Raw genomic sequence first — 141,219 nt, forward strand, 5'->3', positions numbered from 1 at the left:
TGGGAATGGATTGAGCAGTCTCAGCAGGGTGCGGCACTCACATCTGATGCTTTAGGGCTGGCAGAGGGGAAGAAAGATGACTGGAAAGTCTTGGCAACCAAGAGCAAGTTGAGAGCTCAGAGCAGAACACTGGAACCCATGTCCATGATGATGTGGTTGTTTTGCAGACTCTTTGGTCAGAGCTGGACACACCCTCCTGACCCAGGAACCAGAGAGGCTGAAGGGGGTTCAGGGAAGGAGGCATAGCTGCGAGCCATGCCAATGAGTGGAGCCACATTTAGGTGGCATCGGCATCATGAGCTACACAATGGCTGTTATTCCCTTTCCTCTCATCCTAACTGGAAACTTCCAGGCAAGGGAATTCTGGGAAATGTAGCTTGGGCAGCTGTGTTGACACTCTGCCAAGCTGTGACAGTCTGAATACTGAAATTAAACGTGCACCATGTACGTGTGGATTGACCTTCCAAGTAGCCTTAATAGACATAATCGCCTTTGGGGTAGGTTTTGAAGTGGGTAAAAATAGCCTCCAAAGCAGTGATTTTCAACCAGCATTTTGCGGTACCCTGGTGTACCTTGAGAGGATCTTAGGTGTGGCATGAAAATTTTTAAAGACCAAATTGATTAAATTATTTTCAAAAGAAGTTCAAAACATGGTAAGTATATATATATATTTTTTTACTCTTTTTTTGATCAACATAATTTAAGTGCCCCACGTAAGTTTAACTATAGGCTCCAGTGTACTATGAGATTCAAAAGGTTGAAAACACTGCCTGAGAGCATCTGGCTCTCCTGCTAGTTACGGTACCTTTCATTCCCCAGTATATTTGAGTTATTTCCCTTAAATCACATCTTCCCTCTTTCCAGGAGCAACAAAGACTGTGTGCACCTGAAATTTCTGGACCACAAAAGCATCTCCGAGGTGCTTTTGTGTCTCTACTAAAATTTTGACTGGTCTTGACTATAAATTTAAAGAAAACAAAATCAGATGGCAAGGTTTTGTTGAAGTCTGGCTCCAGATATTTAATTTATTTGGAGTTCTTAGTCTGTTTTGTGTAGCTATAACAGAATATCTGGGTCTGGGTAACTTAAAGTGAGCAGAATTAATTGGCTTATGGATCTGGAGGCTGGAAAGTCCAAGATCAAGGTGCCAGCATCTGGTGAGGGCCTTCTTGCTGCGTCATCAGTGGCAGAAGGGGAAAGAGGGCAAGAGCCACACAAAATGGGGCTGACTTGCCCTTTTATAAGGAACCCTACTACTGTGATAATGGCGTCCATCCATTCAGGAGCCCTCATGGCTTAATCACTTGTCAAAGGACCCACCTCTTAGTAATCTTACAATGGCAATTAAATTTTAACCTGAGTTGGGGATGGATAAACATTTGAACAATAGCAGGAAATCAAAATGTATTTTTAAAATTTCTCTTTTTGGCTTTATTTGTTTCATCTGACTCTATAAATGTTGCGATTGAAGAAGTATCAATGGCTAAAAATTGTCACCCCAGAGTGAGCACCTTAGCTTAGTTTTCTGGCTCTGGGTAAAGAACAGAACTGCTTTCTTTGGATTCCCATGCACACAAAATGGGTATAATTCGGAAGTATCAGATTAATGTTGTAAGCAACAACTCTTACTAGTCGTATTGCTAAAAAATTCTTTCTTTTTGGATTTTTAGAAATAAAGGCATACATTTATTCTGAAAAATCTGAGAAAATTACTTTAGGAGAGCATGAATATATTGTGATTAAAATCTCTTCCTGATGCTCCCATGTTGGATTCCAGTAGTTAAAATCCCTGCGGGAGCTGGGCGTTGTGGCAGGCGCCTGTAGTCCCAGCTGCTCGGGAGGCTGAGGCAAGAGAATCACATAAGCCCAAGAGCTGGAGGTTGTTGTGAGCCGTGTGATGCCACGGCACTCTACCGAGGGCAGTAAAGTGAGACTCACAAAAAAAAAAAAAAAAATCCCTGTGGGAGTAGATAGAGAACCCAGCTGGGTTGTGACTGCAAAAGGCTGTATTTAGAGGGATTCTTGGGTTGACCTTATGGTAATTGAAGAGAGTTCTGAGACTAATTAGTCATGTCTGCTAAGTGAGCAGGATAGGAAGTCATGATGTGCTTGCTATGTATTTTTAGATTAACATTAAACTTAGCACTAACAATGTGACAGATTTATATGGTTAAACGCCGTATGTATTTATTACTCAGATTGAACCATCTGTAATGGCTGTTTTTATAGGCAAAAAAGGTTGAATAGTAGCAATTTTATATGATTCAATTTAACAGTAATCCATTTTAGTCCTCACAACAATTCTAAAAGGAAGAAATTCTTATCCTGTTTTTTAGTCGAGGCACAGAGAGGTTCAGTAACTTTACCACGGTCAAACAACTTGTCAGTGGTACCCTGCAATGCCGACCGAAGCGGTCTGGCAGCCCCTGCTCTTAGCTTCCTGTCCTGGAAACTGTTCTTGAAATATTTATAAAAGTGGTGGCAGCTCACGCCTGTCATCATAGCACTCTGGGAGGCCAAGGCAGGTGGGTTACCTGAGCTCAGGAGTTCGAGACCAGCCTGAGCAAGAGCCAGACCTTGTCTTTACTAAAATAAAAATAGAAAAACTACCTGAGCATTGTGGTAGGCACCCATAGTCCCAGCTACTTGGGAAACTGAGGTAAGGGGATTGCTTGAACCCAAGAGTTTGAGGTTGTGGTGAGCTAGGATGCCATGGCACTCTACCCAGGGTACAGAGTGAGATTCTGCCTCAAAAAACCCAAAACAAAACAAAACAAAAAGAAGACAGATGGCTTTTGTTTTAAATCTAATCCTTCCAGACTATTTATTATAAGTATACCACAAGACCAGAAATAAAGGATTTTGTTCATTATTATTGTAATTTTATGAATATATTTTGCATCTGTACTATACCTCTAGGTATCTCTGCACAGTCTTCTTTCAGCATTACAAATTCTTGAAATTCTTCAAGTCTTTGAGGCTTTCTGGTTATAATCAAACTCGGTTTATTTTCACCTAAATATTGAAGCAGCCAAAGGAATGATGTCTAAGCCTCAGTTTCTTCACTTGTGCCATGGGAATAATGATGGAATCTCATGGAATTGTTCAGAGGAATAAAAAATATACTGTATATAAAATATTTAACTCAGTGGCCTGGCATATCGTGGCCCCACATATAGTGGCCCTAAGTAAATGCTGCTTTCAAAGTTAATACTGAAATAGTGAATATAAATATTTTATAGAACTTTTAAAGACTTTTCTTCATACCTTTAAGAAAAGCGGGTTTGGTGACCGGCCAGCAACTCCTGCCTCATCATATGGGAAGGACCGGGGTGGGTGGGGAGATACAAGCCCTGGGTGGTGAAGAAGAGAGGGTCTGTAGGTTTGTTCTTAAGTTGAATTTGTATGTGAGTTAGAACAGGTACATTCACTCATTATCTGAAATAGCCTCTGCTTGCAAGCGAAAGTTGTGTAAGCATGCAGATCGGATGTTTGTAACTCAAGGTCTGCGTGTAATGAATTTTGTTTACACATGTCGGATTTGAAGGACCCCTGGAACACCCAGGGAAGATTGACCAATAAGCAGTTGGATGTGCAAGTCTGGAGCTCAAATAGGTAGACAGAAGGTAAAACCATGGGTGTAGAGGTGCATGTAAACTCAGACACTGAGCGTGGAGTGCAGGCATTTGAGGAAGATCAGTCTTACATGAATTACAGGGTGCTCTGGAGTGCTAGAAAGGGATATTGGTTAGTTAGAAAGTGACTACCTAGGTATGCAGTGAGAAGAACCTAACTAAGGTGGTAGTAATTCCAACAGAAAGAAAGGAGAACTGCAGTTCAGAACCGAGAGGACTTAGTGATGGAGCGACAAGGTAAGGAGAGGTAGTGGCTAAGATTTTTGTGCCTAAGAGTTTTGGAGAAGGGAGGGCCATTAATGGAAATAGAAGGTGTCAACTGTCATAGGGCAGGGGTTAGGAGAAATTATGAAAATTATATGGGATATTGTCATTTGAATTTTGATAATGTAACAGGACATTCAAGTGAAAATAACCGGTAGGAAGTTGGAGAAGGGGGAGCTGAACTCAAAGCAAAGGCTGAGGCTGAGAATACAGCCAGACTTGTGAAGGCTGGAGTTGAAGCTTTGAAAGCAAAACGTGTCGACCTTTATTTATTATATTATTATTTGTTTAAAAATCAAAATAGGCCATCTTTTCTCTGAATGACAAACTGTCAACAACTAAAGTACTGCCAATTCTCATTATTAGTGGTAGGTATGGTCCATAAATTTACCGAAAACACTGAATTAGCAATACTAACCCTCTGCTCCGAGGGGAAGGGCTGGGCTCAGTCCCCACAAGCCTCTAGTCCACAACATTTTCATCAACCAATCAACACACAGCCTTTTTAAAATGTGTGTTTCTGTTTAAATAAACTTGATTTGACACACGTTGTTGATTTGTTAACACAGGTCCCAGGCCAGCAGCACTATAACTCAGGCTTGTATGAACCTTCCCTCACACACGTGTTTTCTGAGGCACATCACTCACTGCCTTCTCAAGCTTGGCAACGCTGCACAGCACTTCAGCGTGATGCTTGAGGGCCCTTTTAAATAGTGAAATCACCAACAAAGACCACAAAAATGTGAAAAACATGGTGTGAAAAGGATCCTTGTTTACGGAATGAAAGCTGAAACAAGAAGGCAGTTTTCCCTGTTAGATCTCAGCTGGGAATGTGTCAGCCAGATGATTTAAATTTTCACCACTCTGTACATACCTGAGACTGGCCCTGCAAGGGCCATGAGTACTGAATTTGGAGTGACAAATAAATTTTATAAAGTAGGCTAATTCGTAAGCCAGAGCTGTGAATAATAAGGACTGACTGCGCTTGTGTGAGAATACAAGAATGTAGTGAGTAACAACTAGCATTGTTTACTACCTGCTTCCAGCTCCAAAAATTTAGGTTAGGAGACCTTTTGCAGATTTACCTGTAGTAAGTCTTTCTTTTTCTTTTCTTTTTTTTTTTTTGCAATTTTTGGCTGGGGCTGGGTTTGAACCCGCCACCTCTGGCATATGGGGGCCAGCGCCCTACTCCTTTGAGCCACAGGCACGGCCCACTTTTTTTTTTTTTTTTAAGACAAGTTCTCACTGTGTTATCTGGGCTGGAGTGCAGTGACATCATCATATCTCCCTGCAGCCTCATACTCCTGGGCTCAGCAGATCCTTCTGCCTTAGTCTCTGAGCTGGGATTAGTATGCGTCACCACACCCAGCTGTTTCTTTCTTTCTTTCTTTTTTGATAGAGATGGGGTGTCCTTATGTTGCTCAGGCTGGTCTTGAACTCCTGGCCTCAAGCAATCCTTCTGCCTTGGCCTCCCAAAGTGCTGGGATTACAGTCATAAGCTACTTTACCCAGCCTCCTAGTGCACATATTTTAAAGGAATAGTGGAAGACAAAAAGAAATTTTCTCATTAGAGCTTATGAGTTTTTCCTGTTCAATGGACATCTTTTACTGTTTTACATACACATCACTAGACTTCACGAGCTCTTCTGAAACTTCCTTTATTTACTTACTGATATGTATGAAGGGTCCATTGAGTTTAAAGGCTGCCTAGAATTCTGTAGTGTGGATGTACGACACTCTCTTTAGGCATCCATATACTTTTTATTTTTTATCATTAAAGGTAATATTGTGAAAACGCCGTCCATCTGTAGGAAATACACCAGTGGGTTCTTTGGAACCGAGCCGCTGGGGTGGGAAGAGCTGCCATTGCGCAGAGAAGATGGAGCACGTGCTGTTTCTGTGTACCTGTCATTCATTTTCCCTCTTTCTGATCGTCCTTGTAGTAAGAAAATATCTCTAATTTTTGTCTTCTACTGTTCTTTTCAAACAAATACAGGGCGTGGCCGTTGCTTTCCCTGGTCCAGAAGAGAATGCTGCTTCCCGTCTTCTAGCAGAGAGAGGTTGTCACAACACCCAAGCCAATGGGAGGCTCCCTCGGGAATTTGAGTCCAGAATGGACAGAGATTGGAAATGGTTTGTCCAGGAAGAAGTGCTTTAGAGAAGCTGGCCAAATGTTCCTGTCCCAGAGCTTTCCTGAGTCCTAGTTTTCCTGCGACCTTGTCGTTCAGCCTTTTCTTTAATCCATCGAGCTACTCTAATTCTTTTGACACTGGTTTGTTTGTTTGTTTATGTTATTTAGCCAGAGCGTGTCTCTATTGATTGTCAGCGATAAATACCTCTAATTGCCCTCCCATCTGAGGTGGCAACGGATCCTTCTACCAACAATTAGAAGCATCTGGACTTCATTTTATTTCAATTTGTTTTGTACACCACATTTCTGTGGTGTTAGGAGCAGAGTTTCCTTCTATTAAATTTTCCTAATACAATACCACTTTGGTTCCCTGATAGAAGTTGTTTACTTCTAAATGGGTGAAATGTTGTTTGCTGTAGTGTGTTGCCCAACACCTAGCCCATTTACTGTTGTCAGAATACAACTGGTTTGTATTAACTTGCCAGAGTTACAACTGATGAAATGATCCAGTATCAAATTAGTTTCATTTATCAGTGGAGTGATTCACAAGGATGTGAGCCGCAAACTTGGACACTAAGTATTTCAAAACTGAACATTCTTAACAGATTACCTTAGCAACTGTAAATAATGACATAATCATCAAATAGCACCAAAAATAATGATCAGGCATGGTACAAAAAGTTCCTTTAATTAATGTCATATTTAGCAATTACTTTATTCTTAGGAAAATTAGCTGTAGACGTAAAACAATTTGTGATTTGAGTTGAAGGTATACAAAAAGAATTCAGATTCTTTAACTGGGCAAATAGCATCACTAAAATCATGCCCTTATGTGCATATAGGCTTGCCCTGTGTGAAATAAAATGTCTAGGTGATATGTGGGAAATGTGAACAGTAAGTAATGATGAGCTAGAGTTGAATACTCAGTCACCAGAAATTGTGCCTACTGGGGAGGGTGTGAAGAAATGAGATCACACCCGCAGCCAATGTCTTGAAACATTTCCTCCAAAATGAATAAGGGAAAAAGTTTGCACAGTTGACTTTTATCTTCTCTTTTCACTTCACCTACTTTTGATGAGATTTTAACAAAGAATGGAAAATGTCCCAGTGAAGAAAGGTTTGTAATGCTGGAACAAAGACTTTGTGAGGTTTTGCATAAGAGCAAAAGTGTTACTCAAAATATTTGACAGCAGATAGTAATGTAAATAAATATATAAAGCTAAATTAAATCAATAACCATGTGTTTTTGTAGGATCTCAGAAAGGAAGATTACTTAAGCAAATGAAGTTGTGTTGTGTTGTTACTAGGATACATGGAAAAAAATGCCTTTCCTGTGCCAAGACACTCAACTGACAGCAGGAGACATTCCAAGTGCCTGGAATAGATAACAGCCTCTTGCCAAGGCCTCCAGTGTGATTTCCAATAGAACCGATAACAGTGGACACCCCATGCTCTTCAGAGCTCACAATAAGAAGAGGGTTGCAGTAGGTTCTTTGTAGACACTATCAGTTTGTGAGCTTGTGTTTTGAGTTTCTGTCTTTCTTTTTTTATAGACAGACTCTCACTTTGTCACCCTAGGTAGAGTGCCATGGCATCATAACTCACAGCAACCTCAGACTCTCGGGCTCAAGTGATCCTCTTGCCTCAAACTCCTGAGTAGCTGGGACTACAGGCACCCACCACAACGCCTGGCTATTTTTAGCGATGAGGTCTGGCACTGTCTCAGGCTGGTCTTGAACCAATCCACCCGCCTTGGCCTCCCAGAGTGCTCAGATTACAGGTGTGAACCACCGTGCCTGGCCCATGTTTTGAGTTTCTGAAGCATTATTTTTTTAACATGAAGAGATGTTGAATTTTATAAAATACTTTCTCTGAGTCAAATGAGAAGACCGTATGGTTTTTCTTCTTTGATCTATTAAAGTGGTAAATTATATTTATTCTATTATTAAACCTCTCCGGAATTCCTGAGATAGAACAAATCCAGATACATTTTCCTTTTGTGATATTTGGCTGGATTCAGTTTGTTAATGTTGTATGGGATTTTTTGTATCAATATTTGTAATTTTCCTTCATCATATCATCTTTGACTAATTTTGGCATGAAAGCTGTATTAACCTCATAGAATGCTACTGGGGGAATGCTTCATTTTTCTATTTTCTAGAAGATTGGAAGAATTTTTTGTTGAAAGCTTTTTAGAATTTTCCCGTAAAGCTGCCTGGGCCTGCTATTTTCTTTGCAGGAATATTTTTAAACTACTGATTGCATTTCTTTAATAATTTTAGGACTATGTAGGCATTTCCTTTCTTTTTGAGTCAGTTTTAGTGAGTTAGGATTGTCCAGGAATTCATTTATTTCATTTATATTTTCAAATTGATCAGTGTAACCTCTGATGAGCAAATGAAGTGACTATGGTACAGCATAACGATTCCCTTTCCTTTTTATTTCTACTGTTGGTGTAATTGTGTCTCCTTTTAAATCCTACTAGTCTTCATTCGTGTTTTCTATCGCTTTTTCTCAATAAATCTCACTAAATATTTGGCTATCGTATTAATCTTTTCTAAGAACTGTTGTTTTGCATCGACCCTCCATTGTACCTTTGTGTTCCGTTCATTAATGTCTATTGATATCTTTATTATCTCCTTTTTAAAACGAGTTTACTCTCTTCTTCTCCTAACTTCTTAATGGGAAATCAGATTATTTTCAATCTTATATTTTTAAATACAAGCATTTAAGGCTATATATTAATAGTAAGCCTACATATTTTCCACTTTTGCAACATCCTACAAGTTATAATATGTACAAAAGGTACTGAACAGATATGTTCAGTCTAACCACTAAAAATTTCTGTTAGGATTTTGTCTGTGTTTAATTCTAAAAACATATTTAAAATTTTGATTTCTGAGTTTATTGCTCTATTATAAGAGAACATAATCTATATAATTTTTTTTGAAATTTGGTATGGCGTCTTCATGACACAATTCACATATTATCATTAGATCAAGCTTCATGATTGCGTGGTTCAAATTTCCTACAACTTGACTAGTTTTCTGGTTTATCTATCCCTAATTTAAGAAAAGAATGTTGAAATCCTCCCCTTTATTCGGAAATTATACACTTTATATTTTTTAGTTGTTATTCTTAAAATTTCCCCACACTTAACAACAATAAAAAAAACTCCAGTTAACGTCCCAAGAGCTTTTAATGAATTAAATCCACATTTGCCTGAAGAAGCCAATGAAGTTACTGACTGGTTTGAAATAGGATAAGAAGACACTTACGTAATAGTGTTGCTGTTCAGCACCGGTATTGTTTTTGCCAAATTTGTAATCTGTGTATGAGTGTGTGTGGAATGAATGTCTGTGCACCCAAAACAACATTGAAGCATGGTGCAGAAGGGAAGAAAATTTAATAGGAAGTGCTTATGTATTGAATCTGTGTATATTGAATCTAAGAGACTTACATACAGAGCATTGCCACATAGAAAGTGAATGTGAATGTATTCTACAAGGAGAGCCATGCTCGAATGGAAAAATAAAAAGCAGCTATTCATTGCAATACGAGACTTCACAATATGTTTAGTGATCGTGAAAGTTGCCCACCTCCATGCCATTGCCTATACTCTATCCCTGTAGTACATTTTTTCATATGTCAAATTCTCTTTTAGTATTTTTTTGTTTGTTTTAGAGTTTTCTTTTGTTTTTTTGTTTTGTTTTTTTCCCCACTATTTTAAATTGTCAGCCATTTTTATCATTTGCTCTTATGTCTTTCATACTCATGTCATTTCTAATACTGCAGGTATAAACCAGGTAAAGATTTTTAGAGAGTCCTAATTAACTTTTGCATCTTTTTGCAAATTTGATTCCACAAATGAGCACATCACAACATTGACTTTGTGCATGTACCTATAATATGGAAGCTTCACCAAACGAGATGTCCTTTTGTTTATCTATATTTGTTTAAGATGAAATTGCTTGGGCTCTAGGCTCTTTGTATATGCAGAGGTGACCCTTCTTCTTACATCCCAAACATTTATTCTGAGGTCAGTTATTTCTTTCTGAAGAAAATTTAAAAGTTCCTTTAGTAAAATTCTATAGGTGGTAAGTACGCTTAAATTTTATTTATCTGATTTTTGAAAGATAATTTTGCTTGACTCACAATTCTAGGTTCACAGTTATTTTCTCTCAGAGTCTGAAGATATCCTGCCATCTTCACTCTTATTGAGAAGTCTGCTGTTCAACTTTAGCCCTTTTGTAGGTGTTCTCTCATTGCTTTCTAGCTGCTTCTGATCATCTGTTTACATTCTGTATTCTTTTTTTGTTGTTGTTGTTGTTTTTGGCCAGGGCTGGGTTTGAACCCACCACCTCCGGCATATGGGCCCAGCGCCCTACCCCTTTGAGCCACAGGTGCCGTGCAATACTATGTACTTGGGTTTTGTTGTATTTATCTGGTTTGGTATTTGCTGTGTGTGCTTCCTAGACCAGTAGATTTATGTCTGTCATCAGTTCTCGGCCATTATTTCTCTTATTTGCCTCTTCTCTTTCTGTGGATTCTTTTCCTCTAAGACTTTTATTGGACATATGCTAGGCCTTAAATTCTATTTTTCATAACATTTTACTTCATTATATTTTCCATCACCTTGTATCTCTGTGCTACACTGGAAATTTCTTCTGATTAGTCTTCCAGTTCCTCAATTATCTCTTTTGCCATGTCTAACCTACTATTTAGTCATCTACTGAGCTTTTATTATCCATGGCAATATATATTTTTAATTTATAAGGTATATTTGCCTACTGTTAAAACCACTCTTTATTTGTATTGTATTTTTATTTCTCTAAACATATCATTTTATATTTTGAATTGAGTAATTATAGCATCTGAAGAACTTGGGATCCCTATCTTGTTTCTGCTGACTTTTCTCATGGTGTTTGATTCTTCAAGGATTCATGAGCACATATTTTATAGATCTTAAACTATAGAAATCCTGAGGGCCTAATCTGAGGATGGTTTCCTAGAAATCCTGAGGGCCTAATCTGAGGATGGTTTCCTTCACAGAGGTTTTGTGTTTGCTTCTCCTAGGGATAGAAAACGTTTCTGACCTAAGATGCTCAGGAGTCCAGACTGATGCTGGGATTGGAACACTCACTTTCCATGTCTGCCTGTGGTGAGCCCAAAGATTCCTTAAGGGCCCATCATATTTATACTATGTTCTATTAATTTTGTCTCTACATTATCTTGTCTAAGAATTTTTTTCTCCCTGAAGCCCTCATTCAAGCGCTTCTGACATTTCCTTTGGATTATTTTAATGGCCTCCTAATTTTCTGTCTTGATTCTTTCCTTTTACCAATCACTTCTATGATATAAATCCTTTATGTTTGTGTAGCTTGTCACTTTTTTGAAAATGCTCCTACTAGCTTATATGTCGCTGCTCCTTTGTGAAGAACAGTTGATATACTTTTCCCTTCAGCGGCTTCCTCTTGTTTTCAGAGCAAATCCAAACTCCCCAGTCCTGCCTTTCAGCTTTTCTGTTATTAGCTCTCTCCTATCTTTAAAACATTATCACCCTTTTATACATCCTACAATCTAGCCAATCCCACCTCTGAAACCTCTCCTTTTCCTTCCTTGCATTGGTCTCCCTGGTGAGACTATCCTGTTATCTTTGTTTTCCCTGAAATTATTTTTTCTTCAATGTCTGGTTCAAACTCTGACTCTTCCAAGACATTGTTCCTTGGCTTCTTCTGTGCATGAAGCAGTGTGTGTGTGCATAATCATGTATGCATATTTATATGCGTATGTGTGTATATTTTCATGCACACACACATATCTTTCTGTTAGGAATTCATTGCTTTGTCTCATAGTTCCTTTTTTGTTTCTTTCCTACTCAGAGTAGGAAGCTACTTTTGGAGGTCAGGTTCTGTTTCATCATTGTAATCAATCCTTTATTCTGTTCACACCAATCCCATTTCTATTACTTTTTCAATTTAAAGATGAAATTCATTTACCCAATCCTAAGTATTGTGAAGAGAGCACAGGACACTTTGGTGGTCACTGCTGCATTATTCTGTCTCATCATTCCCTAAAGGATTTCTAATTCTGAAAAGCTAAAAAGGTTTCTCTACCCATTTGTATTTCATATGGAAAAGGGGAAAACCCAGACAAACCAGAGACACCATCTGCGATGAATGATGGGAGCCCAGTGTTTGTGGTAGGTCCACATTTGGAAAAGCGTCATGATATGGCAGGGATAGTGCAGAGAGTGGGGCCTCGGCCCCTCTGATTGGGGACTATGCTTCCTGTGGCAATTCTCCTCCCTGGTTTGAGAAGTCCTGGTGAGTCTCTTCTTGGAGAATCTGTCACAGTCATCTGACTTGTAAGCTCAGCAGTTTCAAGTTTTCTTGTGATTATGTGATACTTTGCATATTTTCTGTCTCACCAAGGGTTACAATAAGATATCTTACTTTAAAACACATTCCAGTGACATTTTCATGTTAGGCTCTGCAAACCAAGCTAACAACTGCAAACAAGAATGTCCAGATTAATCAACCTTGCTTAGGCGTTTGCTAACGATTGCAGAATGCAAAGTGACCATGTTTTAGATTTCAACCTTTATTTGATATGAAGTTTGTTAGGCCACACAGAGAAGTCACACTTTCAAAGGAGTAATACATGATTGAGCTTTGTGCTTTGCTGATACCAAAATATCACGTATCTGGAAAATCATTTCAGACACTTTATCACAGTGCCTGACACATAGTGGGTATTCCATGAATGTTTATTGAAAACTTCCATAAATTTATTTGCATACGATTTTTAAGGACTCGTGTGTTCTCTATATTCTTAATAGTTCTCTTAGATACTTGGGATGTTGCAATAAAGCCAGGAACAAGAACATCATTATGAACCATGGGATGTGGAACACAAGTGATAAAGGAATTTGGAGGGAAAAATTCTTTAAGGGCCTAGACAGGGAGAGCTTCCAGGAGGAGGTAGCATAAGATTTAAATAAATAGTGCAAAGACATTTCTTGGGGTAAATGGATTAGGTAAAGGGGAGATGAGTGGGGCCCTTCCAGGCTGAGGGGAGTGTGTTAGAGGACGTGGAGGAGAGAAACCCACATTGTTTCCCTCCTTACTGCCCCACAACCCACAGCGTGGGTTTCCATCTGCAAGAGGCCGCATAGGGGGCCTTGTTAAATGCAATGAGGTTGCACGTGGAGTCTGTCTTGGATGAGCTGCTGCGCAGAATTTATGAGCTGCAATATGCGTCATGCTTTATGAGTATATAAGAAGGATACTTGCCGTAAAAGCAAATTAGAAGGTTATGATCGAGTTTTAAAATGTCCTTAGGGACACAGGATAATGGGACACACTGGCAAAAGATGTGATGGAACAAGGGCATAAATAAGAGGGCAAAGGCTAGGAGAGGCAGAGAGTCGCGCCTGTGACCCTCTGGGGTGGGCCTCAGGGGCCGGTGCAGGTTGTGCCTTCCCCAGCAGGCAGCAAGGGCCCACACGCGAGCATACAGCACAGTCCAAGGGGACAGTCCTGGCCAGTAAGCTGGAGAGTTGCAGGAAAGCACGTTCCCCAGAGGGTCAACTGTGGAAGTAGGACCCCACTTAATCCAATTTAACCTGTGCTTGCCAGAGCGTCTGGCCTGAGGACACCTGCCCACTAGTTCACTGCATTGCTGCTTATACACGGAGGCTGTTTCCCACAGCCAGGGCTGGCTGGGAGAAGCATGGTCGGTACGGTCACAGGAAGGGGTCCACGCCTACAGCCTTCCTGCCCAGGCCGAGTCTACTAAGCTTGTCCCACTGAATGAAGGGCATCCTCCATCCCTGCATGTGGTCATCCGCAAACTCCCGAAGGGCTCCCGCATACTGGCCATGTGTCCTGTCCCATGCCAGGTGCTGGGGATACAAGGTAAACAGACCACATGTTACCCCAGTTCTCATGGCGCTTACAGTTGGGCTAGGATGGACGACGGGTGTCACAGAGGTAGGTATGGAGAAGTGGCCGTGAGAAGAACCACAAAAGAAAGTTATACTAATAACATATGGTGCTCCGAGGGTGTGGAAAGAGGGGGCTTTACCTGATCAGAGAGGTCCAGGGGGACTTTGGTACAAGCTGGGCTTTGAATGAAAGGCAGGAAGGCAGACAAGGACAGGGACAGGGTCAGCTGGTACAAAAGGGTGTGAAAAGGCAGCAAGGTGACCCTGAGACTGGAAAGGCAGGTGGCCAGCACAGCCTGGTGGATGAGATCCTCCACGGAGACAGGGGAGGAAACTGGGAAAGGGCTCAGGAGATGGAGGAACAGCAGCGGGAGGAGCGGAAGAGAAACCAGAACCGGATCTGGTGTTGGAAGGCAGGAAAGATGCTTCCAGAATGAAGAGGAGGACCGTGGGCTGCATGCTGCTGAGGGGTCCAGAGCCAAGATTGGAGCAAGAATGGAGGGATAGGCCCCTCCTAGAGTGAGGCACCGTGGAGAGGCTCCGGCTCGCTTTCTCCTTTCAAGAGCATTATGTGAGTAAGGCAAGGGTGGCCTACGAACTGTGCCAGAGAAGCACATTGATTTGGGCGGCACACGATGGCAGTGTACTCCTCCTGGGTGCCCATGTTGGTGTAGATTCTAAAGGATGTAAGGAAAACAGACTTTGCTTCTCAAATGTTGCCTGAGAGATGGTTATAATGCTGATGCAGAGAATGGCCCTTTTTCTAAAGTCAGAAACATCTAAGTGTAAGTAAAAGATGCCCTTGTCCTAAAGGCCTCCCTGCCAACGTGTTGTTACTGCGGATTCCTGGTTGGAGAGTTACCCTTCTGACTCACCTGCAGTGCAGAGAGCACTGTTTGCAAATGGAGTGGGAGGGTGTGCTCCTGGATGGGCTGTTCACTAAGTGCATAAACTCAGACCGTGCACAGAACCTCAGTTTCTGCCTCAGTCAAATGAGTAGAATAATGTGTCTCCTTCTCTGCTGGTTCAGGAGGATGAGTGAGATTTGCTTTGTGAATTGCAAAGCGCCACACTTTTACGGAGGAGTCGTGAGCTTTATTAGTCATTAACTCACAGCTCAGTTAGGAAGTGATCAGAGCCTCAAAGGAGGGTTTGGTGGGTGTGTGGGGGTAGAGTACAAGAGGATATGGTGCACCTGGCTAGGTGGCACGAGAGGGGGATGCCACCCAGGAGGAAAGAAACTTGGCCACCACGGGCAGAGTCAACTTTATCACCTTCTCCAGGGCTGGTCACACTGGCAGCGTATGGCTACTAGCCAAGGCTGGGTGTTCTTTGAAGGAAAAGATCCGGCTGGGCACTAGGATCTTAGGGGCCTTTGTGTGGCTTGTCAGCTGGTCCAGATGTCATTTCATAAGTGACCACATGTCTGTGCCCCCTTCTTGGGCCAGGTATTGTTGGGGCTCATTTCAGGACTGCTGAACAAATCACAAGTCCTCCCGTCTTGAGAGCGAGAGCCTGTGTGTCCTCGTGCCAGCCAAGGAATGTGTGGCTTGCCTGGCGGGCCCTGCACACAGCAGTGTGGAACCCGCAGTTGTAGTCTGCTCTTGACAAGGGGCTGGGAGACAGGAAAATGCAGCCGAGGAAGGCAGCCAGGTTCATGTTTTCCTAGCATAATGCCTGGGCCAACTTTTAAAACTGCCAACTGCAACTCGAAGACTGTGCGTTTTCAGCTCTTGTTCCACCTAGATTTACTGATGCCTCCTTCCCAAACTGTGCTCTTTTTAATTCCAGAGGATTAGAGTGGATGTTCTGCTATGTTTGGGAAGTACATGTAATAGGAAGAAATGGGCAACGTTTATAACAATTCCTTTAAGGTTCATGGACTGACTATCACAGTGCCTGCCGCACTGGGTGGTCGGGGGTAGGTTGGTTTATTTATTACATTTGATTGTGAGCTCTCTGAGACAAAGGCCATCTGTGTCTTAGTCACATTAGTAACCCTAGGGCCTAGCCCATTACCTGGAACAAGGACAGGTGTTGAGCAAAGGTTATATGAAGGAATAGATGAATGATTTCTCTTGATATGCCCCAAGTCATGTTCCCATTGGCAAGTGGTAGTTGGCAGAATGGAAATATCTGCTTCCACTTGTGGTATGAAGGGCTTATTTACCTGAACCATTGGATAGAAACAAGTTTGTGGGCTTTTTAATCACTCCAACAGAAACATTCTCTGTTAGAACCTTCAGCAACCCATATGCTAGGCTGAGTATGTGACATCTTAATCCTTTTTGTCTCACTAGTTCCCAGCAGATTTCTACTCAAGGATAGAATTGCCATGGCACTGCCTTACAGTGGAAACAGGCAGAACTTCTGTGCAGAGAAAGCACATTTCAGGCAGCGACAGATTCACAGCAGGGTTTTTTCTTTTTTCTTTTTTTTGCAGTTTTTGGCTGGTGCTGGGTTTGAACCTGCCACCTCTGGCACCGCCCCACAGCAGGTTTTTTAAGGAGTACCATTTCTTTCCTGTATCTTTTAAACCCCAAGAAGATGCATAATTTAACCTTGAAATCTTAAACAACTGTTTGGTAAGAAGGGTTGGTCTCCATTTGGATGATAAGAAAATGTCTCTCATAAATCTATACTGGACATGGGCAGGAAAAGCAGACTTTGATCTGTATTCTCTGCCTCAACCTTGATGCTTTTATTGAAAATCTGAGAGAGAGGGGACTTTCCAAGTTGTCTTAGTGCAGTGGAGACAGATGTGCAGTCGGGAGTCAAAGCCTCAGGTCTCACCAGTTAGAGGACCCAGGACATGCCATGCAACCTCTTGGAACCTTGATTTTCTCTCTGTAAAATCAGAATAGTGCCTCTAAAGTTGCTGTGAAAATCAGAACAAAAGGGATACTGCTCAAGGAAAGCTTAGCAAAGCATTATTTTATTGGATGGCCACTTAAAGGCCATTTCTATAAACCTTCTACTAGATCAAGGTGAAATTGAGATCTACTTACCTACTTCTATTTTTGCCCCTTTCCCTCCGTTTATGGAATTCTTCAGATGTGTTCTATCTAAATTATTGTTCTCACAACCACTCCAAGCATTACTGGCACACTCTCTATTTCATTCTTCCTCTATATAGTCTTTCTTTTTAAATTTTAGATTAATATACAGGTACATATGATTAGGTCACATTGTTTGCATTTGTTAGGTAAAGTCCAAGTTGTAGCTGAGGCCTTCACCCAGGAGGTGTGCCATATACCCCTACATTGTACCCATTAGGTGAGAACTTACCAGCCCCTCTGTCCTCCCTTCTCCCACTCTCCACCACTTGAATTTAATTCTATTATTTTTTCTTATGTGTGTGGGCATGTAGTTGTTCATCTACTAGTTTCATATTAGTATTGAGTACAGTGGATATTTGCCGTTTCATTCTTGTGATCTTGACTTAGGAGAATATTCTCCAAATCCATCCAGGTAAAAAGTAAAGATGTAAAGTCTCCATCTTTCTTTGTGGCTGAATAGTTTTCTATGGTATACATATACTATAGTTTATCAGTTTGTGAGTTTGATGGCCACTTGGGTTGTTTCCATAGCCATTGTGAATGGAGCTGTGATAGACCGAGAGTCTTTTAAAAGTTGTGTGCACATCACTATTGTGTGATGGGTGTATAATGCTCCGCTGCTGTCACAATATACAGATATATTCAAATGTGCTGTTACAAAGGAATTAAAGAGCCCTCTGAGCCAAATGGAATACTGAGCAATATTCGATATCAGGTGAGTAGTAGGAGGCATGCCCTTTCAAAACTCTACTTGAGTTTGTATTGGATGGTCATTCGAACTTGGTCATATGCAACATGAGAACAGCTTTTTAATCTAGCCTACCACATGACATAGGAATGCCATGACAATGGGCACGGACAGTGTTGAACTCTTCCAACATACAGTTATTAAAAAAAAAAAATGAGAACCAGAAATAGTGTATATGTAAAGCAAGAAGTAAACCATAGAACTAAGTTGCAGGCAGGCTAGTAAATAATCACATTTTAATAGCTGATGTGTGTATAACCCCAGAAATACCTCTGCTCTGTTTTGTTTTTATGGAAAAAAAAAAAGTAGCAACAACTGGGAGATTAAGAAATGATGTGAAAAAATAGTAAAATCTATCAGTACAATAATAATAGCAGTGTGAACTCAAAATTGAGTAGAAGTAAGAAAACTTCAGTGTGCTTCCATTTTTGCGATGACTGTATTCAGGGCAGATGACTATGATTCACAGTTTAGTTTTTCTGAGGTCTTTTAAACATAAAAGTAATGATTCTTTGAAAGTCTCCCTTACAACATTTTTTTATTAAACGCACATTCTCAAATTTGTAATCAAATCAGAATCAAGACTCATAAATGTTGGTAATTTCATTTAACATCTAACATCCCACAACGGATGGCTCTGATCTAGTTATCTTTAAAATTGGAAGTAATTTTGCTTTGTGCTAAGAAAGTTGCTCTATGAAGTAACATTCTGGGCAGGCTGTTAAATGTGCCCAAAGGAGGGAAGGAAAATACCCTTTGATGAGTTTCCACTGTGTGCCTCTACAGATTGTGTCATGCGATAATTTCATTAAAACTAAATCGAACAGTGAAATTCTGAAATTACAGGAGAGTTAATGACTGGGGCAAGAATAGTGTGGCTTTGTATATTGCCAGTCTTCTTTCTCTGTACATCCACTCAGTCAGAAAATAATCCCACATGTACCTTCAAGGTATACCCAGGATCTCATCAGATCTCATGTCCCATTGTAGGCCAAAGCCCTATCTTGTCTCCCCGGGATGCTGAGAGCCTGCTTAGCAGGCTCTCTTCTATCAGAATTCACAGTGTTGCCCTACCCCTCCCTCAGAGACATAGTGTAAGGCTACCCGCAGCCTGCAAGGTCCTGAGCTCAGCCTTCCCTCTCCTTATTAACTTACCTCCTGCTATCCACCTGCTTTTAGTCACTACTGATCCCCAGGGTCTAGAGCAGGGACAGGTATGCAAAATCACATAAGGATTTGCTGAATGAACAGATGAATGGCAATGAACTGGACCCGAGTATTGAGTGCTGGGTACACTGAAGGCCTCTTTTGGTGGTTAATGAGAACCAAAAATAAATCCGGGTTGTCGTCCTCTTACAGACCGGGGGAATGTACTAGCCAAGACTCAGTGGTTATTTGGGATAGAAATGCAACTCCAATTCAGCAAAAGGGTATTTAGTGTCCTGCAGACAGCAATGTGTACCTATCTTCAGGAAGTGCAGGGGTGAAGCTGCAGCCTAGGGCTTCCACACCCACACCCCTCTCTTTCCCTGCTGGGCAGCTCTCCAAGTGTGGCTTCATTTGTTCTCACTGGTGTTCCTCCAGGCTTGAGCCAGAGCCATAAGTCCATCTTGGACACTCTATTGGTGTCCTGTGGCTTTAACAATAGCAACTTACTCTCTCACTGTCCTAGAGACCAGAGATCTGAAATTAGTTCCTCTGGACTGAAGTCCATGGCAAGCTTTAGGGGAGCATCCTTCCTTGCCTCTTCCATCCCTGGGCTTATGGCGGAACCTTCCCATGTCTGGCTCCATCCTCACATTGTGTGTGTGAAAACTCCCTCTCCTTATCACTATACACAAGATGGCATTTAGGGCCCAGCCAGGTAATCTGAGATAATCTCTCTGTCTCAAAATGCTTAGTTTAATCACATTCCTCCCCAACCCCCATATAAAGTGACATTCATAGAGTCCAAGAATTAGGACAGGAATATCTTTTGGGAGGCCATGTTTCAGCCTGCCACAGGTACCATCCTTCCATATCTACGGATGAGAAAAGGCTTTTCCACTAGCTCCAGTTAGAAAAATCTTGACTTTGGGTAACCCTGCCTGGCAGCTGGAGATTCCTGATTCAATGCGGGAGCAGGGCTTTGGGAAGGGGGTGGGGCTGCTGTCACCAGATTGGAGTGGGCAAGGGGACTTTTCCCGCAAGAAGACAGGGTGGAGGCTTCTGGGTAGACAAAAGCCATAGCTCCATTAGACGGCGTGTGAGGAAACAGCACAGCCGTAGGGAGCAGTGTAACAAAGTGAGTACTTTAACAGTAAATGTTTGCAAACTGTGGCACCTTGAGAGCTCACGGAGTTGCACCACGAACGAAGAAGGAACTCTCTTGGGGGCCAGCAGAACGTTTTTACAAAAAGGAAGGCGAGAAGTTTATGCTGTTTCTGGATACTCAAATTGGGCAAGAGGCGCAAGCCAGGGCTCAAGGGGTAAGTTGTGTTGTTTTGGCTGTTTCGTTTCAGAAAGGAGATACTGTATTTCTAACTTCATTTGTCATTTCCCCCCTTTTTCTGCAGATTGGCACAAACCGGTCAGGTTTAGTGCTGTCATGATGGAGAGCTGACTCACTGGTTTGGGAGTTCTGTCGGTGGGATGGCGGGATGAAGTCTGAGCAAACTGGCCCGCGCGGGCCGCAGCGCCAAGCGCTTGTCGCCTGCAGGGGCGCCCGAGTCCGCGTGGCGGCGCGAGGCTTCCCGGCCCGGAGCTGACCCAGCGCGGGCTGGAGTGAGGAATGGGGAGACCCTGAGGCAGCTTTAAAATTACAGAAATGGGAGAAACAAGGTCAGTTATTTTTCCTGGCCCGGACTATAAAGCGAACTTAAAAACTGTTTTCTTTTCAACCACTGTCATGCGCTCCGCAGAAATGACAGCCAGGAGCAACAGTGTCTCAGGATCTTAAAAACAACCCTTGCCTGGGCGCGCTAGGTGCGTGGGAAAGACGGGGCTAGCTGCAGGAACGACCGCAACGCGCACAGGGAGGCGAACGGTGCTGGCCCGGCGACTCCGAGACGTATTTATTTAAGGGGACAAAGTGCATTCCTGGGCTTGGCAGCGATTGGACGAGATGGGCTATTTCCCTAGCCAGAAAATGAGAGGTTAGGCAAGGGGACAAACTTCCCTGGCCCCTTGGCCCAGCACTGCGACCACTGTATTCTTGGAACCTCCAAGTCGTGATCCGGGCGTCTCGGAACCCCCCAGCCCCGCGCCCCGCGCCCCGCCCCGGGTCCCGGCCCCCGCGGGCCCCGCCGACCCCTCCCCCGCCGCCGGCAGGGGGCGCCCGAGTGCGGCTAAAAGGCGCGGCGGGAGGTCCGCGGCCTCAGTGCGGAGCGCGGCGGTCGGTGCGCGGCCCGAGCGATCGCCGCGGGGACGGGGCGCGGCGGGCACTGCGCAGAGCGCGCAGACCAGACCGACGGCGGCCGGGACCCGACGGCGGCGCCTCCACGTTCCCCGACTTCGGCCAGAGCCCCTGGCCAGCCGCCCGCGCCCAGCCCCTGCGTACCCGGGCTCCCGATGGGTCCCGAGGCCGGGGCGCCCCCGCGCCCGCTGCCCTGGGCGGCGCTGCTGCTCTTGGCCGCGCTGCTCCCCGTCGCCTCCTCGGCGGGGGCCCCAGGTACGCCAGCGCCCGGCCCGGCCGCCCGGCTCTGTCGAGGCGCCCTCCTCGCCGCGCTTCTCTGTCCGCCCCGCTCTGTCGCTCCGGGGACCGCCGCCCCGCTCTGTGTGGCTGCGTGTCGTGTCACTAACCCGTGCGTCCTCGTCACTAGCGGGTCGGGGCGCACCGCTCCTGGGAGAGCGGAGCGGGCTGCAGTGAGCCCTGGGGACCGCAGGCTCTGGCTTTAACTTCGCGGTTGAACGCCCGGGGGTCTGGTCAAGCAGTCTGACTGCCAGGGAGATTCAGGCAAAGGAAAAGAAAGCGACTTTCAGAGTTGCGGGTGGGAGTCGGGGGGAAGAAAATGCCTTTCTGTGACCAGAATTGCCCTGGGGGGCGTAGGTGGCGATCCTTCGTTGCTCACGTTCACCTGCCCCTAGGCAGGATGGCTTTTGGAAGGGGACACTGGAGAGCAGAGGGAGGCAGCGAAGGGCCCAAGGAAAGGCTGCAAGCTGCCCCGTCGGTGCCTCTGCGCGCAGGGGAGCCTCGCTCACAGGGGAGATCGCCCTGGGGAGCTGGAAGTTGGGAGAAGACTTTTGTCTTAAAAGGAGGGAAAGGAAAGTGAGAAGTCTGTTCCAGAGAAACTCACCCTTCCTTGATGGATGGCTCAGCTGGGGCCGGGTTGGACGCTTGCTTTGGGATCAATGCTTTTCAGAAAAACGCCAGGACGCCTTGGCAGAGTTCTTGCACGGTTCCCACGGAGACACAAGTTTGCGTGGGATTTTCATCCCTAAGCCTGTGGTGGCCCTTGTTCCCCCCTCCAGTGGAGGCATTTTCACACTGGAAACCGTGTGACTTTATTTATGTCCTAGGTTTGTAGAACTGCAAGAAGTAAACCTTGTTGATATTGTCCACTGCCAACTGTGTTGGAAAAATTCAGCTGCTATTCCAAGGAGGGTTACTTGCTTTGCGTGCTGGTTAGCGTCTATGTTGCTCTTACTGCAAGTGTGAAGGGAGAAAAGTTAAGGGTCACATTGCTGACTTTTTAGTGGCTATATGGTGCCTAATACTTGGTTCACGTTGTGCCAAGTATCCCGATGTCCTTGCCATTATTTGATAAAAGGCCATGGCAGCTGTAGAGTCTTTCCCCTCCTGTCAGGGATCAGGACAGCATTCACTGAATATTTTGAACATTACTTGATGGAATAGAAGTGTTTCAGGCTTCCAGCTCCCCCACCTACAAGTCCTCACTTTTGTTTTCCTAACTTAAAAATTTCTGAGTGTTGAAAGAGGTTTTGTTTCAGAAAACAGTTTGCAAGTAGAGCCAACGCTGAACTGGCTTTGTGTGATTGCAGCCTTATTCTCAGACTCCTCTGCCACCTGCAGATGGGCTCCTGGTGAGTGTGTCCGAAGGCAGGGCTGTTTGGGAGGCTCCCGGATCCTGCTGAATCCTGCGCTGTTCCTTCTTTTGCCTTCTGCTCTGTAGATCACAGAGCTGTGGAATGTTGGAGCTGGAATGCTTCCTGGCACTTCTCTTTGCTGTGTTGACGTGGGATCTGCAGTAAAATGATGACCAGACTAGAAATGGACAGGGGAGGACAAGCGCAGTTGGAATGAATATCTACCACATGTAAATTAAATCATAGAGGATGCAGAACAGACGTAGCAACCTGCAGAGAGCTTCCAATGCTGTGGGAAAAATCACGGGGCACATAATTTATTTCATGAGTTCCTTTTGATGGTGATGTTATGGGCGGACTGCTCGCTCACTCTTTGGTGGATTAATGCAGGGACCAAGCAAGCTACTGTGTCAAGCGGTCCTTGCCTCCCACTTCTGTAGGGCCAGACTGGCTCTAAGGAAATTGCCCAGGGCAACATAATAGAGGCAGATGCTGAAGCTCCAGAGGGACTTCCCTAAAAGCAGAAGTGATTTGCAGGACACACTAAACTTCTAAAACTTTCAGCTTAGGATCAATTAAAACACAAAACAAAATAAACAAGCAAGGTAGTGCCCCCATCCCAGTCCATTCCTACATTGGGCTGCTGTGTAAACATTAAAATTATGGTGGTGCTTGCCAGTTTGATATGATACATTTTTTGTGAATACATACACACATGCACACAGTTACCATGGATATTGTAGGGTTGTTACAGGTGATCTTCATTTCCTTTTTTTTTTTTCCAGTTTTTGGCTGGGGCTGGGTTTGAACTCGCCACCTCCGGCATATGGGGCTGGCGCCCTACTCCTTTGAGCCACGGGTGCTGCCCTCTTTATTTCCTTCTTTAAAGATCCTTTCAGGGAATCTTTGAGGTGAAAACTACTATCAAAGTAATATTAAGTTGCTATTTGCCTTTTTCATTATGTTAGCATTTACACTGAGGGTGCCAACAGCTTGTTGGGTAAACCAGTGGTGCCTTATCATGAACCAAGGTGGTGACACTGTAATGGACTGGCAGTCATTAAATTTTTTAAGCCTTTGGAATTAAAAAAAAAAAAAAGATTTTTCAGTTTCAGTTGGGAATGTCTTCGATGCCACAGCAAAATCACTAATTTTACCAAATCTTCATGTCTTTGAATGCATGTCTTTTCAATATTCTGTATAAAGAAATGGGAAGAACATACAAAGCACTTGTGCTGATGACCAGGTTTAAGGGTGACCCCAAGGAAAGGCATTTGTGTGATAGTTTGGGTTGTGAGTTGAACTAGCTGGTTTTTTAAAAATAGAATTAGGTATTTACCGAAAAGAATAACTACAGAGAAACTATAATTATTTTGACTTGGGTATTTGGCAGACATTTTCTCAAAAATGAGCAAAGGGAGCCAACTACTTCTAGTAAAATAACTGTTAGTGTTTCTTGCCAGTGATAAAATTTGAGCTTTCAAATGAAAATTAGAATTTTGCCAAGTTGTTTCCACCACTGTAAGCTCGAAAGCTTCCCAAATACTTACAGACTTATCTTTTTTTAAAAGGAACTTTTCTAATGAGATTAATGGTGATATAAATGAATGTGATTTGTAAACATCATGTTATAAAAAAAGTGTCAACATTTGGATGATCTACGTACCAAGTGAGCCAATAAATCCAAATGGCCAGTGTATAGTGAGCTTTACAAAAATCTGCATGAGTAAAAGGTCCATTCAAAGTGCATGACAGCCCATTGGAGTTCTATGGTTACAAAATATTAAAAATTCTTCATATGGTTTCAGATTCCATAGTGGAACTAACCTCTAAGAAACTACTACTTGATGAGTTTTGGTGTAGTATCAAAGATTTTTCAAAATTATCCAAAATGGCTGTTGAAACACTTTTCAAGTACATCTCTGTGTGAGGCTGAAGTTTCTTCAACCAAAACAACATTTTTCAATATACTGAAAGCGTAAGCAGATCAGAGATCCATTAAAGAGATTTGCCAATGCATAAAAACATGGCGCTTTTCTATTTCTTTTTGTTTTGGAAAACAGTTTTCATAAAAAAAAAGTTTTTTTTTTGTCGATAGGTAATCATTCATTTTAAAATAAATAAATAAATATATATATATTTTAAACTTGGTTTAAATTCCTAGTTTAACAGGTGAGGATAGATAAAACCACATAAACATAACCTCTGTGGGATTTTTACAAATTTAAGAGTAGGAAGAAATCCAGAGACCAAGAAGTTTGAGAACCACTGGGATATACAGAGGTAAATAGGTTTAAAAATCAAGATGCTAGGTGTGAGTGGCGGTGTTGTCATGCATCCACTGAGGACCATGAGCTAGTCTCTGCTTTGGGACAGACCATGTGAAAGAAGATTCCTTCCACCTCTGAAGGCCCTGAGAAGCTTTCTGGTGGCCCAACTGTCTCCAGCTCTGTAGAGTTTCCCTATTACTTTTGTTCTCTTTGAGAGGAGGTGTAAGCACAGCCTTTCCTTTTATCTTGTGTATTGCAGCCCACCGAAGAGAAATGGGAGACGTGTGTTATTTGTCCACTGAGCATGATATTCATTATTGTGGAGTTAGAGGTTGTAGTGGGATTGCAGTGACAATACCCATCCCTGGAAAGTTATCAGCAGAGAGCTCCAGAGCATTATCAATACATCCCATCAACATCCTTCATATCTATATTTACTTTGTAAAGGCCCATTCCTTGAAAACAGGGGAGTGTGGTAGTTTCTTACTGATTGCACATATTTAGTAGTTTCCTACAAACTACCACATACTTAGTGGTTTAAGACAACACAAACTTCTTCTCTTATTGTTCTTGAGGTCTGAAGACCTCCAAAATAGGTCTCACTTGGCTAAAATCAAGGGCTAGGTCCTTCTTGAGGCTCTGGGGGAGAATCTGTTTTCTTGCCTTTTCCAGCTTCTGGAGATGCCTGCATCCTTTGTGCCCAGGACTTGCACAGGCCATCTTTGGGGGACTAGTATTCTGCCTACCTCTAGAGGTAAGGGTGGGGAGAGGACCCATTGCCTTTGGCTGATTAAGGAGTAGACCTCTTTTCATTGTTCCCTAGAGAATTCAGGGTCTTCTTGGGTTGTAATAAACTTCTGTTATCAGGAGCTTTTATTTTAATTGGAAAATTGAGGCAAGGCTGAGTGCAGTGGCTGGCACCTATAATCCTAGCACTCTGGGAAGCTGAGGTGGGTAGGTTGCTTGAGCACGGGAGTTTAAGACTAGCCAAAGCAAGAGAACTCATCTCTACTAAAAATAGAAAAATTAGCCAGGCATCGTGACAGGCACCATACTCCCAGCTACTTTGGAGGCTGAGGCAGGAGGTCTACTTGAGCCCAGTAGCTTGAGGCTGCAGTGAGCTGTGATGACAACACTGTACTCTGGCCAGGGAAATAGAGCGAGTCTCTGTCTAAAAAAAAGAATCAAAGAAAAAAATACAGATATAAAAGTAAAAGAGAGACTAGAACATGTGCATATATATATTAATACTTGTAAGTGCGTAGAATATATTAGGATACATATGAAACTGCAGACCTTGGTGGCTTTCAGGAGAAGTGGGTGGCTGGGGGACGGTAGAGAGTATTGTTTCATCTGTATCTTTTACCAACTTTAGGAGATGTTGGAGCATTTGGAGTTAGGGCGGTGGCAGTTACTCACCTTAGCCAGCATCCTTTCTTCCTCCTGAGAGTTATCCCTGTCTCCCAAAGACCCGCGCCTTCCTGGGGCCCCGCGCTGGCGCTCTGCGGCCCTTAGGGGGCGCTCCTGGCCTTCTGGAGGTGACCCGCCTCCGGCCACCCTTTCCCTGCAGGCCGGGGTGGAGGGAAGTCCTTGGCGGTAGCTGTGGCTTTAGAAAGAGAAGGAAATTAGGACAAACTTCAGTTCTCTGTGTTGTTTTTCCCTTGGTGCTTGTCTTTTGGCAGTTTTGCTACGCTTTGGCGCTTCCTCCCTATTATGTTGGGAAGGACAAATCATTCATTTCGAGACGAAATGACAGCATGGTAGCAGAGTTCAAACCTAAAGCTGGAGTCAGCAATCCCTTAGCTGTTAGGGTGCCCCTGGCGCCTCTGAGGCCCTGGGTAAAGGTGCCGTGGCTGGAAGATGGGGTGAGGGGCGGCCTCGGTGCCTCCCCAGCCCTGATTAACCCCCTCTTGGCCTCTCCCGTTCACCCTCAGTGTTAATTTTTGTATCAAAGGAGGAAAATATTATAATTATCAACAATATCTAATTGTATGTAATATTTATTCTTATAATTACAGAAATGCTACGTTTGAAATATAGTGAAATATAGTGAACCAACCTCTCATGTTGGTTAGGAAAGAGGTAAAGCCTTTTTCTATTTCTGTCTCCTGTATGTGGAGGAAATGATTCAATTATGGCATTGTCATAATCTATGCAGAACAATTATATAGTTCTATTTTTACCTTTATGAGGGGTTCTTAGATACACACTTTTGGCAATTTGCCATTTTTCTATACATTATTTCATTTGATTTTTACGGTAGCCTTGTGAAGTTGGTAATATCCTCATCTTACTGGTGTGGGAACTGAGTTCAGCCTGCTTTTCCCAAAGTCCATAGTATGTGGTAGTCCTGGACTACCAGTTTTGGACTCCAGTTTTCTGGATCCAAATCCTAGGACCACCCTGGCTGTTGTGAGTGTGAGCGTTCATTGTGTGTCTCTGGTCTCCTTCTCCAGGGTAGGCGTGAGAGCCAGCACCTTCATTTCTGATTTGCTCAGAACCTCCTTCTGAGCTTATTCTTGTAACTTTGCCGTTGGCTATGAAGAAACAAGTCTCTCTCACACACAGATATGTTGAACTTGAGTAGGGTTTAACTTAAGATGAAGTTGCAGTGAACCCATTCCCTGTTCCAAAACAGATTTGGCCTGTGGATATGAGCAGGATTCTTGCAGGGGGAGGCATGCTTTGATTGGCGGGTCCTGTTAAAACTTGCCCTGTCTGCTCCTGGAGGCCAGTGTTCTGTGTCTAACTTGCTATTAAACCCTTCATCGTTAAATACAGTGGCTTTCTGTGAGTGGTTGACCCTTATCAATACATTTCAGGAATATATTTTAACCAGACGGCTCCCTGAAGTCCCACCACCTTGTGCTGACACATTCAGATTTGTTTACTGGACCATTTAAGTCCAGAACAACACTGAGAAATGTTAGATGCTCATCTACATCTTCGAGAGATCCATGCCTCTCATGGAGGTGATGAGGCCCATGCAAATTGATGTTAAAGTGTCTTGAAATTTTCTGAAGACATATGTCATTTAAATACAGGGCTTTGTTATTTAAGGGCTGTTTCATAGTGTCAGATCTCTCCAACCAGTTTATTAGCTCTTGATTCAGTCACTAATTTGGCTGTATGACCTTAAGCAAGTCACAACTCTTCAGGACTCAATTTTCTTATCTGCAAAAGGAGGGGATGGGGTTGACCTATATATTGTCCAGCTTCTAACTTTCTGGGATGTCCATTCATTCATTTGTTCAGTTAGCTAGTGTTAACATGTGTCAGATGAAGGATGTAGAGTCAGATTACCACAGTCCTGCTGTCAGAGAAGGCACAGACAGGGCAGAGGTGGGGGTGGGGTGGGGAACATGGGTAGTGATATATGATAGGTGCATCTCAGGTGCATTAAGTGGAAGGTCAAGGTCAGCTCTGCCTACCCTGCCTCTGTTTGAAGAGGGCGTAGGCATTCGCTGGAGAAGGAAGACGAGAAAGGACATCTCAGGTAAAGGAGCAGAATGTTCTGCATGTGCCAAGACACATTGGCTGTGTAAGGTGGCGCCTGGGGGAATGGTGACATTTGGGGTTGGAGGTGTAGGCAGCAGCCAGCTCAGGAAGCTCCTGGACTTTGACCATAACCCGTAACGGTGTGGTGTCAGCACACATGTCATTATGAGTGTTGGTTTGTGTTGGAATGTCCCTCTGCAGCTGCAGTGAAGAATTACATTTCTAGTACATTATTATCCTAGGGCTGTTGTAATAAAGTACCACAGACTGAGTGGTTTTAAACAACCAATGTATTCTCTAACAGTTCTGAAGGCTGGAAGTCTGAGCTCTCTGGGGCAGGGGCAGTCACACTTTCTCTGAAGGCTCTGGGAGAGGGTTTTTCCTGCCTCCTCCTAGCTTCTTGGTCTCCTTGGCTTTTAGACACATCAGTCCAACTTTGCCTCTGGGAGATACAGAGCTCTCCCTGCATCAACTCTTCTCACAAAGACTCTGTTCCTGTTGGACTTCCCAGGATTTTACATATCAGTGAATTTGTGAAGCCTTGCTCTACCACAGAATATCTATGGGCCACGGGCTGACATCTTTTGACATATTTTGGGGGAGGGGAATACAACTGACCCTACAGCATACCGTGTGCTTGTCAACATGATTCCTTTGCAGTAAGCAAAAGAGTTTATGCAGCTTCCAACACCGGGATGTAGGTGAGAAGTGGGAAGGCCTGAGCCTCTGAGGTGCACTGTGTGTGCTGAACTGTTCCAAACTCAACTGTTCCGACCCACAGTTCCAAAGACCTACGGACATTCAAGTGGGCTGCATTCTTAGGTGGAGCCTGCCGAGGTCCTTCATGGGCAAATAATAAATAATTGATTCATGTCTTCTGTGGACAGGGTACTGTGCTGGGCTCTGAACCACAGCTTATAAAGATTTCCTAATGAAGTTGAACTGATGTGGCATTAAATGACAACCCTGTGTGATACGCATAGCAATATAAGATCATCCCATACTTTCTACTCAACTTCTATTTGCCAGATGCTGTATCTTTATATTGATATGTAGAGAATTGTAAGATTGGCGAGAGAAACCACCAAATTTGAGGACTTTGGCAGGCACACTATCTATATTATTTTGATTCATTAAAATTTGGGCTGTGCCCTTGTCTTTCTCTTTTTAATTTAGATTCCATATTCTAGTTGAGGCTTCTAGACGATGAGATTAGGGCAGCCTTGCTCTGCCACAGAATATCCACGGGCCATGGGCTGACATCTTTTGACCTTCTTTATGTTCTGGAAGCGGCTCCATTCTTTCTCCTGTAACACATGCCCTGGCCTCACTCTGTTTTTAAATACCATTTTTCAACCCCTCCCAGAAATTTGCTTCTACTATTTTCAAATAGACTGGGAGAACGGAAGCATCTTCTCATGGTTATTGATTCTCAGAATCCACATAGTATTTACTGACTTGGGAGCACACCACACCCACAGGATGGATGGCAGTCTTGCCTCTTGTGGTAGCAATGCACACCCAAGGACCCTGCATCTTATGGGAGCATACCACAGGATGCCAGCCCTGCCCCTTATTTTCACTGCTTCATCATGATCACATTTTCAACTCTAACACCTAGGGAGGACAAGTTCTGGGAGACAAATGCTGGATATCACTTGAGCAGATTGTGTGTGTTTCTGGCAGAGCTTGGGAGTTTTGTCTTGGTCTATAGGGTGAGTGTGGAGTGTGGAGAGTGTGGAGTCCACTGGCACTTTGAAACTATAATGAGCTTTCATTACAGAAAACAGTTCATAGCATTTTGAGGGGTAAAAGAGAGGCTGACACAGTTACAGAGAAGGTTTGGCCTACATGCCTCTTAGAATTTCAAGCCTTGGAAAATAGTGGCCCAGGGCTCTCAAACAGGGGAACATCCCTGGTAAGGATTCTTCTTGAATTCTACCAATGCCGTACTTTGTTCCCTGACCATCCTAGCTTTGGGAGGACTTCCTTCCTCCACCCTTCTGGGACCTGCGAATGTGTATTGTTAATGGTGCTCAGCTCCTAACAAATGTCTGATACCCTAGTCTGCTAGTCACCAGCCAGGACAGTACTTTCCTCAGTAGATCCAAGAGCATTGCCTTTCTTATAGATCTTTGAGTTCATTCACTTGTATTCCCAGGGCAGAACCTTGCTTAGTAGCCCCATGGTGCCCAGTTGAATAGAACAGTCATGTATGTTTACCTTTGAGGGGGGGGTACGTTTTGGGATTTGAGTGGGTTTAACTGTGGATAGGTGAATTTCAGAGGAGAAATTGAATCAGATTATCTAAGTTTCCTTTCAACTCACATGATTTTAAAATTCTAATCAAATGTATTTCCCAAGATTCGAGAAAAGGAGGATCCAAACCCACTCCTGTTGTGTGAGAAGGAAGAATTGCCTGAGAGCCAAGTGCCAGGAATCCTGCTGGCTCATTGTGTTGGGTTTTGAATGATGAGATCAGTCATTCTGTGACTCTTGTTCCTAGTATTGATATTATCTCATATTTGTTGAGTGCTTTATGATTTTGTCTCATATTTTATTCTTGCATCAATCCTATGAGGTAGGTAGGGCAACTGTTAACTCTGTTTGTAGAAAAGGAACTAATTAAGTTTGGTATTTGCAGAGAGAAGCTTCAGTGGCATGTTTTCTTTGCTTGGGGGCTTGGTCGGTAGGGGGTGATCTCATTACAAGAGGAGAAAAATAGACTCTCTTCAGCCATGGCTTGACTTGACGCTGATGGACACTTCCCTTCTGGAAAATTTCTCTTCTCCTGGCTTCCACAATGTAACTTATTTCTTGGTTCTGCTCTTTATCACCAATATTGCAGACTTAAAATGTCTTCTCCTTCCCCAGGTGCCCCGCAGACATCTGTGTTCTTTGAGTCCCACTAGAGATGTTGAGTAGACAGCTGGACACACTGGCACTCAGAAGAAAGGGGGGCTAGAGTTGTGAATTCGGGAGCCATCCCGTGGATGGGATCTGCAATCAGAGGACCAGATGTGCTAAACTGGGGAGAGAAGGCAGAAGGACTGCGGGAGAGAGCAGGAGGGCCAGGGGCTGGGGCTGGAGCACTCTTAGCATTTAGAGTTCGGCAAAGGAGGAGGCAGTGGCAAGAGAGACCGAGAGGGAGAGGTGGATGATATGGAGGAGAAACCCTGGACGGCATGTCCTGGAAGCCCGTGATCATGGAGGACAGGGGAAGGATGCCTCCAGAGGGGGAAGCAGTCAGCTGTCACTGTGAAGGAGAGGAAGTTGAGGACCCAGAGATGAGGATTGGGCAGCATGGAATCTCCTTGACATCCACAAGATCTCATTCAGTGCAGTGAGCTCATGTGTCCCAAGGCTACAGATGCCACAGATGCTTTCAGTCTTGTAGCTTTGGTTCTACTTTTTCTCCAGGCCTATGTGTATTATTTTTAGTTATAATATAGCTGAGAGGCAACAAAGTGTAGTAGAAAGAGCAAAGTCAGATAGACTTGACTTTGATTGCTGTCGCTTATTAGCTGTGTGTCCTTGAACAAATCACTTAACTTTCTGAGACTCAGTTTCCTTATTTATAAAAATGGGGATACTGAGCTTAGCATCCAACACTTAGCAGGCTGGCACTAATATTCCACAAAGGCTCACTGCCTTTCTTCTCATTTACTTTCTTCTATATTTTTCCTTTATCACAAATGTACCCACTGTTGTGTATTTTCCTCTTTTTATTGATAGATTATTTGCCTGTGCCCATTCGTAACCATTAGGTGAGTATCCAAAATATTGAAAAAATGCTCCCTGAGCACCCTCAGAGGCACCAGATCCATGTGGTGGGCAGCCTCTGGTGGCGTCTGTCCCAGTTGCTCTGTTTCAAACCTACCTCTTCACAGTATTTACTTGGCTTCTCATCTAAGAGTATTTTTCTGGGAGCTTGCTGAGTAATAGGAGTGGTGATTTGAGGGACAGTAATGCCTGAGTATTTAACATAGTTAGACAATGACTTTCACATTTTGAGAAAAGGAATGAATTTTGAGGGAGTTTTTTTTTTGCTGGCATGTCAAGCAGTTTATAGTAGGCTGAGTTTAAGCTGGACCAGAAAACAATGGTAATTCTTTAAGAAACTATTTCTTGGTTACAAGTTGAATTTGAAGAATGTGCAAAACATCCCACAGAAACCTGGAAAGTAGTGGTTTCTGGTGGGGTCTCTGATGCCTGCACCAGCAGGTGTGAGTCTTCTCCGACTGCTCGCACCTGCTCTTCAGGGCCCTTTCTTCTTCTTCCTGTTATAAATAAATAAATATATATATATGGAATCCCTCGGCTTCCATTTTCCTGAACTGGTTCAGAAAGCTGGTAGTTTATGTGGGGGAAAAAAAAAATCTCATTTTCCTCTCTAGAACAGTAGCTTTTGCTTACACTGGTTTCTGAATAAAATGGCCAAGAACTTTAAAACCTCAGATCCTAATGATCAAATTCTGCCAGCTCTGCTGGTTAAGTTCGTTTCAGTTTCTGGCTGCATTTTTTTCTGGACAGTTGTACTTACTCAAGTCAATGGCATACTGACAAATAAGCATTGACATTGTTAAAATTAAATTCTCAGAGCAAATCCCTTAAAAACATCAACCAGAAAGAAAATTAAAGCTAAAACAAAGCAGCACTCCTTTAGAGATGAAGAGGTAAAGTGACTTGATTTCACAGATCCAGAAGTGACGATGTTAGCTGGCAATAGATTAGGCTGCTGTTCATACAATATCTGACTAACCATGGCTAAACAAGTAAGGAAATTGTTCGTCTCATTTACTAATAAAGGTGGGAGTGGAGCGAGCAGGCCTGGCACAGAGCTTCCTCAGGGCTGTCACAGACCCAGGATTGTTCTGTTTTTTTCCTCTGGCCATGTCACCATTCTCAGGCTTATGACTTCATGTCCCAAGATGGCTGCTGCATCCCTGGGTATCAGGTTGACATCCCAAGGGGAAAAAGTGGAGGAAGATACAAAAGGCCACAAGCACATGGCAGCTGAGCCTGATCCCTTTAACATGCTCTTCTTGGAAATGGCAGCAGTAACTTCCTCATATATGCCGTTGGCTAGATCATGCGGCCATCCTAGCTGCAAGGGAAGCTGAAAGGTCACGACTGAATGTTTAGTATTCCAGCCTCTGTAGTAGGAGGTGGCAAGGGAGAAGGAAGACGTTGGGAATGGCTTTGGGCAGACAATCCAGTGTGTCAAACATGGTGGCTTCTGAATTTGATTCAAGTGGCTAAACTATTATAAGTAAGTTGGGAACCTAATGGGACTAATAAAAAATCCAGACTAAAAAATCCTAGAAGACATCTCAAGGGAGAAGGCCGATTTACTTTAAGAATACTCTCTGGGCAAACTACAGCCAGTCCCTGTTGGCTTGAGAATTTGATTTTGGTTTTGCCACTTGCTGTTTATTTTGTAACAGAATTCCTCTATGCTTTGTTTTATTGTTCCGTTTTTGTGTTTTTCTTCCTTGTAGATCTTTTTCAAGTTGAAAGTGGGGTGGGGAAGGAGGGAGTGAAGTCGGAAGGTAACAGAAGAGAATAATGTATGATGAACTATGTTAACGAATATTCTTTCTCTTCAATCCAGATTTCCCCCAAATACAAATAAACAAACAACATGCTGGGCAAACTCTGTCCTAAGGAGCCATTCATAGGCAACAGTTAAAGTCTGAATGCAAGGCTTTGTTTGCCAGCATCCTGGGATTGTACAGGTGGCCTCAGGCTGAGGCAGGGGCCAACTCCTGAGAAAAGAGGGAGAGAGAGAGAGAGAGAGAGAGAGATAGGTAGATAGATAGATAGTAAGATAGATATGCTCAGGCCCAGTGGAAGCTCTTTCCTTAGGTGGTATCTGAATGCTGCGACAGTGCCTGGCAGCATCCCGCATGACTAGCTTATGTGCAGCACCCAAGCAGAGCCAGGTGACACAGGGATTTGCATGTAGTTTACTGAACCCCAAGCGTGAGGATCACCTCAACATATGGCCACTTGAAACTGGTCCAAGGTGGAAAATACTTGCATAGAAAGGGGTGAAGGTGGTGGAGGCAATGGCAGTGTCTAGAGGGGATAGATATGGACTCCTACAAACTCCATGTAAAGGTGGACATGTGAGATCTGGGTAGCTTCACCACTGGGCTTGAGTTACTGAAGAAAAAGTGTGATTCACAGCTGTATTCAGTGACCATTGAGCACCCTTGGAAGCACGCTGGCATGTACAAGTGCAATTTGGCCTTTCAGTCTGAATAAAATGATGTTTATTGTTATCAAACTGCTGGAAAATGCCAGAGGGGCTGGGGATAACTGCAGGGAATTCAGGTTCAGTAGAGGTGGCTGGAGAGGTGAGCGGTATGAGGGCTGGACCTGCAGCTGCCTGGGGCTCTTCCCTCACACCTGCTGCCTTCCAGGCACACACAGTGGGACACTGTGGGGCCGTAGGACCAGACTGGGGTATGAGGACCGTGGACCATAGACAGAGTCTTCAGAGCATGGTCTGATTTCATGGCCATCCTTGATCTCCCCAGGGGACCTAGACATCTGTCACCTTGATTTTTCTCTCTGACCTAGAGATAGCCCTGTGTGGCCTCTGGGTGCTGGGGTCAGAGATTCTGTTTGTAAATCTCTTCTGGCTCCCTGGAGTGTTCAGACTCTGAAGATGTAAAGTTTGATTGTATTTTTCATACAGTTATCTCTGAAGAACAGACGCAGCTTGTGGAAAACACTTTTACCAAGTTCCATGCACATGGAGAAATGGCAGAAGGGGAGCCCCGATATCATTATAATACCCAGACTCTGCACAACGCCAGCCTCCCGGGGGAAAACCCAGTTTACCACCTGTAAATTTTCCTAGTAGCAGTTTTATGTCACACAACTACAAAGCAAAAAAAAAAAAAAAATCTGCAACTTTCAGGTTTTTTTTTTTGGGGGGGGATCATAATCATTTAGCAAATATAATTCCTTAACATCCATTTGAAAAATGATTTGAAATGTGGTCAGTCGTTTCAGGGTGAGCCCTGTTGCTGACTGCCTGTTTCCAAATTTCTGAATGCCCTTGTGCTGTCTGGCATCCTATGGAGAAGAGCTGGACTCATCTGCTTTTCCCTCTGAATCGCAGTCTCTAAGTTGTGGGTCACATTGATCGCTACCCCAAAGCTGTCCTGCAAGTTGAGTGCATCCTGACATTTTTTGGCTTATCCGTTAGATTTTTGGTCAAAGACTCATGGTTACACTGGGATTTGTGTTTTCTTCATTTCAGAGTCTGGGAAGTATTTGGCAGTTTCCAGTGGAAAGTAAAACTTGAATTTCAAACAAAGATGAAATAAGGAGACTTACATAAACACGAAGGGCTTGTTGCGTTCAAGAGCAATCTTTGGTGTACTTGAGCAATAATGTTAGGATTTTTAGGGTTTTAAGGGACACATTTCTATCAAGAGCCCTTAGCATTCTCTGGGGGTTTCTTTGTCCCCCAGGTTGCCCTCACCTTCTTCTCAGCATTTGCTGCTGGACTGGGTGGGCACTCGGCTGGGAGTGCCAGCCATGACCAGTGGTATTTGCCTTCATTTTGTTGGGTGTGTTGGCGCTGGCAGACTTTGTGATCCAATGCACTGGCTGTGGGGGTAGCTTCAAAAAAGTGGGTCTTGGCTTGGTGCCTGTAACTCAGCAGCTAGGGAACTGGCCACATACACCAGGGCTGGCATCTTCAAACCTGGCCAGGGCCTGCCGAACAACAATGACAACTACAACAAAAAAATAGCCAGGCACTGCGGTGGGCACTTGTTGTCCCAGCTACTTGGGAAGCTGAGGCGAGAGAATCGCTTAAGCCCCAGAGTTAGAGGTTGCTGTGACACTCTACCAAGGGTGACATAGTGAGATTCTGCCTCATAAGAAAAAAAAAGGGGGGGGGGTGTCTTTCTTTTCTCTTTTATAGAAGATCTTGATGAATAATGTCCTGGCCCATAAGGGTCTGACTGCAATGGTCTTGAGCTCATTTAAATCCACAGATTCATTCATTTGTCCTCACAGACACACTGTGGGGAGGGCAAGGGTTGAGCTTGTTTTAGGGAGTCTAGAACCAGAGCTCCAGACGTCATTTGAACTTTCTTTTCACCTCTCGTCCCTTTCCCATGTGGCAGCAAGAGCTGGTCACCAGCAATTGCAGGGTCCTCCCTTCATAGACTCACCCAGAAAGCACAGACAGTATCTCCAGCCCGGTTGCAGTTAGGACAAAGGCAAGGAACTGTCCTGGGCAGTTTGGGATCGCATGGTCACCGGTCTGTTACCAAGAATTGGGGGAGCTGTACCCGATGGGCAGAGATAATATGTGTCCTTTGTACAACACAGTTTGGAGTCACTTCCTCATTGAGAACGTAGGGTCTGGAGACTCAAAGAATTTAGACAAATGGGAACGTTCGGATTCAATTATTCTTACTTTAGAGAACCCTGAAGAAACGGCACCAGTTTCAGTGGATGACGGCAGAGGCTGCGGTTGCTGGGGGAGCTCTGACTCCATCTGGGCATTTGAATGAATCTCCTCTGGCTGAGACTAAACAGTATAAGAAGTAAAAGAGGAAAGCTATTTGAACTTTAATTTCTTTTGATTTTAAGCTATAAGCCAAAGAAGGCTGTACTTTTGTTATTAATTAATTTATTTTTTTTGTGGTTTTTGGCCAGGGCTGGGTTTGAACCTGCCACCTCTGGCATATGGGACCAGCGCCCTACTTTTTGAGCCATAGGCACTGCTCAGAAGGCTGTACTTTTGAACTTTAAATTTCCCCGGGGCATTTTGTGCTGGGAGGGATTTCTATTAAAATCAGGGCATTTTTATATTGTACATTTTATGTTATCAGGATATTTTTATGGTATCGCATCTCATTGCTTAGACTCTGCCGAGCTCTTTTGGACCCCATAAATTGGGCAAAATTCGGTATTGGAATAGGGAAGGAGTGGGTTTTCAGCCTGGAGGTCAACTTGGCTTTGGAGTTGGCTTGAGCATCAGCCTTACTCATGCCAAAGCCTCCTGGGGCCCTGTGGGGGGTGGTATCCTCCCCGGAACTTCAGGAAAATGCACGCTTGGACTTCAGGAGGGTCTCCTGAAGATGGGGCAAGTTCAGCCTAATCCTCTTCCTGAGGAGCCGCCATGTGATGGGACAGGGATATCGCAGCAGGGTCAGGGACAACCAGCTGGGGATGTTGAGGGGTTTTCAGGGGGCTTCCATTTTCCTCTCCTTGTGTTTTCCCAAGGAGCCATTGCTAGAGTGACACTTCCAGCCTCTTGTCCATCCCGTACTATGCTCCATGGGGCAGCCACATCTGACGGGCCAGTGGGAAGAGCCCAGCCCCTGCTGGCCTACTGTCCCTACCTGGTGGCGTTACTGGATTAGAGGCCACAGGCGGACGTGGCCTCTTTCTGGGCCTGCCTTCCCTGTACTCGGCTCCAGTCACCTGTCTCTGAGGGTGCTGGTTGTGGCAGGGCCCAGGCCTATTCTTGTCTGTCCCCACCTTGGAAGCAGCCATGCTTAGTGGTCTGTCTGCAGGCAGAGCCATCCCTCCCTTCTGGGTCATCTAATGCTTCAGGGCTGGAGAAGGGAGATGGGGCAATAGGCAGCACAATGGTGGTCACGTTTAGAACCACAGTCTCCAGTTCATTTCTACCATCAGCAGTAAATCTGGTATTTTGATCTGTGACACCTTTATGTCTTTCCTCAGTTTGATTTAAACTCAAATGTACGCATCGGGCACCTGTGCTTCACATTCAGGACAGGCCGCTTCATACGTGTAGCTGGTTGAAATAAAATTAAAAGGTGATTTGTTATTTACGATGCAGTAGAAACATTTAGGCCCTTTTTTATTGCTCTCCCAAATGTGTCCATTTGCTACTGAAGACATAACAGATGGGCTCTAAGAATCTAGGAATTGTGCAGAACACTCTGACCAGGAGCTGTGAGGCGCAAACAGTAACTCAAATCTACTGGGTAGGCTGGATTTTCCAATGAAATCAAACTAATCTTGAGTTAACTTCAACAATTTTTTTTTCCCCAGTGAATATTTGGTAGAAAAATTAAAGAAGAAATAGCATTTGTTTTTCTTGTATCTATTCTATCAGTGATGGCTTTAGAAGATATTTGGTTCTACCCATTCACGTTATTGGTAGATTTTCTCTACCTGCTGCTGTGGGTTTTAGTGTCCTTATCTACAATGATTATCTGAGTGGTAGCGCGCTTCTGTGCAGTCACAGTGATGAAAACATTTAAGCATGTTAGTGGGTGCTGTTTTGTCCGTAGGTGGTAGATTGTCTGTAAGTCCCACGGAAAGTATTCATTTATTCATCTAGTATTTATTGAATGCTGACTCTGGGCCGGCACTTTCCGTGGTACGGCATATTTGGCCACAATCAGTAGCTTCAAAGTTGTAAAGGAGCAAATTCATGGGAGGCGTGCCTAGCAGAAGACAGTTCTTTCTTTGTTCCTCCGTGGGTTAGTAATGCCCTTAAGACTTCTCACTCTCTCACATCCAACATCCATCTTCATTTCTTCATCTACAACCTGGAGAACTTGATGAAGTAACAATGGAAAAAAACGAAGAAAACAAAGAAAACAAACAAATGAAAGCAAGATTTTTTTTTTTAAAGCAAGATTTTCAATCCAGAATGCTTTAGTTACTATTCAGAATGTCAGTTTTCTCAGTATCGTTTCTCTATGAATTATGTCATTATGGTGTTGTTTTTGCCATTGATTCCTTTTATTAACTGATTCTGAATTTTTCTTGTCTTTATTTTGAAAAACAGCCTTGTCAGGATTCCCTTTGCAGGAAACATTTATTTTGTCCATGTGGATATGTCTGTACACTAGAGGATAATTCTGAGCATCTGATTTGGATGCTTGGATGGGTGGTGATGTCTGAACCAAAATTTTCAGCAGTTAGATAATGAGTTTCATTTTGAAAATATTCAGTTTGAGGGTTATATGAGACAATATGGGCCATAAACAATATTGGTCTGGAATGGTTAGGCCAGAGATAGACGTGCAGAAGTCGTCAGGTTCACTAGTAGTTAAAGCCCCTTTCCCTTTCTGAAGCTTGTCTAGGATGTCTTCTTCATTTCTTGGAGCCCAGGACAACTTTCTTAGAGCCTTGGGTCTCTGGGAGGGAGGGAGGGAAGCAGGTCTGGATGTGGGGCGTGATTCCCTGGGCAGGTCTCTACCTAATGCCCTCAGGGGCTGAGATGGCTGTAGTTCTCCAGACTTTAGCTTTGCTCATGGATCCAGATTCACAGAGGAGTCTCAGAATTGAAATTGGACACTGGGAGATGGTCTAGATCAGCACTAAAGGATTTTTTTCTGGGGTCAAGGGAGTGATTGCTGACCGGCCACCAGTGGGCTGACTCTAGCCAGCTGATATGTGTGTTGTGTGTGTGTGTCCACATAGTATTTCTTAGAAGTGGAATTAATCACCAATTAATCTAAAATTAGGAGATTTCATGCAAAAATCAAGATTTCTTGCTTCCTAGAGGAAAAAAAACCCTGAACATTTGACAGTGTGGGGCCTGAATTTCTTTTGGTCAGCAGGTGCCTGAAACTAAATCGCACCTGTCGATGGCATACATACTCCCATCAGCTGTCCTCATCTGCTTCATCTTCCTGGGCCTTGTGGGCATTTGAGCTGGAGACCCCTGGGCTGATCTCATTGGTCTTACATATTTTTCTTCAACCCATCAGCCCTTTTAGTGAGCACCAAGTGTGTGGTCAGCACTGGGTGGGAAGGTGAGGAAGGGGCTGGTGAGATGTGGTGCCCTGTCCACTGTGATGAATGGGCCCTGCAGAGGTTGGCCAGGCTGGCCTTGGCCCTTCATTCTGGACTCAAGATATTCATTACCCCTGAAGAATTCTTGAGGCCAGTGGTTGGAAGCTGAAGACCTTGGAAGGGCAGACACTGCAGAGCTGCTGGAACCTTGGAATCCATCCTTGAGCAGTTGTGGATCCAGACTTTGGTGCTTGAACCCAACTGTTCTTGAGCCCTCTTGGATGAGACCTGCATGGAGTTTGGAGCTAGATCAGAGTCGGGAATCTGGGTGCTGGCTGCACCCTTCTTTTCCATTCCTAAGGTAGCTGTGGCACAGAAATGCCTAGCCTGGCAGTTGCTGGGTATCTGAACAATCACCAAAATGTTATTTTGCTACTCAGCCCCTGCTGGTATGAGCTGTGGAAGTGACATAGCTGTGGTTTGCAATTGTTTGGGTCACAGCAGGCCCTGGCTGGCTCCCGCCTCCTGGCTGGAGCACCTTGCCATCTTTCTGTCTCCATCCACAGTCAGCCTTGATGGGAGAGATGGGAAGGACATAGACAGGAAATTCTTTTTATTTCACCCGAATCCCCTAGGCTGAAGCTCATTTCCTCATTTTTCATCCCATGGAGATGGAAAAACTGCTTGTTGTGCTTACCTGCATGCCTGTGATGTGACCTCCCAGTGTTCCCTCTTCTGGGCTGCAGGATTCCTGTTGTGTTGACATTTGGGTTTTTGTTTTTGTTTTTTTCCTTTAGAGACCCATTATTGGGATATAGCTCTAGAGGCTGTACCCAGGGTCACCTTCATTAAATAAGAATACTGAGAATGGCTATAAAAGCTGACGTGGTTCATTTGTCTGGCAGGGAGGACGCCTGTTCTAAGACTCTAAGAATACTAAACCTGGTAAGGACCCCTGCTGACCTGTTCCTTCTTTACATGACCAGAATGCTGATTTCTCAGCACAGAACCCAGAATGCAGCCCACAGAGCCCGAAGCCACGTTCATGCTCCTCATGCCTCGAGACCTTCAAAATCATGATCAGGAATCCGACAAATTGTCATGCTTTTAGCCCCAAGAATAAGTTTTCTGTCAAGTAATCTAAGCTCACGCATGTGGGTTTGCACCTGCCTGACTGTCCTGAGTTAGCTGCTGGTTGGGGTGAGGGTCGGGGTAGCAGTGGCTGGCAAGATGCTTTCTACCTGGCCCTCCTGGTCATCTGGTGTGTCCAGTTCTGAGGGTTAGACATGAAGCACCAAAAAATGATTGCATTTTAAACATCATAGTTGATGAGAATGTAGGAAATGAAAATGTCTCCTAATCAGGTCAAGTATGTTGTTGAACCGGCCCTGTTTGTGTGTGTTGGGTGCACGTGGGAGGGGGAGGCGGTCGTGTATGAGCCTAAGGAGTCTTGAGAAATGTAAGTTCAGGACAAGATTGACTGTAAGGTGGCGTCTAAGATCTGGTTTCAGGGTCCCCCAAAGCCTTTTATGTTAAAAAATAAGACCTTCAGTAGGTAACTCTCTAAGGCTTAAAATGTCACTACTAGAAAGTCAGTCCTCTGGTTTAAAGTTTTGGCATAAGAATGCAAAAGTTCCTAGGAATGTGCATCATTCACTTATTTTACTCCCTCCAGAGAGAGGGGACAGGAGGACATGAAGCCCAAAGGGGGTGATGGAAGGAGGGGGTGTGAGTGTCCTGCAGAGAGGAAACCTGTCAGGGAAGGTGGGCTAGAGGGTGGTGGGAAGGTAGGAATGGTAAACTCAACTATGGAGGCCTCACAATTGTGTCAGGGTAATAGTGGCTTCTTAAATTAATTATGTTTCGCTGGATATGGTCTTTGGTCTTCCAAAATCAGGGACCAATTCTGAGGGCCTATGAACTTCTGGATGAGTGAGGCTTCAAGAGAAGCTTCATCCCTGGAGCAGCTGTGTGACTCTGGGCAGCTCACCTCTCTGTTCCTGGCCTTGGGGTCCTCACCTGTAATCTTGAGGGAGTAAATACTTCCCAAGTGTGTGTGATGAGCACCTCTGGCAGGTACGTTCAAGAGCCACATGGTTTAGATACTCCCTAGACCCATTTCCCATTCATTTCACGCTCCCATTTCCACATGTTTTGAAGTAGATGTACATCATATGCCCTTTTTTCTAACATACAAATTCTGGCCCAGGGAGTTATTGAGTTGAGATGCACAGCTTGATGGCCCTTGGTCACCGGTGAGCGGAGAACAAACAAATTCTTGCATGAACACACTTGGAAACTCTGAGTAAGCAGATGAGATGACACGCCTTAGATTTTGGCAACTAGAGGCATTTTCCTCTTGCCCTTCTTTACTCTGTTCTTCTCGTGGGAGCTCCTTGATGGATTCGAATGGCTCTTCTAATGCTGGGCTGATGCATCCATTTGAATGTGCATTGTCATGTGACTTAGAAATTATTCAATTCTGTGTCCAAGGCATAACTGGGAAGAACAACGGGTATATTTATAACTTGTTTTTTTCCTGTATCAGTAATAAAAGTAAATAGTCTTCTGGCCTGGGTAGCTGTGATCGAATTACTAGTGCCCCGTGACAGTGTTGAGTTTCACAGGTCTTACCTTTCAGAAAGTCTGTTGATGGAACTTGAGGAGAGATCCAGAAGGGAGATTTGGAATTGAACTGTAAGGAAAAGTGCCATTCACATATTCATTCATTCAGTTTCTTCCTTGGGGGAAATGCCCCACCATGAGCCCCTCGTGTGGTTTTTGGATATCTTGTTTTGCTTCAACACACCTTTTGGTCAGTGTGAGATACTAGATTCCTGAGAATGATTCCTGGATTTTTTTGTAGGCAAGGAAGGGTAATGAAAATTAGAGGAGACACCATTGCTAACTTTAAATGTCCAGAACATGATTGCTGTGCTGTCTTTATAGTCTTTCCAACTCAAATTTTTCCAGAGAACATTAAATTGCATTTCTCCATCACAGGCTCATGGAAGCGTCACATCTGGAGTTGCGGGGATGCTTTGTGGACTTTGGTCTGTGCCCATAGCCCAAAATGGAGATTCTTCTTCTTTTTTTTTTTTTTTGAAGTAGAGTCTCACACTGTCACCCTGGGTAGAGTGCCACAACATCATAGTTCACAGCGACTTCAAACTCCTGGGCTCCTGTAATCCTCTTGCCTCAGCTTCCCAAGCAGCTGGGACTATAGGCACCTACTATGATGCACAGCTAGTTTTTTTTCCTCCCTAATTTTAGTAGAGATGGGGTTTCTCTCTTGCTCAGGCTGGTCTTGAACTCCTGAGCTCAAGTAATCCACCTGCGTCAGCCTCACAGAGTGCTATGATTACAGGTGTGAGCCACTGTGCCTGGCCCCAAATGGAGATTCTTTCCCGTAATGCTGTGAAAATCTTCATATTCGTGTTCTTTTTTATTTTTTTTTATAATCTCATCAATTTCTCTGAGGAGTTTTCTCCTTTGGTAATCATTTTACTCCAGTGGCAGTGGGGCAGTTTTGGGAGGAGTGAGTGAGATGTGTTAGAATCATCTGTGTTTATTCTGTTCAGAATTTTCATCCAATATTACAAGTGTATCCTAACCAATGCATGGAACTTTCAGCATGGAACTTTCTCTTTTCCCTTTCTTCCTCCATGAGATTCTAAATGCATTTTTCTTAATGTTACTAAGTTTAAAGGTTTTTGGCTTTTTTTTTTTTTTAGGTTACTTTTTTTTCCTCCTGAGCTTGCTTTGCGTCATTGACTAGTCAGCTTTGGATCCAAGTTTGACCAAAATTTGACTACTGCTTGTATATTTAGCCTGTATTTATGTTATATTGTATATCAGTTGCATAGAGGGCTGCGAGATTTTATTTGACAAAATGTTATGTATTATTTTAGTAATTTTCAAAAGCAAGAATTTTTCTGAAACTCCCTAACTTAAGATAAAAATGTAATTGTGCTTCTAACTTGTTTTTCTTCTGGAACAAAATTATGGAAACATTTACATTAGTTATACTCAGATAAAACCGGAGTTTTGTCTCCCTGTTAAGCTGTTGATGAACTTGGTTTGTCTTCTTTGTGGACATGAATGTTTCTGTTATCTCCCTGAGAATACCATGGACATTCTTCCTCATCAGGATAGTTTTATGTTGTTTGTATCAGGGGCGTTTTGAGGATTGTCCAACTACATCATTAAAATACTAAGAATTTATTTAATGTATGACTGCATCTGGAGATTATGTCAAATTACTAAGTTGTTGTTCATGTACTAGCAAGACAATGTAATCAAGCCAGAGAATGCCTAATGTTTATTTTGATTTGTTGCCCTTTTGGTTTAAATTTACCACCCACAGTTAGCCAGAATATATGAAACTTGTGGGTTTAGTATAAGTTTTGCTATCACTCTGTAATGATGTGCAGACAAACTGTACTTAATGCCTTTAGGCTCAAATGCATCAGATGTCATTTACTTTTCTGCTAACAATATCAGAAAACATGAAATTCATCTTCCTAATCTGCTATTGCCATAAGTTGATAGCTGCGCTGTTTGCATAGTTGACCACCCACTGAAGCCAAGGCACGTGAAACTGCAGCCCACCAAAATGGGCCTGAAAGTCACATGGGACCCACCCAAAGAGGCCTCCAGTAGACCTGTGGAGCATTACAACATTGCCTATGGGAAGTCACTGAAAAGTCTTAAATACATCAAGGTGAATGCGGAGACATACTCCTTCCTTATTGAGGATGTGGGTAAGTGACCCTGTGATCTTGCTATCACAGAATTAGCACCAGGATGCTCAGTTACATTCTTAGAGTGACTGTTTGTGAGGCAAAGGATGGCTGGGCTTGAGGGACCTCATGGTTCTTTGGGAAGGGATACCCAAGTTCAGAGGCTTTCGTCAGGAGGCTATCACTTGACAGCCTTCACCTTGCCACTGGGCTTCCCCATCCGTGCACTTGAACTCAAGTGGTCCTCTCTCCACACTGATGTAGCAAACAATTTTTAATTCCTGAATATGCTTTTGGAAAGTATGTTGATCCTTCTTTGTCTTATCGGAACTTGACTAGTAGACAACTTAGCAGGCTAATCTAGACTTCTAATTTATTTTACAATCAGGGATTGCTCAAGTCCTATGTCTCCATAAAGGTTTGTGGAATAGGTTATGTTTAGCCACATCTGACTAAAGGCGTAACATTTCTCCCTATCTAAATTTAATTTTAATTTGATTCTGGAAGTTTGGAACATTTTAGATCTTGCCTCGATATGTATCTTCATGGGAGTGCAGATGTAGGTGGTTTTGGACTTGGATGTGAGCTGCCTCTGGATCCTCCATCTTCTATTTTGGTTCTAGTATCCTGAAACTCCATGGATTCTGCTATCCTGTGGGGGCCTGACCTTACTTTGGGTCATAAGGAAGTAACAGAAGTCAGTGAAAACCAGGTCTCCCATGCCATGTGGGCATTTTGATCCTTACAGGGGTGTTCAACCTGTGGCCTTAGGGGCGCATGTGGGTTATATGAGGACTATTTTGCTTATCTCTGGGATATCACAAAAATTATGCATAGCTTTTATTTTTTTATTTTTTGGATTATCAGCTTCATGTTTGTGTACTTATTGTGTGGCCCAAGACAATTCATCTTCTTCCAGTGTGGCCCAGAGAAGCCAAAAGGTTGGACACCCCTCCTAGGGGCTCAGCTCATGGCTGCTCAGTACCCGTCCCCCAGCCGTGGCCCTTCTCCTTCCACCTCCTGTGTTTGATATTATGCTTCCTGCATGACAGAGTAGAAAGTGTATAAAAGGGAGACTTCCTTCCTCACAGCTTCAGCCAAACGTACATTTCCCACACCAGCGTGGCCCCCTGAGTTCCCCTGAGTCCAGCTGGGAGGTTAATGGGGAGTCTATAGTCCGAGGCATGACCTTGGGTTGTTACAAGTGCTGCAGAGAAGAAAAACATGTAGAAAGAGAGGCACAGAACTCCCTGAAGAACAGAGTCTCCTAAGCAGCCTTCTGACCAGTTAACTGTATGGGAGGCAGAGACATGTGGATTAAATTGCTTTGAAATACAAACAAGAGGGAATGAGGAGGTGTCTGGCAAAGCCCAGTTGTGCATTCTGCCTGACCCTAGCGGTCTCCCAATTAGTGTGGCAACCCCTTAGTGCCCCAGGCCCTGCCATGGTCCAGACAGAAGTCACACCAGTCTTGATCACAGGTCACAGCCGGCCCCCAGATGGTGTCAGCCCAGCTGCAGGTCCTGGGCCTCTGCTGTTAAAGGAAGGCTCCTTGTTTTGAGAAGCATCATTATCATTACTGCCCTTGATAGAATTTACCTCTTTAATTTTCTTTCTTGCCTGAAATGCCCATAAGCTTTCTTCTCTTCGAGGAAATTGGCACCTTCACTTACCAGTTACAAGATCATGATTCATTTCAAGGAAAACCAGCGCTACTGCAGTTCCGCTTTCTGAAGCTCCGAGTTAGGGCACACTCCCTTTGTAACGTGGCATTCTGGTTTCCTTTCTTATCTCAACAGCTCCAGGAGCTCAGCCAAAGAGACCTCTGCTACTTGACCTTGGCCCCTACACGATTAGCATTTCCAAGATTCCAGGAAATATTTTTTCTAGATTTTTGTTGAAATGGTCAAAAACAACATGCAGATAGAGAAAGGGGGACATTGTATTGTGAAAAAGAGAAAATTTCGTGAAGCTTTACATATTGCAATGAAGATTTCCCACGTGCTGAAATTTATGAGTTACACTGACATTTCTTATTGTCTTCTGGAGATTCTCATTTCGAGCTTCTACAGGGGGAATATCACTTGTAGTTACTGACAGCAATGTTCAACAAGCATGTATTTATTGGACAGTGTGTTTCTACTTCCTACATCGATTTCCTGTTAAAAATTGCAAAAACTCTTTTTGATAACTGCTTTTGAATCTAGGTTTATTGCACATGCCACCTGCTTTGTACTAAGTAAAGTTTACGTTCTTTGGGTCAGGTGTGTTTCAGTTGCATGGGTAGAATCTATGTACAAATGACTTAATAAAAAAAAAAATTAAAAAAATAAATAAAAAAACAAAACAAAAACATAAAATAAAAAAAGAGAGAAAGCTATTATTGAGCTTGTCACTTAACTCAGATTTCATATTTAGTTATAAATTGGTATAAGGAGGATGGCTAGTGAGTCGAATTGTGTCATTCCTGGAAATGTGAAATGGTGGCTTGATACGAACCGTATGTTTCAGAGCCGGGGGTAGTGTACTTTGTGCTGGTTACTGCAGAAAACCACAGTGGATTCAGCCGTCCAGTATACAGAGCTGAAAGCCTACCTGGTAAGTCTTCTCTAGTATTGAAGGCTGTGGTTTTGTTACTTAGATTGGGAGAGACAGGTCAATATAAATGTAGAATTATTAAAGAATTCCTGAATAAGAACTTGTTCTATTTGTAAAACAAGAGAAAGATGGAAAGGGAGAAGAGACTTATCCTTTCTTTTAAAATAGCTTTAATGTGGGTTATTAGTATTTTGCCTGAACTTTTGGAATACTCACTGGAGTAAACCCCGTGCAAAAAAATCAAAAATGTGTATTGTCCATAAAGCTTAGGTGTCCGAGTGACTGTTGAAAAGATCACTTAACTGTGTGCTAGGGATGCACTGAAATGTGGAAAGTCCAATCGCCCTCGTTTCTAACTATCAAGTTGCATTTCCCTAATCTAGGAGGTGAATGGATCAAGATTGATGGTTTTCCCATCAAGGGTCCAGGACCATTTAATGAAACCGTCACAGGTACCACTCGCTCGTTCGTGTGAGATCCATGTCTTCACTGAAGCGACACCTCGCAAGAGGGTTGTGCTTCTGTCACACACATGTGCTCACAAACCTGTTGAATTCCCATCGCTGAACTAACACATGTGCCACACAGTCTTGGTCCATCTGTCCTGCGCCTGCTGAGCCAGGCTGCAGCCACTGTTGCTCATTGTTCACCGTTTCTTCATGTTCTCAAGTGGGGAAGTACCTGTGTCTACATCTGGGGACCTTGTCACCCTGTTAACAGGCAAATATGGTGGTTGAGATGGCAGTACTGGCCTGGTCAGGATCCTTACAGCTCTTTTGCCTGTGAATGGCAGAAATGAACGAGACTCACAAAACAGTGGATTTCACTGGCTAATATGTTGCATCATGTCTGGCTTTTTCTTACAACCTTGGGATATTTTACAAGTAGGTGTGACGTTAGATAATCTGCCTTCCATCTCTGCTCCATATTTGCGTACCTGTGTGTTTTATCATTTGGATGTTGGTGTTGTCTGGTCATATTGTTTTACTAATTGAGAGAAATGTTGATATTTCTCATGTGTTTCTTAAATATATTTAATGAAGGGTGAAAAAGGTAATGTAAAATGAGTGCAGTTATTCCAGAGCGTGGTTGAGTGATGTCCCCAAGGCAATATGATGTGGCTCTCTGTCTTATTTTCAATCTGATGTTATTGTGAAGATAAAGGTGAGTATGTGAAACCAACTATCTTACGTCTACTTTTCAGACCAGATTTGATGGGCGTAGGCAGTTTTCAAAGTCCCTACTATGTGAAAAAAGTAGAAAAACAAAACAATCAGAAAAGGAAACTGGCTTTGGGGGAGAGGTGATGTGTTCTTGTTCAAATGCACTGGACTTAAAGTGGCCATGGAGTTGAAATGTCTTGTAGGTGATTCGAGAAGAGAGAGTGGAAGTTGGAAGGGGGAAGTAAGAGCAAGGAGGGGCCTAGGGATCATGCCGTCGAGGAAGAGGTGAAGTAGGAGGTGCACCGGTGGGTGGGGGAAGAGCTGAGGCCGGCTCAAATGGTGGTGAACAGTGACAGTAAAATGATCAAGAAGTTAGCACACTCAGAAAAGTGTGCTTGTTAACCCCGGAAGGCACGCAGGTGAACAGACACACGTGAACCTTTTACCGGTGGATGTTTGTGCCTTGTGTTTGAACCTTACATTTTGTGTTTTAAATGACCATTTTGTTTTTATATTCTTCCTGGTAAAGTGTTCTGCATAATGGTAGTTTTAGAACAAGTAGTTTTTTAACTTTTTCATAAATAATTTCTTATGCTTTCTTTGATGGAAACATGTGTATGTATGTGTGTGTTTGTGACACCTTTCTCAGGGAGCAAGCAGAAATCCTGGGGCTGAGGGATCAGAGATAATCATGTTCTAGCTCTTTATTGGTTTTATGTTCTGTGAGGTTATTTAACCTCTCTGCAGAAGCCTCTGCAGGCCTTAGTGCCAAAATACTCTGCTATAATGTATGATGCTCCATCTGTCATGTATGAAAAGGGCACTAGAAGAAATTGCTGGCTGAAACCAGTTACAGCATATGATATAAAGCAGAACTTAAAAAAACTCATGAATATCCAGTATGCACAGACCAGGTTGAAATGCCCCAGGAAAAAGAAAAAAAAAAACCAACTTATGAGAAGTTATTGATAATGTATCTATACCCTTTTGTGAGGCTTGGGAAATACGCTGCTATTATTGAGAAATGGTTAAATAGATGATATTCTTCTCAAACAAAACAAGTGTTCAGAATTCCATCTCTGTTCATAAGAAGGGATTTGCCCTTAAAGCTTCATAAAGTAGCACCCGTGCCTGGCATGAGGCCCAAAGGGGTTCCTTTAGCACTCTGATGTTGGGCAGCTCATGTTCTTCCCGTGTTTTATTTTAAACCAGCAGAAAATCCATTCCTTTATGCTGCTGGAAACAATGGTTTCATTTCAAATTTCAGAAGGTTTTCTTTTAGTGGCTTAGATCTATCTCAATGGAATTATTTACCTAAAAATATAGGCCTTTAATTAGTTCGTTCATTCTGGGATAGGTCTTGGTGCCAGGGGTGCAAGATAGACAAGGGCTTACCTTAGTGAGACTTAGATTCTAATGGAAAAGAAAGACAACAAACATGTAAGCAAAAAATAATTTTTTAGTTTGCTGGGACTGCTGTAAAATACCATACACTGAGTGGTTTAAACAACCACATTTTTTTTTTTCTCATGGTTTTAGAGTCTAGAAGTCCAAAGCAAGGTTTGGTTTCTGCTGAGGCCTCTCTCCTGGTCTGCAGGTGACGCCTTCCCACTGGTCTTTCTCTGTTCTTTCTCACGGGGTCTTTTCTCTGTTCTTGTGCACACCTGCTGTCTCCTGTGTATTAATCTCTTTTCATAAGGACCCCAGTCAGAGTGGATTAGGGTCTGTCCCAATGGCTTCATTTTAACTCAATCCCTTCTTCAAAGGCCCTATCTCCAAATAAAGACACATCGGAGGTTCTGGGTTAGAAACTCAATATATGAATTTTGTGGGAACGCAATAAAGCTCATAATGTAATCAATAAAGCCATAATAATGTAATCATATATTATTCAAAAAATAAACAGCGCCATGATACACAGAATAAGCAGGCGGGGTGAGGCTTTGGGAGACCGGGAGGTCTGTGATGGTGGCACCAAGCTGAGACCACAGAGGTTGAAGCCACAGGAGGAAAAGGAGGAACATGCCAGAGGGTCCTAGGTGTTGGGCAGGACTTATGTGATCCTCAGACTGGTCATTCATCCAGGCACAAATACTCTTAGGACTCAGAAAATGACAGGACTGAGCAAAAATGCCACTCCAGGCTGGAAGCTTTGGCTTCCTGTCATGTAACTCATCTCGTATCTCTCAGTCTGGAGGTGGCCTTTGTCTTTAAAGTAGAACCTCTCTTGTTGGGATACGAACCCATGTCATCCTATCCAGTCACCGGGGAAGACATGTCACACATCTGTCCACTTACTGGAAGGCTATTATTTAGCTTTTTTGCAGACTCCTTTTCTGTGAGGTGTCTTAGCTTTTTCCTGCAGATGGATCTGGGTAACTGGCCCCCAGGTCAGGACAGAGACACACTGGGGCTTGGGACGCAGACACATTCCAACTCTGCTACCAACCAGTCAAGGGCTCTCGACTGGGCTGAGAGCTTTCACTAAACTCTTCATCTGGAAAACAGTGTTAGTTTTGGTTTATTTCAGCTCTGCCTGTCATTGTATCTATTTAATAATTTTTAGGGTTTTCTAAAAATTTAGTCTTTTGTCTCAAGCTCTGGACTCTAAAGTAGGACTAAAATCGAAGTCTGGTTTGTGTCTTTTATTTTGTTTATGTTATAGTTGGTGAAGCTTGCTCATTGTTTGGACAGTTAAAATAGCAGCTTGGACTCAAGTTCAGCACTGGGCTCACAGTTGCCCCTCGGCATTTGCAGCCAATGCTGGCGTGATACTCACCTGTGCTCTCACTGTTCCTTTCTTCTTACAGCCACCCCCCGACCTCCAGGTTGCTCCTTAGGTCCAGTAGCAGGTGGCACTTGGCATGTAGTGTCTCTCCACTCCAGACATCCATGACGACAGCCCATTGGATGTTCTCACCTCCTGGTTTTTAACTGCCAGCTCCTCTCATAGAGTGGGAGTTAGAGACACAGCTGCTCCCTTCCCAAATCTGGGATCCTGGGATTCCCTGTTTGATGACTATCATTTCCCTCTTTCAATGCTCTCGGGCCATAAGCTTGCTCTCAGGCCTTTTCAGGCTTTGGACCTGTACACCCTGTCCAGTTGCAAGGTCCACCCAGCCCCTGCTTGCTGCTTCTTCATCTGGACCCCATCATCCCGACTACACTCCTGCAGGCCAGCCCCATCTTTGAGCTGCCTCTCTGGCCTGCTCGGTGCCCTGTCACCCCCGCCCCCAACGTGTTGGAACCGAGCTGATCTGAAATATTAAAACTCACCAGAGTGGGTTTTCTCACTTATCCGGGTCTTCCATGCTGCCTGGTGATCATTCTGTTAGTACTGACTCAGTTTCCTTTCTCCCTCCCACGATGGCCAGTCCAAGGTGTTTCCACGTGCTGCAGCTCCTTTCTTGGCCTGGATTCCCCTCACTTCTAGCAAGTGACCTTGCTTCCTTCTTCTCTGCAGAGAGGAAGTTTCACTGTCATCCCTCGTCTTCCTTCTCCTGACTTCTAAACGTCACTGCTCCCTTTCCTCTCCCAGGCTGTGGTGGAAGGCTGTTGTCAGCTTCTCTTTAAGGCTGAGCCATATATATGAGCATCTTTTTTTTTTTTTTTTTTTTTTATGATGTGAAATATTTCTTAAAATGCATAAGAAACAAAATGTACAAGAAAAGATTAAAAACAAGTACATTAAGTACTTCTTTTTATATATGAGCATCTTTGAAAGAAGGATTGAACCATAGGGAGGTCTGGGGTCTGATTCATCTTTGGACCCCTCCCAGTGCCTGGCTAAAAAGTTGACACCTGCTGTCGACCAAATAATTTGACCCTAAAACAATGAAACTGCAAACTCATGAAAAACCAGAGTTTAGCATCTTTACTTTCTTACCTTGCACTCCTTTCATGGGAAATACCTCCAGGTTTTGAGACACGGATGCCTAAAGCATGCATTTTGGTCTTTTCTATCAGTATTTTATCAAAACAAGCACAAATTTTCAGGTATATTTTCTAGTCAGTTTGTTTATTTAAGTACGTTTGATATGGAAGTTAAAAACTCTAAGCCTACTGTCTTGAGATGGCTCTTCCCCTAATCTGTTGACTTAAGAGCATAATTCACCCACCAAACTGTGGTCTCACCACTGCTCATCTCCAAACGCCTGGCTGGGTCCCGGGCTCAGGCCACCACTGGCACACAGGCGGCAGAAGCCCCTGTCTTCTCAGCACCTGGGACTTCTCAGCTGGGAAATGATAAGGCTTAACTAGAAGGTTCTGCATCCCTTTCTAAGAACTTTCTTTGGTTCTAAAGTTCTTTAGAAGGTTCTAAGGTTCCTTTCAGCTTTGAAAATTCTTGTATGTATGATGCAAAGTGGACCGACTCTGCCACTTCTAATGAATGATGCTAAGGGTCGTGAGCAGTTGGAGACCATTTATATTGAGGACAAATGACGGTTTTCCACTTGCTGTACCGACTTTGAATGTTTTAGGTCTGCACATCCAAAACTTGTATTAGTGAAGAAAGAAACACTGAATTGTAATTTCTGTGTTTTGAACCTGAACACACAGAAGGTGCACAGAATTAAGAATCATGTCCAGTGATATTCTGGGAAGTACCTCTCCAAATGGCCCCTTGTCAGGGTGCCCTCCCCTCCTCTCTTTGCAATAGCAAGAATCCTGCCAAATGAGTCAACAGAGTTGGCCACGTTTGGTTATTTAAACTGACTTGTGTCATTGGCAGGCTGGGTTAAAAGTGTCAGCATCGTAAACTAACAGGCAAATCAGGGCCCGTAGTACTGCAGTCATATGGGGGGCTGCTCTGCACCAGATTTGTGTGTAAAGTGTACCCCAATTCAAAATTATGGGATTAATTGTGAATCAAAGACTGTCTTCTTTTCACACACCAGTTTTCGAGCAAGTCTTTGGTCAGTGGGGAATTATAATAATGCCTGTGGCATTATTTTCTCATTGATTATGAATTTCATTACGTATGCAGTTTGCAGGGAAGAAGTTTCTGGTTCATGGCCTGGGCGGAGCTTTGATTTCCTCATCTTTGTATCTGAAGAGCCCGGGACAGTTGCACAGTAGGGGCTCGGGGCCGCACCGTGGCAGAGGAGTGGCATTAACAAGGGCTCTGAGGGATGCTGAGGTGCCTAAGAGGATCAGGGTCACCTTGTCTAGTTCAGCATGATTCTTCTAGGGGCAGGGTCCTGGTATGCCAGTTTGCTGGCCACATGATGGCTCTGCCATTAATCAGAGGTGTGCTGGCTCTGCCATTAATCAGAGGTCCCATTTCTTGCCTTTTCCTACTTTGAGGGGCTGGGGAAAGACAAAGGTTTGGGGTTGGAATTCCTCAGGCTGGCTGGTCCGTGACAACGAGGGGCTTGCACAGACAGATCTGAAGGCACAAGGCCTGTGACCGGCACCTGCATCCGGGGGCTCAGCTCTCTTTATCCCAGTGCTCGTTTCAAAGCCACCTCTCATGAGGGCATGTGGTTAGACTTCACCAATCGTACAGCTGTTCTTGAGTAATAAAGAAGTGGTAAGCAGTTTGTGTGTGGAGCTGTTTGACTTCATTTAGCCAGAAGTCCTTGGGAGGGTTGAAAGCCTCAGGGCTTCCAACCCTTCCCCAACAATGCCAGGGAAGGGGGTGATCTCGCTGATGGGAATAGGTGACAGTGTGAGCAGCCTTCTCCTACAGTGGGACTGAAACCAACATTTTGTGGTATGTCAGGGCAGTTTTCTTCTAACCCATGTGTCCCTGAAAGGCCCTCTCTTAGGAGGTCAGATGAGTGCTTGTCTCAGAGGCAGGTGAACGGCCACTCCCAGCATGAGGTCTGGGTCTCTGGGGAGCTGGAGAGATGGGCCGTCTCCGCCTGCCTGACCTCACAGGAGGTATTTGCTGACTTGTTTTCCCCTCCTGGAAGAACCTGCAGCAGTTTATTAGAACTGCATATTTTGGAGCCCAGATGCCACTTTCTGACTGATACCCACCTCAGGCTTTTCTTTGAATGTCTGTGAGAAAAAGAGGGCAGGCTGGGCAGTGCCTGTGGCTCAAAGGAGTAGGGCGCTGGCCCCATATACCGGAGGTGGCGGGTTCAAACCCAGCCCCAGCCAAAAAACTGCAAAAAAGGGTGGGGGTGGGGGGTTGGCAGGCCTGGGAGTGTGACACCTTCGAAGAGGGATACAGCTTCTCCTGTAGAATCCTCATCAATTCATGTTACCTTTTATTTTAAAACAAGCACACCCACCAAAATATTATGGAGTAGTCTACAAAATTCCATGGCAATTTTGAGATAAAAATTAAGATTGCTGTGCTTCTGGAATGGTGTTCATTCTCTTTACTATTAGGTAAACTTGACTAAAAATCTGAGGAAAACTTTGTTAGGTGCTAACAAGACCCAGCACATGTTCTGTGAAACAGACAAAGAAAACTGGTGGAGACCAAGTGGTCCCTGGATGGCATGAAGGATTTGTTCCCTATTCAAGACAGTCCTGCTGGATTCCGAGTACCATGCCTGGCCACACACATGCTGGCAGCCCCTCTGAGGACACGTCCCTTTCTTGATTCTGTGTCCAGTAGCATGGCCTGTACATGCTTCCCCGTGTGATGATACTGGACATCATGTGGGATCTAGACAGCAGGAAGGTGGGGTCTCCGGAATACAGGATGCTGGACACTTGCTCTGGGCAGCTGAAGTCTTGAACTGAAGACCCTTAGGTTGTTTGCTTTGTTTCAAAAGTTAGATTAAATGCGTTGTAAGGGCTCTTTGGGCTTCCACAGGCTGTAACATTACCATACTTGGCATTGATTAGCTCAGGGGAGGTCAAGGTTCTTTTTTGCCTTTTGTTTTCTTTTCTCTTTTCATGCTTTTTTTCTTTTAAGACCTTCTCTCTTTTGTCAGCCCCTGAAAACACAGTAAGGATTTGCTTACTCCAGCCAGGGGCTGAAGGGCGCTCGGCCAGCAGCTCCAAAGGGCTCGGGATATGCCCAGGTTGTGCTAATTCTCTCTGCGTTGCTCTCTGCTGCCCAGGACAAGTCGGCTGCCAGGCCCCTGGTGGGGCTGGCCAGGTCCTCGCTCTTCATTAGAGGGTCTTTCCTCTGAGCACTAGGCCCACTTGTGAGTTAAGGGGAATAGTGCAGTGAGTAGGCTCCTGATGGGACAGTTGGCTCGGACCTCCCCTGAAGATCAACCATGTCCTCGGGAGTTTGCTGACATGTCCTGTGAGGGGGTGTGCTCGAGTGTCCTGGGTGGGGTTCCTGGAGTTGCATACTGGATCCTTCACCAGAAATGCTGGGGAGACACCAAGAGGCCCTTCTCCCAGAGCTGGCTCTGCGCTCATGCCCCATGCGGCTGCAGGGGACACCAACTCTGCCACCTCTGTGACCTCTGCGAGCTCCTGGTGGGGAGAGGTGGGGAGAGCTGGGGCTGCAGGTCCGGTCCCTGCGCAGCGCTGACTGCTGTCTGGGGCTGACAATTCCCCTTACCCTTCCTGATCCTAATTTTCTGTTTATAAATCTGTCGTTAGCCGTCATTGTGAAAATGTATGCAACGTGCCTTGTACCTTGGTAGGCCCAATTAATACTGAGGATGGCAGCTCGCTGACAGACACTTTTCCGAAATAAAGACGTAAGATTCCCTTTCTCCTTCTTATTGTTAGTAGCTGGACCTGTCTGAATATTACAAAAACTCATTAAGTAAATATTTAGGAGAATTGAAGTTATTTATTGGAGAGGAAAATATGGCATCAAAGAGAGACTTCAGAGTAAGCACTGCAGATACCGGATGTGCAGAAGATGAGTTTTGTGAATCAGTTCTCAAAGGTCTCTCAGGAAGATGATGTGTCAGAACTTAACTAGGAAGGACGGGCCTGTGGCAGACGCAGGTTGGCAAGGCCTTTGCTCAGCTGGCTCACCTTGGAGATGTCAGGCACACGGGGCCTGGGCCTGGCTGCGGTCAGGGGAATCAGGTGCAGAGTGTGGCCAGTGGAGCAGACACCCACCCCATCCCAGAGGTTTCAGCTGGCCTTCACTGCCCCCAGCACATTGTCCCTCCCCTTCCTTCTTCTTCCAGACTACTGTCTCTTCCGTATCATGCGTACCTCTCAGGAGCACGCAGAGGCCTGGCATCTCACCTGGTCCTGGGGGAGGCGGGAGACTAGGGTGCGTTTTCACAGCCCTCAGGAGCTCCCCGTGCACACTGGGATCTGGCGCAGATGGCCGGACTCCCTCCCTCCCGAGTCAGTGTCCACAGCTCCACTGAGGGCTGATGTTTGGGGGTGGTGGGCAGCTGCCTGAGGTGAACACGCAGGCCTGCTCTTTCAGGCCACAGGATCAGGGCCATCTTTGTGAAGGCACCGGACAGCACTGGGGCGTCAGATTGGTAACTGGACAAACCAGACAAACCATGGCCTCATCACAGCTGTGGTGCAAATAATTCCTCATGTTCTGCTGGACAGTAAGAAGCCCTGCCAGCCAAGACTTGGACCAAGAAAAAGCGATCACCAGACAGCAGAAAGTATACATGCTTTGCACCAGAGAAGAGTGAGCCTTAGAGTAACAGATGATTGTTAAACGTCAGTGAAGGTGACGAATAATGCGTTCAGTTCGTGGTGCAAGAAAAGTCATCTGGTTAGGGACAGCCTTGTATTTGAAAAGATGTTCAATGTAAAGGGTGTTTGGCAACAAGTTCTGTCTTTTGCTCACATCTGGTTCATTGAACACTTTCCTTAGTGCCCCGTGGGCAAGGCATCGCGGTAAGCTCTGTGATACACTCGTGGCTCCCTCCCTGAAGGCGTCTGCCCACTCAGGTAGGGAATCTAATGAGTGAGAGATTTCATTTTTGTCATGGCTGCAAATCTAACTAGTATGCTTAACACAGTATGTGCTGGGGACAGCACTGAGTGCTGTGCATGGTTACGTCACAAAACCTGGTACGCTGTGCACTCTTTTATAGAAGAAGTAGAAGTTTGGGAAGAATTTGAAAAGTCACATAGCCAGTAAGTAAGAGATTTGATTCAGACTTTGACTTTAGAGCAGCAGTTCTCAACCTGTGGGTTGCGATCCCTTTGGGGGTCTCCTGCATATTAGGTATTTACATTATGATTCATAACAGTAGCAAAATTACAGTTATGAAGTAGCAACGAAAATAATTTTATGGTTGGGGGTCACCACAGCATGAGGCACTGTATTAAAGGGTCGCAGTATTAGGAAAGTTGAGAACCACTGCTTTAGAGCCTGTGTAAGCTCAGTTCAGAAGCTAACCAGTTTAATTAGCGTACAATTTTAAGTGGGCAAAACATCGTGTTGAATTTTGGATTTTTTTTCTTTGTGAAAAGAACAGATTTTGATTCCGTACAATTTAAAGCTATTTGACAATTTGCAGAGCTCATGATATAAATCAGAAATGTTCTAATCCTGTCTGGCTTCCTGGTCTTTCTTGCAATCAGACGATTGCTTCGCCCAGCTTATGTGCCAAGTGGGTGATGTATGGTTAATTGCTGCAGGCCTTCTCTCATCAGCCAGTTCTGAGTACGATTTACCCGAGTGAGCTGATCAGGAGCAATCGAGGGAATGTGTTCTGCCCGGTTTGAAATATAGTCAGCACTGGAGGATGTGAGCTCCATTACTCATGGCAGTTATGACTTTCTGTTTTCAAGATAAAAGACTTTCAGAGATTTATTAGAAAATTTCAGAAGGCTTTGGTGAGGCTATCACATACAACTTAGAGAAAACACTTAAGTAATTTAATTGCGAATGAATTTGAACCATATGGATAGTTTTCTTAACATGTACTTCAACTTAAAAGGGGATTAGCAGGCTGGCATGGTGGCTCATTCCTGGAATCCTGGCACTTTGAGAGGATTGCTTGAAGCCAGGAATTGAAGAATTCAAGACTAGCTTGAGCAACATGACAAGATGCCACCTCTAAAAATAAAAAAAAAAATTATCCAGGTGTGGTGGCACGCACTTGTCCTAGCTACCCAAGCTACTCGGGAGACTGAGGCAGGAGTGTGTGAGTTTGAGGTTGCAGTGAGCTAGGATGATGCTTCTGCATTCTGGTCTGGGTGACAGAGGGAGACCTTGTCTCAAAAACAAACAAACAAACAAAAAACCCGAAGAGGATTAGCAGACGATCTAGCAAACATTTTTGATGATATCTCTCACCTCGAGTGTTAAAGGCATTTTCAAAATACATGAAAAAAATGTGGTTGACTTTTCTAAACACAATAATTTGAAAGAGAGATTATTGTGTTTGGGGGGGATGACATTCTCACTTCACTCTGTGGTTTTCACCAAGACATGAGTTCCACGTTGTTGTCGTGAGGACATTTATCCTCTGGCAGTCTTTGGCAAGAGTCCTCACGTCCGCGTGCTGCCCACTGAGATACTGTCTAGGTCACTCTGTGTAACCCCCTACTGAGCAAGGCATGGTGTTCTCCTCTGTAGGGAGCCCCTCAGGTATAAAGCTTTTGTTTCACATCCATCAACAGAAGAGCTTGGGAGGTTGGTGGTAGGCACTTGGGGTCAGGGGGAGCTCAAATGGAAGGGGCATAGTTGAAAGGGGTCAGACTTGGAATCCCAGTGTTTGAATGCAGGTCCCTGCTTGACTCTAACCTCCATGTGACCTTGGGTCAGCTGCTTCACCTCTGTGAGCCTCAGTTTTCTCTTGGGGTTACAGAATCTACCCTGCTTATTTTAGGGCTGTGGTAAGGATAGCTGAGATAAACTATGAGAGAACACGTCACAAACAAACATTTCACAAACTGTAAAATTCCTTGTAAAACAGGCAGTGTGATGGGTGCAGTGCGGGGTTGGCCTTCCTCTTGGGCCCTGGGCGTTGTGGATAGACAGTAAAGTCTGGAAGGGGGAAGACCAGACAGTCCCAGCGGGCAGCTGTTGTCCCTTTGGGCTGTGTGGCTGACGTTTAGTGGGCCTGGTGTGTGTCAGCTGTCACCAGGGCTGGCACCTCAGGTGACAAACTTGTGCCATCTATGACCAGCTTCTTGTCCTAAGAACTTCCTTCCCCTCAGAGATCCCATCACTTCAAAAAATTGCAATGGTCTTTTTTATTATTACCCCTTTTCTCGCTATTTTATTGTTGAGTGTCAGGGGTTGTCAAGTCTGAAGCTGTCTTGGAGCAGAGACCTGTAACTCTCCCCAAGGCCTGTGGTGACAGTAACATCTCTAAGGTGCATGGCCAGGAAGCTTTCCAGACTGGCACAGGACTCCAGGGCAGAGAATGCTATCTCTGTTCAATCATTTATTTTTTAATTGACTCAAGAAGGCCCTCCTGTGTGTTCTCAGAAGATGTGTCCATTTTACTGGGCTGTGCTATTGAATTAAAACCTTTGAAATCATGACTACTTAGCATATTGGGGAAAATGCTTGTTGACTATGACATGGGGTTCTTTAGGGAGCCTTTAGGAATGGGGTACCCAGGGACTGATTAGGTGACTACGTCTAATCTCTAAGTGGGTATTTGTTTTGGTTTGATTCAGGATGTTGGAACCAGGTGTCTGGCATTTCAGAATAACCATCTCCAGTGGCTACTTATTTCTGTGTTATTGAAGCTCATACTAATTTATGATATTAGTTTTTGTTTTTATATCTTAGCGTTGAAATCTTAGCTTAGCTGGGAATTTTGCAGTCTAATAAAATTAGTCAGAATTGATGCTAATTTTTGGAAAGGAGAAAGAATGCTTGGAAAGTAACTACCTTATGCAATTAAAGAGTGCCCCTGGGCTCAACTGGATCCTGCAGGAAGGCTAGAACGTGGTCTACTGTTAGAAGTGGGCAAGGCCATGGTCGTATGGTCCCAAACGTGTTAGGTCTTAACTTGACGTAAAAGCAAAGTATTGGCTGCCAGAATGCATTGCTGTGACAGAGTTAACAATGAGAGCTTTCTTGAGAGTAATGTGTTTAGCAAGAGGATTTCTCAAAATCAGTTAATTTAGCAAGAAGAAAACATACCCTGAGGATAGCAGTGATGGCACGCGTGACCAAGATTTGTCTGAAGGAGCAAGACTTAGAAATGGAAGAAAAATTAAGACTCCAAACAGAAATGTGGCATTTAGCTCAGTGGTTCATTGTAAAGGACAGCCCACCTTTTCCACAGTACAGAGAAAAAGCTTTCTGGAGGACAGTAAATAAAGAGCACATAATGTGTCTCTGCTGTATTTTTACACTGGCCTTTAGCTCTTCCCAGAGAATATGTGGTTTTAGCTTTAAGGGGGCAAAAGGAGATAGATGACAAGGGACCTCGTACAACACCCAAGATTTCATGCCAGCAGACTCCCAACATAGTAATAGAATGTTTTCATTCTAAATTCTGGGTATGAGATGTGGGAGGAACAGGTGGATGGAGGGTTGATACCCTTGGGAAAAAATATTTTTCCTAGAATGAGTTGCCAAAAATGGGTAATTGTTGAACTCAGAGTTTGAAGAGACTTCTTATACTTAATAGAATTGTAAAACCTCAATGGTACACTGTCTAATGGCCTCTCTGTCACGTCCTCTTAAGAAAAGGAAGTGCCCAACAAGCCCTTGCGTGTGCGTGTCCGGTCGTCGGACGACAGGCTGTCTGTTGCGTGGAAGGCTCCACGTCTGTCTGGAGCCAAGAGTCCACGCAGATCTCAGGGTTTCCTCCTGGGCTATGGAGAAAGCGGCCGGAAGATGAATTATGTTCCACTGACCAGAGACGAGCGGACACATGAAATTAAAAAGCTAGGTGAGTTTAATATTCATTGGCATTCAGTGTTTAGATGATTTGTGATCACTTCAGTCTTTGGAAGCTCATTCATGATACAACATTACACAGTAGAATCCTGTAAATTGACCTTCCCCCCACCCCCCACCCCCAGAGCTGTAACAACTGGTCAACATAAGGAACTAGGCCTACTGTTCTGATATTGTACACATGGTGCACGTCTGGTCTATGAAAATTAGGTCAACTTAAGGAGGTGGTCAGTGTAGGGAGGTGGTTAGCTATGGAGGTTCTACTATACATAAGTTGTATTGTCTGTTTCCTAGAAATTACTTGAGAGGGGGCTGATGCTTTTGCCATCTTGGCTCTGTCCTTGTTGTTTGTTCTTTGAAGTGTTGTCTTTGAATCCTAGGACAAGGGACCTCAGGTCCTATGGAGGTGGGTCACTGTGGCAGCCGAGTGTAACTGCAACTCAGGCCATCCCCCCTTTTCGCACCCCCTTATTGGGTAAAGGAAGCACTGGCTATGGGTCGCAGAGGGAGATTGCTGTGACTGGGAGAGGTTATGTGCATGGTTCCAGTCTGGGTGGGGTCTTTCCTGTCTGTGCTGGACTCACCCATCAACAGGCTTGGTCAGGGACCCAGGACCAGCTCTGAGAAGGGAATAACTCAGGCCTGTCCCTCTTGAGTGTAGAGACGGTGCCAACAGCTGTCTCTCTCCTGTTTACACCCTTATGTACTTGGTACGTCGGGCAGAGAGTTGATGAATGTGGCTGGGTCCCTGCATGTCAGCCCCTCCTGGGGGCAGCGGGTTGTGGAGGGTGCCCCTAGTGTCCAGGCCTGCTTGGGTGGCAGAGTCTGCCTAATTCTGGGCTTGAGCGACCTGTGGCCGAATAGTTTTACTGGGCAGGTAAAAGGCTCTATTCTGGTGATGTGGGCCCGATTCCTCCCACGACATCAGCAGAAGAATAAAGCCACTCTGTATTTCTGATACCACAGGAGAGTATTTTTTTAATGGACACTTTTCATGGCTCTGAATTTTCCATTGACAGCACACATTAAAATGTCATTTAATGTTGACAAGTTTTTCATTTGACTGGTCTGTTATTTTTTCATTTCTTCAGTAGTGAGCCACTGAGCACCTGAGCACAGCAGAAGGATATTTTTTTCTGCCTGAAAATATTAGATCTTAGATGAGGGGTGTGCCCCAGTCCCAGCCTGGACGGATAGGGCTAGCATGTTAGTTTTTGAACTTCCATCACATAAACAACACTGGACTTGGCATTGTGAATGATGTATGAGGTTCCTGCAAGGAAGCTTGCCCCATCTTGCCAGGGTGGACAGGGCTCAGGTGGACTCCCCCAGGCATTTGGAGTGGACCTGCCATGTCACAAGAAGCTGCCTCCTTACTCGTCCTTGATAGGACTTTCATTCTGTTCCTAACAGAGGTGCCGCTGACTTGTGGTGCTGCAGAGAGCACTCACACGTTCAGAAGCCCTGGGGAGGGTGTGGGGCTGAGGTCGGGCTGCAGACTGCCCCTCTCCACACCATTCATGAAGCACATCCTACTGGGCCTGGCCTGTGTTAGATGTGGCCCTGGGTGGGGCCAGTGGTGTTGACTCTGGTTAAAGGAGGCCCTGCAGAGAGAGTGATGCTCCAGCAAGTCCCATAGCCGGAGGGGTGTGGAACCACAGGGGCGGGGAGGAGATAGTGGGACAGGGCCCCGAGCAGAACAGCGTCCTACTAAAGGACAAGGAGGTCATGACAGACCCTTAGAAGCTGGGGTGTTTCTGCCACGCCATGCACTTGAGCTTGGGAAGTGGGGAGATGCATTGGCTCTGGCTAGTGATGCTGGGGTCATTTTGGGAAATGATTCATTGATCAGGAGCACGGAGAGGGGGAGTTTGTACCATCACGTGCTGTTCATTGCATCTCTGTGACACAGAAACAGATGGCTGCCCGGGGCCGCCCCCTCTTCTGCAGTTACTAAGAGCCTCCTCGCTGGGGCCTGCAGACCGCACACTCTGTGACCTCAGAGTCATCTCAGGCCTGTTTCTTCATCTGAGAGATGGAGACAGTGCGAGTAGCTTCCTCGTGGGGCTTTGTTAGCACTAGAGGAAAAATTGTGTGTGAGATGCTTGGCCTGGGACAGCAGTTACTATACTGCAGGAGACAACTTTTCCTTAATGCTGCTCCTGGGCTCAGTTTAGTTTCAAGAGCTCAGCAAATCAAGAATCTGGGCATAAAGACAAATCTAAGAACTTTAAGAAATACATTGAAAACATGTAAACATTTTAGTTGTGGGAAAGTATTCATTCTGGTTGGTTCTGGATAAGGGGTGAGATGCTGTTTTCCACAGGGAGTCTCTTCCACATGTTCCTGGGCTGGGAGGGTGGATGGCAGATATTTTTCGTTGTCTACTTTTGGCAGAATTCCATTGTTAATAACAATTCACACCAAAACAATTCACAGATCTGAAGTGATTCCTCAGTTCAGAAGCTTAGTTTGATGTTCTGTGAATCCAAGTGTTACAAATTTGATCCCTCTCTTTCACAAAACATGCACTTCAAAATCCTTTGGAGTAAGATGTGAGTGACTTGGTATAAATAATTTCCACATGTCACGGCATGAGCTTCTCCCGCTTTCCCTCTGCATACAGAGAGAGCAGGCTGTCAGATATTATCTCCTACACTGAAATCTCTGATTAGTAGATAGCAGATCGCTTTATATAAGTAGGTCCCTCTATGTGGGATTTTTGAACACAGGTACCCTTTTATGTTTAACTAAACATGTTTGTAAAGACAAAAATTTGGTTCTCTAGTATCTGAAAGTTTGCAGTGCCTAACAGGAAGAGTCCTGTGTTTGAAATTCTCTTATGATCTTAGCATCAGCCTTTGTTAATTTACCTAGATAGCATCTAAGGATGTAACTACCTACACTGGAAATCACTCAGGTTGCCTTTTTATTTTTGAATTGATTAAAGTTTGAATAAGAAGCTTGTTCAGTAGAGCCCAGAGTTAGGCAGGGAAGATTATGAATGCTTCTCTGGAGTGTAACCGTGGGCAAGTCACTCAAATGTTATGGCTTTACATCCTTATTTGTAAGTAAAAAGGTCGAATTAGAAAATACCCAAGGTTTCACCTGGGTTTCAGACTCTCTGATTCCATAGTACTTGAGAGTACAAGTTTTATTCCATCATTGTATTTGCTTTTTCCAAGTACAGTCATGGCTCAGTATGGGTGGGAGGCGTGGGAGGCCTCCCCATGGGCACTGAGATGCTTTCACGCTCACACCCAGCCCCGCCCAGTCCAAGTAGATGCAGGGTTTCCATCTCTCCAGTACTGTGTTTTCAATAGTTTTGGTTGAAAAAAATCTGCCTATAGGTAGACCCACTCAGTTCAAATTCTTGTTGTTCAAGGGTCAAGTATAAAATTCTCCAGTTTAGTTTAAGTGGGATAGTGAAAGCATGCTCCACGGGGATGGGGGACAGGGGACAGGAACTCACTGAAAGAACCATCGGAAACAAAGGATATATTTAAACTCTGCCATTTACTCTTAGCAAATCTTCAGAGACTCTGCTCTGAGGATTTTAAGAAACACCGCCGGGCTATTCACGTGGCGTGTCAGCTATTCTTTTTTCTCCTTTTTTTCTGATGACAGAACTAGAGCAACTCGCTGTTTTCTATTTTATTAGTAAAAGGAGATTAGGGGAATTATGTGGGTAAATATGACATTCTTTTCTTTTTTAAAGCACGTTCATCCCTTTTTGACGCTGATGAGAAACTTACCTTTCAGGAATTATAGTTAACAATCAGTTCCTCATTTTCTAACATAATGTAATAGTGTTGAGTTTAGTTCAACAGATCTGGGCTCATCTTGGGCTCATCTTTCATTGTCCTGAAGAAGTGGGAATACGGAGGGCAGGGGAAGGGAGCGCAGATCCCCACGGGATGTGTGTTCCCGAGAAATCCCCACTGCAGAGTCTCATCCCTGGCTCCCTGCTCCACAGCCTCGGAGTCAGTGTACGTGGTCTCCTTGCAGTCCATGAACACCCAGGGGCAGAGCCAGCCGGTCTACAGGGCTGCCCTAACAAAACGCAAGATTTCAGGTATGTTGCCAAGGATGCATTTGGTTAAACTGTGGTCTCGTAGGAATGCCCTGTTGTTTCCAAATGGTACCAGCTGGATGCCGAAGTATGTGAATTTTTCTGAGGATAAAAGGAGCATCGAGGTAGACATGGTTACCTTTTATGTGCAGACCTTGGTGTATTCGTGTGACAGAATGGACATCCCTATGTATTTTGAATGGCTTCACTGTGCAGAAGATATGCTGTGTTGGGGCAGCCAAGTATTCATTTCAGGGAAAGGCAGAGTCTGGTCCACACATAAACACCCTCAGCAAGGCACTGAGTGAAGTAAGAGAAGGACTAGCAGGTGTGGATAGCATGCACATGTGATTTCAGCTGACTCTGCCTAAAAATGGCATTGAGATAGTAAGAAAAAAAAAATTTTTTTTTTTTGCAGTTTTTAGCTGGGGCTGGGTTTGAACCTGCCACTTCCGGAATATGGGGCCAGCACCCTACTCCTTTGAGCCATAGGTGCCGCCCAGTGAGAAAAATTTAATAGTGGTTTGCTGATAGCCTATCACTGTCCACTTACTAAGGGACACTTTTTCCCACGCTCACTAACACATATTTTTTATATTACTTATATATTAACAAATTACACATACCTTTTCTGGACAATGTGCCTTAATTTAAAGAGGCAGTCTACAACTATACAATCTGTAATTATTTTCACGAACTCACAACACAAAATGAAATGTATTTTATATTATATAAAGAAGTCCACATTATATATGATGTTTCACTTTTATTATTAATTGATGCCAGAGAAAAGTCCCTATGTCACTTTTCTAAAAGACTACATATTCCCAACTTCTCCTGCTCGGGCTAAAGTCCACATTCTTTGGAAACACGGTCCCTGCAAAGTGAAAAAAAAATACACAGAACCAAACAAACAGAAAGCAAGACAAAAAAACCCAAGAGACTAAAAAGCAATAGTGAAGACATCTTGTACATCTTAATGTTAGAGATTGGACTAAGGTGATAAACTTTATGACTATGACATATTCTATGAACAGCAAAGTTGAATCTCTATAAGAAATTGACAGACTGAATTCTATTTTATGTCTGAGTATAAATTTTAATCTGCCCTGGAATCACCTATTCTAAAATCTGAGGACATGATTCTTGTAGTGATTTGAACCACAATTTTCATCTCATACCTTAATTGCCAAGGAAATGTCAATTAAACTTTCCTTCTCCTAAACTTTTGCTTTCCATAAAAACTATTTTATTTTCCATAAAAACTGTATTATTTCCCCCAAAAGTTACAGTGTGCATTAAGAAAACACCAAGCCGCCTGGACTGTCTTTGGCCAGGGTGAGCACCTGTTGTACTGCTCTGTACATCAGCTTTTAAAGGGAGCTGCCCATTTCTCGGGCTGTGTTTAAGAAAAGCAAGAGTGGAGATTTTTTTTTTCTACACTGACCAATAAAGTAATTTCCTAACTCTCTATCCATTTCATTTTGTCTGTTTTAAGCATAAGCAATTTAAAAATTGTACAGGTGAGTCAGAGCCCACTGTTAGAGAAGTCCCTTTCTATGGGTCTCATTGTCATTTCAGAAGAGGATGAACTGGATGTGCCCAAAGACATCAGTGTCCGGGTTATGTCATCCCAATCTGTGCTTGTGGCCTGGGTGGATCCTGTTTTGGAAAAACAGAAGAAAGTTGTTGCATCGAGGTACATTCACTTGTTTCTTTGTCTCTTATGTAGGAGAGAAGTGGGTTTTCTGGCCCTAAAAGATGCGTGTTTAATGATTTAATTTTCTGACTTACATGGATGCTAGCCTCTTTTGTAGCCCAATGGCTGAATATTTTATGGCAGTCTAGTTGATCCCAAGCACATTTCTCACAAATCAGATGCTCCCAGGGCCTGGGTGTAACACACGCAGCAGGACTTCACACCTTACTTGCTCCGAGTTTCATCTTGCGTCCGGAGTCTCCCGGATGGCATTTCTTTCTTTGTTCCATTTGGGTTTTGCCTTGTCTCATTCATGTGCTGTGTCTGTGCCAGGCCCAACTCAGGAGCAGTCTTAGCATTACTCCTGCTGTTCAGGGAGAGTTGCAGCAAGATGAATTTCTATAGTGTGGTGGACACTGAGTAGTTTCCCATTTAGAGATTTATCCAACACTGAATTGCTTCATGTCCAGCTTGTTCATGCATAACAAAATGCATCTTATTTTCTCTTAAACGGTGTTTTCATATTCATTTGCTATAGCAACAGAAGAAAAACCAGTACTAGGGTTCAAATAATCTGTATGTTAAAAGGCCACTGGGAACACCATTTCTGGTTAGTGGTAGATTAAATATGGCCATCAAAATTTTATGTATTCAATGACCAAATAGTTTATATAATCAAGAGAAAGCCCAAAATTTGATGGTCTACTTGTTTTTATTTAATTTTAATTTTTTAAATTATTGTTTCAGGTTAATTTGAGGGTACAAAGAATTAGGTTACAATGTTTGCATTTGTTAGGTACAGTCCCTCTTGTGGCCTACTTATTATATACTAATTTTTGTACCTGTCTACAACCTGGAGAAGGGAATGTACTTTAATCTGAATGGCACGGAATGTTGAGATTATATACACATATAAACTGTTATTCAGATAGTTCCCTTCACTGTCTGCGAGTGAAAGATACCTGCATTTCTTCAAAGACCTCAGGAAATGCATAGTGATTCTCTCCTTAGCCGCATGGCCTTCCCCAACACAAAGCGTCCCTGATTACCATTGGGCTTTGATTTCCAGCATTTTGCTGAAAACCAGAGAAGGTTTGAGTTTTCTCAGCAGAACTGTTGTGTTAAGTGGCGTGGTGTGTCTTCAACTGAAGCCTTTTCCTGACATACTATATGTAGCAAATAGCACACTTTCAATGGATCAAGTGCTTTCCACTGCAAAGAGGCTACAAAGAAAATTTCTTTGAACAGAAATCCAGTGAACAGTGTTTGCAACTCTTGAGGGTATCTGCTGCTTGGGGCCGTTGAATTTTCCATGTTTGGTCTCGTAGCATTTCTCTCTCTGATAATCACACACCAGAATTACTTTCATTAGGTCCTTGGTCCCTTTCTATTTGTTACACATTTTTGTTCCTTTTCATGGTAATAAATCTACTCAAAACCATATGTTCCCTTTTTTCCCAAACCTATGGAATGTAGGCTTGATTTGGCATGAAATGAGATTTTTGTATTCTTTTCTGGAGATCCGAGACACCTCAGGTCCTTTCTGGCCCTTAATGTTGCCCCTTCCATGCTCCATAGATGCAAATGTGCACACATTCCCCTGGTGAGGTAGTTGCCTAGCCAGACCCATCTCCTGTCCATCCCTTCCCTTTATAATCTCTCCTTGGTCTTCTGAGCAGTTAAGACTTTTTGGTCTTGAAAAGGCAGTAAGATCCGTCTTTCCTGGCCTGTGCTAGGACCTTCACCTGAAACTTAAGCTGATTCTTTGAGTCAATAACATAGTCAAAAATTTGGATTTTTCTCCTCTTTGATTTCCTTACCTACCCCCAGAAGTCGTTATGGTGAAGGAAAAACAGCAAGGAACCTCGTGCTCAGTCGCTGAGATTTGGATCTATCGTTGTGTCTCATTTTCTTACAGACAGTACACCGTGCGCCATCGGGAAAAGGGGGAATCCGCCAGGTGGGATTACAAGCAAGTCACCAACAGACGTGTGTTGATCGAGAACCTGATTCCAGACACCGTGTATGAATTTGCAGTCCGTATTTCTCAGGGGGAAAGAGATGGCAAGTGGAGTCCATCAGTCTTCCAAAGAACACCAGAATCTGGTCTGTACTCAGCATGGCCTTTGGACTTACAATTTGGGAATCACTTCTAAAATAGGAGTTAAAGTAAATAGGCGAAGAAGCCAATAGTGACGAAGGCTGGCAAGAGCATTTTTGAAAGTCCCATGAACCCTAGATTTTGGTGCTGCTTTTAGGTTATAAATGCAATGAAGTTAGAGAGCTGTTTCCTTGGGTCCCTGTTTTTATCCCTTGTGGCCTTTCCATTAACAGGTTGTTTGTGTTGTTCTGACACGTGCAGCACATTAAATCCCAGCATGTGGCACACAAAAGCTGTCACTGCATGAGTGAATGCCCTGGTGATGCCCGGCTCTTATATGGAGGACAGACGTTTCCTTCCTGTGGCTGAAGTTGTGTTTGATTCTGGGGGAGAATTTTGCTCCATATCCAAGGCTGTAATTCTTTTCTTTTAAGCCATATCCTTAAAAGTTCTATTAAGAAAAATTTGGAACTGGATTTTAATCATCTTTGGATATTTCAATATTTAGCAATGAGAGAAATTCTGAATTCCTAAAGGCATTTCCTTAGGTATGTCTAAACTCACTATATGAGTTGATTGAAGTGACATAAATCACTATATATAACACAAAATGCAGGTATAGAATTTTCTCTTGTGTATACTAAAAATTAATACTGCAGCTCTCCAATGAAATGTGCATATGTAGAGACTACATGTTATTTACTTTTAGGATATCCTCTGGGGCATTTACAAGTGTTTGATTCCTTGTCCTTCGTAGCTCCTATCACAGCTCCTGAAAACTTGAATGTCTGGCCAGTCAATGGGAAACCTACAGTTGTCACTGTGTCTTGGGACGCACTGCCAGAGACGGAGGGCAAGGTGAAAGGTAGGGATGTCACTCTGTAAACCGTAAGCTACATGGATTCCGGTCAACACTGCCTCTCCTCACAGCTTTGGTGACTGAAAAAGAAATAGGGGACCACATACATGTAAGAGGTGGTAACCCAAGGGATGAGGATCTCTCCCGCAAGATTTTCATTGTCTGAGATCCAGGTCGTTGCAATTCTTTTTGTCTTCCTACGAAGGATTTTAAGTGTTGCTCTTAGGAGAGATGTTTTTAACAGCATGAGTATGACATCATAACTTTCACCCAGGCAGACAATGCCCTGGTTTTCAAGCTATGGGTCTTTTTATTGTACCATGAAGATTACAAACGTAGGAGTGACAGGAATCCTGTAGAACCATAAATATCTTTAATGAGACCATCAATACACTGAATGAGTTTGAGAAACTCAAGTGATAAGTGATGGAAATGGATTTATTTCCTATTTGTCACTATCGAGCTATTTCTGTATGGATGTATGTCATGGATGTAAACACTGAAGATTTAAAAGAATAAAAAGAGAATAAACTGTTCACGACTAGTTAAATGTAACAATTTTTGAAACTACTAAATAAATGTCCCAATCTTTTCTTTTTAATGTAAGAGCATCCAAGAACCTTCTAGAAGTCATAAAATGTCTAGAGACATTTTAAAGAGCTATATTAAGTTTTTTTTTTCGTAGCATTTCCTATACAAATGCACTCTAAGGGTACCAAGAAATGGAATTTCTATTTGAGAAAGAAATATATTTTTATTGCCATTAGATGTTTGGGACAACTTTAAGCCTAATTGGTCCAGAAACTATAAAAGTTTGTATAAACTTTAAGAAATCAAAAAATTACCACTAATCTCCTTTGGGAATGTCTTAATTGAAAAGAGAAAGTGGATAGTTCATTTTTGTAGTGAACTACAAGTTATTTTTTCTGACATGTAGGGTGTCTTTTCATGGAATAATATGAGTTAAGGAAGGTGGATGTGGAATGGTATTTTCTGTACTTAATGCTTTTTCTCTTTTCAGTTTGCTAAGAATAGATTGTACCAATTCTTCTCATGTTTTCCCCACAGGAATAAACCAAAAACAAATGAAGAGAATAAATATTTAGCTGGCTCGTTTAAATCATTCTTTTATAACAATAACAATTTGGACATTGATTCCTTCTGTATCAAGTACAGTGATGCTGAAAAAGTCTCTGAAAATTGAATTAAGACATTTTTTCACTGAACAACTCTTTGTTTTATAAGTCAGTGTTGCATCTAACATGACTTTATTACCACGCTACTTGTTTGTTCTTCCCCCTCTCTCATATCTTAGTTTATATTTAAAGCTCTTTGGTGAGAGGGGCTCCTTGGTAGTCAATCACATATTGCCAGAAATAATAATGACAGACTTTTTATGTCCAAAGAACTCATATATCTTACTTACTTAGTTTTCATAAGGGTGGGTCTGAAATTCATAATTATATTGGGGCTTTTTTATGTATAAGATATATGAAACATAACAGAAGAACATACTTTAACATGGCTAAATTTTTTCAAATTAATTGAATTCATACAAAAATATGAATTATAAAATTTTTATAGACCCAGGCTCTCTTAATTCTTACTTTTGACCACTATAAATGATAAGTTTGCTCATTCTCAATAAGAAAAGAATGCTGTTTTTTTTTTCAGAAAAATACTGCAAAAACATTTTTGATTGAAAAAAATTCAAATGAATGTACTTTTTAAAGATGAGAGCATAGGGAAAAGAAAAGACCTCCACGGCTCCTGATAATTGCTTGATTTTTGTGTAATTTAAATTATTTTTCTTAGCTTCTACTCATATTAATAAGTTTTATAAATCTTGAGTTCTTGGAGAGGAAAATAGGCATGAACAATTTTAGTTGAAGGTGAAAATTGTGTTTTAAAATATGACTTCCTTACAATATTTTCATGTAAGCATAGAGATATTTTAGTTCTTTGGACTGAATTGACTGTGGTTTTAAAATTTCAAGGGTATTACATATTTATAGATATAGTCAATTAAAGATGGATACATTACACATCATATAAATCTGTTACATAACAACTTTTCTTCAGTTTTAAATACTGTGAAACATCCTTCTCAGCGTATATTAAGAACTTACATAATTCTTATAAAAATGAACCTTCTCAGCATATATTAAGAACTTACATAATTCTTACAAAAATGAAATTATGTTCCAAATATAGAATTTTCCTGGCTTAATATGCTAATAAAACTAATTCAGCTTAATAAACTGAAATGCTGGAAGTTCTCAGCAGTTGTTCACAATCAATTCCTAGCAGCTGCCACTTCTTTTTCCTTAGCTGCTTCTATTCAGGATATAGACTATCATAGCAATTAGTAAATAAAACTAATGTAAGTATTTTAGGGAATTGTATGAAGGCTGGCCTTCTTGGTTCTCTATGTTTAAGTTGCTCAAACTTGCAAAGATACAACTAATTAAATACATAGCCCTGTCTGGTTCCCAAATAAATGTGCAGTTACTTTCTGCTGTGTCTTCACGCTCCAGCTGGTGACTTGGCATGCATTGCTAGCGTATTAGTTTTAGTAATGCACATCCTAATTCATCCTGCCCATACAGTCTGTCTGCTGAACACAGGACTGTTTTCAGTTTCCCCCTTCCAACTGTCTGACAAATCATTTCAGAATACATTCTTTCCTACGCCCCGGCTCTCAAGCCATTTGGAGCAAAGTCCCTCACCTATCCTGGAGACACTACTTCTGCCCTGGTGGACGGTCTGCAGCCTGGGGAACGCTATCTTTTCAAAATCCGGGCCTCAAACCGGAGAGGCCTGGGCCCTCACTCCAAAGCCTTTGTTGTCGCTATGCCAACAAGTAAGCACTGTGTTTGTGGTTTTTTTTTCTCTCTCATTTATACTATTTGTTTTGTGTTTCTTTGAGTCATGCTTTTGGTTTAGAACTGCTCAGTTGATGATTTTTTGGGGGGGGGACTAAGTCGCATATTGATTTCTAAAATATTTTTCTGGTCCCTTTAGAAATTAGTCTCCGCAAAGACTAATTACTGAATGTTTGATAACATTAATTATCACTCTCATGTTATTAACATCTTAGTTATATGATTAATGCTATGTCACTATTTAATTTGGGGCTTGTGACAAGGAAAGAACATTTTTACAAGTGCAATGTGGCATTTTTTCCTTGTTAGTTTGCTTTTCTGCAGAGCATTTACATTTTTAGTTTGCATTCTACTATTCAGGAACACACTTTACTCAGCAAGATTTCAGTGGTCTGGCTTATCTGGTCAGTATCAAACCAAACAAGTTAATAAAGACCCCAAATCAAAGTGGAGTGGGCTGAGGCCAGGTTTTCTTCTCCAATGCCCCACTTTATGGCCGGATGTTGGCAGCACTCTCTACTGTGCCGTGAGGACCTGTGCTATGCTGCAGTATAGAGCAATTTTGTTCTGGAACAAACTGTGATATAGACAAAGTTTGCTTCCTGTGGACCCCCCACTGCTGTATAGGGCCCTTAGTAGGATCTCTGCCTTTGGTCAGTCCTGCTCGTGACAGGGTGATTTATGGGACATTTAATATAATGTCTGCCTATCCCAAGAGTCTTTTTATTTCAAGCTTTATTTTGGAATTGCAAGTGTTTTTATTAACAAAGGAATTTTAAGCAAGAAAGAAGAAGTAAGGAAGGACATGCAATAGGAAACCCTTTGCAATGCCTCCAAAATGTTACACTGGTTGCTTGTCACACACAACACATTCCTGTGTGGTTTTGAATATAGATCACTGAGCATTTTGCATGAGGCTTACATGTATTTCCCATCTGTGAAGAATAGCTATCATGATTTGTGATATACTGAGCATTGGTTATAATGAGAAAATCCTACATAAGGTTTTGCAGTTACAAAATCAATGAATTAATTCAAAGTACTCATTTCAGTATTCCTTCATAGAAGCTGTGACATAATCTGATTCAATTTATAGAGATTCAATTCACATAAAATTTTCTGAGACAGTGTCTGTTAACTTAAAGCAAAATATAGCTTGAAAAAAGAATGCTATCATTTGGAAAATAAGTTTTCAGTGTTCTCAGGAATTGGAAGTTATCAGTTGTGATAATTGACTTGAAATGCTTCCACACTGCCATGTTAGATACTGCCTTTGTGTCACACAGCTTTTGAATTTCTTCTTTGACAGTCAATTATTTAAATCCTTTACAGCCAGGAGCAGCGAGTCCAATGTTCAGCAGAACACAGATGGTCACTGGAAATCTCAGAAACCTGAGCCTCCCTCAGCTTCTCCCAAAGATTCAGCTTCCTCAAGACACACTGTTTCTCCTCAAGATAGAAACGTGAAGGACCCCCTTGTTGACTTGAAGAACAAAATACTGACTAGTGGTGGGGTGTCCAGAAAACTTCCCCTTCGTCATAAGACTGAAGAGTTGGATCTTCAGTCAATAGAAGTCACCAATGCTGAGGAGCCCGATTCCCAGGAGGACCCACCAGCCTTGCCCTTGATGACCCAAGGCCAGAGGCGACCCCTGAGGCCCCCAAGCAAGTACAGACACTCAGTGGTTGCTCCTGGCAGGACTCCAGCGCTGCCCCCGAGGGAAGGTGAAGATGAACCGGGTTCCTCCTTGTTGGTGGCCCCGCCTCACTCAGGGGCAGCCTCTTCTGCCCAGCACACAGCCACCCAGCACATAGCCACCTCTCACGGTCCCTCTGGGGGCCTCTCAGCCAATCTGCCTGCCAGCTCTGCAGACAACGATTCGGTGGACCCAGCTGAGGATGAGCAGGCTGCAGGCTCCCTCCATCCCAAGGACACTCCCGCCCACCAGCTGCCTCCCAAGAGCCGCGCCCAGACCCGGCCAGCCCTGTCTCCCAGCCGCCAGTCGGCCTCCAGCGTCCTGAGGGACAGAAGTGCCATGAGGCATGGGACAAAACCAGCGTTACCCGCACGGAGGACACCCCATTCTGGGATCATGGAGGAAGATTTGAGCGCTTCAGCCCCAGCGTCAAGACTTTCTCCACCCCATTGGGGGTCATCTCGGCTGCTGCCCACCCAACCGCACCCAGGCCCTCTGCCCTCTGGGAGTTGGAGGGATGGTCATGAAGCCCTAGGTTCCAACGCCAACGCACCATCACGGTCCACCATGTCTTCCTCCAAGACACAGGTCTCTGAGGGAGTAGATACTTTTGATGGGCAGGATGACAGTGACAGTGAGGCAGAAGGCAGCAGGAGGCCGGCAGAGGCCACCGCCCAGACTCTGCGGACCCGGCCTGCCTCTGGACACTTGAGTTTGCTCAGACACAAGCCCTTTGCTGCCAATGGCAGGTTTCCAAACAGGTTTGGCGGCAGCCGGGGACCCCGGCTCCAGCCTTCCAGCTCCCCCCAGTCCACTGTGCCCTCTCGAGCCCACTCCAGGGGTCATTCTCACCCAGCATACGTCCCCAGGGCTGGCTCAGGCACCCACGGAGATGATGATGATGAGAAGCCACTTTCTGCTACCCCGGTAAATGACCACATGCCTTCCTCCTCCAGACAGCACACATCCCGGGGGTGGGACCCCCTAAAAAGAATCCCCCAGAGAGGGGCCAGCCTGCTCCAGAAGGAGCCCGTCCCAGAGAATCCCAAAACCGCAGAGATAGAGGCACAGTCTCAGGGCAAATCCTCCCCTTTGTCCTCTAAGGAGCAGGACCTTCAACAGAGGACTGATGTGGACACGGAGGGCCGTAACCCCCAAACGCAGCCAGTGTCCTCAGGGCGCCAGCAGTCCCCTGCGCGTCCTGCCACAGTACGGTCACAGCACTACCCCAGGCCCAGTGTTCCCAGAAGGATAACACTAGACAGGGCCCCCGAAAGTCAGCCCCCTTCGCGGGTCTCCCCGTCCCAGCACTATCCCTCGGGCTCCCAGAGCAAGGACGCGGGGCGGTCACTTTCCCAGCCCAAGCTGGCGCTCGCTCAGGCTGGCCCCACGCCGCAGGGCAGCGCCCACGCCCTCCTGGACCCGCAAGGGGCGAGCTCCCGGGGGGCGCTGCACGCGGCGCGACACAGCCAGGACGACGATTCCCGGAGCAGCGAGGACGACAACAGTACGGGACTCGGGGCCCCTGCCCGCGCCAAGGACGCCGCACTGCTCCTGCCCAAGCACGGTCAGGTGGTGTCGCCGGCGGGGAGCCCAGACCACAGACCTCAGCGCGGACACGCAAACTCCTCGCCAAGGCCCGGCTGGCCCCAGCCCCGCGCCCGCGTCCGCGTCCCCAGCAGGGCAGGGTCCCCTGCGGGGCAGGAGGAGGAGGACGCCGCCGAGGCCACACCCAGGGAGACAGAGCCTCCTTCCAGGCGGCCCCTCCCGTCCAAATCCCAGCAGTCGGTCTCGGCCGAGGACCACGAGGAGGACGAGGAGGGATTCCTGAAAGGAGGAAGGGAAGACCCTCTGTCTTCCCCTGTGTCCAAGTGGCCCTCCTCCTCCACCCCCAGGGGCGGCAAATATGCCGACGGCAGCGTCGCCAAGAACAAGCGGTGGCCTGCGGCTGTGCCCGGAGGGAGCCCCGCGCAGGAGAGCGCAGCTCCAGGGAAGCGGCCCCCGGGCAGCCCCACCAGGGCCTCCGCCCTCCTGCCCCGCCCGCCGCCCCGCAGCCCCGCCCCCGCGGGTCCCGTCACCGCGGCGCCCCCCTGGGCACGCCCCTCTCCGCGCGCCCCGCCCCGCCCCGCCCCCACCCCCATGCTGTCCCTGCGCCAGCGCATGATGCACTCGAGGTTCCGGAACCCCCTCTCCCGCCCGCCTGCGAGGCCCCAGCACAGACAAGGTAATTGGTTTTTTTACAAAACAGTCGGTTAACCTGTTCTTACAGGCGCTCAGTTGTGTTTATGGCCGTTCCCGAGAGGTTTTGATTTTATTTAGGATCTACTGTGTCTAAGAGGTTTGCACGTGTAGTGTTAACTCGTCCTCTCGGATATGCATCGCGACCCCGGGGTTCAGACGAGGAAGCTGGGGACCCGAGCGGCTTGCCCCAAGTCTGGAGGCGTGGAGTGGCTGCGGTTCCAGTCCCACACTGTCTAGCCGCACAGCCCTCTGTCCTGACACTGCCCCGTACTGCCCCTTTGAATTCCTCAACTTACACTCTTAAGTGAAAATGTGTCACAGACATGATGCCAAACTTAGGTCCCCGTGTTTCAGAGTCAAGGGCTAGCCTAGACTTAAGAATCCAGAGTAACAAGTTATCCAGGGAGGCTTACCTTCTTCTCATCCTCTGCGCGCAAAAATCTGAATCCAACAAACCCTGGGTCAAACTCAGATGTCTTAGGTATGAATTGCTCAGACGTTCTGATCAGTGAGTGTTGTTCTAAAACCTCCAGAAAATGCATGGCAAAGACGGTTGTCACACAGAGAGGTCGTAGGCAGGTGTGTGCCTGGAATTTCTAGAACAGAGGAGAGAACATAGAGAGCTATGAACTGCAGTCTGTGTGGCCCCCGGGGAAGGGTGTAAGTCTTCCCCATAAATTTGCACTCAGTTAAGAGTTCCTTGAACTCTCCTTGCATGTAATTGGGGCTACACAGAACATTCTTGAATGAATGTATTATTTTTTGTTAATCTGTACAATGCATCTATTTTAGTCCAATGTAAAGACAGAAAATAATGCCACATGCCAGCCTCAGATTTCCACTGAGACCGTTTTAAGCAAACCTAACACACCAGGACTAAACGTAAAACTCAACATTTCCCTTGAGCACAGCAGGAACTCAATAAATATTTAGTGAATAAATGAAGGAGTGAGAGAATATGTCTGACCCTACTCTGAGGAAATGCTCCCCAGGCAGCCCCAGTTTTCAGCAGCCCGTGAGACAGCACTGTGCACTTAACTTGGCAGTTGATGACTGGGACCTGAGTCAGCTAGAAATACTAGTAGTCGTCACATTTAGTATGACATGCAGAGAAAAGCAGAAGGCTTCGAGTACACTTTGGACATACTTTTCTCTGCCCTTCCAAATCTTTCTCCCTCCAGCTTCCAAATGGCTAAAATAAAGCTACAGCTACTAACGTATAAGCTTTATATGGTGATTTTACTTAAGGTGCACATGCTCATTCCCCCAGTAGTGTCACAACTATACTACACTCAAACTATACTACACTCAACAGAAATTCATATTTGTTGTGGAGAAGTTACAATTCAATATCAAATATATTTGAACTATTGGTTCAAAATTCTGTTTAGTGTTAGACATAATGCGTTACTACCTGTAGTCTGGTTTGAAGCCAAGTTTGCAGGAATATTAAATGTTGAACTTACTGGGCTCTGTTATTTATTTATTTTTTTGTACTCTGTAGGTTATAATGGGGGATCAAACGTAGAAGGGAAAAGCCCTCCAAGTGGTAATGGAAAACCGAATGGACAGAGATTTATCAATGGCCCTCAAGGGACAAAGTGGGTAGGGTACACTTCTTTACACATACAAGTTGTTTTCATGCTGTTGAGAAGAGAAATATGGTGAACGCTGTGTGATGATAAAGCTGTCTTTATTTGCTGCTGTTTCTCCAGTTTTAAGCACTCATAGATGAAGATACTTGATTATAGTTTCTTGCAATGCTCAGAAAGATCCTTGGTTCTCCTGAATAACTAGGTTTTTTTTCTTCTGATAGCTAGTAAGATAAGGCCAGGGTCTTTGTTTTTCATTTGTCTTGTCTGGTTAGAAAGGTTAAACTAATGTATGGCTCAACCCCAGCAATTACAGAGCTAATGAATAGCCTCCCAAATGAACTTATTTTTTTCCCCTGTCCTGATAGCTTCATTTTTATTTTTAATTTTTGTTTACAGTTTGATTAAATTTACCCATTGTCCATAAGTTGTCTGAAATATTTTCTAAAAGGAAGTAGAGTAAAAATAAATAAAAAAAACTCTGAATTATACCACAGGCAGTTTTCATTAGATCATCTTTTGAAACTTCTTACATTTGTCATTTGACTAAAATCACATATTCGTATTTTACATATGTCTAAATCAGATTATTTTCACTGCCTACGGTTAAAACAAATGTTTAGGGGTTTTGTTGAATTGAGAGTAATAGAAAGAGTACCTCACAATATTCAGGGATTTAAAAATTTGTTTTTCAGAAAATATATAATTTATGCTGGAATTCTCAGTCAAAACTTTCCATTTACAACAATAAGTTTTAGGAAAACACACTAAAGGACTTTATGAAATTTTCAGCCGTAGGTGATCTAAAGATGCATATTGCTATTTCTTAAAGGAATAGGGATTTATAATAGCGAGAATGTATCCTAGAGCAAACTGTCATTGCAAATAATTTTGACCTGAAACAGAATGGGGTGGATTTCAAAAGTAGATTTTATATAAACTTTATTTTAATTACTAAAACAGCACCCAACAGAGCGGCATGGTTATAGGGCTGCCTCCAGTAGCCCGATCCTGCCCAGCAGTGGTGCTCAAATGTTAACCAGCTCAGGATCACTGGAGGGCTTATCAAATTCAGGTGTGGGTAGGACTGGGTGACTTGAGTTTATGACAAGTTCCTTTGTGATGCAGAGGCTTCAGGACCAGGGCCACGCTTTGAGAACTGTCAGCAAAGAGCAAGAGCTTTTTCCTTAATAGAGACAATAATTGCTTTTTTCAAGTTTTATAGCTTCTTAGAATATGGAATTTTTGCATGCATAGTATATTAGACAATAATATTACAAATTATATTGCTTTTGCTATAGCAACATTGACTTTTAATATTAACAGCAAATGGAAACATGTTTTTAATACACTAAAAATAGATGTTCATTGCAAAAAGTTAAAAGAATTCTGAAATGTATGAAAAAGAAGATAAGCATCCCCAACCCCAAACTACTTGTTGGTGATGATCGTTGTTAACAGTTTGGGGTCTATCCTTCCAGAAATTGTTTCTCTGCAGTCTTAATCTTGTATACACAAAAGAATACATTTTTGTTTTTGCAAAATAATCATCCCTGTTATCTGAGTTCATCATAGATCCATATATGCAGAATCCCCTATGTCCTTTTGCTTGGCTGCTTTATTTTCCACAGTATGCGTGGGCCATTATTTATTTCTTCTCTTCCCTCAATTGATAGACACTTGTGTTGTTTCTCTTTTCCAGCATTAGCCATACTGTATTTACTGGTAAAAATATTTTGAGCATCTTTTAGGTATTTGAGAAACTTAAAACAATTTACATATTATACGGGTAAGCAAGTATAATATGAAACAGAAACAACTGGTTTGTACTTTATTTGAAAACCTTATAATGATACTGACAAAAATAGTGTCTCCTACGCACATTATGGTTTCCTTCTGTGAAAATTTCATGCATACGTACATGTAGTTGGACTGATATAAACATTTCGGGATGGTCAATGTATTCTTTAATGTATGTATGTCATGGATTTAGGTTGTGGACCTTGATCGTGGGTTAGTATTGAATGCGGAAGGAAGGTACCTCCAAGATTCACATGGAAATCCTCTTCGGGTTAAACTAGGAGGAGATGGTCGAACCATTGTGGGTAAGTGAGAATGGTTTTTAAGGAACAGTAGTCTACTGAATTAGTTGTGGAGGAACAACTGTTAATCTCCAAGTTAAGTTACTTTTAGCCTTGTGGGAAGAAGAGCCTCAAAAGTATAACTCAGTGTTCCCTGTCATACAGCTTTAGTCTACCCTTCCAGGCTCCAGCCTCTGGAAAATGTGGACTTCTACTTTGCTCTTGAAATTGGGCAGTTTGGGGAGGGGGTCTGCAAACTAAAGCCTGCAGGCCAGACCCTGTCTGTTGCATGTTTTTGTAAGTCTTGTGAGCTCAGAATAGTTTTTACATTTTTAACTGATTACTAAAGAAAGAAGAAAATTTTGTGATATGTGATAATTGTAAGAAATTCACATTTCAGTGTCCATACACAAAGTTTTATTGGGACACAGAAACATTTATTTATGTACTGTGTAATCCATTGGGTATGTGTTGTTTATGGATTACTTGTCTGTTTGCTGCTTTTGCACTACCTGAGTAGTTAGAACAGAGACCATCTGGTGCATAAAACTTAAAATATTTACTCCCTGGCCCTTAACAGAAAACGTTTGCCCCTCCTGGTCCAAAGTAATGCTTTTCCTCCTTAGGAGCAGGAATGAGGAAGAGGAAAGAATTTCTTCCTTTAGACACTTAAGAGTTATCTCAGGATAATGGGCACACTGCTGAGATATTTATATATGGTAACAGAGAATAATGGGCAATAGAATGAGCCCAGAAGCTTCTGAATAGCAGAAGGCATTGCCTTCTTAGCTGATGCCCTTTTAATTATTTTGCCTTTCCCTGACTGAAACATGGTGGTACCTCAGCTTTGAGAAGATATTTATCACTTGCTTTTGTTTTCTCTGGATTGTTTGGCCTTCTTGCATAGCTCTTGGGTGATTTTGTTTCAGATCTGGAAGGGACCCCCGTAGTGAGTCCCGACGGCCTCCCCCTCTTTGGGCAGGGGCGACACGGCACACCTCTGGCCAGTGCCCAAGATAAGCCAATTTTGAGCCTCGGAGGGAAGCCTCTAGTGGGCTTGGAGGTCATTAAAACGACCACCCATCCCCCCACCACAACCACACGGCCTACCACCACCACTGCCACCACCACCACGAGGAAGACTACGACGACGATGATGACAACGACTCTGAGGACCACGACGCCCCTGCCCACCACTACGACCCTGCAGCCCACGACTGCCACCACCCGCCGCATGACCACCACCCGCCGCCCGGCGACCATGCGCCCAAAGACCACCCGAACCACCATGCGGACGACGACCACCACCACCACCCCCGAACCCACAACCCCCATCCCTACGTGTCCCCCCGGGACCCTGGAGAAGCACGATGATGATGGCAACCTGATAGTGGGCTCCGACGGGCTCCCGGAGTGCTCCCCTGAGGAAGGTAACCGCTGGGTTCTGTGGGTAACCCGGGCCGAGCATGCGCACTTCGGCAGCGGGGCAAACCCGCGGGGAGGGGTAAGTCGGGTGCGCGGCGGAACCGAGGAGAGGCTCCCTCATCCCAGTAGGTGTGTTGGACGGTGCCCTGTCACAGCCAAGGCTCTCAGGTTCAGCCAATGAGAGCGTTGCATGAGGCATATGAAAAAGTTATCTGCAGGTCTTTTAAAACCAAAGTGAACCAGGCATCCTGAGTTTTATGTGGCAGCCTTATTACAACTCAGTTCAAATATTTGTGATGTTATTAGTTTGGACTAGCTTTTCCCAAAGTGTGTTCCCATGGATATTAGAAGATTAGTAGTCATAGTTTTGTTTTGTTTTTTTCTCTTAAGGTTCTGTGATTAGGTGATTTGCACAAGGTTGGATACATTTCTTACTGTTGAACATTGAGGTCATTGAATAGCTTTGCTGTGAATCTCCAAGTTTAGTGTTTCCCAAGCACGTTAGCAGCTGAATTTTTTTAAATCAGCCCTCCCTGTGGAAATGCCAGTCTTCACGTGGCTGGCTTTCTTGTATGATGTGCCTTTTCTCTGCGTTGCCATCCTGATCTGGGCTGTCCTGCTGCCCTGATTTGGGTGTGTCTTCCTTCTGAGAAAGGCCCAGGTTCCCTGAAGAACAGGAGCGGGAACACCTATTCCAGGTCATGGGGGAGCCAATGTGACGTTGTCATCCTTTCTGCTTTGGAAGAGGTCATCCTAGATTTGCATCAGGCATGGAGGAGATAAATTCATCTTCTTTTTCTCGGTTCGAAATGGATTGCAATGGTGGCTATAAAACTTATGTCTTTTTAAACTAAAGCAGAGTGAAGAGCCTTCATTTTGGGAATTGTTTGCTGCATGGATTTCTAGCATTATTGACTGTGATAAGCACAATCAATTTGAACATGAATTCTGTATCCAAAATAAGAATTCTGTTTGGAGTTAGTCTTCCACAGAAAAGTTCCAGATAAACAAAAAACTTGACATGTCTAAAAAATTTACACCAAAGAACAAGGAAACTCGTTTGGGAGAAGATTGTTGGAAAGAAAATTCTTACTTTGTCCATTTACCCTGTGAGTACAAATTTGAATTTACCTTTGAATTTCTTCTATTAAAATATTATGTTACTTTTCTTAACTTTTTCTACTATGTTATATATTTAAAGATTGAAGTAAAATTAAAGGAGAAAATTACTAAATAATTGTGAACAAAAGAGTGACTATTTTGGATTTAGTTTTAATTACTGTTGCTATTATTTTGCATTTTACTCTGTTTTGATTTCGGCCTTTTTAGCATGTTATTTTTATTTACTTTGTGTTTTTGGACATTTATTTGCATCAAAAGTGAATATTATTGTCAGCATTTTTGTTTCTTTTTTTCTTAGCAAATCATGGCATTTATCACTCCTACTCAATCTCCTGATTCCTTAATACAAGCCAAAGAACAATTTGACACTTGGTAGCGTTTTGAAAATAAGTACTAATCATGAAACATCTTGGGAGAAAATTAAATTTGGGAATAGCAACATATCCTCATATGATATTTTAATGTACTATAATTTATTATTTCAAAATACTTCCGTGTGGCTTATCTTTCTTTTTTATTGCTGCTGCCACTAACAGGTTTATTAAACATTTTCTCATTATTATTAATTCAAATCATAATTTTTATCTTTTAATCTTTTTAAACCATTTTATTGGGTATGATTGGCATACAGAAAGCTGTACACATTTACTCCATAGACTTCAATGAGTTTGGTATAAGGTACACCCAGAACACCATCACACTACCAAGCTCCAGGCACATCTGTCACCTTCCAAAGTTTCCCTCCCTGCTATGTTATTAGGATTGTTCTTTTCTATTTCTTGTGGTAAGAATGCTGACCACAAAAGTGGTAATTGTGTCCATGTGTGTGGTAAGAAGTTAAATTTAAAAGAAGTGTAATAGCTCTATTGAGATATAATTCACACACTATGAAGTTCATCCTTTCAAAGTTGGTGGTTTTTAGAATATTCAGTGTTGCGCAACTATCACCACCGTCAAATGCCAGAAGATTTTCATCATCCCCAGAAGAAACTGTCGCTATTAGTGCCTCCCCATCCCTCCCCACTCCCAGCTCCTGGAAACCACCAATCCACTTTCTCCCTCTAGGGAGTCACCTGTTTGAGACATTTCATATCAATGGACTCATACAATATGTGGCTTTTTGTGTCTGGATTCTTTCACTAAGCAGAATTGTTTTCAAGATTCGTGTACGTTGCAGAATCTATCAGCGCTTCATTCTTTTTATTCCATCACATGGATGTATCACATTTTTATTCAGTCATCAGTCAATGATCATTTGGGTTATTTATCCCTTTTGGTTATTATTAAAAGGCTGCTGTGGTAATGCAGGAGGGTCCCAAACTCTCTATATGTTCACCAGCACTTGTTATGCCTGTGTCATGGAGGTCACACCTGTGTGTCAATTCCTACAGGCAGAGATGCATAGTATGTGCTTGTTCTGGTGCATTGTTGGGACATATATTTTTTTCTATATATACACACTCGGGGTTGGGGGTTGTCTTTGCTTTTCAGTTCCCTAAATCTGACTTCTTCATTAGGTAATAAGCTCCTTGCAGTTGAGAGAATGTACCGTATTCCTTGTGGTACCTAGTTCTGCGTCTTTGGGTAACTACACCGTACCTTAGAGACAGGCGTTGTCACTTTCAGAGGTAAAATCGGTCCTCCTTGTCTTGCAGGTCCTGTTTCTACAGCAGATCTGTTGATGTCAGCTGCATCTGGAAATGGGATGAACCAGTTGACATCTTCAAGAATTTGTCGAGTGACTTCTTTGCATGTTGCAGAAAAACATCAGTCGTTACAGAAAATGGCTCTGCCCCACCACAGCTTGCTTTCAAGACAGAAAGTACAAAGGGAATAATCAAAAATTCATTTGAGTTGTGCAAACATCCCTGAGTTTCAAAGGGCTGTCATTTAAAATCTTCCTTCTCCAAACTTCTACTGAGAATAGTTTTTTTTACCTATTTTCAATAATCTCTGGAGCTAAGGCCTTACTTCTGTGGGGATATTTTCACTCATTTTTTTCCCATAACTATTTGGATAAACTACCAAAAAGAACAAACTACACTGCCATGGTTGTTGGCTGCCAGCTACTTTTTGTGAAGAGGTGGAGGTTTTTACCATCGATGCTGGGCTGACTTATAAAACATCCAGCTTTGCGTTCAAATGGTTCAAAATGGTGTTCTAGTGGGGCAAATTCACATGGTCAGCTTTAAAATAAAAAAAAAGTTGTAAATATACTTCATTACATCTGGAAATTACTTTTACTTGGCATCAAGATGGTGTTATTTTAGAGATAAATTATGCTGGCTTTTACTTGGTCTTAAAGAAAAAAAGAGCACCGAATCTCTCAGTAGGATGTTTGCTTATGCCAGAGAATCTGCCACTCATCTCAAGAAGTGATCTCAGTTTGCAGTTAAAATGTTGTTTCTGTGGCCTGCTGGTATGTGCTGGAGTATTTCAGCACCTCAAAGGATTACCATTAACACCAGAATCCAGGAAGGAAATGATATACATTTTTCCCTTTTCTCGTTTACCCTGGGATGCAAATACTACACAATTTATTCATTTTTGACCTGGCTGAAAATAAGGAGAGGAAATGAAACTGAACTGGTAATGAAGAAAGCAAGACTGTGCTTCTAAAAATTAAATTGATGAGGGAAGGAAAATGGTAGGCCAGGAAACAAGGGTAAGATAATCCCAGACTTTGGGGGTGTGGACCTGGAAACTGATTTGAACAGGCTTGGAAGTAATTTTTCTTGGATCCAGGCGTATTGATGTTGGAATTGACCTAAGGAAGAATTGTGTTTAATAGTTTTGCATGAGATGGCCGTTCTGCCCCCAATGGGTGGGTAATTTCCAACTTCTCTCTCGTTCACATTTTTTGGCCCCATCAGAACCTGCCTGAGTCATCATCACCTCAAGGAGCATCTCTTGGGCCTCTGAATGGGGGATGGGGACTTCTTACTGTAACCTGCAAAAGGACCAGACAAACCCGAGGTTGCCGTTGACCTCTGCTGGTGTTTATTTTGGCAGCATAACGTTCAGATGGTATTCAAAGTAGGCTCAACAAAATGGCTGGTAGAATAATTACATGGGAGTTCATATACTTTTTACTTCAATTTCCCCTTCCTTCCACTGTGGAATGATGATTGTAATAGAGCACCTGAAGATTCATAAAGACTTTGAATAGAGGCAGTTTTATGAAGTATAAAGTACATAGTGTTTGGAGCCAGAGGGGTTGAAGTTCAAGTTATTTTTGTTGTCATTTGCCATCCGTGTGTCTCCAGGCATGTACTAAATCCTCTCAGAGCCTTAATGTCTTTTGATGAGAAGTATAGGTCTTCCAAGCACGAAGGTTTTTTTGTAAAGACTAACTCAAACAACAGATACTTAAAAGTGGCTACTGCTGGGCGGCGCCTGTGGCTCAAGGAGTAGGGTGCCGGTCCCATATGCCAGAGGTGGTGGGTTCAAACCTAGCCCCGGCCAAAAAAAAAAAAAAAACCACACCAAAAAAAAAAAAAAAAGTGGCTGCTGCACAGAAGGCATCCAATAAATCCTGGTTATTTCTTCCTGTTTTCCCACTTCACTCCCTTTGAAGAGTGCAGTGAATTTAGAGAGTTCTGTTAATATATAATTGCTGTGTTCTTTAGGAGAGAAGGAATTCCTTTGAAATTTTTGAGTTATAAAATGTTTTGTGTCAATATTTTATCAATCACAGTGAGATGTTCTTCTTTTTATAGCTACATTTGTACCCCTAAATACAGAAATAATATAATTGATACCATCACACCGTCTCTTCAGCTTAAACTGCCCAAGATAACAGACAGAAATGCCTTATTATGCTTAAATCACTTACCTTTCTTGACTAAGATATCAGTGCAGTCATTATAGGAATTTTAATAACGTCTTCTAAGTAGGGTTTCCTGGAAGATAACAAAAATCACATCTAAAATTCGACAAGTTGCCTTTAAAGCATAATCCTACAGTCCTGAAAAGTCTAGTTGGGTTATTAAAATCTAGCCTGTCTATAAAGGGGACTTTGTGAACATGGGCATATTATTTACAAACTTCATATGCAGATTAAGAAATCTGATTAGTACAGATTTATCTCTTGAGTGGATGAGAGAGGGTGGGAGGTCAGAAGGAAGTAGAGAAGCACAGGGAACTCACATAGAGTTTCCCTACTAGGCCAACTTGGGAAAACCACCTTGCTTCTAGAATATTCCAGAGACAAGATTGAGGGCATGGAGAGAATGAAGGGCGAGGAACACAAGAGTTCACATGTGAAGGGATTTTTGCCACTATTGTGAGCACTGACCCCACTCTCTCAGCTGCTCTTTGCTTTGAGAAGGCCTTTCCCTCAGCACCCAGAGCAGGCAGACTGGGTGGGGGGTCCAGGCAGAGGTGGGGAGGTGGGAGCGAGCACCGTGGGGACGCAGAGGGAACTGGCTGCTCCTGAGCCAGGGATGGTGTGTGGATTGCCCTTTTCTCAGCCCAGAGGAGAAAGTCTAGTTTCCATTTCAGTGTCCAGGAGATTTTCCTTCTGCCAGAGCTCAGAAGACTCTGGGGGGGCTGCTGGTGGGATTGAAAGGCCCACTAGGTGCTGGGGCTGGGGGAGTGGCTGAGGGGGCGTGGTGGATCACAGCCTCCCTCCTCCTTCCCTAGATGAGTTCTCAGGCTTGGAGACTGACACGGCAACACCCACGGAAGAGGCCTATGTGGTATATGATGAAGGTATGACAATTATTTGGGCATTTTCTTTCCTGCTCAAACGATCTGTTTTAATCACTAAGTGGATGACTTTGATGGTGGTTCCTTCACAGTTCTGAAGGGAGCTCAGGGCAGGGCAGGTGCACCCCTCCCTCCAAGTCAACCCCAGATGCACATGTGACTAAAGAGAAAGAGCAAACGCAGCCTCCCGGGAGGTCCCTTATCTCCTGTTCCCTCCCTCCCAGCCTCTCCAGCTCAGGTGACCCTGGAGCTGCCCTTCTGGGCCCCTCCACCTTTGTTCGTAAAACTGCCGGGTTTAAACAATGTCTGGCTTCCTTCTCTTCTCTTTCTTCTCCCTTTTCTCTCCTTTTCTAATTACATAAAAGATGTGACGGTGTGAATGTGTTTATTTCTTATCGTAGAGTCTTCACAAGGGCAAATTTGTAACATTAAGAATACAAAACGCCATGGGCAGCATGGAACAGTCACTAAATGAACGGTAACTAATGTTACTATACTTAGGGCCCTGTGATCATTGTGCGCTTTATAAGTCACCTCTGCAGTTGATGAAGTTCACGTAAGAGCCTTGTCCCCACCTGGTGCGGGCCTTTGACACTGGGACTCGGGATTCTCACATGTGCTCTACCTTTTCTGCTATTATTCAGAGCCTAATTGTCTTAAATCCCAGCTGTGTGAACAATACCACCTTTGATGCCTTATTTACTCATAATAAAGTTTGATGCAGTGGTTTAATCCTAAGTCAGTTTTAACAGCAGCAGGTGTCTGGATGGTCATGGTGGTGCAGACCTGTAATCCTAGCACTCTGGGAGGCCAAGGGGAGAAGATCAGTTGAGGTCAGGATTTTGAGAGCTGCTCAAGCAAGACCCTGTGTCTACTAAAAATAGAAAATTAGCCAGGTGTTTAGATGGACACCTGTAGTCCCAGCTACTTGGGAGGCTGAGACATGAGGATCTGTTACACCCAGGAGTTTGAGTTTGCTGGGAGCTGGGCTGACATGACACCATGGGACTCTAGCTTGGGCAACAGAGTGAGGCTCTGTCTCAAAAAGATCCCTCACACCAAAACCCAATAGATGTCAGAAAACAAAGGAAGTTTCTTAGCACCTTTGAAAATACTATACTAACCATCTGTCTTACTGTCTTTGAACGGTTTGAAAGGGGGACAGAGTTTTATTTTCTTCTTCAGATGGCAAAGGATTAGTTTCTTTTAGCAGGATTAATCCCACCTCCTTCCTCCAAAAAAAAAAAAAAAATGCATACACAGATGATGCCTTTTAAGAAAAAATTCAAGTTCCTTTTCTGATGTGATCTTTCATTGCTCCAAATGAGAAAATGGTGCAGATAGGGAATGGGCTCGGACCAGTTCCATGAGCTGAACTGGATGGATTTTAAGTTCTCTCCAGCTCTGACTATAAAACTTCATTTTTCTGGTCACATATGTTTCTTTGTCCTCTTTTTCTGTTTTATTTGTAGCCATTTTTCTGTGAGGACTGAAATGGAAAGAAATAGTACTTTAGTAGAAACAGACAACGTTTAGGCATAGCTTTCGTTTCAGGCTGTTGGTGTATGTTTCTGTCTGCAGTTGAATCTTAAGGAGGCATCACTATCTGCCAGGGCCCAATTACAGAGCCTTCCTAACATTTCAGATTATGAAATTGAGACCTCGAGGCCACCAGCCACCACGAAGCCTTCGACCACTGCGGTCACACCAAAGGTCATCCCTGAAGAGGGCACCATCAGTTCCTTTCCTGAAGAAGAATTTGATCTGGCTGGAAAGAAACGATTTGTTGGTAAATGTAACCGCCTTAATCAGAGAAACATGAGTTTTTAACTTTTGCTCTTTGAAGAAGAGCATAACCAATCTCTTGGCCTGGCCAAGGCAGTGCATTTTGAGTTTTCCCAGAGTGAAATTTCCATTTGGGGTAATTTAGTGAGTTAGTCCTGTTTGGATGCATATGAATTTGCTGTCTGCAAAAGGGGAGGGGAGGACGCAGGAGGAAATTTGGTGTCTGACAGAGGACAGTTTAGAGAGGTTGTCTCATGTAGACTTAGGTGTAAGAAACTGAAGTCATCAGCACCAAGGGACATGAATATTTTTACTGCTGTTAGCTTTTCTAAGAGGACTCAGGATTCTCACAGGAGGTAAGTCTGGGCCTTATCTGCATATCGTCTGCTAAATTCTTCTCAAAGCTCAGTAGCTTACTAAATTGAGCCACCAACGCAGTGTCTCAGAGTCAAAGCTTTTCTTCTTTTGTTATTATCTATCATTTTCGTTAGCCTCAAGGATTTGGGGTTTAGAGATTCGTTTTATTCTTCTTTCTCAGTGATCAAAACAATTTCAATAAAAATTTCTGTGTAACTTAACTATGCTTCATTCTCCTAGCAAGCCTTTTCCCACTCCTTGATGGAACTTCATTAATGAGACAGTTGGATTAGTATGTTACTAAGTGGAGATACGCAACAGCTTAAAACAGGTGTCCTCAAACTGCGGCCCGTGGGCCACATGAAGCGGTGTGATTGTATTTGTTCCCGTTTTGTTTTTTTACTTCAAAATAAGATATGTGCAGTGCGCATAGGAATTTGTTCATAGTTTTTTTTTTTATAACTATAGTCCGGCCCTCCAACGGTCTGAGGGACAGTGAATTGGCCCCCTGTTTAAAAAGTTTTGGGACTCCTGGCTTAAAATAATACCACACTCTTCTGTTTCCAAAACAAATGTTCTACCATGATCAGAGAACAGCTCTTGCCAGCCAAGGTGTAGTGATGGAGTGTCTAAACCACGTGAACTTAAAGAACAAGAATATTAATTTGAGGCAGCATTCCTCAGGCAAATGCTCCCGCTGGCTGGGGCCTGGCTGCCTTTGCCGAACATTCTGACTCTTCTCTCGATGGTTCCATGGCAGGGGTTGAAATGCTTTCAGGGCTGTAATTAACTGTTCCACAAACTCTCCTGAACAGTGAAAAGCTTTCATTGTCTGGGTTTTCCTGTGTCTGTCACTCTTATCAGGCATAACCGCCTACTCCCCCACACTTTCTGGTAAGATCCATTGGCAAGTCCTAACAGCCTAATTTCATACCAATTATTGGATACTAAAGAATCTAAAAATTCCATTCAGTCCTCCCAGCCAACTGAGAATGAGAGCCTAGAACCCAAAGACGCAGCGGGATCTGTAGAAATTACTAGACGTTGTTACTTGAGAGTCTGGCCTGTCTGAAGCCCCAGCCTCGTTTCCTTGGCATTTCTGACTTCTTGAGAGCAGAACATGAGAATGAGAGCTGAGGGCTAGAGGTAAAAGGTTAGAGGTAGAAGGTCTCCCATTTGATCCACACTTAGGGGACACACCCAGCATTGGTAGGCGGGAATATAGGACTTGTTCCCTGGGTCTGTATCCTCTGAAACAATGTGTGTAGAAAAGGCATGAATGTGAATAGCTTTATCACACGGAGAAGCGATGTTGTAGAAGGCTGTCCAGGCTTGGCCTTAGGCACACCCCAGATGGTTGTGGAGCTGTGAAACTCTAAAGAAGTCTGCAGTTCAGGGCTGAGGTTAGAGGCTGTATGTTTTGATGAGTATATATTTTTCTCCAGGCCCAGGATGGTTGAGGGGATGAACTGTGTTAAAGAGAGTGCTAGTTAAGTGTAGTGTGGGCCTGACTCACACTTTGGCAGAGTGCTGGCTTATAGTTCACTGAAGCATGGTTTGGGGATCTTCCAGAATCACTTTGGGAACATAGTCAAGGTTGATGGTCACTAGGATCTTTCAAAACTACTAGACTGAAAGATATAAGCACATAAGCCCATTAAGGAGAGCTAGGGGTGTGCTTTTGAGCTTGGCATTGGGGCTGATGGCTCTGGGCCCTCTGTCTGGTGGGAAGAGACTGATGGTGGGGCTCACTCCAGGGAGCAGATGCTGTTTTCTGTCTGCAGAGGTGGCCTTCCGCAGTGCAATTGGCATCTCTGTTCTTTTCCAGCTCCTTATGTGACGTACCTAAATAAAGACCCGTCAGCCCCTTGCTCTCTGACCGATGCTCTGGATCACTTCCAAGTGGACAGCCTGGATGAAATCATCCCAAATGACCTGAGGAAGAGTGACCTGCCTCCTCAAAATGCTCCCCGCAACATCACCGTGGTCGCTATGGAAGGCTGCCACTCGTTTGTCATTGTGGACTGGGACAAAGCCGCCCCAGGAGACGTGGTAACAGGTGTGTCCTAGGCAGATGGTCAGAGTTCCCATGATCTGTAGGTGGGAAATACAGACCATAAGGGATGGACAGATGGATAGATGGATCCATGCAGGGATGGATGGGTGGGTGGGTTGGACGGAGGAGTCCAGCTGTATTATTTTAACAGGATGAAATGTAGGCAACAACGGAGGCCTTGTGAGGTAGTGTACAGAGGGCTGGGTGGAAGTCAGGAGTCCTGAATCCCAGTCCCAGATTGATGTGCAGGACCTTGAGGTGGTTACTTCATCTTCCTGGGCCTTGGTTTCTCTGCATGCAAAATACTATTCTGTCTCTAACATTCTATAAACCTGCAAATGGCCAGGGAGTCCAGGCAGCCACTTGCAGATCAGACCCTCTGTGATGATAGAGCTCCTACCGTGCCGTGGAGCTGCCCCGCATCAGAGCAGCCCTGGGATGGTTCCTCCACCTCTTGCCACGCTGCTGGGGGCTTCCAGACCAGTCTGAGTTCTTCTCAATTTCTTATGTGGAAATTGAATGTGATGGAAAAATTCCCCAAGGATCTTGAGCCTTCTAGGTCTTGGCCTTTGAGATGTTCATGAGTTCATGTGACTCTGCCAAGGATATATTTAAAGATAAATCTTGAAATAAGGTGCTACAGAAAAAGAATTGAGATTTTCTTTGAGTAATGTCTTCCTTTGCAAATGATTCCTTCTGGGCCCGTGTGCTGTATATGAGGGAGGAATATGCACGTGGAACGGTGTATGTGTCTCAGGCCAGGGACCTTAGCATCAAAGGCTAGAGTTTGACATTAGCTATTATGCTATTGTAGTTTATATAATTCAAAATTGCTTGTGCTTTTGTTTTATTTCTTAAAATGAGAAAAAAAAAATCCAAGAATATCCGAAGAATAACTTCTTCTGTGGAATTTGGATAGTAGCCCAAAAGTCAGGGTAAGGGGCATAGGAAAGAAAGCCCTGGGGTATCGTGCCAGGTGAGGTGGAAAGGCCTGGGGGTACAAGGAGGGTGTAGGATTGTCAAGTTCAAGTCTTTGGTGTAATGAAAAGCTGATCGCTCCAGGGTGTGAGCTCCATGGGCTGCAGAGACCAGTTCCTGTGAAGTCCAGTCTGTTTCTAATAGAACACAAATAAATCAGTGGAAGGAGCAAAGCTTGTCATTAAAACAGCCAGAAAATCCTTGTATTTATGGAACGTGTCTTTATGAATGGCAATTTTAAAAAGTGAGCAAGTAAGCTTTCAGAAAAAAATAATTGAAAATCTTATTTTAAGCTCTTTAGCTTTTGATCTTTTGCATAACAGATATTACTTAACATAAATATAATCATTGCGCCCTGAGCCAAGGGGCTTTGAAGAAACACTGGCTGAAGAAGAAGAGCTTTGGCCACATTAAACATGCCTCTAGGGCTCTTGCAGCGAAATAAAATCCTTCACAGAACTCCTAACACATTCTCCCGGGCATAATTCAGACTCCATTCCTGTACACTCGGCTTTCTGCAACACCCATGGTCTTGCTCCTCGGGCCATTGGTCATGTGTTCCAAGCTGTCCAAAGCTTCCTAAAGTGTCCTCTCATCCTTCACCTACCCTACACCTGATCTGTAATGAAACCTCAGGGCCCTAATCATGAGTGCTCGGGACACTAGCATACATAGCCCCGATGGGGTCTTTGTAGATTTTGAGCACTTCCCATGTAAAACTGCCAACTCCCCTGGAGCTGATCACAGCAGGATGTTTCACACACGACAGGGCCCTGCAGCATGGGGGAAAAGCAGCCAATCCCAAAGGCTAAGAGGCAAAACAGCCTTCTCCCTGCAGGCTCACCCCACCCCAGCATTTAATGGGGTTTCTCAAGGCTTGGTCCTGGGTCTTCTTTTCTTCTTGCCCCATCTCCTCTCCCCACAGGGTTTTAATTCTTCTTGGAGATGAGTCACTGATGTTTTATCTCAAGACCAGGCCTTCCTCTCCTTTGAGCCTCACAGAGTAAAATCAGACACAAACAGTAAAATCACTTGATGTCATCACTGGGATGTCTCCAAAGCACCTCAGACTCAGTGTACGAAATCATCAAACTCATGGCCCTTGTGATCCCCAAGCTGGCCCTCATCTGTGACCCCTGTCGCAGGGAATGGTCCCACTTCCACACATTTGCACAACCCTGAAGCTTTGGAGTCATCTTCAAATCTCGTTGTTTTATCTCACCTCCATATTTAGTGCATCCATGTTACCTCCTGGTTTCTCAGGACCCCATTCATTTCTCTCCATCCTAAGGTGGCCACGGTGTCCCCTGCCCACCTGCACCCCACAGCCTGTTCATTCTCGCACAGTAGAGACGAATTGAAGATGCACACCTGGCCATGTCACCCTGCAGTGTCTTTCTCTTTCATTTAGAATGAAAAAGCCTAGCATGCTCAAGGGTGTTGTCCAGTTTTCTGTTCTGTGCTGCTTCAGCCTCAGCTCCTGCCTGTCCCAGCCCTGCCACTCCCAGGCCATATGCCCCCTCTTGGCTCCTCCCTCCTGAGCCTCTCACCGGGGGTTCCCTCTGCCTGGAGCCCTTCCCACCTCCTGTTGCACCTTAACTGCTTCCCATCCTTCAGGGATCTCAGCTCCATGTCCTGCACGGAGGCAGCTGTTCCTACAAGCCCTCTGGAAGCACCATGGACGGGCCTTCAGAGCACCGAGGGAAAGTGCTTATTATTCTTCCTCTGTGTACACGTAAGAGGCCTAGTAAAAAGGATGTGCTGAGCTGTGATGTGAACTTCACTTTCCCTCCTGGGGCAGCCATGAAGGCTGGGCAGGTGTCAGGGCTTCAGGCCACCTGCCGAGGTCTGATATCAGCAGATGAGACAGAGCAGGTTGGATGACAGGAAGAAGCACTGCCTGTCACCGTCATTACACAGCGAGGGCCAGGGCAGGCACAGGGACTCAACAAGGAGGAGTGAAAGGACCGGCTTTGCCAGATGGGCCTGGGGTCACTGGGAGTCTGGGGTCTTCCAGCTACACATGCGTGCACAACAGTCACTGCCAGGACAATGGTATGTTGTCTCTACCAGAAAATGCTTATATATGTGTGTGGGAACAACTCTTTTTCTTTCTCCTGCTTCTTTTTTGTCTGTACAGTCAAGAAGATCAGATGTGCTCTGATTCTGAGGAGATGGGGAAGCAGGAAATGGGGGTTATACAGAGAAGGAAGAGAAATAGTGGGGTAGCAGGTCATCAGGAAATGCCTTGATTCATTGTCCCCACTAGGTCCACCAGTGTCATGTTCCATCCTGTCCCAAGGAGCTTGGGGTCCCTAAATTCCTCCCCCAGAATCTTGTCTGTCTCCTCACTGAGCTGCACCTGCTGTGTGGAGTGGCTGCTCAGTGCTCACTGGGTCCTCCCCTGTGTCCGTGTTCAGGCTACTTGGTTTACAGTGCATCCTACGAAGACTTCATCAGAAACAAGTGGTCCACTCAAGCTTCCTCAGTGACTCATTTACCCATAGAGAACCTGAAGCCAAACACAAGGTATGATGTGTTAGTCTTTTATTAGCCTTATAAGAACCAAAGAACGAGACCTGCGTGCATGGTCACAGATAACCTTTGATTGGAAACAAAGGGGTTAATCAGAATGTTTTTATGATTTCTTTGAATTCTCTGTCTAGCTCCTATAGAATGTCAATGAATGTTTACCGTATGTCATGTCATTTTCTTAGGAGAAAGTACTGTATGGATTGTAATTGTTAGGTTATTGTGTTTATATTTTATTCCCAATTTTCCTAAACGCTGTCTACCGCTGGGGGGAAAAATTGTTGTGTGTTGAAAGATAACTGGTCTACTTTTAGTTGCCAATGTGTCGGCATTAGGCAATGAAACCTTGATGTGTGACGTTAATGGAGCAGCAATTATAAACATTTTAATTAAGTTGTACTCAAACTCTCTGAGGTAGGCATTCAGGCCATTCAAGAAGGATGCTTTGTACACATTAGCAAAGGTCACAAGCGTGCCTTCATTAACGGGAGTGGCTGGCTGGCCAGAGCACCATTCTGGAAGCCAGCATTTATAGGCAGACCTGGTTTGAGGGGTACAAAGAGAGTGGTGGCCATTCCCCTTTCATACGCTCTGGTTAGGATGGTCATGGCCATCAGAGAACACTGGCGAAGCACCAAGCATGTGATGGTCAGGCTGGTAGATCGGCTCTCTGGAAAAAAAAATTCCTGGATTGATAGTGTTTTCTGATTTCTGTGGCATAAATATTCCCACCATGGCCAATTTCAAGCTGCCGTGGGCTCACAGAGCCCCTGTGTGTACGCATGGCCCTCACAGCCTGTACAGAGGCTCCTACATGCTGTGTTGAGTCACCGTGTTTCCTGAGCAAGGAGCACCAAGTGACAGTGCTCCCAGGGCCTCTCATTCCTACTTGGGCAGAGGGCACGGAGAAGGCCGGAATAAAACACGCCCATGAAGTGGAAGTGTGGGAGAGGGGGTGGAATCTGGACTGTGGCCACGGGCACAGGGGACGCGAAAGCCGAGGATTTTCCTCAGGACATCTTAATGTGTGATTGGGGTCACTTGAACTGAGCTTTCATAAACTAGTACACATTCCAGGATTTGGCAAACAAAAAGCAAGTAGAAAAACAGGAAACTGAGAAAGCACTATTTCTTTATTTTTCCCTAAAAGCAATGGAAAATTGATTAGAGAAAACAAAACCAACAAAATTAGAGAAAATGGGGTTGACATCCATTGGTTTTATTGTGTGCAGAGTGACAAGGCTTCTCTAACACAGCCATCGTGGCAAACAGCCAAACGAGGCCTTGGCCGTGTGGCCCCAGAGCTATTTGCAGCAGAGTGATAGCTCCTGACCCCCCAGCCTCCTGACCCCCCCCAGCCTCCTGATCCCCCAGCCTCCTGAACCCCAGCCTCCTGATCCCACACCTCCTGATCCTTAGTCTCCTAACCCCCTTCCCCAGGCTCCTGACCCTCCATTCCAGTGCTATTGCCACAGCCTTTGCTGCCAGGCTGATGTAGCATTTGAGTTGCATTGGGAGGTGTTTATGTGGGATGATGGCATGTTCCTTCTTTCTACAGTACCAGTGAGCATCTGCCCTTCATTCCGTCAGTGTGCACTGTGTGTGTCCTAAGCACCAGGCTGGGGTGGGGTGGGTGCTCAGGGCCTTGTAGAGGCTACAGATTCTTTTTATAAACTCCTACCAGTCCACGTGGTGAGGGAGGGCACTCGAGCTTTGAGTATGTGGGGGGGGGATTGATTTTTTTCTGAACCTGAGGGTAGAGCAGGGGGGTGGTTCCTCAGGGGAAGGAAGAAGGGAACAAGAAGAAGCAGGTGACCTGGGGAACAGATGGGTGCGGTGGGGCCAAATAGCCGCAGGTAGAGGGGACGCCCCCAGAGAAAGGAGTGTTTTGAGAGGTGAAGGAGGCAATTTAGGGTGAGGGGTGAGTGGGGAAGCCGGACATACCAGTGCCATGTCAAGCCACCATTCCACCCTCTGCCCATGAGGCCCTGCATTGGCGCTCCAGCACAGAGGGCCACTGACTGCTGAGCAGGTGCCACTCCACCCACAAACATTTCCTCAAACCCTCTGCATGGCTGCTCGATGTCCACGGCGAGGCAAGTGTGACTGTGATGTGAGGACACTGATTTTCTTCCTGCATCACCAGGAAGCAGAACGAGAACGCCTTTGAGGGGCTCACTGTGGGCCTGTACCTTGCCGGTCACAGCCCTGGAAACGGCTTCAGTGCCGGTGAGGAATCAGGAAGTCAGTTTGCTCCAGAGAGGAGGGAGGCTGGGAAAGAGCGTTGTGGTTCACAGCTGGTCCCACTTGTGACTTTAAGTAGGCATGATCTACCTTCTTCACCAGACTGAACCCCAAATCACTCTTGGGAGTCTGCATATTGTAAATTATACTTTGAGCACACAGGTTGTCACTACTGAGGCTTTTCAAAGGAAGGTGCCAAAAGCTTACACAGGAAGGCCAGGCGGCAGGGGATGGATTGCTTGTGTTACCAGAGACCATTCAGAGTGGGACATAACATACTTTAGTCTATAAAAAAAGCTTAATGGCAGCGGCGCCTGTGGCTCAAGGAGTAGGGCGTTGGTACCATATGCCGGAGGTGGCGGGTTCAAACCTATCCCTGGCCAAAAAAAAAAAAAAGCTTAATGTAGCTTTTGAAAGTGGAGATTTTAGTTTTTTCATAATTTCATGTTGTTTCTCAGCTCAACATTTAAATCAGCACATGTGAGTTTCTGGGGGACTGGAATCACTGTCTCAATAGGGAAGACAGGTTTGGAGAATATTTAGGCCTCGGTGGTAAAACAAACAAAGGCCTCTGCATAGGCTTTTCCACCTTGTCAGTTGAATCGCACAGTGGTGCTTCCCTCTGCAGATCTGGGGACTGTTGTGTTCTCAAGCAACGGCTTGAGAACTCTTCCTTCCTTCCTTATGTTTCGATTTCCTTTTTCAAAGAAGTATCTGTAAAGTTTGACCAGGATCAATGATGTATGCCAAACCCGCTGCTTGAACTGCCTGGGGAGTTTTGCCTTAAATAACTCCACAACCACCGAATGAAAGTACACATAGCTGGGCCAACAGGAACTACTGAGTGAATTGGGGTTTGGAAACTCATATGTTCTTAATTGTGTATATATTTTTTTTTTAATTGAAATTTTTAAAAGAATACTTTTTTTTTTTTTTTTTGAAGATAGAGTCCCTTGCCCAGGCTGGAGTGCCGTGGGATCAGCCTAGCTCACGGCAACCTCAAACTCCTGGGTTCAGGCAATCCTTCTGCCCCAGTCTTCAGGGTATCTGGGACTACAGGTGCCTGCCACAATGCCTGGATAATTTTTTTCTATTTTTAGTGGAGATGGGATCTTGCTCTTCTTCAGGCTGGTCTTGAACTCCTGACCTCAAGCAATCTTTTCACCTTAGCTTTCCAGAGTGCTAGGATTATAGGAGTGAGCCATCAAGCCCAGCCCAAAAAGAATACTTTTAAATGAAATGTGAATGATGTAAGAAGACTTATTTTACCCAATGGCTTTTCTTTGCTTTCTATTTAATTATACCCAAAGTGAAGTCTCTCTATGTACTATGAGGCCAGAGACCACCTTGGCCAAGTCAGGAGGTCAGAAGGCTTGGGGCTGGGGCCCTTTGTACAAGGGGTATAACCCTTTGTTCTCTAAATATAAATAATTCATCTTTTAAAAATTTAATGTATTTTAATTAGTGCATATGATCTGTGTGCCTGACTTAAATAAACAATTTAGTAACATTTGTGGCATTCTTGCTGGCCCAAAGCCAGAGGAAAAGGCTCTTCATGAACTCTCTAAAATGACAGAGCCACCACTCCCAGGATTCTACACGCCCCCTTCATCTGTAAGGAGCTGCGTACGAAGACAGCACATAAAACATCCGGAATCCCCGAGGAGGAGAACCTGAGGAGTAAGAATAGATGCCACGGGTCATGACATGGTGTCAGCCTCTAGTATTTTTTGACCACTCTGTCTTTTAGCTACGCGAATGCGAAGTGAGAAGCTTGGAGACTCCTTCTCCCTCTGGCTGACGCAGTGTGCTTTCTAGCCCATTCTTCGTTCCCAGAGTTTAGCTCTACCGCACAGCCCCTCTCTCCAGGCCTTTCCCCATTCCCTGTTCTGGACTTGCTTTTCTTTCTTGGAGCCACAGAAGCTCTTAATTCAGTGACTTTTGAGGCAGTCCATCCCTAGCTGCAGAGCCAATTGCAGCACTTCTTGTGCGCCCAGGACATCATTGTTTCGTTAGTTCCATTGCAGAGGCCAACCTCTGGCCCGGTTCACCCTCTCTCTGACAACCAGGGGTTGCATCTCTACTGGATCAAACATTCTGCTCTTCCACATGGGCTCCAGTGATAAGAACTGGGTTACAATTTGAATTCTGCTCTGTCATGTTTTGCTGCTCCAGCTGGGACCCAAATCTTCAGCTGAAACAAGAACAGGACTAGCGGAAGCATGTCATCAGGGATGAGCTGAGGAGAGCCTGCGCCACGCAGTGACGGTCCTGATGCTCTAAGAACGCACCGATCTATATGTCTGCCATGCCCCTTCTGTTCCCATTAGCCACGCATCTGTGCTATTTTAATGGTATTATTTAGAAATGCTATTCAAAAATGACAGAGTTTGTAAAAACCCAAAGGAACCACTCGTGGTATGTGCTTTTGTAAAAATTAGGACTCAAAACCTGCCAGTAGTTTGGGAATGTGTTTCATTGTACCAGAATCAAATAAATTTCTCTTTCAAAAGATGTTTTCTTCTAATTTCAGGTATTATTTCAAAGTTCAAGCCAAAAATCCTCATGGTTACGGACCTGTGAGCCCTTCTGTGTCATTCGTTACAGAATCAGGTACGGGTGATGTCACATTATTTGTTTGCTTTTTTCTTTAGAATGAAATTTAAAAATCGAGAATAATGACTGCCATAAAGTAAACATTAAAGAGGTAAAATCTTTACTTTTCTATTTAGTAGATTCATATTGGATATCTCTTTCCAAAATAAACATCGTTTTCTTTGTGCTAGGTTGCAACTTGGATAGCAACTGAGGAACAAAAGTCAAATTCCAATGGAAGGAAAAAATCTAGTTTTTAACTGTAGGAAAGATAAATTTGACTCTCTCTGTGCAAAGTTTGTTGCAAAGTTAAAAACATAATTTTTTTATTGCAAACAGCTGATGAGCTTATACTCCTGTGACCTGAGAGGCAGATGCTTCTTCAGCGAGCCACGTCATAAGATGCCCCTTTAATAGGAGGCAGCAATGTTCCTATTTTCCTAATTAGGATTTTCTCTTATTTCTCCTAATTAAAACATCATTCAGTCATAAGCAATATCACTCAGAGCGTGTCCTTGCACTTTGGGGTGTTGGTGAGTATGTTCTTGTGGCCCATGGTCTGAGGCAGAGCTGGCCCACTGTGACAATTTTGGGGTTAGTGACTTTTCTCTATAGGAAGCTAAACTGGGTTCAGACTCAGCTCAGCCAGCTTTGTACCCAGATGGCTCTACTTCCATTTGGTTAGATTATTATACTTCCTGCAGGCAGCCTGAACCTAGAACATGTGTCATTGGAAGAAAATTTTAACTATAATGATTTAAAATTACTGAATCAAAATATGTAGGGGCAAAAAATTTTTCCTGACAATGTGCAGAGAACCTCATGAGGGCAAAGGACTTCAAACGTGTTTCTACCTGTTTTATTTAAAGGAATATGTTTCTTGTTAGTAATTAGGAAAGATCAAGAGAAAACTATTATCTGTGGCTAATTTGCTACGTTATGGAACATGTCTGTGTTTCCAGCTGCATTGCCTAAGCACAAAGTGGGCCCTTGTCAGCTCTTAGAATTATCATGATAAAGATCTGTAGAAAAATAAATTCAAATCTATAAAGATCTGAAATCTGAGAGTAGAGAGTGACATCTATGTAATTTATGGGACCGCAGTATAAGCTTTTAGAAAGACAACTGTCTTCTACCTTTTCCTCCAAGAAAAGCTCCCAGCTCGGCCTTTCTGGTCTCCAGGGGGACGATAAAGAGAACTCGAGGCCTCACTTAGGCTTTGAATGGAAAATCTGGGTGAGCACAGGAAACTGCTTCTCAGGGAGCTCCGGGGAGACGCTCAGACTTCCGGAAGTTGGACAGTTTTTGCTGTGGTCATCTTTACTCTGTTCAATCAGTTTATTCAAGTTCCTCCTTCGTTTTGTGCCACCTTGCTGAAAGCAGGGAAGTGAGCAACAGGAATTATCAATAGCTGAGTTGTGGTATTTGCCAAACATAATCTAAAAATTAACCTGTGAAGTGAATGAAGGTGTGTGACACAGGCCGTGCCGGGAGGTCAGGTTTCTGTTGTTCTGCTGTTGTGGTTTTACATTGCTTCCCTCATCTGGTCTAGAGTATTTTGGATTTTCCATCCGACTGTTGACTTTGTGAAGGTCAGGGCAGGAGGGCAAGGCAAGCATTTTACACTTAAGAGCTGTGGTGTGTTCTTCTGTTTTGTGGATAGTGGATGATGTCAAAATGAATGGTCTGAGCAAGGGGCAGCGGGGGGGAGCCTTGCAGCTGACAGAAGCTTCCATATGCTGTTGCGGTGGAGTTCTGTGAAGCCACACTGGTGTGGAAATCCATAGGATACGTGCAATTCACTCTATCGTTTTTCAAAAATAAAAAAAGGGATGGCCTAGATTTACCTAGTCCGTGCCGTTTTATAAAAATGAACCTTTTTAAAGCAGAATTCCTTTAAAAACCAGTTTCATATTCTCATAAATGGGCATCATTTGGGCTAAGGCATAGACATATTTTGAGAAGAGCTTTGTTGAGGTGTAAATGGCATACAAGCTATACACACTTCAGATGGATATTTAGGAAATTTCGAGATGCATCTCTACCCATGAAGCCATCACCATTGCCCAGATAGGGGGCACGTTTGTCACCCCCATGGTGTCCTACTGCTACTATGCAGTCCAGCCTCCTCCCCCCATGCAGGACCCCCTTCTCCATCTTGTGCACAGGCAGCCACACCTCTGCTTTCTGGCACGTAGCTTGCATTTTCTAGATTTTTATGTGAGTGGAATCATAGAGCATGAACTCCTTTGGCTGGCTCCTTTCTCCTTGGTGTTATTTTGACATCCATCCATATTCTCGTGTGTATCAATAATTCTTTCCCTTTTATCCCCAGGCAGTATTTCATTGTATAGCTGGACCACACTTTGTGTATTCAATCCAATCACCTGTTGATAAAAACTTGAGTTGTTTCTACATTTTGGCTATTACAAACAAAGATGCATCCAAGTTTATGTACAAGTAGTTGCATGCACATATGTTTTAATTTCTTTTGTATAAATACATGAGTGGAATGGATGGATTATACAGTAGGTGCATGCTTACCTTTTTAGGAAAAAGAGTATTGAATTATTTTATAGTACCCAGTATCAAAACTGGAACCCACAGCTTCCCAGTAAATAACAAAGCAATATAACTAGAGCAGAGTATTTCCCAGAAGGAAATGCTTAGGAAGCAAAAACTAAGAAAACTTTGGCATCTATCAAACTTTTCTTCTTTAGTTTGGTTACCTCTTTCAATTACAATAAACATTTCAACAGTTGCATGATTGTGAAATATGATACTAAGTCAATTATTTCTTTTTCATTTTGCAGACAATCCTCTGCTTGTTGTGAGGCCACCTGGTAAGTTTCTCTTTTTGATAATTTTGACAATCTGGTAATCATGTTAAATACTGACTACGAGATTGCTATGGTTACTCACTCACAAGTAGAAATGCTGGACTATTTTTGCATTTTCATAATTTTCTGACAACTTCTATGGTTTCCTTGCACTCTTCATCTTAATCTTTGGAAAAGAGTGACCTGGGAATTTTTTAATAGGGCCATAGTAATTAATACCTATGAAAAACCACTATAGGGTGGCCAGTATCTATCAAATAGATACTTTATTTATGTAGCCCCTTTGAATACTTTAAGTTACTGAAAAGACAGCAAAATGCATTGAGTGTACAACAGAGGTTTGCTTTGTTTTTCACACAAACTGAGAAAGCGTTGTTGCAGAATTAAGACAAGTCTTCTGAGTAGCAGGGGGCAGAGTCCACACCGAGGGCCCTGAGTAGGAGGGCAGCCCCTAAGGCATCACCTTTGCCAAGACAGCTTATTTTCTGGAGGCTTAAAGGCTTTTGTTAGCTCTGAGAATCCCTTCTTGAAATGCAAATACCTTAAATATGTTCAGTTAAAGGGATTCCCCCCCCACCCCATTATACTTCAGTACTGAGTGACAGAGAAAGAGGGTGGGAAAACTTTGCTTAGAAAACCCTGCAAGGAAGGTGGCGCCTGCGGCTAAAGGAGTAGGGTGCCGGCCCCATAGACCAGGGGTGGTGGGTTCAAGCCTGGCCCCAGCCAAAACTGGAAAAGAAAAGAAAAGAAAACCCTGCAAGGAGGGGAAGGCCCAGTGAGTAAGTCCAGTTTCATGGTACTTTGTGCAAAAGTAAATCCCATGGGAAGTCATACCTTATTGGGTGTGTTCTGTGTTGTCAAGGTGGTGAGCCCATCTGGATCCCATTTGCTTTCAAACATGACCCTGGCTACACGGACTGCCATGGAAGGCAATATGTGAAGCGGACATGGTATCGGAAGTTTGTGGGAGTTGTTCTTTGTAATTCACTGAGGTATAAGATCTACCTCAGTGACAACCTGAAAGGTAGGTCTTTGAGGAAGGGTGGCAATGGAAGGTATGGAAGATTTTTATCTTATCAGGTGCCAACCTGACACAGCAGGTGCATCAGAATGTATTTGAGGCCTGGACCTATTATTGTGGCTCATCCTGGCTCAACTATAAGTTTCATAGGCTCTACTTTGGGGGGACTAATTTTTACATTAGCACCAAAAAATACATTTTAAAAAATCCACTGTATCTTAGGAATGAGGTCCAAAATTCTGTTGAAAATTTAAAGACCTATTTCCTTTACTATTAATTCAATAATAAGAAGTGTAAGCTGGAGGAACTGAGGAAAAGTCACTGGCTACAGCCACACTTTATAGAGAAAAAAGGTAGAGAGTGAAACATGTATCAGAAGTACCATTTTTTCTGTGTCCAAAGAGCAAAGAAGAATCGGATTATTTTCTTCATAGTAGGGGATTAAAACAAAGAATTACATGAGTACCTGAACTGGTAACACTTCAAAATGGCATTTCTATCCAGCTGGCTATACAAATGTGGTTTTTATTCTAAAAACCTGCACCACTTTTAATTTTTTAGTATATACATTTTTAATGCTTCCCCCCCCAGCCCATTTTACATTTTATCACTGATTGGATTTTTTTAATTGTTGAGTTATCTTTTCTTGCTAGAAGCAATCATTATAGGACTGTGTCAAAATAAAGTCTCCTCTCCATTCCCCCCTGCCCCCGCAGTCTCCATGAGCGTGCCACCCCAACAACCGCTGTCTGTTTATCCCTCTCTGCTCTTTCCTTTCTCTCCCACCACCACTCCTTTTCTCATCTGCTTCAGAATTCTTAGGAGAGGTTGCACAGCCGTATGTAGTAACCCAGGGGTTAGCAGACCCCACTTTGCCCTACTGTGCAGCTGTGGTTCAGCACCACGGACAGCGCCTCACGCCGTAGACACACCCTTCTAGTTACACACGAAAATAGGTTCTTCTATTTTTATAGACCTTCCTGTCTTTCATAATTATTTTGTAATTTAATATTTGACTCCTATGGTTTTCTATACTCTTTTTTAATTAAGTAGAACTCCCATCATTTATAGGCTGAAACTGCCAATATTTAATATCGTAGTTTCCACTTAGTGAACATTTATTAAGTATTTAGCATACATGATCTTGCTAAATTCCTACACATTTATGAAATTGGTGACATTATCACCATTTTTTTCAGACATGTAAAGTATGGCATATACACTTTATTTTTCCAATTTCAATGATTTCCAAAGCTTGCACAAACTCCTAAGCCAGCTGTAGCACTCTTTGACTAGTCACTGACTCTCTATATTCTGTTATGCAGATACCTTTTACAGCATTGGAGATAGCTGGGGGCGAGGCGAAGACCACTGCCAATTTGTGGATTCTCACCTAGATGGAAGAACAGGGCCTCAGTCCTATGTGGAAGCCCTCCCTACCATTCAAGGTAATACAAGCAAGTGCTGATATGGTACAGTGGGGTTGCAAGAGAAGGATTAATATAAGGAGAAAATTCACTGTAGCTTAGCCTGGATTTTATCATTTGAAGACAGATGTTGGGAACATTTTGGATCATAAAAACAAAAATAAAGAATCAACAAAATACTTTCTGTGCTGGGCATCGGAGCACATCTCTGCTCTCAGGAACATGCTATATAACTGGGAAGAGAAAATAAATATGTGAAAAGGTAACTAAGAGCCAACACCTCCAAGTGTGGATAATGGCAAGAGTTATGCCATATGATCATGCTGTTAGGTAACTATGAGTATATTATCAGTGATAATAGTCGCTCCTTGGATTCAGAGGAGATGAATCTCTTGAGGCTGTTGAGGAAGGCTTTCAGAAGAGGGAGAGTCTGGGCCGAGTCATAAAGCCTTGCTGGACATGCAAAGATTAGAAGGCCTTCCCCGTGGAGACCGGCAGGAATAAAGGGGAACATACGCAAACTCGCAGTGATATGTTTCAGGAGTTGGCTTATCAATTATTTGATTGTGGCATTATTTGGTGAGGACAAGTATGCTAATCTCAAAGGTTACTAACCTGTAATTACATCACCAACTCCTACAACTCTGGAGCAACCGAATAAATTCCAGCACTGAAAAAAATTATGCACTCACGTCTTAGTGGTCAGGCATTGTCAGGACATGAGATGTTCTGTATAACACATTTTTTAGCCTGGAAAAAAATACTCTAGGCTGATACATGAATTACCCATTTTCAAAGAATTAAAAAATAGTAAAATGTACAAAACAGTAAAGTAAGTGTTTTAGTCAAGGTTCTCTTATTCAGAGAAACAGAATGCAACAGGCTCTATCTATGTACACATATCTAACGATTAAGAGATTTATTTTAAGGAATCAGCTGACATAATTTTGGAGAATGGCAAGTCCCAAATCTGCAACATGAGCTATCAGGCTGGAGAAGGGCTGAGTTTGCAGCTCAAGGCCACAGGCCATCTGGGGGCAGATTCCCTCCTGTTCTTGGGAGATCAATCCTTTTCTATTTGGGCCTTCAACAGATTGGGCAAGGCCCACCCACGTTGGGTGGTTGGCTTTACTCAGTTTGGTGACTTGAATGTTAATCTCATCTAAGAAATACTCCATAGAAACATCTAGAGTAATGATGAATCACATGTCCAGCCTTGACCAGTTGACACATACAATTAACCATCATGGCAAGTATACAAAGTGTATAACATTTCTTGATTTTTTTCTGGATCTTTCAGTCCTCCAGGGTTACAATTGAATGTGTTATAGCCCTTGTTTCTGGGCCCCCTGTGTTTCTGTGTCCCCTTTGTTTCTGTCCCCCCGTGTTATCTGTGCCCTCATTTCTGTGCCCCCGTGTTTCTGTGCCCCCTGTGTTTCTGTGCCCTTGTTTCTGTACCCCTGTGTTTCTGTGCCCCCCTGTTTCTGTGCCCCTGTATTTCTGTGCCCCCCTGTTTCTGCAGTCATGGCTCTGCACAGAGGTGCTGCTTATTCAGTGCACTTGCTGGTAGAATGGCAGGCAGCCATTCCTTTGGGAAAAATAAACGGAGCCAAAAGAGTAAGAGCAATTGTTGGGTTTTGAGAAAAATTTGAAAGAGGTTGGAGCATCCCTTCTACTTCAAGATAGAAATGATCAGACATGATAGGAGGATTCTTTTCTTGAGACATTTCCCAGAAAGATCTAAAAGTCTACAGCAGATTCTAGGGACCGGCATCTGAGGACTGAGGTCTGGCCAGGCCAGTCGGAAGCCCGGAACACCCTGAGAAGCAGGCGGGATCTGCTCGGCACTGCTCGCCCAGCTTGGCCTGCCCCACGGGAGGGCTCGGTGGTGATTGGCTGCCAGTGTCCTTCGTGGAGAGAGAGAAGGAGACAGGGATCACTCTTTCCTACCCCCATTACACATGCGTAGGGACTGGATTATCCAACACAGCTTCTTGGGGTAAACCTCACAGGCTTACTGACCCACGTAAAATTGGTTCCATTTATTTGGAAGACACACTTCGTCTTAAGAACTTACCAGAAGTCTTCTGTCTGAAAAGAGGTCGTGAGGCTGAGCGTTTTCGCTGCTGATCCAGGTGCCTCTGACGTGTTTTCCTCTCCTCCTCCTCCTGTCACCCTTCCAGGCTACTATCGCCAGTATCGCCAGGAGCCCGTCAGCTTTGGCCATATTGGTTTTGGAACCCCCTACTACTACGTGGGCTGGTACGAGTGTGGGGTCTCCATCCCAGGAAAGTGGTAACCCAGGGCCGTTGTGCTGCATGCTGGCCCTGGCCGGTCCCATCGCTGTCTCACACGGGGCTGTGAGCCGGAGGCAGATGGCGTCCCCAGCCCTGCTCTTGCTGCTTGCGTGTCAAGAAGGCCACAGGATGGACACTGCACATTCTGGTCACCTTCGGTCTGGAACTCAGTACCATGTCTTGGCCTAGACTACAATCAGGACTCGGTTTTGCTGTTAACTTCACTTCTCCACATTTTTTGTTTGTAGTAAGCACATCTCGGAGATACCAGCAGCAGCTGCCTCAGTGTGACTTCCAGACTTTTTAGCCACGAAGTTCGGCACTTTGGTATTTCCAGGAACAGCATAAGCACACCGTGCTGGCTTTGTGGAATGCTACACGCTTGCTGTTTTTCTCATTTCAGATTCCTTCAGGTCTCTTTGTATGCAGTAGAACAGAATTACTAAGAACAGCGCCAAAGAAAATATATCCCACTTGAGGTTTACTCTATGGACTTACTGCTTGACTAAATGTACCAAATCTTATTTGTAAATTCTCAATTTTGATATATATATGTATATATGCATATACATATCCACGCTTATCTGCAAGAATATTGATTAAAATGGCTAAATTTGTACTTGTTCACTAGATAAATGTGTGTGGGACTTTTTGAAGAGGTGCTGTTTATTACACAACATCTTCTGGAAGTGTCTGGGGCATGTGCTGTGCACCCTGCTGCAGTGGCTGGTTGCATCTGGGCTGTGGGGGCTGAGAGGCTGCACTAGAACTGGCTGCTTGTGGCTGCCCTCAGAGCACTTCCCACCTAAGGGACAATCCTTCCACACCCATGTGGAAAATGTGTGTTTCCAGATGAATTAAGATTTTAGATCCCAAATAATTTACAAGTCCTATTTTTTAAATTCTTTTGTTCTTTCCTTCTGATCTCAGTATCTATTCCTTGAAATAGAAGCATCTGTGTCTCGTGACTACAGCACAGAGGTTTATTGAAAGACATTTTATTCTGATTGTTTCTAAAGCCTGGCATCCTTCCCGTGAGCTGGATGCATCCACGCCCTTCAGCAGCGTGAGCAGCAAAGGGGCACCTTTTTCCTTAAAGCTGTTGGCAGAAGAGAAGCAGGTAGAGTTGGGTAGGAGGTGGCCACTTTTCTGGGGCCTCATGCTACACACCTGGGTAAACCCTTTAACTACAGAACACGGCCCAGGCTCAGAGAGGTGATTGTTTTTAGTGCCAGCCCTACATTGGGGTGAAACCTGCTGTGTCTGGTAGGTTTGAAGGCAAAACATACAAGGAGACAGATAACTTTGCAGGGCCTTTGTGATGGGGCTGTGATGTCCATTTTCCTCAAATTACACAATCTCCTTTCTGCAGTCGTCAACAGTAAAGAAGGTGTAGGCATTCTGACAGCCTGGGAAAGGGCTAGAATTCTTGAGGGAGATAGATCGCATGTTATCCTCATTTTAATTTGCAGAATAGGATGGGGTCATGAAGTAGCTTTGGGGGGTCTTGCCCATAAGAGGAGGATTCGAGAAGGAGACGCCCCATGTTTCAACTGATCAACCTTCAGAAGACACCGAGCCAAAGACGAGATCTTTGACTTTCCTAACAGCACTAACTTGCTTCCTTTATTGTCCTACCCACTCCATTTCTGACTGTTGTCAGCATCCACCACTGTTGGAGAGCAGGGAAAGATACTGGAATGAACTGTTACAGGGAGGGCACGGGCAGATCACTCACTCCCTGCAAACGTTTGCTCAGGCGTACAAGATTCCTGAGCATGCACTGCGGAGGAGCCGTCTGGTCTGTCCTCCAAGCTTGCCGTGGTTATGCGCCCCTTTGGAAGAGCTGCTCATACCAATGCAGGTGACCTCTCAATGTAAATAAATAAAAGGGCACGGTTCCCGCCCCTCAAAGGAGTTTATGCTCATTGCACAGAAATATGAAGAGCTCACTGCTGTTCACTCATGCAATGAACTGTGAGCCCCGCCTGCAATTTTGAGGCTGTATTTGATTATAGAAATTTGAACTTTTATCAAAAATAAGTGTTTGTGATTTTAAATGGAAATTACTACAATCCCCAAATGACAAGAACTGCCAAAACAAAAACAATGTATCTAAGCATAGAAAGTACTATTATCAACATTCCACCCAACTTAGGTTACATAATAGTTCGAGTTTACAGCATTCAGATCAGTTTTCCAGACCTGTACATATTCCGGAAGCCTCATTCTAGAAAGGCTATTGTCAAGGAGATTCCAAGAGGAGGCATCCAAAATAACAAAGAGTCTGAAAACCATTTTATATCAATTCAGGATGAATTTGATGGGACTGTTTACCTGAAAAAAGAAAACTTAGTCTGACTATTTTAAAAACCTGTAAGACAGTGTGCCAGTTCCCAAGGTCAGAAGCAGTTTCAACTTGGATTTACAGAAAAAGAACATTTGGCTCAACATAACAATTTTAGAAGAATCCAACTATCACGTGAGCATCATTGGAAAATGGTGAGATGTCCATCTTTGAAAACCTTTAAAAATAGCTAGAAATATCTGAATTTGCAACTTGAGGCCCTTAGCCTGTTTTTAGGGTCTATGAGCTCAGAATGGTTTCTCCCTATTTGAAAAGTTGAAAACAAAGCAAAAAACAAAACCCCAGCAGTTTTAGATAGGGACCACATGTGGTTCACAAGGCCTAAAATATTTATTATTTGGTTCTGTAAGAAAAAATGTTTTGTACCCATAGATTAAGGTTTTCTTGAGGTTTACAGAAGAAAATCCTAATTTCAAAAGCAGCACAAACTACTTAATAGATGTTTATTCCCTTTTCTCTTACTTAAATTGTATTTATTTTGTGACCATCAGACCCCAGTGCTTAAACCTGAGTGTTTAGTGGTTGCCCCTGGATTGCCAAGCTTCCCAGTTGGTGGGCCCTTTGCTGGCCGTGTGATCTCAGAAAGTGCAGTGCTCTTTAGGAGGCCTCCTGCTTATTTAATATAACGATTTGCTTAAAACGTATTTTCCAGCTTTTACTTGATGAGTTTCGACTTGTTTTTCCTCTTTTGGCCTATTCAAGCCACGTATCTTGGTGGGTTCCGAAGGGCGGGGAACTTGAGAATGTGGGAAGGAATGCAGCTAGAATGGGTTTGCCTCTCTGTGTGGAAGAGTTCAGAGCTGTTGTGCGTCATCGCACAAGGATTGCAGCGATAGAATCGGCCTGGTGCTGTAACATCGTGTGGCTGTCGATGTCTTAAAGTCATCTCCATATGATGTAACTATTTTATACCTGGAGTGAAGAAGTGAGTTTTTAAAGGAAAATACCTCCCTCCCATCCCCGCAATGCAGATCTCAGATGAGGCTGAGCTCAGGAAACTTAATGTGAACACAGGGAGCCATGGAGTGCACCCGTGAGCATGGCGAGGAAGGGAAGGATTTCCGGGCCAGGCGAGGGCTCCTGTCTCTGGACGGGAGCTGCCAGGCTCAGGGGGTGCTGCAGGCTCGTGGGGGGCTGCTTTCGCCCCTTCTGTACTTTCTTCTCTCATTCTTTGTGTGCTTTGCCATGCTCTCCTCTCTGAGACTGGCTGCCTTCAGACATACAGGGCCCAAATGGCCACTAGGCCCAATCTACACTCAGGGCTGCCTCGTATGGCTGTGTCGTGTCCGGCTGTCATCACTGTATGTGGGTACCCTGCCTTTGAGACCTTGTGACGTGGCTTCTCAGACCCAAAGCCCTGAGATGAGGCTCTGACAGGGCATGCTGGGGCAGGTGTCTCCACCCTGGTGCAAGGTGGCTGCTCCTTGCAGTGGGGGTGTCATCTGGTCTAAGCTGCCTGCCTGGGCATGCCCGGGGCACAGGGGCTGTTCATGTGTGGAAGGGGCTGACGGACAACTCCAGGACGCATGCACAGACAAATGAGAAGTAAAATGACAGGAAAATGAGCCATCTCATTCAGTGACTGATCATTTTAACACGACTTCACTTAGGATATATGGAGAATTCTGTGTTCCTTCAACACCAGGCCTCTGTCTTCTCTGCTCCAGTCTTTCTCACTACCTCCAGAGTCACACCACTTCTAGAACTCAAAGAAGCTTGCAAAACTTTCCCCGTATTAACAAAATGCAGTTATGGATCAGCCTCACTCTGCCTCACTTATGTTTTCAAAAACACGAGTGTATTTGTTTTATTGTCTGAGATGCTCCCAAGGGAAAATTCTTAGTTTGAACAGAAGATAATCAAATACACAAAGTCTTCTTCAGCTTTCTTTTATCAGATCACCTATGAAATGAATAACCAGTATTAGAACAGTCTTCTTGAAAATGATAACTCTGGATTAGCTACAGACAAAAAATTCTCAAAAGCACCAGCCAGCACAGGCCCTCAATGCTTACAAGTGGGGGACTGTTTGGGCATAACCTGGGGACAGCCTTGCTTGGATCTCAAGGGTGCTGGCTTCCTGAGTCCCCTCAACAGACTCTAAGGCCCTGCAAGATCTGGTCACTGTCCCCCCTGACAGCCCAGCCAACACCTGACCCGGTACCTCTCATCATCAGCCCCTTCATCTGCCCCTGCCCGGCTCAGAGCCAGGTCCAGAGCAGGCCCAGGATCAATACTTGTCAGATGGGTACACACAGGACTAAGACAGAACAGAATTTGGAAGACCATGGTTTTCAGCCTGAGATTTTCAATGAAGTAAGATGTGCCCCTCCAGCCTGCCAACCCCCTGCAGTTCCTACAAGGGTCTGTCACTCTGTCCCCATGCCCTCTATTCCCCACCTCTTCTCTCTACTACTTCCTCTCCCATCACTTCACAAGCAAATGGAGTCCCCAGCTGGTGGTTTCCTTGGAGGCACCAGCCCCTGTGCCATCCTGCACCTTCTTGCAGAGAAGACAAAGACTAAGTGCCCCAGGATCGAACCCCTATAACTTCAGGGGTTATAGGGGTTCGTGAAGATTCTCCCTCTGTGAAGATTCTTCCCCAGCATCCAGGCTGCTCTGTGCTCCCCATGGCTCATGTCCCTTCAGTTGCCCCATAACTCCATCTTCCCATCAGTTGAGTCCTCAGGATAGCCACGTCCTGGTGCTGCAGCTCCTAGGACCACCTCCTCCCAGCTCACCTCTCCCAGTGCCTGGCTCTCTCCCGGGGGTTGAGTCCAGTGGGTACCTCCTCCCAGCTCACCTCTCCCAGTGCCCAGCTCTCTCCCGGGGGCTGAGTCCAGTGGGCACCTCCTCCCAGCTCATCTCTCCAGTGCCCATCTCTCTCCTGGGGGCTGAGTCCAGTGGGCACCTCCTCCCAGCACACCTCTCCCAGTACCCGGCTCTCTCCCGGGGACTGAGTCCAGTGGCACTGGCCAGTCTTTTCTCTCTTGTTCTCCCGGCAGTGCTGGACTCTTCCCAGCTTATCCTCCTTTGGTCACTCTGTCACCTGGATTGTTCCTTCCCAGCTCTGAAACAGCAGCAGGACTCACTCACTTTGCGTTTAAGGGGACAAGGTTTGGTAGGGAGAGAGCAGATGGTACCTGAAGGCAACTCTCTCCTCTGACATTTCTTTCAAAAGCCTGAACGTGTCCCAGGGACTGTGCAAGGGTGAGTGAGAGCTTTGGGGTGCTGTAGGGTTGAGGGAAGTCGTGAAAAGACAGCAGCAAAGAGACATTTTCCCAGACTGGGGAGTGGCTGCCGGCCTGGGCTTCTCTGGAGTGCAGGACCCTGCACACCCCTCCTTCTGTTGGTTTATTTCCAGCTCTGTGGCAATGTTTTTCTTTTTGTGATTTTCCCATTTAGAAATTGGAGAACCTGACAGCCAAGGTGTGTATGCTATGGTACATACCACTGTGAAGTAGAGCCTGGCTGTAAAAGTTTGGCCACTCAAGACGATTCCCTCCTACCATCCCTCCCTCCATCCTTCCCTCCTTCCCTTCCTCCTTCTCAGAAAACAAGAGAACTTTGGTTGCAACAAAAAAATGGAGCAGTCAAGGAAAAACCACGCAAATGTTTCAAAGCTTTATGGCCCAAGAAGCCTCATCTTCCAGAGGCCAAGTAGGCACCAGCCGTGGAAGGGTCGGCGCTATCACTCAGGCCAGGGGCAGGGTGGCCAGGACAGGGTCTCAGGACAGTGTCTCCATGCTGGCTCCTTGCCTGCCCACTCTGCCGCTGGCCTGTCCTTCACATCTCTGCCGTCCACCAGGCCAGGGCACCTCAAGCGCCTAAAGTTACACTTTCGTCTGCTATCCCTTTCTGGGTCACTTCAGGGACACTCCAGGTGAGACTTAGGTCATCTCGGAGGGAAAGGAGAGAAAGACCGAGAGAGAGAAGACACAGACACTGCACAGAGAGATTCCCCCACCCTCTATCTAGTCACCTCCACCCAGATTTCAACAGTGGTACCAAGAGAGTCTTAGGCCTCAAGACAGACCCAGGAAGAGCTCGCTGTCTGGAAGTTCCCAGCCTTCTGTCAGCTCCTGGAATGTTACTGCCTCACAAATCTTCTCTGCTTTTGATTTCCACAGTCTTAGCCTGAGGCGAAGATGACAGAATTTTGTAGACTTTCATTAATTAAGTAAAGAAGTATTCATTACTAACTTTGTGTAAGGCATCGTGATGGCAATCACCATCCCAACAGTAAACAGGTGCCACATTCAGTTTAGGGCAATGCAAGGAGATTAATAAAGGAAAGATTATGTAGCAGGGTGGGTGCCTGACACTGCCTGGGAGCCACTTCTACCCCAGAGCCTGAGGGCCTGCCCTACTGATGACCCCATCCTCCCCCACCCCGTCCCCTTTCCTCTGTCTTCCCCTCTCTTTCCAGCCTGGGTCCCCACTGGCCAGGCCCATCTGGAAGCCAGGCAGCGAGGAAGCTGGGTGAGCTTGATGCAGGCCAGCCCTGCAGCAGAGCGGGCTGAAGAAAGGAAGAGAGCGCATCTGGAGGGACAGGACAGCGCATCCGCCACGTCTGGGAACGGATACTGCATTTTTCACAGTCATTCGTTACTTTTAGCACATTCTGATAGCTCAAGTGAAGTCAGTTCAGGACAATTTTTAGAGGACTCATTTAAAAACAAAGAGCCTTCACATGCTCCTCTTCCCAGAGCCGGCAGAGACGTGCAGGGCATTTTGTCCTCAGTCGTGTGTAGTTCAGGAAACTGAGAAATAACTGAGCGAAGTCACGTGACCAGTTCTGGGCCTGGGCTGAGAAGTGCAGCTGCTCCTTCCTCCTGCGAAGGACAAACGTGTGCAGTGGCTGCCCGTCCTCTCCCCGAGGAACCCACACTCGAGTGTCCATTTCAACTCTGACCTGTCCGCAGGTCTCTCGGGGGATGGCACCAGCGGTCGAGTCCATGCCTACCTGCCACCGGGCACTCTGCAGCCATGGGCAACGCAAATGTCTCTCAGGTTTGATCCCCACCCGGAACTAACCTTCTCCCCTCAGGGACCCAGGATGTGCAGTCAGAATAGAGGAAAGACGGTCATTGGAATTAAATCTGTGTTTTCCATCCAAGGGGACACCGGTTTTGTTTTAATGTGACAAACTTTGGTTTCCTTCAGAACTAAATTCTCATTTAGTTCAAGTTATCAAGTATTCATTTGGCCTCTACCCTACGCTCAGCGCTGTGGAGCTGGGAGTTTGCTGCTCTCAAAATGTTGAATCAAAGTTAGGAAAAAGACAGACCTGGCCTACCTCTTACCCGGCCTCAGTGTGGCAGCCACACTGTCCCCTCCACAGCCATCCACCAGCCCTGCCCAAGCAAGGCTTCCATCCCACCTGCCCACCCTAACAAGACCCCCCCAGCACCATCTCTGTGGAAGGTGTAGAAATGTATAAATTTGCCTCAGCATGAAAAGGTGGGGGGATGCTTCAATACAAAGACAGGTATTGAAAGTTTTACATAGATTGTCCTGTTGTGATCAAAGCTTGAGGTTCACTCAGGGATGAGTGCGTGACAGCAGCCCCCCTCGTCTGGCATGGCTCACAGCGAGCTCCAAGGTCAGAATCAGGGCTAAGCTGGGAGAATGCTGTAACCACTTCTGCACACTCAGCACGGGAGGGTTTTGGTCTACCCAAAGCACTACTTGGAAAGTCGGACTTTTTTGTAAGATTGCGTAGACTATACCTAAATGTTGGATATTTTAAATTTGGTTTTCTGTGTGCTGTCATCTCAGTTGTTCTATTTCCACGTGAAGCGCAGCTGCTTGAGACTCTCTAAATTCCATTTGCAGCCTTTGGGGGCTGGCTCGTAGTATAGGAAATGTTTATTTGGTGCCCACGGCTCCTTTCTGGTTTTGATGCTGACTCGGAAAAATGCTGTTATCCGTTGGGACTGCACTAGGTAATGAGAAACAAATGGAGGTCCGAGAGGTTCAAAACTAGTTGACCAGTCGTTGTGAATCCTTACGGTGCTCTCAGCAGCCGTCCTGAATGCAGGTTTAGCTTCCTCACACCAGACCAGGCTCCGTCACCCTCCACCCAGTTTCCAGTTCTGCACTGCACCCAAATGGCTCAACCAGAGAGAGAACTGAGGGGCATCTCTCCCTCCTGGCAGACTGGACCTCCCATTCTTGAAGGTATTTTCCAGAGAACTTAGAGCCACCGACACCCAGTCCCTTTTATACACAGTGATCCTCCTTCATCTGAGGGTTTTCCTTTCACCCTTTCAGTTACCTACATATACTGGGAGGTATTTGACAGAGACAGAACATATTCATATCACTTTATTACAGTGTATTATTATAGTTGTTCTATTTTACTATTCGTTATTCTTGTTAATCTCTTACTGTGCCTGCTTTATGTGTGTGTACAAGGAAATACACAGTATACACAGGGTTCAGGCCTCAAGTATCCCTGCGGGGCTGAGAACATACCTGAGAAGTGGATTTCTAGACGCCACACTTTCTCTCTCTCTGTCTGACCCTTCATTCCTGCCTCTAGTGACCTGGAGACAGGGGACTTCCCTCCACCAACTCCTTACATGCTCTCAGTATTTGTAAATAAAAATCTTTGGGCTTGTTTCCTAGTGTGGTGGTGTATTGAATTTGTACCTCCTGTCTGAAGACCCAGGGGCTCTCCTTGGCCAAGTTTTCCCCGACACTGAAACAGGTATAAACGTGAGTCACAGGAGTGTCTGCCAATTTAAACAAGTTTTCCAGGTAACGGACCCCCTGGTTGTGGGTCAGACAACTAGATGTTGGGCCATCCCCCAGGTCAAAGAAATATCCGGGAAAGGTGCTCTGCGAACACTCCATCCAGACCCCTTTGGTTCCTGTTAGGGTGGGGTTGCCAGCCACTCTGGTACCAAAACCCTAATTTAATTGGGGTGGGGGTTCTCAGAACACCAGTCCAGATTTTCTTAGTGTAAATTCAGGACTCCTTCTGTAGTCAAGATGTTTCTGGGTCAATTCGTAATCATTGAGTTGGAAAACAGTTTGTATCCTGGTGCACAGCTCAAATTCAAGGTAGCTATTACTAACAAATTTATCCCAACATCAATAACAGATAATTTCATTGAATGCTTACTAAGTGTCAGGGAACCTTCTAAGTGTGGGTTCATTCTTGGTTTGTTTCTATTTACTTTTCGTAAATTTATATAGAGTAGATTTCATTCTTTCTGGTGTATGCTTCCATGAGATTGACAAATGCATAGTCACATAACTAACACTCAAAATAGACGACTGTTTCATCACTCCCCCAAAATCCCTCTGCTCCTACCCCCAGGCCTGCTAACCTGTTTTCACCTTTTCCAGAATACCATATAAAAGTCATCAGACAGGGGGGCACCTGTGGCTCAACGGGGTAGGGCGCCAGCCCCATATACGGGAGGTTGTGGGTTCAAACCCAGCTCCGGCCAAAAACTGCAATAAAAAAAAAAAAAATTCATCAGACAGGCTTTTGAGTCTGCCTTTGCTTTTAGTAAGCATAATGTATTTGAGACTCCTACATATCGTTACATATATCAGCAGTTTGTTCCTTTTAACTCCTGGGTACAATTCCTTGGGTATAAATAGGCACCTGCTAGGTGAAAGACCTTAGGGTAGCATCTAGTTTTTGAGCAATTATGAATAAAGCTGCTATAAACCCTCACGTAGAGGAGTCTGTGCAAACTTAAGTCTTTATTTCTCTTGGCAAATGCCCAGAAGTAGAATTTCATATGGTACGTGTGTGTGTGTGTTTAACTCTGAGAAAAACAGCCCAGCTGTTTCCCCAAGGGGCTGCATCCTTTTGCATTCTTACTGGTAACGCCCAATAGTTTTTCTTTTCTGCATCCTCGCCAGCATGTGGATTTGCCGTTTTGTTTTGAATTCTAGCCATTCTCACACGTGTGGTGTGGGGCCTCGTCGTGGTTTTAGTTTGCATTTCTCTGATGAGGAATGTTGTAGACCATCTTCTTATTTGCCATCCAGATGTCATCATCGGCGAGTGTCTTTTAAAACAATTTTCCCATTTCTTTTAATCGGGTTCCTTGTTACTTGAGTAGTAAAGTGGAACAAGTTATGTGCAGAAAAATGATTAGCATAGATTTTCTCCCAGCATATGGCTTGTCTTTTTAATTCTCTTAACAGTGTCTTCTGTATAGCAGGAGTTTTAAATCTTGCAGTGTCTAATTTATCGACGTTTTTCTTTCATGAATGGGTCAAAATACTTAATGAAATCACAAAGATTTTCTCTGATGTTTTCTTCTAGAAGTTCTATTATTTTGGCTCTTACTTTTTGGTCCATAATCCACTTTGAGACTCAATGAGAAGATGACAACCTTGGCAGACGCCACCCGGACGCACTGCATCCCCCTCTTGCATGTACAATGGCTCGGGACAATGTGTGGTCCATAGGCCTTACCATACCCCAGAGAAAGGTGAAGAGAGAGCTAAAACTGGGATTCCATTCTGCTACCCAGAGAAGTGGGGAGTGGGACAGTAGGCTTAAAAATCGAAGTAAATTCGCATAAAAGACAGATTTATACTCACCATGAGCAAGTCAGATTTCTTCCTGGAGAGAGTGGAAACTCACGCTGGAGAATAGAGAGGCAACATCACATATCTGGCTTGGCCTCACCAATGATCAGGCAGAAGAGGACATGGGAAGCGACCTTAGTGTGTGGGCTCCCCCAGGTGGAGGACAATGGCTTGTGCATTTTCCCTGGCCTGAGTGACATCATGCCCTCAGTTTCCCATAACTGTCCCCTGTTCTAGGGAGTCAGGACGGGGCAGGTTGCCTCAGACACCGGCTGAGCCCCACCTCTGTTCTCACACTCTCCTCTCTGCCTCTCAGCCTCAGCTGAGCACCGTCAGGAAGCTGAGAGCCAAGCTCTACTGAGGGGTGTTTCATCAAAACAGCACGTGGAGGGATGACACCCAGTCCTCCTGACGCTTGCCAGCCTCTGTGGGTTTCTGAAGTCTGATTTGTTCTTGTTTCTAAATATTCCTTAAGGAACGTTCACAAATCAACTTCCCATTAACTACATTCCCATTTTTTATGACTACAGATAACTTAGAGTCTGAAGACAGCAATAACAAAATACATTTGATTTGGTTTAGATTTAATTTTGTTCCATAGCCCTATGCTTTGATACTGTACTAAAGAAAAATCTTTGGGGCCGTAGGGGCAATTGTCAGTTCACTTGTTGGGAAATGTTCTCAAATTAAATTTAAGATATGGGTTTATTTTAAAGTGCTACTAAATATATTTTTGGGCTCTGAGTAGATGTACATTTTCTGCTGAGTGTATTCTTTGATGTTCCTTTGGAGATAAACCATTTAATTCAATTTGATTTGATTCAGTTTAACTCAGATCATTTCTATTATGCTTATTACTGCTTACTAGCACCTACATTTATATACAGCAATTTGTGAGGCATTCCAGTCATGGTCCCTAAATTTGAAAACTAACAGTCTAATCAGGAAAATGGAGTAATTCCAAGATAATTCTTAAGCCAAAGCATAGTTGTTAGGAAAAGGTGAGGAGGACAAAGATGAGGCAACCATACCACATTTCCCACCTGCACCCATGGCAGACATTGCTAATCATTGCTGTATTACCTCTGTGGCCAGGGGTACCTGCAAGATCCTTCTCAGTCAGTCTCTACCAATCAATCAGTATCAGCATGCTAGCTAAGCCTCTTATCCACCCCTGGAACAAATTACACAGTAAATAAATTACATAAATGCTCAGAAAGGAATTCCAGATTGGAGAGTTTCCTTCAGAACTGTGCCTGTAGGTTTTGTACTTAAGAAAATAAAGTAGCTTGGTAATTGCAAGGATTTTTTTGGTCAAGAATGACTTAAAACAGCATGAATCCTTACTGATTCTTTTCCAGTTGACTCACAGCCTGAATCTATACACACTTGCAAAGAAGTATTTGAGAAATTAATCACAGAGTCTTGACATCTGAAATTTAGATAAAGCTTCAAACTGTATTGAGACTCAGAAGAGTAAGATTTCATCGTACCCTACCTCTAGGCCATTTTCAACCCCTCTGTAGATTTTAACATGGTGGTGGTGTGGAGAGTGTGAGTAACATGTTTAAAGCTTTTAAAAACTTTTCCCAAAATAATCCGGGTTCAGCACCTTTACATAAATGACAGATGAAAACGTAACAATCCCACAGGTCACGTCAACAAGCCCCTGAAGCGAGGCTGGAAGCTTGGGCCCTGATGCCCACATCTGCCCCTCAGGCTCCACCACAGTCTTATGGAAAACCCCGGGAATACCTGCAATTTAGAGAACTAATTTGGGACACCTCCAGGAAAGAGATTCTTTGCACAGTTTTCTAGCTCAACACGTGTTCTTAAATGTAAATCAGTTAAGTCTGATTCAATATAGGAGTGCCAGGCAGACAAAAATAGCAAACTCTGGAAATCACTGATGCTGGTGACACCCTGAGCAGATGGGGCGGATGGTCCCGCACCCTGCTCAGGCCTGCCACTCCCCATTCCCCCCGAGGGCCTGTTTTTGGAACTTCTGTGCAGCTGCTTTCATACCACTTGGCTCCCGATGCCATGCAACAGTGTGACATCACCTCTGTGTATACAAAACAAGATGCACGAATAAACTTCTAATGGACTTGGAGGCCAGATTTTTAACTTCAGTCTGTTTTTAGCATTTTGACATTTTCTTCTTGACGCCAGTTCAATCACACATTAAAAACCTTTCCAAGGGCTGAGTTTATTGCAATGCCAAAAAACAAGCTCATCAGATCCTGCACTTACTGAGCCATCAAGTTCAGAATTAGGGCTTCTGGAACTCATGCTGTGGCTAACACTTATTTAAATCTGGTACATGTAAAGGAAAGACAATTTGTATAAATGAGAAGTAGAATTTTTGTGCTCGTGTGATCACAGGAATCTGTTGATTTGGTTCTTGCATCAGGGGATGTAGAGCTGGGGGGGCCTTGATGTGGCTGGGAGACCTATAGGGCTTGATACGTGACTAATGTCAGCCCACTTATGGATTTGGTCCTGCTGGATTTGAAGTTGGAGTCAAACAAGAAAAACAGGCACATTCAATCATTTAACACAATCTTGCTCTTTGAGTACTTGCTCCTGAATAACTAAATGAAACTGTGGAATGTCTCTCCTGGGATAAACTTTCACAATGACTTTTCCAAGAGCTTTGAAGAGACTGGATCAGTTGTAGGGAGTCCAGGGCCCCACCTAGTCACTAGTAAGTAGCTAAAAGACCACAAGGACAAATGCATTCGGCCAACATTCAACAGGACTGGAAACCAGTGTCCCCAGCTGAAGGCAGTGGTGGGGCTGATGCACATTAGAATTCTTTTAAATTTACTTTTTGAGTGAAAATTGCCTTGTATAGGGGAATCAGAATATATCGGAGTCCCAGCTTAGGAAGGGAATTTTGAAGCTGGAGGATGTCTCAGACTGATGCTAACTTGCATTTTCTTTGCCTGGTCACAGTGACATGTTTGCAACCCTCCAGCGCCTGGCGTTTTCTTCTCAGTGGACTGTGCTGTTCTGTGGTCATGGGTCTTCCCTCCTGTGAGGCTCAGATGGTCAAAGGCAGATCTCAAGCATGCCTTTAGGAAATACACCTTTCTGATCCCACCAAGAACCTTCTTAATTAGAATATCTGAAGGTGGAGACCAGAGATGAGTGTTTCTTAAGCTGTCATGCTGCTCTGACACCTGACCTTGGGGACTTGAGCTTGTCCACCGGAGTCTGGCTAAGCACTGCTCCCTCAGGAGAGCCTCCCCTGACTTGGCAGCACTGGGAACAGCACCAATTGTACATTTATTTGCGGGATTACTTGGTTATTATCTGTCTTCCCCACTTGACCAAAACACTGCCAGAGCAGTGGTGATGACATTCTCACTTGCCATTGAATGTCAGGTCTCAGCACCATACCTGGCACATCTCAGTGCTGAATAAGTCTGTTCAGTGAACAGATCCATGAAGGGCCATCAGGTGAATGAATGGACAAACAACTGGGCAGCCAAGCTTGGAAATGGTATGGGGCAGTCCCATTTATAGATCGGTTTTTCTGAGCTCTGCTAACTGTGTACTTCTTATTATGGGATAGATGTGGTTTTGATTGGGGGAAACAGGAAAGAGAATTAGGAGACAGGAAGAACAGGCAGCACGGGAGGTTTACAGCAGGTAAGTAGGTCTGTGCCTTCTAGGTGTCAGGAGAGGTAAGAGGTGGGCAGCCCGAGTCCAGGCCGGGCCTGCAGGCAGCTGGCTGATGCAAGCTCTAGGAACTAAAGTCAAGCCTAAGAAAAGTCTGGAAGCCAAGGTTACCAGTTGTGGGAGGAGCCTGTAAGAGGGAGTCCAGAGCTTTTTTTTTTTTTTTTTTTGTAGAGACAGAGTCTCACTGTACCGCCCTTGGGTAGAGTGCCGTGGCGTCACACGGCTCACAGCAACCTCTAACTCTTGGGCTCACGCGATTCTCTTGCCTCAGCCTCCCGAGCAGCTGGGACTACAGGCGCCCGCCACAACGCCCGGCTATTTTTTGGTTGCAGTTTGGCCGGGGCTGGGTTTGAACCCGCCACCCTCGGCATATGGGGCTGGCGCCCTACTCACTGAGCCACAGGCGCCGCCCATGGGAGTCCAGAGCTTTAACCAGGCTTTTGCAGACCATGAACCACTTCAGAGGTCAGCCCAAGTTCGAAGCCGACACAGCTGCACGTACAGCTGCGAGGCACCTATACCACACATGTCACCTCCCCACCAAGTCACAGAGCTGGTGTCATCCCTACCATGGCTGAGATGGAGCATGTCACCTCCCCACCAAGTCACAGAGCCGGTGTCATCCCTACTGTGGCTGAGATGGAGCATGTCACCTCCCCACCAAGTCACAGAGCCAGTATCATCACTACTGTGGCTGAGATGGAGCGTGTCACCTCCCCACCAAGTCACAGAGCCGGTGTCATCCCTGCCGTGGCTGAGATGGAGCAATGGCTCCAGACAGAAGCAGTCAGCCACAGCGTATATTGAGTACAAAGGCCACGCTGGCATGTATTCACTCCCTTGATTCTCAGCATTCAACAAATACTAAATGTCCTACAGAGCAGAGACTATGCTGGTGCTGGGACTTTAAGGAGCAATGAAGCATCACCTTCACCCTCAGGAGCTTCGAGTCTAAACAGTGGTTCTCTCCAGGTCATTTCTGCCTCTCAGGGGACTCGCAGGCTTATCTAACAACAGTTTGTGCTGTCACTATTCAGGAGGAGAGTTCTAGTGGCACCCAGCAAGCAGAGGGACACTTCTAAGTATTTGACAGTACGTAAGTCATTATGGAAAACACTTACTAGGCCCCAGGTGTCAGCAGCACAGAGGCTGGGGAGCTGAGCGAGGAGAGCACACACAAAGCTGCAGGTGCCGCAAAGGCTCCGTGTGTGTGACCGCGTCAGAAGGTACGGGACACAGCAGTGACCCAACGGAAGGGATGTCAATTGTGCTGAGGGGGAACAGGAAGCATGCGGGGAAGACTAATTTGAAAAGGTGGTTTTGAAAGATGAGAAAGTGCTGCCAGGGACGTGGGGCAGGCGTGTCCTCCCAGCAGGGGCGGCCGTGTGAGCCAAAGCGTCTTAGGGCCTGGGGCAGTCATCAGGTCCCACTCAGTTACAAAAACTGCCAGATACAAAGATAATCGCAAGTCACTTTTGTCCTCAAAATGCTCACATTGTGTAAGATGAATCTGATCTCTAAGTTAAAATAATTGCTCTTGCCAAACTTTTGTTTTGGCAGGTAACTGAAGAAACATTAAAAATGACAGAAATTCCCAGTTCAATTCTGAAGAGCGTTCTAGACATTCGCTACGCTCTGATTCACCTGGAAGGATTAAAATCAAGACAAGAAGACCAAATCGTCCCCAGACAGTGGGTGGCCTTACTCTGTTCTGTATAGGAAGCCAAAAGGCTACACAGCAAGTTTCCTTTTCAAGAGAAGGCCCAGCAGCATCAAGAGCCTGTCAAGTGCCTTTGGAATTCACTAGCACTTCTTGCACTTTTAGCTAGGGCTGTCACTTGGTTAGTAATGTTTTGTCACTTGAGTCCTATCACACAGGAGTGAAGTTGGCAGAGCAAGCCAGTCCTCTCCCTAAGATCCACATACTGACCCAGGGCAGGAAGTCAGTGTATGGGAACATTGGCTTCTATGACCGAAACTTAAAGGTACTCCAATACACTTACAAAATAGTAATGAGATGTCAGGATAAAACAAAAAAGTCAATATCTGAGAACACCAGGGAAAATGTGCTAAGAGTTACATAAAACTCTGACTGATGTGGCAAGCGGCCTTTTCTAAAACCCGGTTGGTATTCAAACCTCTTCTTATGGTGTAGCTTATGGTTACAGGGACTTAATGTTTTTGGTGATTGATCAAACCATTAAAGAGAACAACATAAAAGTTTAGAGCTTCAACAGGCTCGATGTCAAATGTGCTGATGTGTGTCTTTGAGAAGTTCCTGTAAAATTGTGGTAAGAAAAAGGGAATTTATATTGGAAGCCCTCCACTCGTCAGCTGAATTTCCACTTCCCTGTTCACCAGACTGGCGAGCGGCTGGCTGACAGTGACAGGGTGAGGACCAAGCCTGGAGCTCGCGGCCAAGTGCAGGAGGCTGCCCCTCCGTGGACTGCAGGAGAGGATGTGAGGTGGGGAAAGGCGAGATGGCCGTGTGACAAGGGGACGGATGGGAGGGAATTGGTACTGAAGGAAAAAAGCCCCCATATCACTGAAGGAACCTCCCAGCAGAAGAGATGACAGACGGTTTATGAGCTGGAGCAACCTCCCACCTGGTCGGAAAGTAGAGAAGAAACAAATTCTCTTCGTGACCTTAGCATGTGACAGCATGGTGACCCTGTGCTGCAGGGTGGCGACGCCATGCTGCAGGGGACCTCACGGTATTTATGAAGCAGCACTCAGGGGCTGACACACTCCATGCTGTCCTGTTCACAGGGCGGTGCCTGAGTTGTGCTGATTCCTGGCGCCTTGTCATAGTGCCAGATTAAAGGGGTGGCTTGGAGCACATCACAGAGGTGGGAACCACATTCCATGGTTTCGAAAACTTGGGTGGTCTTAAATCAGTGCCTCAGTAACACTGTGGTTTTTACTGACTTTTTCCTTCACTAATCCATGTCTCCTTTGTTCTCTTGTCTCACTGGAGGGTTTGCAGCATCCTAGACAGACGATGCCTGGCGTGAGCACGCCCTGGCAAGGGCACCTGCAGGCTGAAGCCCACTCAGCTCTCCCGAGCCTGCTCCCAGGGAGTTGCTGGGCAGCCCTTCTCCCCCTCAGCCACACACACGTGATGCTTTTGTCATCTACCCCCTGGAGGGGCTGCCTTTTCCTCACTCCTATAAAAATGCTGTTTATGCACAGGGCTGGCCCTGCTCTTCTCTTTGATTTCTTGGATCTTGAGGGTGCCACAGCTGCCAGGTAGGCAGCACCTGGAACATGGCATTGAGCATAGAAAGGGCAGGGACCCTGATGCCCCGGTCTCACATGCAGACACTGTACCCTTCTGATGTTGGATGGTGCACGTGTGTGTGTGTCTGAGCGTGTGGCTACAAGCCCTGCTTCCTGGACACAGTCAGCCCAGGACTGCTTCATGGTAAAAGGCCCAGAATTGGGAGGAACAATCCAGGGACAAGCAGGGATGGGCACGAAGTGCTTGAAAGCAGGGCGCAGACGTTGAAATCCATAAATGGGATACAGCTGCAGTACAGGCCAGTGTCCGTCCTCTCGAGCCCTGCCCGGGTGCCACTCTGGGGCCAGTGGCACAGGGTGAAAGTTTGGCCCTTGAGACTCTGATCTAGCTGGGAGGAACAACGGCTTGGAGAACAGGAAAGGCTGGGAAGAGCCCTACAACTAGACGTGTATGTTCTAACGCCAGCTCTGCCACCAAATCGCTCTGTGACCCCCTCTAAATGGGTAGACCTCTCTGGGCCATGATTTCCAAATCTGTCAAATCAGGAAGGTTGGCTGGATGGCTTGAAGGTTTCCTTATAGTTCTGAAATGCATGGGTTTAGAAGAAGGATGAATAGAATCGGGCAGCTGTAAGTCAGCATTGCAAAAAAGATCCCAGCTCCACTCCCTGGGATTTTCCTATATCTCAGAGGGTGACGCTGCCAAAAACATCCTAGGCTCCCTTCCTGGCTTGTTCTGGCTTCTGCAGATTTGAACTGAATTGCCACAGCTGCCTGAGTTCAGTGTCGTCTGGCATGTGGGGAAGGATGAGGTGATCCTGGCCCCGGAGCATCCAGGCTCAGGAGAGGGTCCTATGGGGAGGGGAGAGGGCTGCTCTCAGTGACCACAGGCGGGTGGCAAATCTCCTCTGCACCCCTTCCATTCTAGACCTCTCTTTAATCACTTACAGCTTCTTCCTGGTCCTCCTCCAAGGACACATACGAAGGGATAGAACATCTCTCCTTCCCACCAGGGACCTTGTCCAATGTGCTCCCAGCTACCCAAAGCAGTTAATTCTGAAGGAAAGACTGTGTCTACAAGGGACACTTCATACCCACTGAGAGCCCCCACCCCCTCAAACACAGCTCTTGCTCTAGCCTGGGGCCCTGGGACTGGCTGGGGAGGCTGTACCTGGTCAAATGGTCCCTCAACTGTCACTCAGGCCTCCTTGACCTCAGAGGGGGTTTTGCTGTCAAACACAGACAGGAGACCCGGTCTCCCGTTCTAGACTCTGAGAAGGTTTCCTGTAGCCAATATCTTATCTGTCCACTGTGCCGAGGGCAGTTTGTGGCAAACACTGGCCATTTTTATTCAGCACATTAAGAATCACAAAACAAACCCCTAACTTGGGTGGGGTTATTTCTTTTTTCTTTTGTTAGTTATTACTGTTATTTCTTTTTTCTTTTTTTGTTTTGTAGTTTTCTTTTTGGCCAGGGCCAGGTTTGAACCTGCCACCTCCGGTATATGGGGCCGGCGCCCTACTCCTTGAGCCACAGGCGCCGCCCCATGTTATTTCTTCATAAATACACATGTTCAGTCCTTTGAATAATGGTGTGTTATGTGAAATCTGTCTTTATATTGAAATATGAGATATTGAAATAAAAAAGTAAAACAAATATTCTAACTTAAAAAACTTAAATCATTGGCAAAGCCCGTTGCATAAGAGCAATTATTCATAAACAAAAATATTGGCGGCAGGACTTGTAAAAGGGCCTGATTTTGTCTAGACTAATGCAAACGTGGAATAGCTCAGATTTCGAGGAGTAAGCGGTAACCTCATCGTTGATTGTTAACAGCCTGAAGAAAATGTGACTCCTTGCTGTCTTTGGCTTATGAGGTTTTCTTTCTTTTTTCTTTTTTCTTTTTGGGCTATCAGGTCAACACCAACCAAAACGAAAAGGAAAGCTTGTATCCCTGGAGTCGCTTTCCCTTGAGATCTAACCTAAGTGAGCAGACCAATAGTTACAGAAACAAGAGTGACACGGCAAAGACATTGATGCTGCACATCACAGACCAGGGACTCTCAGACATTGGGCAGCGGCTCCCGAGGGGTGCGGAGCAAGGTGCCTACAAATCCATGGCCACACACACACAATAGTCTCCACATTATGTAGATTCTACTGGATGAGCAAGATACAAATTAATTAAAAATGTTGCTCTTTGCCATTGCTCCATTTCTGACTCGGGGAATAATAAGAGTATGTCAGGATCTACCGTTAGGGAGCAGGTTGTGATTTCCTGAATTGTGTTTTGTGTTGTAAGGTCAGGAACCACATGAGTAAAGCTTTCACTTTCGGTCTTTAAATCAAATTACCCATCCTTCTCAGTTCTAGTTGTAGGGCTTTTGGTGTTTTTTAAATAATATTGTTCACTGTAGAGAGAACGTTTCCCAAATTTTGAATATTTTTGAAAGCACTTGAAACCTCAGATTTCTCTGCTTCACTTCCCAAAAGATGACTTTTCAGTGAGATTTCCATTAAGTCTCGTTCTACTTCATGCCGTTTTGTTTTGTTTTGTTTTTGAGGCAGAGTTTCACTATGTTGCCCTTGTAGAGTGCTGTGATGTCACAGCTCACAGCAACCTCAAACTCTTGGACTTAAGCAATTCTCTTGCCTCAGCCTCCCAAGTAGCTGGGATACAGGCACCCACTACAACTCCTGGCTACTTTTTGTTGCAGTTGTCATTGTTGTTTAGCTGGCCCAGGCTGGGTTCGAACCTCCCAGCCTCGGTGTATGTGGCCGGCGCCATAACCACTGTGCTATAGATGCTGAGCCTATTTGATGCTGATTTATGCTTTCTTCTGCCAATTTCTTCTAACCATCACCAGAGCACTCAAAGAAATGAATCCTGAATCAGTAGCGGTGAGGACTATGAGCTGGTGTTTGAATAAGGGCAAAGAATTGCTCAGGCATGATCTCAAGAGTGTTCCATTTAATGGTACCCATCAGCTTCATTCAGTTAAGTGAGCTAAACTGTTTAACCTGCTGGGTTAACGCTTGGCACAGAGTTCAGCACAAGTCACTGCAGAGCCGCTTTACCGAGTGCCTTGGGTGGCACCATGACTGTGAACTTGATAAGGTGAGTAACCCATCAGCTTGAACCACTTCTACAACCATTAAGGATCATAAGCAGGATGGACAAGACAAGGCATGAGAGCTGAGCCGTGACAAAGTATATCTGGAATGGCTTAAGAACTTTTCCAAATGGAGTAGTTCAAGGTCACCCGCAGCGACTGCAGAAGGAAGGAAAGTCAGGCTGCTACCGCCTGCAGATCTTCAAGGGATGCAAACATAAAGGGACTTCCCTACAAATCTGCTCCAGAGAGATTCCTTTTTCCTATCTGTCATTACTGTTCCAGCCACGCAGGCTTTCTTTTCAGATGTAAAGGCAAAGCATCCACCCAGAGCTCTGCTCCACACTTCCCCAGGGCTGGCCTCCGGGAATGTGTAGTCCTAAACAGGGGTGCATTTGGTGGGCAGGGAAGGAAGGTTGTTATGGATATTGCTAAACAACAGGATAACAGGAAGTGTTGTCCCGCTGGGATGACACTCCTGCCTTCTCAGACAAGGGCCTCCCTGAAGTCCCACCCACTGTTTGATCTCTCTTCTGTCTGGATTTGAAATGAATGACCCAGATTGGAGGTATGAACGTCATGCCCTGTGGGAGGCAGAGTCGGAAGATGGCTGGATCCTGGTGCCTCATTAAATCAAGCACATATCCTGCAGTTAAAGCACCCTTGGAGACAATGTGTTTACATGTCTAATTTCCAACCACAAAGGAAACTGGAGTGAGTTAAAGTGGAGGCTTGGGCCTCATTGCCGGCAACACAAGTGCTCTGACAGTGCAAAGTTGCTTTTCTATGCTTCTTGTCACTTCTCCCAACACAGACCCTCCTCATTTCCACTTCTTAGACTCCTGTGGACGTTTGATCATCCTAATGGCTGATCATTTACTCCCACTGGAGGCACTTTCTGGCTTCTCCAGTGAGGTGTGCTGAGAATCTGTAGCCAATACCCTCCCTGCCTGCCTCCTGCAGCTGCAAAGCTGATCACCAGGGTAAAACCATGAGGCACTTTCATTCTTTAACAGGGATAGGAGAGAACCTGCAGCAAACCCAGTTCTTATCATCCCTATGGGGATAAGGTTTACTTTTCTTTTTGTTCTACTTGGGGACAATCATTATATATAAAGAAAATTGCTAATACAATCGTGTCCCCCCAATTCAAAATTATATGTGCAATGTGTTTTCCCAGGGGTTGTGACAACAGTTCTACAAGCAATGGGTTTAATTTATTATTATAATGTGAAAAAGGTAAATTCAGAAAGGGCTCACATGTTTGTCAAATGCCCTCAGATTTTGCTATTAGTTTGCTTGTTTGTTGGGGGTTGTATAAAAATAGTTTATTTCTCCATGAGTTTAGATCTTTAAATTCCACAGAAAAGAGGAAACATAGAAAGGCTGTGATGAAATGGTAAATAATTATGTGGTCTAATTAAATTTATAAGCACTTTGGACTTGCTTTAAAAATAATAACATGTTGTTCCTTCAGGATTGAATACTGGGAAACTCATCAAAACTCCTTCCAGATTCAACCTCTGCCTCTGGGCTCAGCCTCCCCTCACTCTTCCTTGCTCTGGGAGTTCTGCTTCCAACCACGATGGGGTAACGGGAGCATAATTTACTCTCCTGCTTGAAACAACTAGAAAGCCAGACAAAAATGTATGGAAAAAATTGTTTGCAAGACCCTAAGCATCAGGTAGCAAAAGACAGTGAAAGAGAAATAGGAGCGAAGCCAGGGGAGGCTTCAGTTGCCCCAGCTCACTGACTGGAGAGAGCTTTCAGGATGTAGGACAGGGAAAGGGTCCCCAGGAGGGGTAAGTGAGCCACCTGAGTGAAGAGGGTGGGGCTGAGAGTCCAGGGACACCAGGGAGGCCGACACTCACAGTGCAGACCAGGAAGCAGAGAGCTTCACAAAAAGAAGCGTGGAGTTCTGCAGAGGATCTATTTTATTGTAAGCAGAGAATTGATTAGTTCATGCATATGAGAAAAATACAAAATGCAAGGAAAATCGAGAAAATAGTACCTGGCTTCTCACAGGTTGAGCAATGGTGCTATTCTATCAGTCAGACTAAAAAGTTTATAATTCTGGATCACTGAGTACAGTACTCAGAGGGATCTTGCCTCGATTAAAAGTTAGGATAGATAACATAGCAAGATGAAGCTATATCTTGTCAGGCAGCACCTTTGGCTCAGTGGGTAGGGCGCCAGCTCCATATATTGATGGTGGCTGGTTCAAACCCGGCCCCAGCCAAACTACAACAAAAAATAGCTGGGTGTTGTGGTGGGCACCTGTAGTCCCAGCTACTTGGGAGGCTGAGGCAAAAGAATTGCCTAAGCCTAGGAGTTGGAGGTTGCTGTGAACTGTGACGCCACTGCACTCTACTGAGGGTGACAAAGTGAAACTCTGTCTTCAAAAACAAAACAAAAAAAACTATATGCTGTTTATAAGAAACACACTTTAACTATAAACACACAAATGGATTATAAGCAAAACACTGCAAAAAGATATATCATGCTGGTAATAATGAAAAGAAGTCTGGATTGACTATAGTAATATCAAACAAAGTCCACTTGGGAAGAAAGAATATTATCAAAGAGAAAGAAGGAAATTCTATAACAGTAAAGGGTCAAATGAGGAAGAGAATATAAATTCTTACATGTTTATATTTATTAAAAGAGTTTCAAGATACATGAAGAAAAACTAATAGAACTTCAGGAAGAAAAGGAGAAATCCAAAATTATACTCAAAGATTTCCATACCTCTCCCTATAACACAGAACAAGTAGAGTGAAAATAAGGAAGGCTCCAGAGGACTTGAACAACACTGACAACCAAATTGACCTTGTTGACAGTTATAAAGTGTGGCATCACTGAAGAGAAAAATAAACATTCTTTTCAAGGGCACACAGAACATTCACCAAGGTAGACCACTTCTCATTCATAATACAAATCTCAATTCATTAAAAAAGATACAAGTAACAGAAATATGTTCTCTGACCACATGGAATTAAATTAGAATCAGTAAAGAAATAAAATTGGTGATCTGGAAAATCACCAACTATGTGGAAAGTAAATGGTACGCTTCTAAATAACCAATTATTCAAGAAGAAATAAAAGGGAATATTACAAAGTACTTTTAACTGAATAAAAATTAAGATAGCATATCAAAATTTGGGGATGCAGATAAAGCAGCATTTGGAGGAAATTTTATAGCACTAACTACCTATATTAGAAAATAAGGCCGGGCTCAGTGGCTAACACCTATAATCCTAGCACTCTGGGAGGCCAAAGCGAGTGGATCGCAGAAGTTCAAGACCAGCCTGAGCAAGAGCTATTTTTTAGACACTCCAAGCTACTCAGGAGGCTGAAGGCAAGAGGATTGCTTGAGCCCAAGAGTTTGAGATTGCTGTGAACTATGACACCATGGCACTCTACTGGGGGCAATGAAATAAGACTCCGTCTCAATAAAAAATAAGAATGGTCTTAAATTAGTAACCTCAGCTTCTACCTTAAGAAACTACAGAAAGAAGAGCGAATTAAACTCAAAGAAGGCAGAAGTCAGGAAACAGTTAAGATCAGAGTGCAAATCAATGAAATAGAAAAACAGGCCCCAGTCCCTCGCAACGGTAATCCCGGCACTCTGGGAGGCTGAGGAGGTGGGAGGATTGCTTGAGGCCAGGAGTTTGAGACCAGTCAGAGCAAGAGTGAGACCCCATCTGTACAAAAAATTAGAAAAATCAGCCCTGGGGGCATGGTGGCGGGTGCCTATAGTCCCAGCTAGGTGGGAGGGTGAGACAGGAGGATCATTTGAGCCCAGGAGTTTGAGCTTTCAATGAGCTATGATGTTGCCACTGCACTCTAGCCCAGGCAACAAAGCAAAACCTTGTCTCAAAAAAATAAAATAAAATAAGATAGAAAAATAGAAATAGAAAAATAATATAGAAAATCAATTTAATATTAAATAAAAAGTCGATTCTTTAAGAAGCTCAGTAAAACAAACCCCTAGCTATCCTGATAATAAAAAAGACATAAATTCTTAATGTCACAAATAAGAGAGGTGACATCACTACCACATTTACATATATTAAAAGAATAATTAGGAAATATTATGAATGAGTTTATGCCAATAAATTTGACAACTTTGACAAAATGGACAAATTCCTTGAAAGACACAATTTGCCAAAACTCACTCAAAAATCAGATAATATGAAAAGCCTTATGTTTTTTAAATACATTAAATTTTTAGTTAAATACTTCCCCATGAAGAAAACTCCAGACCCAGATAGCTTCACTGATAAATTACACCAAATAGTTAAGGAGGTAATAATAGTAAGTCTTTACAAACACTTTCAGAAAATTGTGGAGAAGGGAACGCTTTCAAATTCATTCTATGAGGTTAGAATTATTCTGATAACAAAAGTAGATAAAGACATTCCAAGAAATGGAAAGTATAAACAAATATCCCTCATGAACACAGATGCAAAAGTATTTAACAAAATTTTAGCAAATTGAATCTGATAATTTATAAACAATTATAAGAAGGATCATGGTCACTATGACTAAATGTGTTTTACCCCAGTAATGATAGGCTGGTTTAACATTCAAAAATCTTTCTACTTGTCTTGCCATATTAGCAAACTATTAAAGAAAAACTCTCATCTCCTGGGATGGGAGCATAAAATGTTATAACCTCTGCAGAGGTTATAAAAGTAAACATTCACCTAGAGTTTGATCCAGCAACTCCACTCTTAGACTTTTGCCCAGAGAAATAAAAGCCAAGGCCTGTAACTAGACTGGTACATAAATGTTCACAGCAGTTTTATCTGTAATGGACCCAAACTGGAAATCACTCCAATGACGGAAGCAGATCAGAAGTGGCCGGGGAAGGGGAGCGGCCAGTGAGGACTTCAGAAGGGCTATGAGGAAACTTTTGGGGTGATATATATCCTAATTATAGCAATAGTTCCTGGGTATATGCATATGTTAAACTCACCATTTACACATTTTAAAATATATGCTTATAGCATGTCAGTTTTACATGTGATCTTAGCCAAAAGGCCGAGACGTGATATAGCATGTCAATTTTACCTCACTAAAGCTGTTAAGAAATTAATACTGTGCTGAAGTATAACAGCTGATACTGAGATAATGCTCCAAATCTCCTAATTCTTTGTAATCATTTCAGAAAGGATATAGCCCCAGACATTAGTGATGATAATAGTCACAGGGCTGTTCTGCAGTTTTAAAAATATTAGTCCTAGCACCCTGTGATTCAACTCCAGGATCCCTGTTGTGCGGCAGTTAGTGGGCACTTTGCTCAGGCTGCGAGGTGAGTTGTAGGGAAGGTTGGAATAAGAGAAACCAAAGGCAAGGATGCTGTTGTTACCACGCGCCATCCACGTGATGCCCCAAGGCCAGCTGCTTGTGAGGAGGGCAGCCGAGGAATAGCACCTCCCAGCAGGCACTGCCCGCTCCCCTTTCAACCATGGAATTTTCGCGGCAGTCAACACATAACCAAAAGGTTCACTAGCTGGGCTGGACATGGCCTAACACCAGAGGGCTGGCTGTAGGCTCCCCCATGGGGTTTTCCTCTGAACCAAACATGCAGCTCGCAAGTACTTGTCACAAGTGGGCTGCAGTTAGAGGAGAGAGATTAATGTCCGGAAACCTGTTGGCATTGGCCAGGAAACAGATATGAGCACTGTGTAGAACTCACCTCCTTTCGCCCAGGACTTTCCCAAGTTTGGCAATGAAGGTCTCTTGTTTCCAGAGCCCCTCAGGCTGGGACACTCAGTGCCGTCCACTCAGCACACTCTGCCCCTGCAGGGCTGCTCTGCCTGGAGAAGCGGCAGAGCACCAGGAGCAACAGGAGCCCAAGGTGGAAATGTGCACAGGTGATAAGAAGTGGTTAGAGCCCAAACTAGGACCCCAGAGCAGACCCTCGTGCCCCCCAGAAGAACAACGCTAAATAACAAAGAAATAACATGCAGCTTGTCAGTGAAAACAGTTGCAGAAACCCAGCCCAGGACTCAGGAAATCAAGCCTTCCCAGGTCTCTGCCTTGCCAATTCCTCTTCCTTCTTTTGCTCTAAAAAGGGATAAAGACCTGGAGTTTCTCTACCAAACAGATTTACCCTCCCTATCACTAGCCGTGCTGGCCACTTGACACCCCTCTGAAGACAGTAGCCTCTCTGGTGGGGTCATAGTCCTGGTGATAGGTAATGCAAAATCCTAAGCAGGGTCACCTCTGCTTAGCACTGACCCCTATGATGTGTGTGTTTTGAGAAAGCTAATGTTTCTACGTTGGGCTTTGTTCTCGATGTCACAGTGTGGTGAAGGCCATGCCCGGGGGCCAAGCCGCTGACTCAGCCAGTAAGGAGGGCTGTGTTCCCCAGCAGGGTTTGCAGCCGTGGAGCCTAGATTTCTGCTTCTAAAATGGAGGTAATAATAGGACCCTCCTTGCTGGATTGTCAGGAGGACTGCACTCATACGTGCAAAGTGAGCAGATGAGCACTCAGCACACGAGTACCCCATAGGCATTGTTTAAACACAGTGCGTCATTGCAGCAACGCCTTGACGTACGCAGGGCAGAGGCATTCTTCCCACTCCTCCCAGCTGCCATGGAGCCTGTTAGCCTTTTTTATTTTTTTTTTTTATCAACATAATTTAAATGTACCACAGAAGTTTAATTACAGGTTCAAGTGTGCCATGAGATAAAAAAAAAAGGTTAAAAAACACTGCTCTAAACTCATGACCAGTCCAACTGTATCCCGATGTCCACACAGTTAATTAGACTGAATTAGGCCTGAGGCTGCCTCTATACTTTGAGTCCCTATGTGACCAGCTGTACCCTAATTTGGAGGGTGCACAGATTGAAAGCCTAATGCAGATTACACTTTTGTGAGAAAATGCTGAGTGTCAGCCCATTTCAGCAGTGGAGTTTCAGTTAATCGCAGGCTGCCAGGGACCACGCTGTCATGAGGGAGGCAGTGTTGTAACCAATGGTGCTGTCTCTGGCCCCACCTGCATGTTCTGCCATAAAGGCTGCCAGCCATACTGCCCAACTTCTCTGAACCTATTTTGGTTCTCATGGCTGCTCAATTCGCAAATCTTTCTTTGTTCAATCAAACTGTTAAATTTTATATGTTCTAAGTTTTTCTTTTAACAAAACTAATTAAAGAAGGGTGTTGTACAGCCTGTGCCAATGTTTAAAAAGTTCCCAAACTTGAAAAAAATCTTGAAAAAATGGGCAAAAATATGAGAAGTAAAGAAAAATGTCACGCTTCTTTGTTATTACTTACTAAGTCCAGGGACATTGCTCTCCATGGCAGCAGCAACTCTGAGCTGCAGGGGACACCAGCGTGGGCCTTGCAGAGGCAGCAAAGTGACCACGGAAGAGGTCTTTTGAACTTTCCATATCTACACATCATTCTAAAAAATGGTAAAACATTTCAGAGCACAGAATAGAAAAAGAAAACCTTCCTGGCCCAGTAAAAGAAGATTAGAAACGTTCTGTGTCTTGCAGGCACTGCCATCACTCTGCACAGGGGATGGGAAGAATAAGCTCCCAGCTTGAAGGATGCCACATGGGTCAGTCCTTCACCACTCCAGGGCTAGGGAATGGGCCACCTGTGCAGCCTCTCCTGAAACTTGTCTGGGCCCAGCAGGGTCAGTCCCCACCTGCCACTGGTCACTTAGACAACTATGACGAGAGCAGAGAAACATCCCGCTGACTCCAGGGCATAAGACGTCTCTGCTCAAACAATGGGAAAACACGTTGGCAGGAGGTGACCCTCAAAGCAGTCGGCTGCGGCTCCAGCTTTTGCTGCTTCAACAGGGTTTGGTTCATGTAACTACACTTCTGCGGGCGCTGCTCAGAGCCAAGAAACACGTGTCCCAGTTCCAGTTTCCAACACAAACTTCCTTAGCTTTGTCTCCTCCAGATGAACATTCTTGCCTCAGCAGATGCTGGCCTTGAGGTCCTGCGTCTCTCCTCCAGTGAAATTACTAAGAAAACACAAAAGGCTGATGCTTTCTGACTTGCTTTGTCAAAACAGGGTCTTAGTGTCCCCAGGGTCTTAGTGTCTCCTGGGGTCCACCTTTTCTCCCTGTGAAGCACAGTCCACTCCTGTTGATGGCCACTCTCGTATCATTGTGGCAGGTTCGGGCCCTCTCCTGGGTCCCTTGAGACGCCTGGAACACCTTTCACTGGCTGGGGATTTTGATGGGCTAGGTAAAAAGGACAGGCAATGCATACTGAGTTTTTGTTTTAGAATTGGGATGTCAAGTATGTTCTTTCCTGTGCAGTAAAGCAATTTAGAAGTTGGCTTTTATTAGCAGTGTTCTAGGAAAAAAATAGGTTGAGATAAGATTAATATTTTTAATCTTAACCTGCTTCATCTCTTGCCAAAAATATAAGAATAACAAAAAACAAAAAAGGCCACAGCTTAGTGAGATAAATAAATTTCTTCTATATAACATTCAACTAGTATTTAAGAGATAGTAATGATATTATATAATATTTAACTTTTGTCTCTTCTCATTTAATCCTTATAATTATTCTATGATATTGAAAGGTCAGATATGACTATCTTTGCCTGGTAAAGGTGACTTGCCCCAAGCCATATAAGGATGCGGTGTCACAGCCTAGACCACTTTGTGTCCATCTGCAGCCAAACAAGCCTGGCTCAGCCCCTGCAGCTGCCCAGACCCACCAGTGTGGTGTAGGGAAGGACCCCGGTCCTCTTCACCCCTGGAGGGAAGGCAGTCTCTTAGTAGAACAGAGGAGCAGAGTCGAGCTGTGGGATGTGAGCAAAGCCAGTGATACTTGCAAAGTTTGTTTCTCCTGATTCTCTAGGAGATTGTACCTAGTTAATCACAAATGATATGAAAACTCAAGGCCAACGCTGACAAGCAAAATGGGGAGAAGGACTGATATCAAATTGAAAAGCAGCTCGGTGGGGCAAAGAGGAAAGGAGGAGGCAGGGACCCCAATGAAGAAGGGGACAGGGACACCAGAGAGAAGGGGGCTGGGACCCCAAGGGAGAAGGGGGCAGGGACCCCAGGGAAGAGCGGGCTGGGACCCCAGGGAAGAGCGGGCTGGGACCCCAGGGAAGAGGGGGCTGGAACCCCAGGGAGAAGGGGGCAGGGATCCCAAGAAGAAGAGGGCAGAGACCTCAGGGAAGGGGGAGCTGGGACCCCAGGAAGAAGGGGGTAGGGACCCCAAGGGAGAAGAGGGATGGGACCCAGGGAAGAGGGGGCAGGGACCCCAGGGAAGGGGCAACCTTCCAGGTCAAGGGGCCCAGAAGTAACCAAGTTGAGGGTAGTGGAGAGAATCGTGCCCACCTTCCCCTAGACCCTGTGTCCCCCGACCTGTTTCAGACAGGGTAGAGTGGAGATAACAGCACTCCTGCCTCAGAAGGTTGCAGAGTCCTGAACACAGTCACAAGCGGGGCGTGCTGAGCGCAGCACCTGGCAGGCCGTCAGCATGGTGTCCGCTGTTACTGTATGGGAATCAGTCTCCTGAGTTGGAAGCTTGGCAGTAGTAGCTTTTGACGTTTGTTCCTCTATCACAATGCACATCACTACTTCCCAGAAACATTCCCAGATCATCCAGGTAGAATTAGTCACATTTTACTCTGTCATTTATGTAGGTTACTTTAGTTATCTGTTGCTACATAAAAAACCACCCCAAAATGTAGGGAGTCAAAACCACAACCTCCTTAATGCCCTCGATGCTGTGACCCAGACACTGGGCAGGGTGAGTCTCAGACCACTTGCCTTTCCTTCATGTGGTGTCAGCCGGGGAGCTCTGTCCTCATGCACGTCGTCTAGCCTGGGTCTCCACCACAGCACCTGGCTTCGGAGAGGGCCAACGCGACAGCTGTGAGGCCTCCGGAGGTCCCAGCTCAGAGGTAGCACATTGTCACTTCTGCCACATCCTGCTGGTCAGACGAGACTCCTGGCAGCCTGGGCTGGAGGGGGCGGGAAGCTGATCCCGTGAGCATGACGGGGAACACAGGTCACCGTGCGGCTCTCGCCCTCATGGCTGGTTATTTTGTGTGTATTTCTTCTCTACGTGCACACACGTTCCCCTTCTTAATGGCACATTTATCCACTTCCCCACAGGACACAGACACACATGCTCAGTATGTGTTGACTGAATTAACAATAAGGAAGTGAATGGACCTCAATTTGTGCCTTAACTTTACAAGAACAAGGACAGAATGTTCATTCTAAAGCCACATTCAGAACTTTAAAACTGTCACATTTTCCTTCCCTTTTGAAATTATAGTACACGTGCTTCTCTCTGCCCTTGCGCTTTTAGTCTTAGGACGACCTGAGGGAAACGCCAGCGTGCAAGGCTTTCTCCGGGAAGCGAGGAGAAGGCGCTCGCTCTCCCGCTGCAGACGGAAGAGGCTGGGCTGAAGAGGCCAGTGAAAGGTGAAAGGCAGTCCTTGAAAGCAGCTGAGGTGGGCTTTACATACATATATAAATCTCAAATTGCAGAAAGCACACGCTCTCCAAAGCAAAGCTGAGTTTACAATACAAGTCCTTATTATGTCTCCGTTAGCCTCCAGACAACGCTCTTGCCTGAAACCTTGGAAAGTGGGTATTTCTCTTCATAGAGATGTATACAGCAGCCCCTGAGTGGCATAATGAAGCTTTTAGCTTTCATATCCAAGTGAAACAGCGTGCAGTCCTGTGCAAACCAAACTCCCCAGGAAAGAGACTCCAGGGGTCTGAAGCAGAGTGTCCAGCAAAGCCCGGGAGGGCTCTGGACTTGGCAAAGTGAATCCACATGTCCCCCAGTGTGGTTCTCACACAACCAAATGCATACAAGAAGCCTGCTCTGCTTCAGTGGCAGTGGATCCCCGCAGCTGTGTCCTCTGCCAGGGATTAAAAAAGCAAAGGAGGCAGTGAGGGTTGGGTGGGTGTGGGAGGGGCCGGCAAACTTTCCATTTTACAATGCTTTTGGAAAAAGACAAATCCCTAAATTGTCATTGGAGTACAAGAAACCCCAGTGATGTGGAAACTCAGGAGAGGCCCGAAGCCAGAACCATTTGTCAAGCATATTGGGTTTCAGACAGGAATCCTAGTAGTCACTATTAAAACCTTGCAAACTTCAGGAGAGACACGGGCTACATGTCCCTCCCTTTTACAAATTTCCTCCCTCACTTGAGGTGGTTATTTTTTCTGTGAGTGGTGCCGTAGGCACCTTGGGGACTGGCACACTCCAGATTAGCCACCTAAATCCCTGTTTTAAAAACACGAAGGAATGAAGGGGGAGGCGGAGCAAGATGGCAGCCGAGTAACAGCTTCCTTGCATCTGGGCACCGTGAGTCTGGGGAGATAGGACTCCAGGCATCTCTGGCTGGTGGGATCTGCCTATCATCACTCCTATGAGGATACAGGGAGTCAGCGAGAGACTTCTGGACCCCAAGAGGAGGACTAAAACAGTGGAAAACCGGCCAGTGGTCACGTGTGTTCAATCTGTCTAAACCCGCCCACAACTGTAAGTTCAGTAGCAGCCAGACTGCAAACCAGAAAGGCCTTACCTGTGAACTGTTTTGGTGTCCTTGGACTTGGCACTGAGTTGAACTGCCTTGGGGAGGTCCTGAGCAGGAGTGCGGAGAACTTTGGCTGTTGTCTAGGGCCCCAGTCTGAGCTGCTGAGCCAGACGGAGCTAATAGTGTTTGGCGGTGGGTCACAGGGAACCATTGTCAGTGATCTGCCCTGGCAAGCTCCGCCCTCAGGATCGCAGAGCTAGAAATGGGTGGGAGCTGGTAACCCAGCAACCAAGTAGCCTAAGGGTGGGGTCTGAGCCGCCTTGCAGCCCTAACCCTCAGGGGCAGAGTGAGACCGGTTTTGGCACACTGGGTAAGTGGATAGCCACTTCAGCAGTGATTCCAGCGAGAAAGCTGGGAAAGCTTCTGCTCAGCAAGTTTACAAGTTCAAAGTGTCTTTTAAGTGGGCTGAAGAGAGATTTAGGGTGTCTACCTGCTGGGGTTTGAGAAATCAGCAGCCTCCAGTCGTATCAGAACTGTGATTAACATCTCATACCCGAGAAGACCA

The 141,219-nt window shown here is 44.5% G+C and overlaps 1 protein-coding gene across 2 annotated transcripts; it reads left to right on the forward strand.

The window, feature by feature from the left end:
* Positions 1-21,166: 21,166 nt before the first annotated feature.
* FNDC1 (fibronectin type III domain containing 1) lies at positions 21,167-108,816 on the forward strand. Of its 2 annotated transcripts, XM_053592337.1 has the most exons (23): positions 21,167-21,434; positions 44,904-45,098; positions 47,589-47,675; positions 48,059-48,127; positions 61,354-61,560; positions 65,545-65,643; positions 67,222-67,339; positions 69,258-69,445; positions 70,198-70,305; positions 72,974-73,162; positions 74,517-77,105; positions 78,627-78,727; positions 80,708-80,819; positions 81,725-82,225; positions 87,987-88,055; positions 89,698-89,841; positions 92,023-92,253; positions 95,649-95,757; positions 100,538-100,617; positions 103,413-103,442; positions 104,302-104,463; positions 105,786-105,908; positions 108,071-108,816. In XM_053592337.1, the coding sequence occupies exons 1-23, from the start codon at positions 21,335-21,337 to the stop codon at positions 108,184-108,186; spliced, it is 5,727 nt and encodes a 1,908-aa protein (XP_053448312.1). In that variant the 5' UTR covers positions 21,167-21,334; the 3' UTR covers positions 108,187-108,816. The 2 variants fall into 2 exon arrangements, with proteins under 2 accessions (XP_053448312.1, XP_053448313.1); XM_053592338.1 differs by lacking the exons at positions 44,904-45,098; positions 47,589-47,675; positions 48,059-48,127.
* The last annotated feature ends 32,403 nt before the right edge of the window (positions 108,817-141,219 follow it).

Source organism: Nycticebus coucang, chromosome 5 (genome assembly GCF_027406575.1).
Source record: "Nycticebus coucang isolate mNycCou1 chromosome 5, mNycCou1.pri, whole genome shotgun sequence".
Taxonomy (NCBI): Eukaryota; Metazoa; Chordata; class Mammalia; order Primates; family Lorisidae; genus Nycticebus; species Nycticebus coucang.

Excerpts from the sequence above, each read along its gene's own strand:
- FNDC1 (XM_053592337.1), top strand. The coding sequence starts at position 21,335 with ATGGGTCCCGAGGCCGGGGCGCCCCCGCGCCCGCTGCCCTGGGCGGCG. Across the intron at positions 70,306-72,973 it reads GACGGAGGGCAAGGTGAAAG|AATACATTCTTTCCTACGCC; the intron begins GTAGGGATGTCA and ends AAATCATTTCAG. Across the intron at positions 92,254-95,648 it reads CCCAGGAGACGTGGTAACAG|GCTACTTGGTTTACAGTGCA; the intron begins GTGTGTCCTAGG and ends GTCCGTGTTCAG.